The 132,558-nt window shown below is 45.9% G+C and overlaps 4 protein-coding genes and 1 pseudogene across 7 annotated transcripts; 4 read left to right on the top strand and 1 right to left on the bottom strand.

The window, feature by feature from the left end:
- The first annotated feature begins 11,172 nt into the window (after positions 1-11,172).
- Positions 11,173-18,059, top strand: LOC144484928 (uncharacterized). Of its 3 annotated transcripts, none has more exons than XM_078203286.1 (3): positions 11,199-11,239; positions 12,625-12,728; positions 16,064-18,059. In XM_078203286.1, the coding sequence occupies exon 3, from the start codon at positions 16,414-16,416 to the stop codon at positions 17,269-17,271; it is 858 nt and encodes a 285-aa protein (XP_078059412.1). In that variant the 5' UTR covers positions 11,199-11,239; positions 12,625-12,728; positions 16,064-16,413; the 3' UTR covers positions 17,272-18,059. The 3 variants fall into 3 exon arrangements, with proteins under 3 accessions (XP_078059414.1, XP_078059412.1, XP_078059413.1); XM_078203287.1 differs by lacking the exon at positions 11,199-11,239 and adding an exon at positions 11,977-12,072; XM_078203288.1 differs by lacking the exon at positions 12,625-12,728 and having other exon boundaries at positions 11,173-11,239.
- Positions 18,060-26,513: 8,454 nt separating this feature from the next.
- On the bottom strand, positions 26,514-99,020 carry LOC144484934 (uncharacterized). The gene is made up of 5 exons (XM_078203294.1): positions 98,500-99,020; positions 72,558-72,831; positions 67,740-68,047; positions 41,063-41,818; positions 26,514-27,372 (listed from the first exon to the last, which is right to left on the bottom strand). Exons 1-5 carry the CDS (start codon positions 98,925-98,927, stop codon positions 26,514-26,516), a joined length of 2,625 nt encoding a protein of 874 aa, XP_078059420.1. The 5' UTR covers positions 98,928-99,020.
- LOC144484929 (uncharacterized) lies at positions 69,626-80,055 on the top strand. Of its 2 annotated transcripts, XM_078203290.1 has the most exons (3): positions 69,629-69,709; positions 74,329-74,453; positions 78,812-80,055. In XM_078203290.1, exon 3 carries the CDS (start codon positions 79,170-79,172, stop codon positions 79,980-79,982), a length of 813 nt encoding a protein of 270 aa, XP_078059416.1. In that variant the 5' UTR covers positions 69,629-69,709; positions 74,329-74,453; positions 78,812-79,169; the 3' UTR covers positions 79,983-80,055. The 2 variants fall into 2 exon arrangements, with proteins under 2 accessions (XP_078059415.1, XP_078059416.1); XM_078203289.1 differs by lacking the exon at positions 74,329-74,453 and having other exon boundaries at positions 69,626-69,709; positions 78,812-80,045.
- LOC144484927 (uncharacterized) lies at positions 81,063-86,729 on the top strand (annotated as a pseudogene).
- Positions 90,413-92,792, top strand: LOC144484931 (uncharacterized). The gene is made up of 2 exons (XM_078203291.1): positions 90,413-90,512; positions 91,301-92,792. The coding sequence occupies exons 1-2, from the start codon at positions 90,496-90,498 to the stop codon at positions 92,064-92,066; spliced, it is 783 nt and encodes a 260-aa protein (XP_078059417.1). The 5' UTR covers positions 90,413-90,495; the 3' UTR covers positions 92,067-92,792.
- Positions 99,021-132,558: the final 33,538 nt, after the last annotated feature.

The raw sequence follows: 132,558 nt of genomic DNA, 5'->3' as shown, positions 1-132,558 counted from the left end.
CTTTGAATCCAGAAGGAGAAATGATTGTCCAGTCTGTCGATTTGAAAAGATTTGAAATGTCAGTGTGAGTGAAAAAGCATCGACACACTGCCACACTTGAGTGAGAGTGTTCCAATGCACTGACTAAAGAGCTTTAACCAGTTACACAGTCTGAATAAATATCACACCATTCACAGCGGGTAGAGACTGTAATCTTGTTCTGTGTGTGGACGAAGTTTCAACTAATTGTCCACCCAAGAGAGAGGCAAGGACACCTGCACCATGGAGAAACCATGGAAATGTGTGGACTGTGGAAAGGGATACAGAGCCCCATCAGAGCTGGAAGCTCATCGGCGCATCCACACCGGGGAGAGACCATTCACCTGCTCTCAATGTGGGAAGGGATTCATTCAGTTATCCGACCTGCAGTCACACCAGCGAGTTCACACTGGGGAGAGACCATTCACCTGCTCTCAATGTGGGAAGGGATTCATTCAGTTATCCGACCTGCAGAGACACCAGCGAGTTCATACTGGGGAGAAACCATTTACCTGCTCTCACTGTGGGAAGGGGTTCACTCAGTTATCCAACCTGCAGAGACACCAGCGAGTTCACACTGGAGAGAGGTCATTCACCTGCTCTCAGTGTGGGAAGGGATTCACTCGGTTATCCCTTCTGCAGACACACCAGCAAGTTCACACTGGGGAAAGACCATTCACCTGCTCTCAGTGTGGGAAGGGATTCCCTCGGTTATCCCTCCTACAGACACACCAGCAAGTTCACACTGGGGAGAGACCATTCACCTGCTCTCAGTGTGGGAAGGGATTCACTCGGGTATCCAACCTGCGGGCACACCAGCGAGTTCACACTGGGGAGAGGCCATTCACCTGCTCCCAGTGTGGGAAGGGATTCACTCAGTTATCCAGCCTGCTGACACACCAGCGAGTTCACACTGGGGAGTGGCCATTCACCTGCTCTCAGTGTGGGAAGGGATTCCCTCAGTTATCCAGCCTGCTGACACACCAGCGAGTTCACACTGGGGAGAGGCCGTTCACCTGCTCTCAGTGTGAGAAGGGATTCACTCAGTTATCCAACTTGCAGACACACCAGCGAATTCACACTGTAGAGAAACCATTCACCTGCTCTCAGTGTGGAAAGGGATTCACTCGGTCATCCGACCTGCGGAGACACCAACGCATTCACACTGGGGAGAGGCCATTCACCTGCTCTGTGTGTGGGAAGGGTTTCAGCGTTTCATCCCGGCTGCTGAGACATCAACAAGTTCACGAGTGATGACAGTGGTTGGATTCTGCTGTTATTGTTTCTGCTGTCAGTTGCATCCAGGACTGCATTTTGTTCATTCTCACAGTTGGTCAATGGGAAGGGTCAGAGGGTTTCTTTGTGCTGGACTGGCTGGTCTCAGCCTCCAGTGGGCTGATGCTATTTGTGTCTTTTTGCGAATACCTGATTTCAAATGTCACAAGGATCACAGAGTGACAGTGTGTTAGGACGTTTAGAGATATTTAGTCAGAAGAAAACAGAGGTTGGCAGTGCAAAGGTACATTTCTGAATGGAGGGCTGTGACAAGTGACATTCCTCAGGGATCAGTGCTGGGACTTTTGCTGTTTGTAATATATATAAATGATTTGGAGGAAAATGTAACTGGTTTGATTGGTAAGTTTGTGGATGACACAAAGGTTGGTGGAATTGCGGATAGCGATGGGGACTGGCAAAGGATACAGCAGGATATAGATCAGTTGGAGACTTGGGCGGAGAGATGGCAGATGAAGTTTAATCTGGACAAATGTGAGGTAATGCATTTTGGAAGGTCTAATACAGATGGGAAATATACAGTAAATGGAGAACCCTTCAGAGTATTCATAGGCAGAGGGATCTGGGTGTACAGGTGCACAGGTTATTGAAAGTGGCAATGAGGTGGAGAAGATAATCAAGAAGGCATACGGCATGCTTGCCTTCATCGGCCGGGGCATTGAGTTTTTGGAAGTTTACAAACAGGATCACAAGAATGCTTAAGTAATTAATTTTGGTTACTGTTATTGTAAAGCACATGCTAAGTTTCTCTGTTTGTGTATGGATGATATTTGTGTGTTGAATGCTTCAAGCTTTGAGGTTTTCTGTCTGTGATTTAAATCAAACAGATTTTTAACAAAGGAAGTGTGATCAATAAAACTTTTTTTGTTCTGAAGTTGTGAACCTGGAGCCATATTTACTGGCCAGAGACAGGATTCCAGGATATTTTACTAAACATGTGGGAATTTTAATCCGGATAAAACTCACTCATGAGAGAATGAGAGTTTTAATTTGTAATGGTTATTTAAAATTTGACACATGTGAAATGATTCTGACCAATCCTGTGTTGGATTGATCTTGGGTTAAACTTCCTGTCAGGTCCAAAGATTTATTCCTGACGCAAGTAACACAAAGAAAGGGAAAATTCTGGAATTGGATACTGAAGAAAAGAGTTTAAAAAGAGAGAGTGTTAAATAGAAATGTTCCCAGACCATGTGGTCATTAGATTAAAACAAAGGAAGGGTGCTGACGTCCATTTGAGAACTTTTAATCCACCCCATTTCTAACTAAGGGAGTCTATGTACAAAGAAAGCCCAAGAAAGACCCCACCAAGGGGGGTCTGGAAAGCATCATGATGAGGGCACCTGTCCATGAGATGATCACAAAGCCCCATAATGCCCAGATACTAATTTTATTGAACCTATAATGTCTGTAATCTATCGCCATTCTGATGCGCTGAGTAACTGGATAAGAATTGATGATATTCTTTGTTGGGTGGAGTTGCACATGGTCAGCCCCTGTGGCTTCTCCCCGCTGGCGTAACTCAATAAATTGTTTGTCGATTGAATCAGGCACAACACACTGGGTACATTCCCACTTCATCCTTAGGAGTGGCCTGATAGGCCGTGGTCCAGACTCAATGTGGCCTTTGAGGGGTCGTTGTAAATGTGCATTGATAATGGTTGGAAGCACAGATCACCAGGAAATGGTTCCAGCTTTGCCAGTTGACTCTGCTGTGGGAGTGGAAGAGGAATGTTCATGTACAGATTCTCAAACTACCTCTTCACCTCCCATTCCAGAAACACCATTACAAGATTTACCAGTGGTATTGTACAGGTTGCAATGCAACCACAAAGCTCCTGACAGACTTCCGTATTGTTAAAGACATTACTTTGTTGTATTTCTGTCCTGATGGGGGATTGAAATTTAAGGAGAGGAGAAGTGTTCCAGAGTGTTCTTCACAACCTCTCTCCCTTCTGAGCACGTGCGGGCTTTGGGCGGGGTTTCAGTCTGCAAGTCCAGGCTGGTTCCAATGCTCCTGTTTCCTTTTGTTTGCCAATGATTTTTAAACGTTGTTATTTATTTATATAAAGAACATCCTGCTTTTAACAACACATTTGACTACCTTATTTGTGGAATGAAGTTCCCACAATTGTAAAGCAGGAGATTAGTTAAATGGACAGCCTGAATTGTGTGACAATTGAAGAATAAATGATTCATTAATACAGTTGTTAGGCTCGAAATGTAAATTTGAACACAAAAGTTTATAACGTTTAGAATTATAAAGATATAAAGAATGTTTAAAATTCTGTGGGAATTATAAAATGTTACCTTCTGGCAGCAACAGAATAGAAAAAAACAGATAACAAGACTTGTTAGCGTGGCGCGGTGCCACAGTGGTTAGCACTGCTGCCTCACAGTGCCAGTGACCTGGACTCGATTCCCGGCTTGGGTGACTATGAGGAGTCTGCACGTTCTCCCCCGTGTCTGCGTGGGTTTCCTCCGGGTGCTCCAGTTTCCTCCCACAGTCCGAAAGACGTGCTGGTTAGGTACATTAGCCGTGTTAAATTCTCAATCAGTGTAACCGATCAGACGCCAGAGTGCGGCAACTAAGGGATTTTCACAGTAACTTCATTGCAGTGTTAACGTAAGCCTACTGGTGACACTAATAAATAAACTTTAATACTTTGTTAACCTTGACTGGAGGGAATGAATCAGTTCCTGTTCAAGATGTCTCAACATTGAATGACTGATGTCAACCAATTATTGGTCAACACTCAGGCTACCCCAAGCTAAGAGATATCGTTTGAGAGAAAGAATTGTCTTAAAATTCAGACAATGTGTGTAACTCGCTAAAAACTAAACCAGTTTCATTATTGACAAGTTATCGACCAATTGGCTAATTCCCAACAATTGGCTGAGCTGGGCTTTCTACATTTTGAAAGTATAAAAAAGGGGATTCAAGAAACCAATTTGGTTGAAGTTTTTAAAAGTTCATGGTTTTTTAAAGTTTATTTATTCGTGTCACACATTCACACTGCAATGAAGTTACTCTGAAAATCCCCCAGTCACCACACTCTGGCGCCTGTTAGGGTAAACTGAGGGAGAATTCAGCATGCTCAATGTACCTAACCAGCACGTCCTTCGGTCTGTGGGAGAAAACCCACACAGACTGGGGGAGAATATGCAGACTCTGCACAGACAGTGACCCAAGCCGGGTCCCTGGCGCTGTGAGGCAGCAGTGCTAACCACTGTGCCCGACAGAGAGGTGTTGAAAGCTGTTGATTTTACAAGTTATCCATGTTTTTGGAGCGGTCACTTTTTGCCCTGGTCTGAGAAGGATGGAGAGAAGTTTGTTCAATTGTTTAAGTTAAGCTTTCTCCTTTTACTGGTAATAGATTCTTTGCTTTTTTCATCCTTCTCTCTTGTTAAATTTTTAATCATTAATAAACTTTCTGAATTCACCATTTAAAGCGTTCTTTCTTGCCATTTGGTTAAGTCACTGGAACCTGGTGTGATTTACGATTAGGGAGGTTATTGTAAACAAGTGAACCCTATAAATCTTCATTTAAATAAATCAAAGTTTTTACAAATGGAATGCTGTCCTTTATTACGAGGGAAATTGAACATAGGAAAGAGGATGTTATGCTTCAGTTATGATGTGGAGATGCTGACGTTGGACTGGGGTAAACACAGTAAGAAGTCTCAGAACACCAGGTTAAAGTCCAATAGGTTTATTTGGTAGCACAAGCCACTAGCTTTCAGAGCGCTGTCCCTTAATCAGGTGAATGGGAGTTCTGTTCACAAACAGGGCATATTAATCAAGACACAAACTCAATTTACAAAATAATGGTTGGAATGCGAGTCTTTACAGGTAATCAAGTCTTAAAGGTACAGACAATGTGAGTGGAGAGAGGGCCAAGCACAGGTTAAAGAGATGTGTATTGTCTCCAGCCAGGACAGTTAGTGAGATTTTGCAAGCCCAGGCAAGTCGTGGGGGTTACAGATAGTGTGACATGAACCCAAGATCCCGGTTGAGGTCATCCTCATGTGTGTGGAACTTGGCTATCAGTTTCTGCTCAGCGATTCTGCGTTGTTATGTGTCATGAAGGCCGCCTTGGAGAACGCTTACCCGAAGATCAGAGGCTGAATGCCCGTGACTGCTGAAGTGTTTCTCAACTTAAGGGTACACTCCTGCCTGGTGATTGTCGAGCGGTGTTCATTCATTCGTTGTCGTAGCGTCTGCATGGTCTCCCTAATGTATCTGCCTCGGGACAGGAGCGGTGCCAGAGGACTGGAGGACAACTGATATGGTACCACTAGTCAAGAAGAGAAGTAGGGAAAAAAACAACAAATTACTGGCCAGTGAGTCTAAATTCAGCAATAGGGAAACGATTGGAAAAAATTCTGGGGGACAGAATTAATTTCCACTTGGGGAGGTAAGGATTAATCAAGGATGGGCAGCATGGTTTTGGCAAAGAGAGATCATGCCTTACAAACCTGGTTGAATTTTTGAGGAGGTGACTCGGTGTGCAGATGAGGGGAGTTCAGTTGATGTCGTCAACATGGACTTCATTAAGGCTTTTGACATGGGAGGCTGACGAAGAAGGTAAAAGCCCATGGGATCCAGGGCAATTTGCCAAACTGGACTCAAAATTGTGTTTGTGACAGGATGCCTGTGTTTAGTGATGTTCCGCAGGGATTGGTGCTGGGTTGTTTGTTACTTGTAGTGTACGTTAATTATCTGGAGGTGAATATAGGAGGTATAAGTAAGTTTGCAGATGACACAAAAATTGATGATGTGCTAAAAACCGAGGAGCAAAGCCTTAGATGACAGGATGATATCGACAGGGTGGCACGGAGGCACTGCTGCCTCACAGTGCCCGGGACCCGAGTTTGATTCCCGGCTTGGGTCACCCTCTGTGTGGAGTCTGCACATTCTCCCCAAGTCTGCGTGGGTTTCCTCCGTGTGCTCCGGTTTCCTCCCACAGTCCAAAAGCCGTGTTGATTAGGTGCAGTGGTCATGCTAAATTCTCCCTCAGTGTACCCAAACAGGCGCTGGAGTGTGGCGACTCAGGGATTTTCACAGTAACTTCACTGCAGTGTTAATGTAAGCCTACTTGTGACACTGGTAAATAAACCTTAAAACTTTAGTTAAATGGGCAGAATAGTGGCAAGTGGAATTCGACCCTGAAAAGTTTAGTTAATTTTTGGAGGACGAGCAAGGTAACGGAATGCACAATGAATGGTCAGATCCTAGGAAGTACAGAGGATCAGAGGGACCTTGGTGTGAATGTCCATAGATCTCTGAAGACAGTAGGACAGTTACATAAGGTGGTTCAGAAGGCACATGGAATACTTGCCTTTATTAACCGAGGCATTGAATATATGGCTGTAGAGATTCACATTCTAATCAGTATTCTGTAACTTGATTTTGTGCCTCTGTATGCCCTGTTTCCACTCCATCTGACGAAGGAGCAGCGTTCCAAAAGTTTATGGTATTTGCTACCAAATAAACCTGTTGGACTTTAACCTGGTGTTGTGAGACTTCTTACTGTGTTCACCCCAGTCCAACGCCGGCATCTCCACATCATGGCCCTGTTTGAGAGCAGATATCCACTCCATCTGACGAAGGAGCAGCACTCTGAAACTAATGGCATTGGCTACCAAATAAACCTGTTGTTGTTAAAACTCTTACTGTGTTCACCCAGTCCAACGCCGGCATCTCCACATCATTGAATATAAGGGCAGGGAGGTTATGATGGAGCTGTATAAAACACTGGATAGGCCACAGCTGGAGTACTGTGTGCAGTTCTGGTTGCCACACGAGAGGAAGGATGTAATTGCACTGGAGAAGGTGCAGAGGAAATTCCCCAGGGTGTTGGCTGGGCTGGAGTGTTTCAGCTATGAGGAGAGGCTGGATAGGCTGGCATTGCTTTTCTTGGAGCAGAGAAGGGTGAGGGGGACCTGATTGAGGTGTATAAAATTCTGAGGGGCACAGATAGGGGGCATAGGAAGGAACTTTTCTCTTTAGTCGAGGGGTCAATAACCAGGGACTTGGATTTAATTTCAGGAGCAGGAGGTTTATAGGAGAAGTGAGGAGAAATCTTTTGACCCAGAGGGTGGTGGGAATCTGGAACTCAGTGCCTGAAAGAATAGTAGAGGTGGGAACCTTCACAACATATAAGAAGAATTTAGTTCAGCTTTTGAAATGCCATGGCATACAAGGTTACGCACAAAGAATGGAAAATGGGATTGGAATAGAACGGTCCTTGATAGCCGGCACAAACCCGATGGGCCGAAGGGCCTCTTTCCATGCTGTAAAACTCTATGATCACCCACGTTGGCAGCAAGTTCAATATCATCATCAGTCACAACCTCCCCTGTATCTTCACTAACTGAAACAATCCATTTAAAACATTTTTAGTCGAGGAATGTAGCCATATTTCTGTTAGGCCGGCATCCTGCATGGAGATTTCCAGCTGTGTGTGTCCAGGACAGGAAGCAGTGAGCATGGATCTGTCAATCAGCCTCAATCAGCACCTTCAGGAGAATTGGGAGGGTGAATATTAGATACAGCAGAGTGAGAATGGAGGGAGAGTGTGTGGGATGGAGATTCACAGCTTTTGGGGAATGAGAGAGGAAAGAATGTTCCATAGAAACTAGAATTGTTCTGAATTTCTATCCTGTAATGACACTGATCACTTTTGTAAACTCCTTTTACAGGATATTGGAAGGGGAGGATTTACAGACATAAATCTCAAACCTAATGTCACATCAACATCTGACATCCTCACTCAATTCATCGGGATCTGAATATATCGATCTTTGATTCTCAAAGGAGAAATGTTTCCCTGTTCTGTCTGCTTCAAAAACTTTAATCATTTGTGTGACTGGAAAAGCACCAAGGCACAGATACACCCGAGTGAGAGTGTTCCAATGCACTGAGAGTGGTAAGAGCTTTAACCAGTTACACTGCCTGAAAATACATCGCAGCATTCACAGCGGGGAGAGATTGTACCCGTGTTCTGTGTGAGATTTAACTGATTGTTTAACCTGGAGAGTCACAAGGATACCCACACCATGTAGAAAGCGTGGAAATGTGGGGACTGTGGGAAGGGATTCATATCCCCATCTCAGCTGCAAGCTCATCGACGCAGTCACACTGGAGAGAGACCATTCACTTGCTGTGTCTGTGGCAAGGGATTCAGTCAGTTATCGAATCTGCGGACACACCAGCGAGTTCACACTGGGGAGAGGCCTTTCACCTGCTCTCACTGTGGGGAGGGATTCACTTGGTTATCCAGCCTGCAGACACATCAGCAAGTTCATTCTGGCGAGAGACCGTTCACCTGCTCTCAGTGTGGGAAGAGATTCACTCAGACATCCCACTTGCAAACACACCAGCGAGTTCACACTGGGGAGAGACCGTTCACCTGCTCTGTGTGTGGGAAGGGATTCACTGACTTATCCAGCCTGCGAGGATACCAGCGAGTTCACACCGGGGAGAAACCATTCACCTCATCTCAGTGTGGGGAGGGATTCACTCAGTCATCCGCCCTGCGGAGACACCAGCGAGTTCACACTGGGGAGAAGCTGTTCAGTTGCTCTCAGTTTCTAAAGGGATTCACTCAATTATCCCACCTGCAGACACATCAGCGAGTTCACACTGGGGAGAGACCATTCACCTGCTCTCAGTGTGGAAAGGGATTAACTCAGTCATCCACCCTGTGGTGACACCAGCGAGTTCACACTGGGGAGAGACCGTTCACCTGCTCTCAGTGTGGGAAGAGTTTCAGAGCTTCATCCACCTTGCTGAGACACCAACCAATTCACAAGTGATTCCAGGGGTTGGATTCTGCTGTCATTGTTTCTGCTCTCAATTACATCCAGGACTGCATTTAGTTCATTCTCACAGTTGGTCAATGGGGAGGGTCGGAGGGTTTCTTTCTGCTGGACTGGCCGGTCTCATGACTTTGCCTCCAGTGGCTGAGTCTTGTTGCGAATACCTGGTTTCAGAATTCACACGGATCACAGAGTGACAGAGTGTGAGGAAGTTCAGACATGTTCAGTCAGCATTTCTATTTGAAACTCCCCCAGATGCCAATCCAATTTCCTTTGCAATAGTTTGTTGTCTCCACTTCCTCCACGCTCGAGTTCCAGAACATTACCATTCACTGCATCAAAATATTCTTCCTCACATCCCCCCCTGCATCTCTGACCCAAAACCATAAATCTGTGTCTCCCTCGTCCTTGTCCCATCAGCTAATGGGAACAGCTTTCCTTTGTCCACCTTATCTCAACCTGTCAGAATTTTGTCCACCTCTATCAAATCTCCCTCAACCTCCTTTGCTCCAAGGAGAACCCCAGTCTGACATTGACAATAAGGAACAAACTAACAGAATATGTTAATACCTGAAATCAAATGGGAATGTTTAATTTCTGATTTAAAGATATTGTGAATATATTGTCCTAGACAATAAAGGAATTTGAACAACTCACCTTGGGTGTGGTTGAATAGAATATATCAATCTGGTATCCACCTTCATTCTGGTGAAAGTATGGAATGTGTAGCTGGAAAACCCTCCCTAACAGCACTGTGGGTGTACTTACACCTCAGGCATTGAAGCAGTTCAAGAAGGCAGTGTTGGGGTTGACCATGGCCGAGGCAGCTACATACAGCCACATATTCTGTTATAATTGAAGGACTGCAGATTGAATGTGAGGTATTATGGGACTGGACTATCTTGACCACATTCCTGTGACTGCTCAGTTTCTGCAATCACGGACCATTAAAACTGCTTAGCAGGGCCCTGATAGAGGACATGGTGAAAATATTTTCTCAGAATGAGTTAGAACTAAACTTATTCCAGAACACCGGCTGGTGTTCAGCAGCTGATATACCCGAATTTGTAAAAAGAGGGTCTGACCAATCAACAAACCATGGTAGGTAGTCGATTAAGAAGTGAAGAAGCGTTCTCAGGCATTGTTTAAATTATTTTATCATAAATTTGTGATAAGAACTGTGAGGGACTTGTGACCCGATAGTCGGTGAAGTGACGGTATACTCCAAGTAGCACTGGACTGAAAAGTAGACCTCTGAGAGTAGATTCTAATGGTTATAATCCTCCCCAAGCATGTTCAGTGAAAAATCAGAGCTCAAGTGGGGACTGGACAGGTCTCTTACCTGCCATTTGGAAACTAAGAACAAGAAACATATCAATAAAATAATTAGAGAATAGAGCCAAGGTTTCGAGTCTGAATGACACTTCGTAAGAGCTCTTATGAAGAGACATCTGGACTCAAAATATTGGCTCTATTCTCTCTCCACAGATGCTGTCAGACCCGCTGAGATTTTCCAGCATTTTCTGGGTTTTTTTCAGATTCCAGCATCCACAGTATTTCACTTTTATGATAAAATGATTCGGTCTGATTGGAATCCCCACGACCCTCCCGCATTGTTCTGACTCTACCAGCTGGGCTGTGGAATTAGTTGGATAGATCTTCCAGAGAGCCAGCAGAGACATAATGGGCCAAATGGTTTCTATTTATGCTGTTTCATTCTCTAAAAGAGTGAATATTCAGTATCAGGGACAGAGAGAAGAACCAGTGACTGCGATTGAACCCAGCCAGAATCAGCACCATAAAGGGAGGAGTGAGAGGGAAACGATGTAAAAGCTTTGAAGTTATTGCATGGTCCTGCAGCAGAACTTTGAGAAATGGAGCACAGCAGATCACCAATTCTCAATATTTCATTAATTTACCTCAAATGCTAACAATGTTATTTTGAATTAACTGTATGAGGTTTCAATGGCGGTTATTACCCAGCATTCGCTGCGGGTGTGAAAGTGCCCTATTCATCCACAGGAGCCCAGTGCGCAGGCGCAGCGCTGTATCTGGCGCAGTGTCACTTTGCTCGGAGCCCTGCGGGAGACACTTTTTTCAACGGGTAAGAATCGGTGGGGCGCAAGGAGGAATGGAACCGGGAGCCGGGGTGGGGAGGGAACAGAGGTTTCATAAACATCTGCTGCAGGCCGCAAGGCCTGAATTAGAGCCTTCCGGTCCCGGGTTTGCAGCTTAGGGGATTTTATCCGGGATCAGGCCCAGTGCCGCAGCCGCCATTTTTGTTCAGCGGGGAGCAGAGCGCATGCGCGATCAGTGGGCGGAGCTTCAGGATTTGGGTGACCAGGAGAGACAATGTTTGAGTCATTGACTGACAGGCCGGGTTCATGGATGCTGCCTTTCCCGGGGGAAGGTGCTGCAGGGGGAATGTGCGGCCATTCGAATAACAGAATAAAAACATGATCAAAATTAGGAGCAGGAGGGGGCATCTAGACCCATCGAGGCTGCTCTGCCATTCAGTAAAGACATGGCTTAACTCAATTTTCCTCCAGCCCCAACCTCTCTATCTCATCACTCCCTGGTCGGTAAAATTGTATATAACACAGCTTTGAATATACTCAATGAGCCGGCCTCTACTGTTCAATGAGGGAGAGAATTTCACAGCTTACTGAACCTCTGAGAGAAGCAATTTCTCCTCATCTCTGTCTTAGATCATTATTTTTAAGTTGTTCTCGCAGTTCCAGATTCCCTGTTGAGGGGTAAACCCTTTCAGCGTTGACTCTGTCAAGCACCTTCAGAATCTCATATGTTTCAGTAAGATCACATCTCATTTATTTAAAATCCAATGAGCATAGATGTACCCTGCCTAACCTTTCCTCATAAAACAGACCCCTTCATGCCCAAAATCAGCGAGTGAACATTGTCTGAATTGCTTCCAATGTAAGTATATTCCATCTTAAGTAATCTTATGCTAGAAAACAGGAGGGGAGAATGTTATGGATTTATATTCGGGACTGACAAATGACTGTTGGGGGTGACACAGTGGTTAGCACTTCTGTCTCATAGCGCCAGAGACACGGTTCAATTCCAGCCTCGGGTGATTGTCTGTATGGAGTTTACACATTCTCCCTCTGTCCATGTGGGTTTCCTCTGGGTGCTCTGGTTTCCTCCCACACTCCAAAGATGTGCAGGTTAGGTTGATCGACAGTGCTAAATTGTGTCTTTGTGTCCCAAGATGAGGGGGAAGGAAAGGGGAGGATTAGTGATGTACGTACATCAGGTTACAGGGATAGGGTCTGAGTAAAGGTGCTCTGTTAGAAACTTGGTGCAGACTAAATGGCCTAAAAGGCCTCCTTCTGCACTGCAGAGATTCTGTGATTTTGGAATCTCCTTGGTTAGAAGAGGATTTTCAAGCAATCTCAAACCCCCAAAAAATGTTATCTCTTAATTTCAAGCCACAATTAACATGACTCTTGTAATCTCCTTTTGCAGGGAGTTAGAATATTTGAAGATTGCAATTTTTCTCTGATTCCAGTGCTTCTGACATCTTTCCAGCCGCAGGTTTTAAATTAGAAAACAGTGAAATTGTTTCAGAAGTGAGTATTATTGAACATTTACCTATAATTTTGAGTTTTTGTGCTGTGCTCTGTTATCTGTGCTCTGGTTCCACGTCTCTGGGGCTGGTGTGACTCCGTTACTGTGGATCTGAATCCATGTCCATCCATTGCTTTGTTTCACCTCTGCCCTCCCTGATCACCTCTCTGTCATTGTCAGTTCAGAGAAGGATCTGCAGGCTGATACCTGGGATGAAGGCGTTGTTTTGTGAGATAAGTTTGGGCCTGTACTGACTGGAGTTTAGAGGTGATCATAGTATTGACATCAGATTGTGAGGTAGTGATTAGTATAGATGAAGAGAGGATGTTTCCAATGTTGGGGATTCTAGAATTAGTCGGCAGATTGTCAAAATAAAGGGTCCCCCATTTCTGATGGCGATGAGGAGAAATGTCTTCCCTCAGAGGGCCGTTAGTCTTTGCAATTCTCTTCCCCAGAGAGCAGTGAAGGCTGCATCATTAAATATACTCAAAACACAGAGATTTTTGATTGAAAAGGGAGTCAAGGGTGACAGGAAGAAAAGTGGAGTTAAGATTACATCAAATCAGCCATGATCTTGATGGGGAGACGATGGCCTTGTGGTATTATTGCTGGACTATTAATCAGAAACTCAGCTAATGTTCTGGGGACCCGGGTTTGAATCCTGCCATAGAATCATAGTAATCCTACAGTACAGAGGGAGGCCATTCAGCCCATCGAGTCTGCACCAACAACAATCCCACCCCATAGCAGCTGGTGGAATTTGAATTCAATAAAAAATATCTGGAATTAAGAAATTACTGATGACCATGAAACTCTTTCGATTGTCGGAAAAACCTATCTGGTTCACTCATGTCCTTCAGGGAATGAAATCTGCCATCCTTAATTGGTCTGGCCTACATGTGACTCCAAAGCCACAACAATGTGGTTGACTCTCAACTGCCCTCCAAGGGCTACTGGGGATGGGTAATAAATGCTGGCCAGCCAGCAACATCCATGTCCCATGAATGAATAAAAAAAATTCAATTGAACAGCTTGGTGGGCTGAATTTCTAACTATTTCTTATGATCTGTCAGGAACATGAAATGGTGAGTGTCGATCAGCATTAATTAGCACCTTCAGGAGAATTGGGTAGTTTATATTATAGAACTCATAGAAACCCTACAGTGCAGAAGGAGGCCATTCGGCCCATCGAGTCTGCACCGACCACAATCCCACCCAGGCCCTACCCCCACATATTTACCCGCTAATCCACGCATCTCAGAACTCTAAGGGGCAATTTTTAACCTGGCCAATCAACCTAACCCGCACATCTTTGGACTGTGGGAGGAAACCGGAGCACCCGGAGGAAACCCACGCAGACACGAGGAGAATGTGCAAACTCCACACAGGCAGTGACCCAAGCCGGGAATCGAACCCAGGTCCCTGGAGCTGTGAAGCAGCAGTGCTAACCACTGTGCTACTGTGCTGCCCCTAAAGTTTAAAGTTTATTTATTAGTCACAAGTAAGGCTTATATTAACACTGCAATTTCTCTTAAAGACATTGACATCCTTTGCTCCCCCAGCTTGACACATTGATTTCTGGCTAAAAAGTCCCTTTCCTAATGTTCACAATTAAAGGGCTGGTTTCCTGAGGAGATGGCTGACATTTAAAAGAACAATAAATTAATATAGGACAGAGATATGCTTAGTGTTGTTATATTGTAGATTTGATATATTATTTATGGTTCTGTAACAAAGTACATTTATTATTATTTCTCGTTTTGTAATGTAACACTGAAGCTATGTTATATATTTTCATTCATCGAGTCATTACAGTGCAGGAGGAGTCCATTCAGTAACTCGAATCCATGCTGACTCTCTGTAGAACAATCCAGTCAGTCCCATTCCCTTTCTATATTCCCTTTCCCCTGCAACTTTATTTCCTTCATGTGCCCATCTAATTTCTGAAATATATTAAAGGGGACAGTAAACTAATATCGGACAGAGACGTGTCTGATGTTTTTTTAATTCATCCTTGGGACACGGGCATTGCCGGCTGGGCCAGCATTTATTGCCCATCCCTAATTCCCCTTGAACTGAATGGCTCGCTCGGCCATTTCGGAGGATGGTTGAGAGTCAACCACATTGCTGTGGCTCTGGAGTCACATGTAGGCCAGACTGGGTAAGGACGGCAGATTTCCTTCCCTAAAGCACATTAATGAACCAGATGGGTTTTTTGGTCAATCGACAATTGTTTCATGGTCATCAGTAGATTCTTAGTTCTAGATTTTGTTTTTAAATTCAAGTTCCACCATCTGCCGTGGCAGGATTCGAACCTGGGTCCCCAGAACATCAGCTAAATTTCTGGATTAATAGTCTAGCGATAATACCACGAGGCTATCAGCTCCCCTGTTATATGGTACAGATTAGATATATTATTTATAGCTCTGTAATAAAATACACTTATTATATCTGGCTGTGTAATTTTGGACTACAGCTGTATTATATATTTCCAACAATCTCTTCCCTCAGAGAATTGTTAGTATCAAGATTTCTCTTCCATAGGGACCAGTGGAGGGATTGAATATATTCAAGGATGAGTTAGACAGTGTTTGAATGACAAGGGAGTCAATAATTATTGGGAACAGGCTGGAAAATGGAGAGAAAGCTCAGGTGAGGAAGGATTTCTTCACTCAAGGATGTGGTGATGTTTTGGATTCTCTACCACAGAGGACTATAGAGCCTCAGTCATCAAAAATTTTCAAGAGAGGGATTGATAGGTTTCTAGATATTGAAGATATCGATGGATGTGGGGGACAGTGTGGGGAAAATAATGCAGAGGTAGATCAACCAATAATCTGAATGAATGGTTGAGCAGACTCGATGGGCCGAATGCTGACTGCAGCTCCTATTTGTTCTGATTTCTGTGCTGGACAGGAAGCAGTGAGCATGGATCTGTCAATCAGCCTCAATCAGCACCTTCAGGAGAATTGGGAGGGTGAATATTAGATACAGCAGAGTGAGAATGGAGGGAGAGTGTGTGGGATGGAGGTTCACAGCTTTTGGGGAATGGGAGAGGAAAGAATGTTCATTAGAATCATAGAATTGCTGCATCTTATCAACCGTCCCTGAGCTTTCACAATGAATCCCACTTCTGAGGACACCCTTATCTCTGACTTGTCCGTACTGCTGGCAGTCTCACAAAGCAGCTGCCTGTGTGCTGATACGGGAGGCCCTGCTCGGCTAGTTTAATGCTTCATGACTGTGTCTCTAATGAATGCTCCATAGAAACTAGAAATGTAGATTTAAATTTGGATCGTATTCTGAATTGCGATGTTTTTTCTAAATTGGCTTACAGGATATTAGACAAGGAGAAATCAGACAGAAATCTCCAACATCACATCGAGATCTGACAGAGTGACTCGACTTCTTGGGACCTGAATATCATCGGCCTTTGAATCTAGCAGGAGAAATGTTTGTTTGGCCTCTTGGCTTCAAAGGATTGTAAACATCGCTGTGACTAGAAATGCAGTGAGATACACACACCCGAGTGAGAGTGTTCCAGTGCACTGAGTGTGGAAAGAGCTTTAACCAGTTACACAGCCTGAAAATACATTGCAGCATTCACAGCGGGGAGAGACTGTACCCGTGTTCTGTGTGAGATTTAACTGATTGTTTAACCTGGAGAGTCACAAGGACACCCGCACCATGGAGAAACCATGGAAATGTGGGGACTGTGGAAAGGGATTCAGATACCCATCTGCACTGGAAATTCATCAACGCAGTCACACTGGGGAGAGACCATTCACCTGCTCTGTGTGTGGGAAGGGATTCAGTCAGTTATCCAGCCTGCAGACACACAATCTCGCTCACACCAATGAGAGACCGTTTAAATGCTCTGACTGTGGGAGCGGATTCAAAAGCTCTCAGGTACTGATGATGCACCAGCGCATTCACACTGAGGAGAGACCGTTCAGCTGCTCTCACTGCTCAAAGAGGTTTAGAACATCATACAACCTGCGGAAACACCAGCGAGTTCACACCGGGGAGAGACCATTCATCTGCTCTGTGTGTGGGAAGGGATTCATTCAGTCATCCAGCCTGCGGGAACACAATCTCACTCATACCAATGAGAGACCCTTTAAGTGCTGTGACTGTGGAAGTGGTTTTAAAAGCTCTCAGGATCTGGTGTCCCACCAGCGCATTCACACTGAGGAGAGACCGTTCAGCTGCTCTCACTGCACAAAGTGGTTTAGAAAAGCATACAACCTGCGGATACACCAGCGAGTTCACAACGGGGAGAAACCGTTCACCTGCTCCAATTGTGGGAAAGGATTCAATCAGTCTTCCAACTTGCTGAAACACCAGCGAGTTCACACTGGGGAGAGACTGTTCACCTGTTCCAATTGTGGGAAGGGATTCACTCAGTCATCCCATCTGCTGACGCACCAGCGCGTTCACACTGGGGAGAGGCCGTTCACCTGCTCTGTGTGTGGGAAGAGATTCACTCATTCATCGAACCTGCGCAGGCACAATCTCACTCACACCAAAGAGAGACCGTTTTAAATGTTCTGACTGTGGGAGCGGATTCAAAAGCTCTGGAGAACTGGTGTCCCACCAGCGAGTTCACACTGGGGAGAGACCGTTCACCTGCTCTGTGTGTGGGAAAGGATTCACTCAGTCATCCAGCCTGCAGAAACACAAAGGCACTCACTCCAAGGAGACTCCCTTTAAATGCTCTGCCTGAGAGGCCGGCTTCAGAAGCTCTCAGGAACTGATGATCCCCGAGCACATTCACACCGGGGAGAGGCCGTTCAGCTGCTCTCACTGTTCAAGGAGGTTTAGAATATCATCAACACTGCTGAAACACCAGTGAGTTCACACCGGGGAGAAACCATTCACCTGCTCGGTGTGTGCGAAAGGATTTACTCGGTTATCCAGCCTGCCCAGACACAACATCATCACACCCAGGAGAGACCCTTTAAATGTGGGCGTGGCTTCAAAAGCTCTCGGGAACGAATGTCCCACCAGTGAGTTCACACCAGGCAGAGGCTGGTCACCTGCTCTGACTGGGAAGGGATTCACTCAGTCAGCAAACTTGGTGAAACACCAGTGAGTTCACAAGTGATGACAGTTCTGGGATTATTCTTGTGAATCTTTCTTGCCCCTTCTCCAGTGTCTCTATTTCCTTTTTCTAAATGGAGATCACAAATAGAACGTAGAACAGCATAGCACAGGAACAGACCCTTCAGCCCACCATGTTGTGTCGAACATGATGCCAAATTAAACTATTTCTTTCTGCCTGCCCTTAGTCCATATTCCTCTATTCCTTGCATATTCATGTGCTTATTTAAAACCCCCTTAAATGCCCCTATCGTATCTGCCTCCACCACCACTCCTAGCAGCGTGTTCCAGACACTTACCACTCTCTGTAAAAAAAACTTGCCCCTCACATCTCCTTTGAACTTTCTTGAATCCCAAGATCCCTCTGTACATTAACTGGATACTTATCCTTAATATTTGATCTTCCAAAGTGCAGCACCTCTCACTTGTCTGGATTAAAATCCATCTGCCATTTCTCCGCTCATATCTGCAGCTGATCTACATCCCACTGTATCCTTTGACAACCTTCTACACTATCTACAACTCCATCTAGTTTTGTGTCGTCTGCAAGCTTACTAACCCACCCATCCACGTTTTCATCCAAGTCATTGATATATATCACAAACAGCGCAGGTCCCAGTACAGATCCCTGCAGAACACCACTAGTCACGGACCTCTAGCCAGAAAAACACCCTCCATCACTACTCTCTGACTTCTATGGGCAAGTCAATTCTGAATCCAAGCGGCCAAGTCACCGTGAATCCCATGCATCTTAATCTTCTGGATGAGCCGACCATGAGGGACCTTGTCGAAAGCCTCACTAAAATCCATGTTCACAACATCCACTGCTCTACCCTCATCGATCACCTTCGTCACCTCCTCGATAAAATCGATCCAGTCAGTAAGATGTTGACGGTGCTCCCACTGCAGTCCTGTGATGAAAATATAGACTGGTTGGTGAAATGTAGATAACAGGTAGAATTGATATCTAATGAGGACTTTATACTTTAGAATTGAATACAGGGCTCATTGTTACTAACGGGGAAAGAAGGGTTAAAACCCTTACCCAGAACCCTTTTCACACACACGTGGACATCTCTGAATCTGACGCACACCAAATGGAACGTTACACAAGGGACTGGAATTCACTGGAATTTCTCAACAACCTTTCAATAGAAATGTCCTGGTACCGACTGTGACAAAGGACACAACAGACAGCAAGAACCAGGAGGAACCTTTAACCCAGAGAATGTTAATAACCTTGTTCAGGACACCGGTGCCAGGCACAGGAGGATCCCAGGAAAAACGGAACATTTAATTTCTGTCTGTTTCACAATTCTAAATAACTAATTCTTTAACATGGGAATGTTTAAAAACAGCATTGTGATATTCCAAGGTCAGTGTGTCTGGGAAAGGGGCACACTGATGTGTTTTTATTTTAAACAGGAGGATCCATTGAAAAGCAGCTCTGGGCGATATGAGCACCTCCTGACCTACTTTCAGTTCATTTCAAATCACCCATCACTTTCTGTGGAATATTCTTTATTCTTCCCTGGGATGTGGACACTGCTGGCAAAGCCCCAGCACACGTTGCTCAGCTCCTAATTGCCCCTGAACGGAGTGACTTGCTCAGCCATTTCAGAGGGGCAGTTAAGATTCACCCACATCGCTGTGTGGGTCTGGATTCACATGTAGGCCTGACTGGGTAAGGATGGCAGATTTCCCTCCCTAATAGGGAGCATTAATAGGGTGAACCGGATAGGTTTTTACAACAATCGATGATAGTTTCATGGTCAATGTTACTGAGACGAACTTTATATAATTCCAGATTGATTCACTGAATTCAAATCCCACCAGCTGCCTGTCCCCAGATCCTTTGCTGCGTCTCTGCATTACTCGGCCAGAGACATTCCCACCACCTCCCCTGAGTGGAATATTCCACACAACCCCTTAGTTAAACAGGAAGGAGAAAAGAGAGGCTTTGACCTTTGGATGACCTCATCACCAACTACAGAAACCTTAAAGCTGACCATTCTGTAAAAGTTTATAAACTTTATTTTTATAAAACACAGAGTGAGAAACAGGTGAAAAGTAACGATGGACATTCCGACTGACATCAGAAACATTGATTGACCGGATAAACACTCACTACATCACAGAGCGATCCTCAACCATTAAAGAATTGACCCACAATAAGGAATGAGAGAGCCTTATAAAAAGGGGCAGGAGTTTACACAGAGAGGTGACACCCACAGCTGCTCAGGATAATGGAATTCAGTTCAGGAAGGGGATAAAGTGAGAAGCTTTTGTGATTCAAGGTAGAAGTATTGAACAATCTGGAATCAGTGCTTCTCGAGTTTGCTGACTGGCCGAACACTTCAATTAATCTCATCATAAAAACTCCCAGTGTAAATAACATGGATTTGACTGACAAATGTTGAAGTGTTGATTTAGACCCACAAGTTTCAACTTCCCATTTGAGCCTGGGGTACCTTTCTGTCTCTGTTGCTCGTGTCAATGACAGCCTGGCGATGGAGCTGAGGGCAGCATTTAGCTGAGAATAACGGGGCCTGCGCCCCAGTTGGGAAACTGCCCTGGGGGTCGCACTAATAGAGAGACAGGAAGGTACTGGAGAACTGACTGGGAAATGGGCCTCCAACCAATCAAGGCACCAGAGGAGGTGACCAGGGCTGATGGTGACCCCCCAGGGTTCAGTGTCCCTGTGTCCAAAGCGGGGAGTCACAGGAACAGGGGACAGAGGAGCTGAAGAGAATCCAGTTGTGTCCAGAACATTGTGAACATCCCTTTACTCTGGTTGTCTTTGATCCTCAAGTCACTTTCTGTTTGTTTTAACCATGTTCTGTTTCATTAATAAACTTTTATCAGTAAAAATATTTGATTGTACTGGACTTTTCCTGATGAGATTGATGCACTTTAGGGAAAGTGGGTGAGAGGGGTTGGCAGGCTCTTTAACAGAAAGTGAGCCTCTCTAAGCTAATTGGCAAAGGAGTCAGAGGGGGAGATGGGATTTTATTTTTGACTCAGTGATGTTAGAAAATGGGCTTCAGGGAGTCAATTAATCCTTTCTCCCCTTTTCCCAAACTCTGAAATGATTGCCAGTGATAACCCTTATTGGTGACAGTGGTTAGATTTTATTCAGTATCAATAAGAGCTGACACAGGCTAATGTCTGAGCAGTCGTATCAAGGTGCAGCAGCATTACCATTACACTCTGGGTAGAAGCAGCATCTCCACGGAAATGCTCCCTGCTCTGCCCCAGATGCCATGGCACCAGTCAATGCAATATGTAAAACCTCGACTAATCTCTGTGCTCGGGGAATCCCTTCTCATACTTTTTTACATCACAAAGTCTATGAAGACTGATTTAACCCAATCATTGCCCAGCTAACATTTGAACGGACCAATTAGAAAACCTGTCATTGAACCATCTGTACCTGCCCAAGCCACGTCAAACTCTCAAACAATTGTCTTCCCACGCTCCGTCCCTGGTACAGGGAGTCAGCATTCCCATGCCAAACAGTGAAAACATGGTGGCCGTGACACCCAGGTGTCATCCAGGATTCAAGGCACTCTTGTTTTCTCTGTCCTCTGGGAGCTGTTTATCTCCCTGTTCCCACACAGCAAGTCGTCTGTTCTCAGCTCTGCTGGATTTCTGCTGAAGTTTTGCCCCTTTTACACCTTTCGGATCAATAAAACATTTGGTCAATGAAGATCCAAACCACAATTTCCCATCCTGTCACCTGTCAACCATCCTTACCCAGAGTGTAATCACAACAGGAATAAAAACAGGAGAAGTGTCACAATCAAATTCAAAATCAATGCACAGCCAGTCATAGAATCTAATATAATATTCACTAATTAGCAAGAAAACCCAAAGTAGGGGGTCCCCCAGGATTCTTACAGTCCACACCTTGAGGGGGGAGGAGAACTCTCTCTCTGACACTCACTCAATTTCAATCCGTTATTTTCCAGTTCTGTTCTGGCCCTGCCTGGGGTAACATCTAATCGGTCTTTCCAACTCCTGAAGGAGCACCGTGAGTTCTAGGTTACTCGTACAAAAGGACAGATGCTTCAAGCAACAGATCAAGCATGGATGCAAAAGATTCTCCAGCTCTCTCTTTACCCCTATCCAACTTGTGGACAGTTCTTACTCTATTATTTCTCCCAAGCGGTTAATTGTCCTAATCTATAATATTATCCATTTTATTTTAATTTTCCTCACTGTGTGTCCCTGTGCAGTGTGTTTAATTGGACCCTGATTGTTTTGAACTCAGTTTCTCTCTGGAGTGTCAGTGCCTTGATGATGTCACAATGTTGTCTCAATCCCCTGGCCACATTAACCATTTCATCTCCTGCTGTGTCTCAAGTAGCCGTGTGTGTTTGGGACCCGCTCCTCACTCCATCTCACCATGAATTTAGGCTTGTTATTTTTCACATGTAACAAATCACATCTGTACACTCACTCCGGTATCCCAAAATCATGTCACACATTCTTAACTCTCAGATATGTTGATGAAAAGATCAATATGTCTGTCTTTCTTATCTTCCCCTGTTATAGTGCTGATATTTCATATAATGGCTGGGCTTCCAAATGTGGATTTCTTTTTAACGGAGTTCATGGACAATGATGTTAAAAGTTCCAAGAGAAAATATCCACCTCTTCATCCCATCTCACGTTTTAGAGGTGTTGATGGAAAGGAGGTCATTGATATTGTTAAATATCATAAGAATAAAAAAACTACAAATTCAGACAATACTGAGATGTCAATCGTTAAGCAGGTTATTGATTGTGGAGTAAAACCATTGACATATTTGCAACCGGTCTTTTCAAACTGGGCTATCTCCCTGTAAAATGAAAATTGACAAAGTTACTCCATGGTTTAAAGCTGGAGACAAACGTGATTATACTAATTACAGGAGAGTGTCCTCACTTTTCTCATTTTTCAGAGAAAAGAGAAGTCATTTGCTAAATGGTCTGATAATTCCATTGCTCAATGTAACTGACTGTGTAATAGTCAGACCAAGTCGGTCTATCTCATTATCACTGATGGAATTTGTGGAGAATTTGGGGCGGCACGGTAGCACAGTGGTTAGCACTGCTGCTTCACAGCTCCAGGGTCCTGGGTTCGATTCCCGGCTCGGGTCACTGTCTGTGTGGAGTTTGCATGTTCTCCTCGTGTCTGCGTGGGTTTCCTCCGGGTGCTCCTGTTTCCTCCCACAGTCCAAAGATGTGCGGGTTAGGTTGATTGGCCAGGTTAAAAATTGCCCCTTAGAGTCCTGAGATGCATAGGTTAGAGGGATTAGCGGGTAAATATGTGGGGGTAGGGCCTGGGTGGGAATGTGGTCGGTGCAGACTCGATGGGCCGAATGGCCTCCTTCTGCACTGTAGGGTTTCTATGACTTCTATGATTCTAAATGACGAAAGACAATTTACAATAGAGGTTTCTACTGATCTTACACAGATTTTGATACAATTGGCCATGGAATATTACTTAAAACACTGGATACAAGGGATTAGGGGAGTAGTGAATAAGTGGCTCAGAAGTTATTTGGAAAATCTCAACAATTTGTAACAGTCGATGATGTGAATCAGATTTTGTGAATATTCTGTGTGGAGTCTCACAGGGATCTGTTTTGGGCCTTAAATTGTTTATTTTATATATTAATGACATTTGGAATGTATCAAAGTTATTACAATTAGTTTTGTTTGCAGATGATGCCAATATTTTTTATTCTGGGTGGGATCTTCAAGAGCTTATTGAAATTGTTAGTGCTGAATTGGAGAAAATAAAAAATATTGTTTGTCAAAAATGAATTGTGACTGACTCTGAGTGGAACGAAGTTGATGTTATTTGGTGAAGTAAATCCCTTGGTTAATATAATAAACAATGGCAACATTCACAAAAACAGAAGAGGGGTCAGACCCCTCTGATGAAGGGTCATCTAGACTCGAAACGTTGGCTCTATTCTCTCCCCACAGACAATGTCAACATTTATTTATTCATGGGATGTGGGTGTCACTGGTGCAGCATTTATTGCCCATTCCTAATTGTCCTTGAACTGAGAGAGCAATGAAAGGCAGCCATGTTGCTGTGGATCTGGAGTTACATGTTGGTCAGACCAGATAAGGTTGGCAGATTTGCTTCCCTAAAGGACATCAGTAAACCAGATGGGCTTTTATGACAATCGACAATAATTTCTAATCATCATTAGACATTTAATCCCAGATTTTCATCTAATTTATATTTCACCATTTGCCACAATAGGATTCGAACCTGGGTCCCCGGAGCATTACCCTGAGTCTCTGGGTCACTCGTCCTGTGACACTGCCATGACACCATCGCCTCCCCCATATGGAAATATAGTTCTGGGTGTTCTCCTAGACCATACCTTTTGTTGGAAACCACATATACAATATATATTAAAACAAAATAATCAAAGAGTATTGAAATTCTGAGTAAAACTAAATTTATATTGGATCTGCAGTCCTTGCATATTTTGTATTGTTCATTTGAGATGATTCTTCAGAGGTTTGGGGAAACGTTATAAAGCATGAATATTTGGGCGACATGGTGGCACTGTGGTTAGCAGTGCTGCCTCTCAGTGCCAGGGACCCGGGTTTGATTCCTGGCTTGGGTCACTGTGTGGAGTCTGCACGTTCTCCCTGCGTCTGTGTGGATTTCCTCCGGGTGCTCCGGTTTCCTCCCACTGTCCGAAAGACGTGCTGGTTAGGTGCATTGGCCATGCTAAATTCTCCCTCAGTGTAGCCAAACAGGTGCCGGAGTGTGGTGACTGGGGGATTTTCATTAACTTCATTTCAGTGTTAATGTAAGTCTACTTGTGTCACTAATAAATAAACATCAAACTTTAACTTTATTAATCCGATCTATATGTTACAGAAAAAAGCCAAATTAATAGTAATAAAGTGAATTTTCAAGAACTTAGCAACAAATTATTTCTAAAATGTCCAGGTTTTAAAGTTTAGGGAGTCCGTTGAACTGAAAACTGCAATGATTTTGGATGAAGCAAAAAATGAATCATTGCCTGAAAATTTGCAAAGAAACTGTTGACTTTAAGGGATGATGATCATGTATTAAATAGAAAAAAACAAGTTTAAAAAATGTTATGTTTGTACAACTTTAAAGTCTGTGTATATTTCAGTTTGTGGATGAATCTTTGGAATGCTTTGGGTGAAGATTTGAAAATATGTGTAAATACAGTTTTAAAACAATGTATAAGCTTCAAATGTTAGTTTATATGACGTCATGGAATAAAATAATGGTATTATCTATGAGTTTAATAGAGATACTATTTGAATAATCAGAACATGATAATGAGAAAATGATGTGACTGGGAACTGGGAATGATGAAGTATTTGATCTGTATTTGTGAAAAGGAGTTGAGATTTATAAGTTTGTACTTTTTCCTAGTCCTTTTTGATCAGGTGTTTATTTTATTTCTGGGCAGTGCAATAGAGTATCTGAGTGCGGCACGGTGGCACAGTGGTTAGCACTGCTGCCTCATGGCACCAGGGACCCATGGTGAATTCCCGGCTTGGGTCACTGTCTGTGTGGAGCCTGCACGTTCTCCCCGTGTCTGCGTGGGTTTCCTCCGGGTGCTCCGGTTTCCTCCCATAGTCGGAAAGACATGCTGGTCAGGTGCGTTGGCCATGCTAAATTCTCCTTCAGTCTCCCCAAATAGGCGCTGAGTTGTGGCAACTCAGGGATTTTCACAGTAACTTCATTGCAATGTTAATGTAAGCCAGTTTGTGACACTAATAAATAAACATACTATTATAGTGTCATGTTCAAAATAAAGAAATCAGTTCAGTGTAACTTAGGTAAGGGGCCCATTAAATACTCCCACAAGAGACCTCGTACCTTTACCATTTCTTATCTCGACCCAAACCGATCCTTCATCCTGATCTTTCAGGCTAAGGTGGTAGCTCTGTACTGAACTAATGTCATTGTTAGTTAATGGGAGAGATCCTGTCACCTTTTCCTAGCTTCCTGCCATTCCATTATGTCAAATACCCTTCAATATTTAGATCCCAGCCTCCGTGACATTTCAACTAAGTCTCTGTAATGTCTATCAGGACACACACATTTATCTCTACCATGCTGACAATTCATCCTTTTTGTTACAAATGCTGTGTGCATTTTCAGAGATTCAATAATCTAATAGGGATTTAATGTGAAACCTCTTTACCAGCGAGTGGTGAGACTGTAGAACTCACTACCACAGCGAGTGGTTGAGGTGAACAGCATGAATACATTGAAGGGGAAGCTAGATACATACATGAGGGAGAAAGGAATAGAAGGATATGCTGATGGGGGGAGATGAAGAGGGGTGGGTGGAGGCTCATGTGGAGCATAAATACTGACATAGACCATGTGAGCCGACTGGCCTGGCCCTGTGCTGTAGACTCACTGGTACAGAGACAAATGTATTTATTTTAGATCTACCTGCAGTGGTAGGAAAAACACTATTTACTATCCAGAATAAAATAAATAACGTTCATCAGCTTTTGTGGATCATTTCAGTGGAAATGTGCTCTCCCAGGTTCAAAGAGCATCAGCCCACTGGAAACAAAGCTGTGAGATCGGCCAGTCCAGCAGAAAGAAACCCTCCGACCCTCCCACTTCACAAACTGTCAGAATGAACGTGGTTCAGTCCTGGGTGTGATTAAGCAGAATCCAATGTTTGTAATCGCTTATGAACTTGCTGGTGTCTCAGCAGGTGGGATGATCGTGTGAATCCCTTTCCACATTCATTGCAGGCAAACGGTCTCCCCCCAGTGTGAAGTCGCTGGTGTGTCAGCAGGTTAGATAATCGACTGAATCCCTTCTGACACACAAAGCAGTTAAATGGCCTCTCTCCAGTGTGAACTCCCTGGTGTGAAATCAGGTTGGATGAATCACTGAATCCCTTGCCGCACACTGAGCAGGTGAACGGCCTCTCCCCGGTGTGGACTCGCTGGTGTGTCTGCAGGCGGGATGCCTGGCTAAATCCCTTTCCACACAGAAAGCAGGTGAATGGCCTCTCCCCAGTGTGAGTTCGCTGGTGCGAAAACAGGTTGGATGAATCACTGAATCCTTTACCACACTCAAAGCAGGTGAAGGAAGCCTCCCCAGTATGAAGTTGCTGGTGTCTCAGCAGGTTGGCGGAGTTACTGAATCCCTTCCCACACACAGAGCAGGGAAACGGCCTCTCTCCGGTGTGAACTCGCTGGTGTGAATACAGGTTGGATGACTGAGCAAATCCTTTACCACACATGGAGCAGATAAATGGCCTCTCCCCAGTATGAACTCTCTGGTGTGTCTGCAGTGTGGATGAATCGCTGAATCCCTTCTCACACACGGGGCAAGTGAATGGCCTCTCTCCATTGTGAACTCGCTGGTGTATCAGCAAGTGCGATGATTGAGTGAATCCCTTCCCACAATCAGAGCAGCTGAATGGCTTCTCCCCGGTGTGAACTCGCTGGTGTGTCAGCAAGATCGATAACCGAGTGAATCCTTTCCCACAATTGGAGCAGGTGAATGGCCTCTCCCCGGTGTGACTGCGTCGATGAATTTCCAACACCGATGGGGAACGGAATGACTTTTCACAGTCCCCACATTTCCATGGTTTTTCCATGATCTGAGTGTCTTTCTGTCTCTCCTGCAGTTTTCACAATACGTGCATTGGAACACCGTCACTCGGGTTGCACGGGCCTCGATGCTTTTCTGTTCACACCAATGGTTCACCCAACTCAAGCTGAGAAACGTTTCTTCTTCCAGATTCAAACCGATGACATTCAGCTCCCATGAATTGAGTGAATGTTAGATCTTGACATTTCTATCAGCAAATCAACTCCTTCTAATATCCTGTAAAAAGAATTGACAAAAGTCATCGCTGTCAGAACAAGATAGAAATTCAAATCAGACAATTCTAGTTCCTGTGGAACATTGCAAAGGATGTCAATGTCTTTAAGAGAGAGAGAAACCCGGGCCAACCTTTTCAGAGTCTGCAACCTCCCTGGATTCACTTCCTTTCCCTCCAGTTGCTGCAAGTCCCCAATTTCCCCCAGAATGAGAAAAGAAATGGAAAGGGGGAAACATTGATTTCCTCCCAGATGTGGCCCAGAGGCGGAAGTTTCACTCTGAAGCTCATTGGCCAACTTCCGCATTGTGACGTCACAATGGAGCCCTGCCGCGAATCAGCCAATAGGAATCAGTCTCTTCCACAATGACGTCCTGGAGTTCCAGTGCGCAGGCCCGGGCGCACAGACACGGAAGCCCCGCCCCCACCAATTGTTCCCCTCCCCCTGCACCTCCTCCAGCCAAGGTTTCTAGGCAACCGGCTGGCGGCTCCGGCCACAGCGAGAAGCCTCTCGGTGATCACCCCCTCCCCCTGGCCCGGGACTGCGCATGTCCAGTGGAGAGGGGACACTGCGCATGAGCGGGGCAGCCCGCCTTCTGACCTTCGTGCTGAGGTGTTGACCAATGGGAAGAGTTGGAGGACCGGAAGGACTCTGGTCCTTCAGCCAATCGGGCTTTGTGATACTCAGATTGAGCTTCAGACAGACTCAAACTTCCTCCTGTCGTCCACATCTGTGGGTGGGAAAGATTGGATTGTCCAGCCAGTCCACCATATTGGCCGTTCGCTTTGCGTGTTGGCCAGTATAGTGTGCTCCAGGCAGGGGGCGGGCAGAGGATAAGGAGTTCAAGGCGGGCTTAATGCGTGCCTTGCGGTGAGCTTTTGGAAATGTGGCCGCTGGGAGGAACGCCTTGGTCGGCGTGAAGTTTCTGTTTCAAGTGCTTGGGTTCGTGACTTGTGCAAGAACTTTTTGTTTCGGCTGGGGCTTGTTGAATGCTGCTCTCGCTGGGATTCCTGTGCCTTGAAAGGTGTGGCCCGGGTGGATGCAATCTCGGAAGACCCAAGCCAGGGAGGAGCCATTTGGGAACTATGGTTTCAGAAGGTTCAGCCGCGGAAGGTGTGACCCCAGACGGTGCAGCCCCAGTGGGTGTGATTTTGGAAGTTCTGGCCCGGAGTGGTGGACTTTGGAGGACTGTAGTTGAGCGTTGTCGACTTCGGACGGTGGAATGTTGATGGGCGAAGCTCTGGAAGGCGATGCCTCCGAAATGTTTCACAATTGTATGGTTGTTCATGGATTGTTTGTTATTGTAATATGTGGTTTTCCTGTTATGATAGTTGGTGGTTTGTTCCGGCCCCCGTCTATTTTTCTTGCGTTATTTGTGGCCTGGGGGGCATCCCCCCCTGGATAAAGTCACCCCCGGGGGGTGTGACATCCACTTGGGGAAAGTTCTGGGTGGTGAAGCCCCGGACATAGTAACACCAGAAGGATTTTTATTCTCCGGGAGAAAAATTGGGAAGGCAGGCCCGAACTGAGTACCCTGGAGAGACTCTCCCACCGCCCCGGCTGAAATTCCGGAAGGCAGTCCGGATTGAGTAGGCGGGGTGGTTTCCCCATTTCCCCCCTCCGGCTGAACATCCGTAAGGTGTAACCCCCGGATATGAGTACTACTGGAGGGTTGCATCCCCCGGCAGGTGGACAAACCCAGGGGACGGTGCCCTTATGCTTCAGTGTTTATTTTTTGTTGTGTATAGTTGTAGTGTTGTTAATGTTTGTCGATTTGTAGATTGTGATTTGTAAATGGAGGTGTATTTTGAGGGCAATGCCCTGGAAAACTGTAATTGACGATGAACCCTTCCGAAATGGAAGGTAGTAACTGATAAATGGATGGCGTTAGCCATTGGTAATGTATTTTTTTCACATTTGTTCTTTGTGTATTTGTAATTGTTTTGTATTAACGTATTTGTAATAAACAAAAAGAAATCCACCATATTGGCCGTTCGCTTTGCGTGTTGGCCAGTATAGTGTGCTCCAGGCAGGGGGCGGGCAGAGGATAAGGAGTTCAAGGCAGGCTTAATGCGCGCCTTGCGGTGAGCTTTTGGAAATGTGGCCGCTGGGAGGAACGCCTTGGTCGGCGTGAAGTTTCTGTTTCAAGTGCTTGGGTTCGTGACTTGTGCAAGAACTTTTTGTTTCGGCTGGGGCTTGTTGAATGCTGCTCTCGCTGGGATTCCTGTGCCTTGAAAGGCGTGGCCCGGGTGGATGCAGTCTCGGAGGGCCCAAGCCAGGGAGGAGCCATTTGGGAACTATGGTTTCAGAAGGTTCAGCCGCGGAGGGTGTGACCCCAGACGGTGCAGCCCCAGTGGGTGTGATTTTGGAAGTTCTGGCCCGGAGTGGTGAACTTTGGAGGACTGTAGTTGAGCGTTGTCGACTTCGGACGGTGGAATGTTGATGGGCGAAGCTCTGGAAGGCGATGCCTCCGAAATGTTTCACAATTGTATGGTTGTCCATGGATTGTTTGTTATTGTAATATGTGGTTTTCCTGTTATGATAGTTGGTGGTTTGTTCCGGCCCCCGTCTATTTTCTTGCGTTATTTGTGGCCTGGGGGGCATCCCCCCCTGGATGGAGTCACCCCCGGGGGGTGTGACATCCACTTGGGAAAAGTTCTGGGTGGTGAAGCCCCGGACATAGTAACACCAGAGGGATTTTTATTCTCCGGGAGAAAAATTGGGAAGGCAGGCCCGAACTGAGTACCCTGGAGAGACTCTCCCACCGCCCCGGCTGAAATTCCCGAAGGGATTCTGGATTGAGTAGGTTCGGGGTGGTTTCCCCATTTCCCCCCTCCGGCTGAACATCCGTAAGGTGTAACCCCCGGATATGAGTACCACTGGAGGGTTGCATCCCCCGGCAGGTGGACAAACCCAGGGGACGGTGCCCTTATGCTTCAGTGTTTATTTTTTGTTGTGTACAGTTGTAGTGTTGTGTTAATGTTTGTAGATTTGTAGATTATGATTTGTAAATGGAGGTGTATTTTGAGGGCAATGCCCTGGAAAACTGTAATTGATGATGAACCCTTCCGAAATGGAAGGTAGTAATTGATAAATGGATGGTGTTAGCCATCGGTAATGTATTTTTCAGATTTGTTCTTTGTTCATTTGTAATTGTTTTGTAATATCGTGTTTGTACTAACCAACGGAAAATCTTTGCATTGTTTGTGGCCTGGGGGGTATCCCCCACCCCCCTCCCTCCTGGATAGAGTGACCCCCGGGGGGTGTGACATCCAGTTGTGGAAAGTGTCCGGGGCACCCAGAGGGGTAACACCGGGGGGGTTTTGTTCTCCGGGAGAAAAATTGGGAAGGCAGGCCGAATTGAGTATCCCGGAGAGCTTTTCCCACCGCCCCAGCCGAAAATCCGGAAGGCAGTCCGGATTGAGTAGGTTCGGGGTGGTTTTCCTGTCCCCCCGCCTCCAGTCGAACATCCGTCAGGTGGAACCCCCGGACCTGAGTACCTCTGGAGGGTTGCATCCCCCGGCAGGGGAAAAACCCGGGAGGCGGTGCCCTGGAGGGCGGCGGATATGCTGCACTGTTTATTCTTGTTGTGTTGTACTAATGTTTGTCACTTTGTAGATTATGATTTGTAATTGGAGGTGTATTGAGAGGGCAATGCCCTGGAAAACTATGACCGTTAGTGAACCCTTCCGAAATAGAAGATAGTAACTGATAAATGGATGGCGTTAGCCATTGGTAATGTATTTTTTGTGTATTTGTAATTGCTTTGTATTAACGTATTTGTGATAAATAAAAAGAAACCAACATCTGTGAGTAAAACACTTTCTTTTCTCCCCCTTTCCATTTCTTTTCTCATTCTGGGGGAAATTGGGGACTTGCAGCAACTGAAGGGAAAGGAAGTGAATCCAGGGAGGCTGCAGACTCTGGAAAGGTTGCCCCAAGTCTCTCTCTCTTAAAGACATTGACATCCTTTGCTCCCTCAGCTTGACACATTTATTTATCTGGCTAAAAGGATGGTCTCTTTCCTGATGTTCACAATTAAAGGCTGGTTTCCACCGGAGATGGCTGACATTTAAGGGAACAAACTAATAGAGGACAGAGATATGTCTAGTTTTGTTCTATTGTACAGATTAGATTTTATTTATGGTCCTGTAATAAAGTACATTTATTTGGAGAGAAAGCGAAGATGAGATGGGATTTTTTCACTCAAGGATCTGGTGAAGCTTTGGAATTCTTTACCTCAGAGGACTGTAAAGCTCAGTCATCAAGAATTTTCAAGTAAGGGTTTGATAGGTTTCTAGATATTCAAGATCATAGAAACCCTACAGTACAGAAAGAGGCTATTCGGCCCATCGAATCTGCACCGACCACAATCCCACCCAGGCCCTACCCCCATATCCCTACATATTTACCCACTAATCCCTCTAACCTACGCATCTCAGGACACTAAGGGCAATTTTTAGCATAGCCAATCAACCTAACCTGCACGTCTTTGGACTGTGGGAGGAAACCGGAGCACCCGGAGGAAACCCACGCAGACACGAGGAGAATGTGCAAACTCCACACAGACAGTGACCCAAGCCGGGAATCGAACCCAAGTCCCTGGAGCTGTGAAGCAGCAGTGCTAACCACTGTGCTACCGTGCCGCCCATGATATCAAGGGATATCAAGGGATCCAGGGGATACTGTGGAGAAAATGGTGCGAAGGTACATCTGGGCGGCACGGTGGCTCAGTGGTTATCACGGCTGTCTCACAGCGTCACGGACCTGGCTTCCATTCCTGGCTTGGGTCACTGTCTGTGTGGAGTTTGCATGATCTCTGCGTGGGTTTCCTCCAGTGCTCTGGTTTCCTCCCACAATCCAAAGATGTGTGGATTGGGTTGATTGGCCATGATAAATTGACCCTTAGTGTTGGGGGATTCGAAGGGTAAATATGGGGGGTTACGGGGATTGGAACTGGTTGGGATTGTTGTTGGTGCAGGCTCGATGGGCCTAATGCCTTCCTCCTGCACTGTAGATTCTATGATTCTATGAATGGTTGAGCGGACTCAATGTGGCGAATAACTGATTGCAGCTGCTTTGAGTTATGATTTCTGTGCTGGACAGGAAGCAGTGAGCATGGATCTGTCAATCAACCTGAATCAACACCTTCTGGAAATTGGGAGGGTGAATATTAGATACAGCAGAGTGAGAATGGAGGGAGAGTGTGTGGGATGGAGATTTACAGCTTTTGGGGAATGAGAGGAAAGAAATCATAGAAATCATAGAAACCCTACAGTACAGAAAGAGGCCATTCGGCCCATCGAGTCTGCACCGACCACAATCCCACCCAGGCCCTACCCCCATATCCCTACATATTTTACCCACTAATCCCTCTAACCTACACATCTCAGGACACTAAGGGGCAATTTAAGCATGGCCAATCAACCTAACCCGCACATCTTTGGACTGTGGGAGGAAACCGGAGCACCCGGAGGAAACCCACGCAGACACGAAGAGAATGTGCAAACTCCACACAGACAGTGACCTAAGCCGGGAATCGAACCCAGGTCCCTGGAGCTGTGAAGCAGCAGTGCTAACCACTGTGCTACCGTGCCGCCCTCTGCTCCACAGAAACTAGAACTGTGTTCTGAATTTCTATCCTGTAGTGACAGTGATGGTTTTTATAAACTCCTTTTACAGGATATCAGAAGGTGAAGATTTACAGACAGAAATCTCAAACCAAATATCTGACAGACTCACTCAATTCATCTGGACCCGAATATCATCGGCCTTTGAATCTAGAAGGAGAAATGTTTCTCTGTTCTGTCTGCTACAGAAGATTTTAAACATCAGCATCACTGGAAAAGCACCGAGACACAGACACACTCAATTGAGAGTGTTCCAGTGCACTGAGGAAAAAGCTTTAACCAGATACACAGCCTGAAAATACATCGCAGCATTCACAGCGGGGAGAGACTGTATTTGTGTTCTGTGTGAGTTTTAACTGATTGTTTAACCTGGAGAGTCACAAGGACACCCGCACCATGGAGAAACCGTGGAAATGTGGGGACTGTGGGAAGGGATTCAAAGCTCCATCTGATCTGGAAATTCATCGACGCAGTCACAATGGGGAGAGGCCGTTCACCTGTTCGGTGTGTGGGAAGGGATTCACTTTGTCATCCAGCCTGTGGAGACACCAGCGAGTTCACACTGGGGAGAGACCGTTCGCCTGCCCTCAGTGTGCGAAGAGATTCAGTCAGTTATCCAGCCTGCGGACACACCAGCGGGTTCACACTGGGGAGAGGCCATTCACCTGCTCTCAGTGTGGGAAGGGATTCACTCGGTCATCCAACCTGCGGACACACCAGCTTGTTCATACTGGGGAGAGACCGTTCACCTGCTCTCAGTGTGGAGAGGGATTCACTCAGTCATCCAACTTGCGGACACACCAGCGAGTTCACACTGGGGAGAAACCGTTCACCTGCTCTCAGTGTGGGGAGCGATTCACTCGATTATCCATCCTACGGACACACCAGCGAGTTCACACTGGGGAAAAACCGTTCGCCTGCTCTCAGTGTGGGAAGGGATTCAATGACTTATCCAACTTGCAGAAACACCTGCGAGTTCACACTGGGGAGAGGCCGTTCACCTGCCCTCAGTGTGGGAAGAGATTCACTGACTCATCCAGCCTGCAGATACACCAGCGAGTTCACACAGGGGAGAGGCCATTCATTTGCTCTCAATGTGGGAAGGGATTCAGTGTTTCATCCTCCCTGCTGAGACACCAACAAGTTCACGAGTGATTCAAGGTGTTGGATTCTGCTGTTGTTGTTTCTGCTCTCAATTACATCCAGGACTGCATTTTGTTCATTCTCACAGTTGGTCAATGGGGAGGGTCGGAGGGTTTCTTTCTGCTGGACTGGCCGGTCTCACAACTGCCTCCAGTGGGCTGATGCTCTTTGAGTCTTGTTGCGAATACCCGGTTTTAAATTTCACACGGATCACAGAGTGACCGGGTGTGAAGAAGTTCAGAGATATTTAGTCAGCATTTCTGTTTGAAACCCCCCAATGCCCATCCAATTCCCTTTGTAATTGTTTATTGTCTCCACTTCCTCCACCCTCGTAGGCAGCGAGTTCCAGGTCATTACCATTCGCTGCATCAAAATATTCTTCCTCACATCACCCCCCTGCATCTCTGACCCAAAACCATAAATCTGTGTCCCCCTCGTCCTTGTCCCGTCAGCGAATGGGAACAGCTTTTCTTTGTCCACCTTATCTAAACCTGTCAGAATCTTGTCCACCTCTATCAAATCTCCCCTCAACCTCCTTTGCTCCAAGACGAACAACCCCAGCCTGACATTGACAATAAAGAACAAACTAACAGAATATGTTACTGCCTGAAATCAAATGGGAATGTTTAATTTCTGTTTTAAAGATATTGTGAATATATTGTCCTGGACAATAAAGGAATTGGAATAACTCACCTTGGGTGTGGTTGAATGAAATGTATCAATCTGATATCCACCTACAGTCCAGTGAAAGTCTGGAATGTGTAGCTGGAAATCCCTCCCTAACAGCACTGTGGGTGTACCTACACCCCAGGCATTGTAGCAGTTCAGGAAGGCAGTGTTGGGGTTGACCACGGCCGGGGCAGCTACATACAGCCACATATTCTGTTATAATTGAAGGACTGCAGATTATAGGACTGGACTATTTTGACCACATTCCTGTGATTGCTCAGTTTCTGCAATCACGGACCATTAAAGCTGCTTAGCAGGGCCCCAACAGAGGACCTGGTGAGAATATTTACTCAGAATGAGTTCGAGTTAAATTTATTGAAGGACCATCTGGTGTTCAGCAGCTGAGAGACCCGAATCTGTGAACAGGGGGTCTGACCAATCGGCAAACAATGGTTGGTAGTTGGTCAAGAAATTAAGAAGTGTTCTCAGGCATGTTTAAATTAATTTATCCTAAATTTGTGATAAGAACTGTGAGGGATTTGTGACCCAATAGTCGGTGAAGTGACGGTATACTCCAAGTAGCACTGGACTGAAAAGCGGACCTCTGAGAGTAGATTCTAATGGTTATAATCTTACCCAAGCATGGCCAGTGAAAAATCAGAGCTCGAGTGGGGACCGGACAGGTTCTTACCTGCCATTTGGAAACTAAGAAAAAGAAACTTGTTGATAAAATGATTTGAGAATAGAGCCAACGTTTTGTGTCTGGACGACACTTCATAACTTCGAAACATTGGCTCTGTTCTCTCTCCGCAGATGCTGTCAGACCTGTTGAGATGTTCCAGCATTTTCGATTTTTGTTTCAAATTCCAGCATCCACAGTATTTAACTTTTAGGATAAAATGTTTACGCAAAACAGAGGGAGTGGTGGCAAAGGGAGAAAAAGGATAAGGATGATAAAGTCTGGGTTCTGATTCTCTGAGCCCATGTAGAATTTTTTTAAAAGAGTGAACCAGTTTATAAAGAACGGAAGTTACCCATCCCTAACAAAAACTGATCAAATTAAAATAATTACGTTGAGGAATATAACAAAAAAACTTAATAGATGAAGTTTAAAATCAAGTTTGTTTTATTGTTAGAGAAGTTTTTTAAACTTGTGTAAAGTGATGTAATTGTGTGCCAAGTTTTTGCTGCTCACTCCCCCCCCCTTTAGGTTCTGTAGGAAAGTTAACCCTTTCAGCAGACAGTTCATTTGTTTTTAAATCGCCTGAAAATTCATATTTATTTTAGTTTATAATTGAAGATTTATGGGAATTTGCTAAGGTGGGCGTTTGACATTTTTAAAGAATAAGAAAGGGGTCTTGAGAAGCCAATTTGGTAGAGAGAGATGGAGGGAGAGATGTTTACAGAGAGGTGTTGAGAGCTGTTGGTTTTACAAGTTACCCCCGTTTGCAGAGCCGCCGCTTCATGCCCTGGTCTGAGAGGGAGAGAGGTTTGTTCAATTGTTAAAGTGAAGCTTTCTCCATTGAGTGTTAATCGATACTTTGTTTTTTATCTTTCTGACTTGTCACATTTTTAATGATTAATAAACTTTCTGAATTCACCATTTAAAGTGTTTTTTCTTGCCAGATGGTTAAGTCACTAGAACCTGGTGTGAATTACAATTAGGTCGATTATTGTAAACAAGAGAACCTCCATAAATTGATGACAGGAAGGCTCTGGCAGGTGAGAACCTAGAAACTATCATTATCACGAAAGAGGTAGTGTTGGGCAAGTTAATGGGGCTAAAGGTAGACAAGTCTCCTGGTCCTGATGGAATGCATCCCAGGGTACTAGAAGAAATGGCGGGGGAAATAACAAATGCACCAGTGGTAATTTACCAAAATTCGCTGGACTCTGGGGTGGTTCCCGCAGATTGGAAAACAGCAAATGTGACATCACTGTTTAAAAAAGGAGGTAGACAAAAGGCGGGTAACTATAGGCCGGTTAGCTTAACTTCTGTAGTAGGGGAAATGCTTGAATCTATCATCAAGGAAGAAATAGCGAGACATCTGGATATAAATTGTCCCATTGGTAAGACGCAGCATGGGTTCATGAAGGGAAGGTCATGTTTGACTAATTTGGTGGAATTCTTTGAGAACATTACATGTGCAGTTGACAATGGGGAACCTGTGGATGTGGTGTATCTGGATTTCCAGAAGGCATTTGACAAGGTGCCACACCAAAGACTGCTACATAAGATAAAGGTGCACGGTGTTACGGGTAATATATTAGCATGGATAGAGGATTGGTTAACTAACAGAAAGCAAAGAGTGGGGGTAAATGGGTGTTTTTCTGGTTGGCGATCAGTGACTAGTGGTGTGCCTCAGGGATCAGTGTTGGGACCGCAATTGTTTATGTTTTACATGGATGATTTGGAGTTGGGGACCAAGTGTAGTGCGTCAAAGTTCGCAGATGACACTAAGATGGGTGGCAGAGCAAAGTGTGCAGAGGACGTTGAAAGTCTGCAAAGGGATATAGATAGTCTAAGTGAGTGGGCGAGGGTCTGGCAGATGGAGTACAATGTTGGTAAATGTGAGGTCATCCATTTTGATGGAAATAACAGCAAAATTGACTATTATTTAAATGGTAAAAAATTGCAGCATGCTGCTGTGCAGAGGGACCTGGGTGTCCTAGTGCAGGAATCTCAAGGAGTTGGTTTGCAGGTGCAGCAGGTAATTAAGAAGGCAAATGGAATTTTGTCCTTCATTGCGAGAGGGATGGAGTTTAAAAACAGCGAGGTTATGTTGCAGCTGTATAAGGTGCTGGTGAGGCCACACCTGGAGTACTGTGTACAGTTTTGGTCTCCTGACTTGAGAAAGGATATACTGGCTCTGGAGGGGGTGCAGAGGAGATTCACTAGGTTGATTCCAGAGTTGAGAGGGTTGGCTTATGAGGAGAGACTGAGTAAATTGGGGCTATACTCATTGGAATTCAGAAGAATGAGGGGAGATCTTATAGAAACATATAAGATTAAGGGAATAGATACGATACAAGCAGGGAAGTTGTTTCCACTGGCGGGTGAAACTAGAACTCGGGGGCATAGCCTCAAAATAAGGGGAAGCAGATTTAGGACTGAGTTGAGGAGGAACTTCTTCACACAAAGGATTGTGAATCTGTGGAATTCCCTGCCCAGTGAAGCAGTTGGGGCTACCTCATTGAATGTTTTTAAGGCAAGGATAAATTATTGAACAGGAAAGGAATTAAGGGCTATGGTGAGAGGGCGTGTAAGTGGAGCTGTGTCCACAAAAAGATCAGCCATGAGGCTCGAGGGGCCAGATGGCCTACTCCTGCTCCTGGTTCTTATGTTCTTCCCACAATCCCCACATTTCCATGGCATCTCCCTGTGACTGCAATTATGTTCCAAAAGGCCAGATGATTGGTTGAAGCTTTCACCACACCTGACTAAACCTCTGACTAACCTGACTAAAACTGAGGATAAAGTATTGGTGTCTGTAAGGGCTAAAACAATACCCTTGGCTTCCTTGTAGATCTGTGGCACCAAGTTCAAGACTCCTTCCTGAATCATCCTCTTGGCCTCTCGCCTGTCAACTGCCCATGAGAATCTCGTGTTTCAGAATGTTCACTGCTCATTCTTCCAAACCCAATGAGTATCGGTGCAACCCTTCCCCAAAAGACAACGAGTTGGATTCTGCGGCCTCACTTGCCCCAAAACTGGAGAATTCCCCTCGAGGTCAAAGGACCTTTGTGTGGTCCACCCCCCGGCCTGCTACGATTCCTGTGGTGGGCGGGATGGGAGAATTCTCCCCTACACCTTCACAACCTTTCCTCAAAAGACAACACCTTCATCTTAGGAATGGGCCTGGTGAACTTTCTCTGAACTCATCCCAATGAAAGCATGTCATTCCATAAGTAGGGAGACCAAAACCGTACACAGTATTCCAGCTGCTATCTCAGCAATGTCCTGTGTAGGTGCAGCAAGTTCCCTTTTTCAAACTCCACCCCCTTGCAGTAAAGTCCAACACTCCATTTGCCTTCTTCTTTACTTGCTGTACCTTCATCCTATTTTTTCACGATTCATGTACAAGGACACCCAGATTCCTCTCTACGGCAGTATTCTTCAGTTTCTGTACATTTATAAATTGTTTGCTTCTCTATTCTTCCTGCCAAAGTGGAAAAGCTCCCACTTTCCCGCACTATACTCCATCTGCCATTTTTCTGTCCATTCAGGTAACTTATGTGTCCCTTACAGATTTTTTGTAATAACCTCACAACTTGCTTTTCTACCTATCTTTGAATCATCAATTCTGGCTTCATCCAAGTCATTGATCAAGGTGGCTGTTTTTCTCTCTCTCAGTTGTGGGTGATATTTGTCCCTATTCTCCTGGAAACTGAATGAATCTTGTTCCAAACTGGGTTCAATATCAGACATTTCAGGGAGTCTGGAATCATTCGCCCCTGAACCTACACTGGTAAAACCCCAGACAGTTCCTCAGTAAGGATTTTTCTGGTTCCTCACCATATATTAGTCAGGATACTGAAACCCAGCTTTTTTACAGTCCACTCCTGGAGGTCCCACTCCCTGAGCCGACAACATTCAGCAGTGTCAGTGCTGAAGTTTCACAGTGGGAGTGATTCCCAGAGTAACTGTCAATCAGATCACCATTGATGTCCAGGTTTGTGTATTTTTAGTTATCCTGATGTCTAACACACACACATCAATAAAACAGGGAATTCCTGCAAACAAACTGCAGCTTCTTCTCTATCTGGAGATCCAATGTTTGTTGAATAATTGTCCCAGCGGTTAACAGGCTCCTGTGAACTCATCCAACTCGGATTTTAATACTGACTTTAACAAATATATTTTAAATAGGTTTATTTTAAATGAGTTAAAACCAGCCTTAAAATGGTATATATAGTATAACAACCATAGTACTTTTCAGACTGGAAACTTTAACCTGCTGTTTCACTTTCATTTAGGAGCAGATCCCAGTTTTACACCAATCTCTGATTCATGTATCCAGCATTCACCGTCATTCTAAAAGCAGAAGTTGCTGCAAAATCTCAGTAAGTCTGACAGAATCTGTAAAGACAGGAACAGTTAATGTTTCCAGTTGAATGTGACTCTTCTTCAGTGTCAAAACATTAGCTCTGTTTCTCTCTCCAGAGATGCTGTCAGACCTGCTGAGTTTTTACAGCACTTCTTGTTTTTATTTACGAGTTCAGGACTCAGACAAGACAATCCACAATACAAATCTTACAACTGGGCCAGGGTTTATTAACATCAGCAGAAACAGACACCAATGAAAATGGTTGGGATCTCGATGAGATTAACAGCAAAATTCAGTCCTTGCAGTCACTCGTGAACATGATGGTGTTTCAGCAGGTGAGGTGACTGAGTGAATCCCTTCCCACACACAGAGCAGGTGAATGGCCTGTCCCCAGTGTGAATTCGCTGGTGCTTTATCAGGTTGGATGATTGACTGAATCCCTTGCCACAATCAGAGGAGGTGAATGGTCTCTCCCCAGTGTGAATTCGCTGGTGTCTCCGCAGGCTGGATGAATCAATAAATCCCTTCCCACAACTGGAGCAAGTGAATGGCCTCTCTCCAGTGTGACTTGGCTGGTGTTTTAGCAGGTTGAATGACTGAGTAAATCCCTTCCCACACTTGGAGCAGATAAATGGCCTCTCCCTATTATGAATTCTCTGGTGTTTCAGCAGGTCGGATGAATCAGTGAATCCCTTCCCACAATCAGAGCATCCTCCCCATTGACCAACTGTGAGAATGAACAAAATGCAGTCCTGGATGGAATTGAGAGCAGAAACAATAACAGCAGAATCCAACCCCTGTCATCACTTGTGAACTTGTTGGTGTCTCAGCAGGGCGGATGAAAGACTGAATCTCTTCTCACACACAGAGCAGGTGAACGGCTTCTCCCCAGTGTGAACTCGCTGGTGCATCCGCAGCCTGGATGAATCACAGAATCCCTTCCCACACTGAGAGCAGGTGAACGGCCTCTCCCCAGTGTGAATTCGCTGGTGTATCCGCAGGCTGGATGAATCACAGAATCCCTTCCCACACTGAGAGCAGGTGAACGGCCTCTCCCCAGTGTGAATTCGCTGGTGTATCTGCAGGTGGGATGACCGAGTGAATCCCTTCCCACACTGAGAGCAGGTGAACGGCCTCTCCCCAGTGTCAATTCGCTGGTGTCTCAGCAGGTGGGATGACCGAGTGAATCCCTTCCCACACTGAGAGCAGGTGAACGGCCTCTCCCCAGTGTGAACTTGCTGGTGTCTCAGCAGGCGGGATGACCGAGTGAATCCCTCCCCACACTGAGAGCAGGTGAATGGCCTCTCCCCAGTGTGAACTCGCTGGTGTCTCTGCAGCTGGTTTGACCAAGTGAATCCCTTCCCACACTGAGAGCAGGTGAATGGCCTCACCCCAGTGTGAACTCGCTGGTGTCTCAGCAGGCTGGATGAATCACAGAATCCCTTCCCACACTGAGAGCAGGTGAATGGCCTCTCCCCAGTGTGAACTCGCTGGTGTCTCAGCAGGCTGGATGAATCACAGAATCCCTTCCCACACTGAGAGCAGGTGAATGGCCTCTCCCCAGTGTGAACTCGCTGGTGTCTCAGCAGGCTGGATGGATCACAGAATCCCTTCTCACACTGAGAGCAGGTGAACGGTCTCTCCCCAGTGTGAACTCGCTGGTGTCTCTGGAGGCTGGATGACCAAGTGAATCCCTCCCCACACTGAGAGCAGGTGAACGGCCTCTCCACAGTGAGAACTCGCTGGTGAGTGCGTAGGGTGGATAAATGAGAGAAACCCTTCCCACACTGAGAGCATGTGAATGGCCTCTCCCCAGTGTGAACTCGCTGGTGTTTCTGCAGGATGGATAACCGAGTGAATCCCTTCCCACACTGAGAGCAGGCGAATGGTCTCTCCCCAGTGTGGTTGCGCCGATGAGCTTCCAGCAGGGATGGGGCTCTGTATCTCTTCCCACAGTCCGCACATTTCCATGGTTTCTCCATGGTGCAGGTGTCCTTGCCTCTCCCTTGGGTGGACAATCAGTTGAAGCCTTGTCCACACACAGGACACTGGTACAGTCTCTCCCCGCTGTGAATGGTGTGATATTTATTCAGGCTGTGTAACTGGTTGAAGCTCTTTAGTCAGTGCACTGGAACACACTCACTCCAGTCTGGCAGTGTGTTGGTGCTTTTCCAGTCACACTGATGTTTGAAATCTTTTCAAATCAACAGACTGGACAACCATTTCTCCTTCTAGATTCAAAGGCCGATGATATTCAGCTCCCATGGAATATGACTCTGTCAGATCTGACGTGACGTTTGAGATTTTGGTCTGTGATTCCTCTTTCAATATCCTGTAAAACGAGTTTACAAAAGTCATCAGTGTCAGTACAGGATAGAAATTCAGAACAGACAATTCTAGTTTCTATCGAACATTCTTTCCTATTTCAGTCCCAAGAAGCTGTAAATCTCCATCCCACACACACTCCCTCGATTCTCACTCTGCTGTATCTAATATTCACCCTCCCAATTCTCCTGAAGGTGCTGATTGAATCTGATTGACAGATCCGTGCTCACTGCTTCCTGTCCTGGACACAGAGACCAGAACAAATAGGAGCTGCAGTCGGCCATTTGGCTCATCGAGCCTTTTAAACTATTCAATGAGATAATTCGTTCATCTACCTCAGCATCATTCTCCCCACACTAAACCCATATCCCTTGATATCCTCAATATCTAGAAACCAATCAATCGCTCTCTTGAAAGTAGTTGATGACTGAGGTTTCACTGTCCTCAGGGATTGAGAATTCCAAAGCTTTACCACATCCTTGAGTGAAGAAATCCCCCCACATCTTAGCTTTTGCTCCATCTTCTTGTCTGTTCCCCATAACCCTTGACACCCTTGTCAGTCAAAGATCTGTCTAACTGGAATATATTCAATGATCCTCAGCCTCCACTGGTCCCTGTAGAAGAGAAATCCAAAAGACTAACAGCCCTCTGAGGGAAGAGACGTCTGGAAATATATATATATACAGGGGGATCTTCATCAGTTGATCGGTTAAGGAAGTGGGCCGATGATTGGCAAATGGATTTCAGTACAAATAATACAGAGCACAGAGGCACAACCTCAGGCTAAAGGGACGATCCTTTAAAACAGAGATAAGGAGGAATTTCTTCAGCCAGAGAGTGAGGAATTTGTGGAACTCTTTGCCGCAGAAGGCTGTGGAGGCCGGGTCATTGACTGTCTTTAAGACAGAGATAGATAGGTTCTTGATTAATAAGGGGATCAGGGGTGATGGCAAAAAGGCAGGAGAATGGGGATGAGAAAAATATCTGCCATGATTGAATGGCGGAGCAGACTCGATGGGACAAGTGGCCTAATTCTGCTCCTATGTCTTATGGTCTTAAGTGTGAGTGTTGCATTTTGGAAAGTCAAACCAGGGTAGGACTTATACAGTGAATGGTAAGGCCCTGGGGAGTGTTGAGGAACAGAGGAACCCAGGAGTACAAGTATATCGTTCGTTGAAAGTGATGTCACAGGTAGACAGAGTGGTGAAGAAGGCATTTAGCACACTGGCCTTCATCAGTCAGGGCACTGAGTATAGGAGTTGGGACATTATGTTATCGTTGTATGAGTCGTTGGTGAGGCTGCACTTGGAGTATTGTGTACAGTTTTTGTAACCCTGTTATAGGAAAGACATTGATAAACTGGAAAGAGTGCAAAGAAGATTTATGAGGATGTTGCCGGGACTAATGGGTCTGAATGATCATGAGAGGTTGGACAGGCTCGGGTTTATTCCTTCGAATGTAGGAGAATGTGGGGTGACTATATTGAGGTGTATTAAATAATGAGGGGCATAGATAGGATGAACCCACATTGTCTTTTTGCCAGGGTCGGGGAATTGAAAACTAGAGGGCATAGATTTAATATGAGAGGGGAAAGATTAAAAGGGACCTGAGGGGCAACTTCTTCATGCAGAGGGTGATGTGTACATGGATTGAGCTGCCAGAGAAAGTGGTTGAATGTTCAAACAGCAGGTTTAAACATTTAAAAAGCATTTGGATAAGTACATATCCCTCTAATCCTTTCCAATTCATGAGCCAAACACGGGCATTTGGGACTAGCTGGGAGGGCACCATGGTTGGCATGGATCAGTTGGGCCTAAGGGCCTGTTTCCGTGCTGTATTGCTCTGTGACTCTGTGCGCTGGCTGCATCAGCATCTACTGCCCATAACTCATTGCCCTTGAACTGAGTGGCTTGCATTGCTGGGGGATGTGGTAGATTTCCTTCTTTAAAGGACATTATTAAATCAGATGGATTTTTACAACAATTGTCATCAATGGACTTCTAATTCTAAATTTTTACTGAATTCAAATTTCAACATCTGCCACTGTGGGATTCGAACTCAGGGTTCACAGTGCATTGCCCTGGATCCCTGTACTACTAATCCAATCACACTATCACTGCACCATTGCCTCCCCATCCATGGTAAAGGAGTCACAGTAGCCCGAGATCCATGGAATCAGAGCATGCTCTAAATTTAACTTAATGCTCAGTAGCACTCACCCCAAAACCATTTCACTGTTTTCAACATTTTAAATCCGCTGGAGTCTACATCTGCAAAGATCTCAGAGAGATTGGTGTCCGGGAAAAATGTTGCAATCTTCAAATCTTGTCCCTGTAAATGAGGAAAGTTATAGGTGTAATTCAAGGTTAGAAATTCAGGACAGACAAACATTTCTTTTGGTCTGAGTTTGCTGTGTGTAAATCTTTCCCTTCTAATCCCCTGTAAAAGGAGTTTCCAAAATCCATCAGCATCTGTCCAGAACAGAAATTCCAAACATTCACTCCTCCTTTAACCTGGCACAGAATTACTTCAGCTGGGACAAAATTGCAGTGGAGGCAGTTCAGGGAAGATCCAGTTGGTTGATTCCTGAAATGAGGGGTTTTATCTTTCAGGTTGAGCAGCTTGGGCCTGTACTCTTTGGAGTTTAGAAGACTGAGAAGTAATCCTATTGAAATATCTGGGAATTTAAGGGCGGCATGGTGGCTAGCACTGCTGCCTCACAGCGCCAGGGTCCCAGGTTCAATTCCGGCCTTGGGTCACTGTCTGTGTGGAGTTTGCACATTTTCTGTGCACTGTCTGTGTGGGTTTCCTCCAGGTGCTCTGGTTTCCTCCCACAGTCCAAAGACTGTGGTTCGGTGGATTGGCTGTGCTAAATTGACCCTTGTGTCAAATGCATGGGGTTGTGGGGATGGGGCTTGGGTGGGATTGTGGTCGGCACAGACTCGATGGGCCAAATGGCCTGCTTCTGCACTGTAGGGATTCTGTGATTCATATGATATAAGGTGCTTGACAAGGTAGATGCTGAGAGGATGTTTCCTCAGGTGTGGGAATCAAGTAAAAATAAAGGATCTCAAATTTAAGATGAAGATGAAGAGAGATCTTTTCTCTCAGCGGGTTGTTGATCTTTGGAACTCTGTCTTCACCAGTGAGGATTGGAGGCAGGTCATTGAATATATTCAAAGCTGAGGTTTTGATCCACAAGAGAGTTAAGGGTATGGACGGGCTGGGGGTAGCAAAGTAGACATGATCTTATTGAATGATGCAGCAGGCTCGATGGGCCGAATGACGGGCTCCTGTTTCGAATTCTTATTCCGATGTTCTTGGATAGCTGCGCATGCGCCCTGCTACCTATTGTCCCTCTGAAGATAGAGGTTCTGAACCAGCCCCCGAAACCACGCCCATTGTGACCCGTCACAGACAGCAGCGCATGTGCCCTCCTTCCCCGCTGAAACAAGATGGCGGCCGATAACCGGGGCCTGTTCCCGAGATAAAAGCCTGGGAGCTGTAAACCCGGGACCTGCAGGGTCTGATTCGGGCCGTGCAGCCTACAGCGGATGTTTGTGAAGCCTCCGCTCGCTCCCTCCCTACCCCAACTCCCGGCTCCACTTCTCCCGCAGCCCAACCGACTCACCCGCTGAAAAAAGCGTCTCCCGCATTCAGGACTCTGAGCAGTGACACTGCGCATGCCCCAGATACAGCACTGCGCCTGCGCAATAGGCTCCTGTGGAATGACTATAGAACATAGAACATTACAGCGCAGTACAGGCCCTTCGGCCCTCAATGTTGCACCGACCTGTGAAACGAATCTAAACCCATCCAACCTACACTATTCCAATCTCATCCATATGTTTATCCAATGACCCTTTAAATGCCCTTCATGTTGACGAGTCCACTACTGTTGCAGGCAGGCATTCCACACCCTTACTACTCTCTGAGTAAAGAACCTACCTCTGACATCTGATCTATATCTATCACCCCTCAATTTAAAGCTATGCCCCCTCGTGCTAGCCATCATCATCCGAGGAAAAAGGCTTACACTGTCCAACTTATCTAATCCTCTGATCATCTTGAATGCCTCTATTAAGTCACCTCTTAAACTTCTTCTCTCCAACGAAAAAAGCCTCAAGTCACTCAGCCTTTCCTCATAAGACCTTCCCACCATACCAGGCAACATCCTGGTAAATCTCCTCTGCACCCTTTCCAATGCTTCCACATCCTTCCTATAATGCGGCGACCAGAACTGTACGCAATAGTCCAAGTGCGGCCGCACCAGAGTTTTGTACAGCTGCAACATGACAGCATGGCTCCGAAACTCAATCCCTCTTCTAATAAAAGCTAACACACTGTACGCCTTCTTAGCAACCCTATCAATCTGGGTGCCAACTTTCAGGGATCTATGCACATGGACATCGAGATCTCTCTGCTCATCCACACTACCAAGTATCTTACCATTAGCCCAGTACTCTGTATTCCTGTTACTCCTTCCAAAGTGAATCACCTCACACTTTTCCACATCAAACTCCATTTGCCACCTCTCAGCCCAGCACTGCAGCTTATCTATGTCCCTCTGTAACCTGCAACATCCTTCCACTGTCCTCAACTCCACCGACTTTAGTGTCATCCGCAAATTTACTAACCCATCCTTCTACGCCCTCATCCAGACCATTTATAAAAATGACAAACAAAAGTGGCCCCAAAACAGATCCTTGCGGTACACTAGTAACTGAACTCCAGGATGAACATTTCCCATCAACCACCACCCTCTGTCTTCTTACAGCTCGCCAATTTCTGATCCAAATCTCAAAATCACCCTCAATCCCATGCCTCCGTATTTTCTGCAATAGCCTACCGTGGGGAACTTTATCAAATGCTTTACTTAAATCCATAAACACCACATCAACTGCTTTACCCTCATCCACCTCTTTGGTCACCTTCTCAAAGAACTCAATAAGGTTTGTGAAGCACGACCTTCCCTTCACAAAACCGTGCTGACTATCCCTAATCAAATTATTAATTTCTAGATGATTATAAATCCTATCTCTTCTAATCCTTTCCAAAACTTTGCCCACAACAGAAGTAAGGCTCACTGGTCTATAATTACCAGGGTTGTCTCTACTCCCCTTCTTGAACAAGGGGACAACATTTGCTATTCTCCAGTCTTCTGGCACTATTCCTGTAGACAATGACATAAAAATCAAAGCCAAAGGCTCGGCAATCTCCTCCCTAGCTTCCCAGCGAATGCTAGGATAAATCCCATCCGGCCCAGGGGACTTATCTATTTTCACACTTTCCAGAATTGCTAACACCTCCTCCTTATGAACCTCAATCCCGTCTAGTCCAATAGCCTGTATCTCAGTATTCTCTTCGACAACATTGTCTTTTTCCTGTGTGAATACTGACGAAAAATATTCATTTAGCGCCTCTCCTATCTCTTCAGACTCCACGCACAACTTCCCACTACTGTCCTTGACTGGCCCTAATCTTACCCTAGTCATTCTTTTATTCCTGACATACCTGTAGAAAGCGTTAGGATTTTCCTTGATCCTACCTGCCAAAGACTTCTCATGTCCCCTCCTGGCTCTTCTTAGCTCTCTCTTCAGCTCCTTCCTGGCGAACTTGTAACTCTCAAGCGCCCTTACTGAGCCTTCACGTCTCATCTTTACATAAGTCTCCTTCTTCCTCTTCACAAGAGATTCAACTTCTTTAGTAAACCACGGTTCCCCCGCTCGACCACTACCTCCTTGCCTGACAGGTACATACTTATCAAGGACACGCAGTAGCTGTTCATTGAACAAGCTCCACATTTCAATTGTGCCCATCCCCTACAGATTTCTTCCCCATCCTGTGCATCCTAAATCTCGCCTAATCGCATCATAATTTCCTTTCCCCCAGCTATAATACTTGCCCTGCGGTGTATACCTATCCCTTTCCATTGCTAAAGTAAACGTAACCGAATTGTGGTCACTATCACCAAAGTGCTCACCTACCTCCAAATCTAACACCTGGCCTGGTTCATTACCCAGTACCAAATCCAATGTGGCCTCGCCTCTTGTTGGCCTATCTACATACTGTGTCAGCAAACCCTCCTGCACACATTGGACAAAAACTGACCCATCTAAAGTACTCGAACTATAGCATTTCCAGTCAATATTTGTAAAGTTAAAGTCCCCCATAACAACTGCCCTGTTACTTTCGCTCCTATCCAGAATCATCTTTGCAATCTTTTCCTCTACATCTCTGGAACTTTTCGGAGACCTATAGAAAACTCCCATCAGGGTGACCTCTCCTTTCCTGTTTCTAACCTCAGCCCATACTACCTCAGTAGACGAGTCCTCATCAAACATCCTTTCTGCCACCGTAATACTGTCCTTGACTAACAATGCCGCACCTCCTCCTCTTTTACCACCTTCCCTGATCTTACTGAAACATCTAAACCCCGGAACCTGCAACAACCATGCCTGTCCCTGCTCTATCCATGTCCCCGAAATGGCCACAACATCGAAGTCCCAGGTACCAGCACATGCTGCAAGTTCACCCACGTTATTCCGGATGCTCCTGGCATTGAAGTAGACACACTTCAAAGCACCTTCCTGCCTGCCGGTACACTCCTGCGACCTTGAAATCTTATTCATCACCTCACCACTCACATCCTCCTGTACACTGGAGCAGAAATCCAGGTTCCCACCCCCCTGCCGAATTAGTTTAAACCCTCCCGAAGAGCATTAGCAAATTTCCCCCCCAGGATATTAGTACCCCTCTGGTCCAGGTGAAGACCATCCCGTTTGTAGAGGTCCCACCTACCCCAGAATGAGCGCCAATTATCCAGGTATCTAAATCCTTCCCTCCTGCACCATTCCTGTAGCCACGTGTTCAACTGCTCTCTCTCCCTATTCCTCTCCTCACTAGCACGTGGCACGGGTAACAAACCAGAGATAACAACTCTATTTGTTCTCGCTCTAAGCTTCCACCCTAACTCCCTGAATTTCTGCCTTACATCCCCATCTCTTTTCCTACCTATGTCATTGGTGCCTGTGTGGACCACAACTTGGGGCTGGTCCCCTTCCCCCTTAAGGATCTTGAAAACACGATCCGAGACATCAAAGACCCTGGCACCTGGGAGGCAACACACCAGCCGCGAGTCCCTCTCGCTCTCACAGAATCTCCGATCTGTCCCCCTAACTATGCAGTTCCCAATGACTAATGCTCTACTCCTCCCCCCCTTTCCCTTCTGAGCAACAGGGACAGACTCTGTGCCAGAGATCTGTACCCCATGGCTTACCCCTGGTAAGTCGCCCTCCCCAACAGTATCCAAAACGGTATACTTGTTATACAGAGGAACGGCCACAGGGGATCGCTGCACTGTCTGCTTCTTACCCTTTCTAACAGTCACCCAAGTATCCTCATTCCTAGGAGTATGAACCTCCCTGTAGCTTTTATCTATAACTGTCTCTGCCTCCCGAATGATCCTGAGTTCATCCAGTTCCAGCTCCAGATCCCTAACACGGTCTTCAAGGAGCTGGAATTGGGTGCACTTCCTGCAGGTGTACTCAGCTGGGACACTAATGGTGTCCCTCACCTCACACATCCCACAGGAGGAACATTGCACTGCCTGCACTGACATCCCTGCTAACTTCCCGAACTAATAAACGAAAGAGAAAAGAAGAAAAAGAAAAAGAAAGCTCACCTGCTCTCACACCGAGTCTCTTTTTTAGGTTAGAGGAGGAGGGAGGGTGGGAGACTCTACACGTGTAGAGTCTCGGGTTACCTCCCCGTTCAAATTTAGTGGGCAAAAAAAAACCGTCCCAGGTCTCCCTACGGCTGACTTCCGGTTTCCTGTTTCTCAGGAAAAAAACAACTCCGAAAAAAGTAAGTAAAAATAAATTCAGCTTATCTTCCAGTTCTGCCCTCCAAAAATCACTCCCCTCTCTGCCCGCTTCACCGGAAGAATAGGGCACGTTCACAACCGCAGGGGCACCTGGGAATTAACAGCGCCATTGTCAATCAAAGACATATTAGAAAATTATCTTGTGCAATTGAGATCAATTAATTTTTAAAAATACATTCCTCTGAATTTGTGCACTGCCATTCTCTATTTCTAAAATTGATTTAAACCAGTGCTCTCCTGTGGGAATACCCCGAGTTTTTAAAACATTTCTCACTGGTTTCCCCCCTCCCCCCCCTCTCTGCTCTCCTGAAGGTGCTCATACTGATTGGGTAAATCCCCCAGAAACTGGTTTATTTCACTTTCTTTCTCCTGAGACTGAATATTCTGTTTTATGCAATGATACATCACAGATGGAAACCATTTGGCTCACGTTTCCATGCTGTAAACCTCTGTGACTCTATCCTGCCCAGCCGGGCTCTCTTTAAGATCGATCCAATTAATTCCACAGCCCTGCTGGCAGAGTCAGAACAATGTATATTTACTGCAGCAATGCAGGAGGTAAATAGAGAATGTTTTTCGTTGTATATTTCTCAGACACACACCCCTGGAAAGATCAATCGGCTGGTGGACCAAGCAAATATTAAGGTTCCACTTAAAATTAAAACAGAAGGTACAGAGAAAAAACAGCAGTTACCAGGGCCGAGTTGATGGTCAAAATGATGGTGCTGAGCTGCCTTTAGAAAATAACCAGCAATCCAACAAGTCACTCACAATATTGAATCAAACAAAATTGATCAAAGATTCAGATAAAGTATTCTGTTTTCCAACATGATGCTGTGATATTTTGTGATGGTTTCAATGTTCTCAAAATTACTTGGTGTAGTCCTGGTTTATTTAATACTCACTCCCACCCATCGCTGTCCATGAAGCACATTACCCCCACTCTGATTCTCCATCCCATCAGAGACAACTCAGTCACTGACTGGAAATTAGGGCTTTTAATGAGAGCTCTGATAACCGAGAATGCACCGTAGGCAGAATCAACCCGAGCTCACAAACCCCAGACAGTGAACATTATCTCCCAGACCCGAATATAAAACAGTGAACATTATCCCCCCCAGACCCAAATATAAAACAGTGAACATTTTCCCCCCCAGACCCGAATATAAAACAGTGAACATTATCCCCCCAGACCCGAATATAAAACAGTGAACATTATCCCCCAGACCCGAATATAAAACAGTGAACATTATCTCCCCCAGACCCGAATATAAAACAGTGAACATTATCCCCCAGACCGAATATAAAACAGTGAACATTATCCCCCCCAGACCCGAATAAAGAACAGTGAACATTATCCCCCAGACCCGAATATAAAACAGTGAACATTATCCCCCCCAGACCCGAAAATAAAACAGTGAACATTATCCCTCCCAGACCCGAATATAAAACAGTGAACATTATACCCCAGATCCGAATATAAAACAGTGAACATTATCACCCCCAGACCCGAATATAAAACAGTGAACATTATCCCCCCCCAGACCCGAATATAAAACAGTGAACATTATCCCCCCCCCAGACCCGAATATAAAACAGTGAACATTATCCCCCAGACCCGAATATAAAACAGTGAACATTATCCCCCCCAGACCCGAATATAAAACAGTGAACATTATCCCCCCCAGACCCGAATATAAAACAGTGAACATTATCACCCCCAGACCCGAATATAAAACAGTGAACATTATCCCCCCCCAGACCCGAATATAAAACAGTGAACATTATCCCCCCCCCAGACCCGAATATAAAACAGTGAACATTATCCCCCAGACCCGAATATAAAACAGTGAACATTATCCCCCCCAGACCCGAATATAAAACAGTGAACATTATCCCCCCCAGACCCGAATATAAAACAGTGAACATTATCCCCCAGACCCAAATATAAAACAGTGAACATTATCACCCCCAGACCCGAATATGAAACAGTGAACATTATCCCCCCCAGACCCGAATATAAAACAGTGAACATTATCCCCCAGACCCAAATATAAAACAGTGAACATTATCACCCCCAGACCCGAATATGAAACAGTGAACATTATCCCCCCCAGACCCGAATATAAAACAGTGAACATTATCCCCCAGACCCGAATATAAAACAGTGAACATTATCCCCCAGACCCGAATATAAAACAGTGAACATTCTCCCCCCCAGACCCGAATATAAAACAGTGAACATTATCCCCCCCAGACCCGAATATAAAACAATGAACATTATCCCCCCCAGACCCGAATATGAAACAGTGAACATTATCCCCCCCAGACCCGAATATGAAACAGTGAACATTATCACCCCCAGACCCGAATATGAAACAGTGAACATTATCACCCCCAGACCCGAATATAAAACAGTGAACATTATCCCCCAGACCCGAATATAAAACAGTGAACATTATCCCCCAGACCCGAATATAAAACAGTGAACATTATCCCCCAGACCCGAATATAAAACAGTGAACATTATCCCCCCCAGACCCGAATATAAAACAGTGAACATTATCCCCCCCAGACCCGAATATAAAACAATGAACATTATCCCCCCCAGACCCGAATATAAAACAGTGAACATTATCCCCCCCAGACCCGAATATGAAACAGTGAACATTATCACCCCCAGACCCGAATATGAAACAGTGAACATTATCACCCCCAGACCCGAATATAAAACAGTGAACATTATCCCCCAGACCCAAATATAAAACAGTGAACATTCTCCCCCAGACCCGAATATAAAACAGTGAACATTATCCCCCCCAGACTCGAATATAAAACAGTGAACATTATCCCCCCCAGACCCGAATATAAAACAGTGAACATTATCCCCCCCCAGACCCGAATATAAAACAGTGAACATTATCCCCCCCAGACCCGAATATAAAACAGTGAACATTATCCCCCAGACCCGAATATAAAACAGTGAACATTATCCCCCAGACCCGAATATAAAACAGTGAACATTATCCCCCAGACCCGAATATAAAACAGTGAACATTATCACCCCCAGACCCGAATATAAAACAGTGAACATTATCCCCCCCAGACCCGAATATAAAACAGTGAACATTATCCCCCCAGACCCGAATATAAAACAGTGAACATTATCCCCCCCAGACCCGAATATAAAACAGTGAACATTATCCCCCAGACCCGAATATAAAACAGTGAACATTATCCCCCCCAGACCCGAATATAAAACAGTGAACATTATCACCCCCAGACCCGAATATGAAACAGTGAACATTATCCCCCAGACCCGAATATAAAACAGTGAACATTATCCCCCCCAGACCCAAATATAAAACAATGAACATTATCTCCCAGACCCGAATATAAAACAGTGAACATTATCCCCCAGACCCGAATATAAAACAGTGAACATTATTCCCCAGACCCGAATAGAAAACAGTGAACATTATCCCCCCCAGACCCGAATATAAAACAGTGAACATTATCCCCCAGACCCGAATATAAAACAGTGAACATTATCCCCCCCAGACCCGAATATAAAACAGTGAACATTATCCCCCTCAGACCCGAATATAAAACAGTGAACATTATCCCCCCCAGATTTGAATATAAAATGGTGAACATTACAGTGCCGGCTCGCCCAGTAAATGGCTGACAGAATAAAACAGCATATTCCTTGATTTGTTCATAATGGGTCGTGATTTCCTTTTCAGCAGCCCACACTCACAAAACCAAAAATACAATGTTTACTGTGATTACAGATTGGGCAGCACTTGCTGAACAATCCTGAGTGTGCCAATAGCTACACTCAATCAATTGAAGATAATCAGTCGAGTTCATAATACGGCTCAGTTATATTTGCGAGAAGTGACATACATACATACGCAGCGATCCTTTCCCTGCAAACAAAAGCCTTGCACCTTTTTTGAATTTCCCAGAAGCTTGAGAAACCTACAGTCTCCTATTGGTTTCTCCATGGCAAAGCTTCAAGTCAATGAGAGTCCACCAATTAGCACCCTTTTCTCCTGTAGTATAAATTGCAATCATTTAAAATTTGGCATTCTTCCGTTTGTCCTGATGAGTGCATGCTGAAAAGATTCAGCAACATGTCTCTCTTGTCAGCAATATTCAAGTTCAGTACCAACAAGTATCTGTGCATTGTTTTATGTTCCTTGATAATTAAATGTGATCGTGGAAGTGTCACTGTGAAGAATGTGTAAGTCAGTAAGAATTGTCAGCATTTTCTCATTGGAAATCTTAATCAGTGGAATCTTTCAGACACTGAATTGTAGTTTGTACCAAATGTCAATTTCAGATTGAAGGAAAATGTATTATAAACAAGTTCCTGAATAAAACAAAAAAAAAATCACAGATAGTACGTTTAAAAGGGGACACAACAGCCCTGAAAATCAGTGACATCTCAGAATATTAAAGCAGAATTCCAGTTGTAGGGATTGTTAATGTCAGCAGAAACAAACCAATATTGTCAGAATATCAATCCTGAATGTGATTAACAGCAGCAGTAACTGCAAAATCTAACTCCTGCTGACAATTGTGAACTTGCAGAGGTGTCAGCAAGTGGGATGACCGAGTGTATCCCTTCCCACACACAGAGCAGGCGAATGGCCTCTCCCCAGTGTGGGTGAGCTCATGTAAATGCAGGCTGCCAGACTGAGTGAATCCCTTCCTACACATGGAGCAAGTGAATGGTCTCTCCCCAGTGTGAGTGCGTTGATTTGCAGTGAGGATTGATAACTGCCTGAAACTCTTTCCACAGTATGTGCAAATAAATGGCTTCTCCTCAGTGTGAATTCACTGATGTGACAGGAGGCCGGATGAATTGGTGAATTCCCTCCCACACGTGGAACAGGTGAACGGCCTTTCCCCAGTGTGAACTCGCTTGTGTGCACTGAGGTTGGATGAAGACCTGAACCTCTTTCCACAGGAAAGCTGAACGGTCTCTCCTCTGTGTGAACTCGCTGGTGTGACAGCAGGTTAGATGACAGAGTGAATTTCTACCACACACAGAATAGGTGAATGGCTTCTCCCCTGTGTGAATTCGCTGGTGTAATCAAAGACCGGATGGTCCAGCAATTCCTTCCCACACAAGGAGCAGGTGAACGATCTCTCCCCAGTGTGAACTCGCTGATGTGCACCGAGGTTGGATGAATATGAGAACCCCTTTCCACAGGTGGAGCAGCTGTACGGCCTCTCCTCAGTGTGAATTTGTTGGTGTAACAGCAGGTGGGATGAGGTAGTGAATCTTTTCCCACACACGGAGCAGGTGAATGGCCTCTCTCCAGTGTGACTGTGTCTATGGTTTTCCAGCAAGTATGGATAATTGAATTCTTTACCACAATCCTCACATTTCCACGGTGCAGGTGACTTTGTGTCTCTCCAGGTTGGATGATCAGTTGAAGCCTTATCCACACACGGACCACGTTTATGGTTTCTTCTCACTGTGAATGGTGTGATTTTTTTCAGGCTGTGTAACCGGTTAAAGCTCTTTTCAGTCAGTTCACTGGAACACTCTCACTCGGGGGTGTGTGTCTCGGGTCTTTTTCTGCCACATTGAATTTTTAAAATTTTCTTCCACTGACAAAACAGGCAATGATTTCTCCCTCCACTGTAAAAAGCAATCATACTGAGGTCATGATGAATCAAATGGTTCTGCAGACCTTGACCTAAAGTTTAGTTTGAGTTTCCTGTCTGTGAATCCTCCTCTTCTAGTTCCCTGCAAAAAGAGCTTAAAAAACGAATTCATAACAGACAATTCGAGTTTCCATGGAACACTTCTTCATCTCATTTATCTTGAGCTATAATCTCCATCCCACACACTCTCTCTTGTCCCTGGTCTAAATCAAACTCCTTGCCCCATCTCCACCATTTCATGTCTCCACTCTGAGACCAGCTCCCTCTGCCTTGTCACTCTGGCTGGATTCAGTTCTCCAGATCATGTGCAGATTGACTGTACAACCAAGGAGTCAATTATTTTCTTTTAAGGTCAGGGGACATGAAGTTCCACCGACTCTGTTGTTACCACAATGGCCACACGTCCCCTGCTCACCACTGAAACAACACGGTGACCGTTAACACGGACCTGTTCCGAGGAAAGGCTCCATTTTATTTGTGCCACAGCACCAGGGGAATTACCTCCTGCACAGGCACAAAGGTATCATCAGTCACAGGAAGTAATGGCAGCTGGTGTCTCAAACCTCATTTTAACATTTGCTCCCAGACATTCTAAATTACATTTGAAATACAAACTGACTTCTGGCATTATGGAGTAAATTAAAACATAATCATTTTCAGAATGACCATTCCCGAGAATCAATTCCCAAATCAGTAATATGAAAATTCTCATCAGAAATACATTGGAAAAACGGCTATTTTAATGGACATTTTCACAAACGTTATAAAAATGATTTTTCAAAAAAAATTAATATTTTCTTCAACAGATGAATAATAATAATTTAATAAAACAACCACCCAATGAGGATCCTGACTCAGGGTTTCTGAGCTTCATTGACCACTAACTGAACCAGCTGGGAATTGTCTCCACAAAACTTCCCCAACTCTCTCCCGGGAAAAAGCTGCAAACCCGGGAGCTGCAGCTTTTTACTGGGGGTGTTGGTGCCTCCAGCGGGTGTTTGTGAATCCTCCCCGCCCACCTCCCAGGGTTTCCTTCCTTCCCAGAGATCAGAGTCCTCATTGATTTGAGGCCAAAGTGTAACCTCTTATTTATTGTCCCCCTCCCCCATCCTCTGATGTGAACCATCCTCCAGTGGCTGAGCCAGGATGGGGCCGTTAACCTGGGCCTGTTCCCGGGAGGGAGGGAGGGAGAGGCCCCGCAGCTGCAAACCAGGGAGCTGACAATGATTCTGAAGGGTTTGCGGATCCACAAAGTGTTTCCAAATCCTCGCAGCCACCGCCTAACGCTGACTCCGCTTCTCCGGGACAAACAAGCGCCAAGGACAGCAATGACACTGCGCATGCTCCACGTCACAATGCCCGGGAACTGATTGACAGCAGCTCCGGACCAATAGGAGGAGGGGGCGGGGCTGGAGGACCGAGCAGAAGCGGCTGGTCCTCCAACCAATCAGACTGAATGGGGGGGGGAGGGGGCTGAGCCTGGAGCTCCCATCTGTCTGCGCGTGCGCTCGGCCGCACACTGTCAAGATTGCGATCGTTCACCCGGGCCCGAATCGGGGGAAAAGCCCGAACAACCTTTCAACGGTTCAAATATCGAATCCGAGCTTCCTATTGGGGGCTTGCGGCCTACACGGGACTTTTATGAAGCCTCGAAGTCCGCCCACCCACCGGCTCCATCACTCATTCCTGATTTACCCGGTGTTATCGCCCGGACTGAATATTTCCGCAACCGCCTCAATCCCCAGTGATCGGCACTGCGCATGCTCCAGATCACCACAGGGCAACTCGCCCTTAGCCCCGCCCCTCATTCACTCCGATTGGTTGGAGGACCAGCCGCTCTCGCTCGGTCCTCCAGCCCCGCCCCCTCATTCACACTGAATGTTTTGCCTTCTCCCAAAACCCAAGGCCATCTTTCCCAGAACTCCATATTTGAATTCTTCAATCAGGTTTCTGCCTTGCCACATTACTGAAACAGCTCTTATCAAAGTCCGCACTGACATCCTATGTGACTGCAACAAAAATGAACTTTCCCTTTTTATCCTCGACCTATTTGTAGCCTTTGGCAAGGTCGCCCACATCATTCTGCTCCATCCCTCTCCACTGTCGTCCAGCTGGGTGGGGCTACTCTCTTCTGGTTCTACATGGGCGGCACGGTGGCACAGTGGTTAGCACTGCTGTCTCAAGCACCAGGGACTCGGGTTCGATTCTGGGTCACTGTCTGTGTGGGTTTCCTCCGGATGTTCTGGTTTCCTCCACAGTTCAAAAGATGTACTGGTTCGCATTGACCATGCCAAATTCTCCCTCAGTGTACCCAAACAGGCGCAGGAATGTGGCGACTAGGGGATTTTCATAGTAACTTCATCGCAATGTTAATGTAAGCCTACTTGTGAAACTAATAAATAAACATTAAACTTTAAACCTATTCTTCTCTCTTCAATCAGAGTCAGAGAATCACTTATAATATCTTCCCTTCCCATTCCCACACTTACCTCTGGTGTCTCCAGAGGCTTGGCCTCTTATTTCTTATCAACATATTCCCATCAGTGACAACATCTGAAAACAGTGTCAGTTTTCACATTTACTCTGTTAAAGAGACAATATAAATGTAGAGTGTTGTTATTGTCTGACAATGATAGATCAGGAATATCACAAACATTTTAAATGTTCATTCCACATTTCTATTTCTTCTCAAAGTCTCAGTCTGGAACAGATCCCAATTTAACACCAATCTCTGACTTGACATCACATTTCCAATATTCACCGTTGTTCTTCCTGACTCTAAACCCAGTTGTAAAGGAGTTTCTGTTCTCCCTCCAGGACCACTGAATCATGGAAGAGCGTGGCTGGGACACATTCCTTACACACCTCAGCTTACACAGCCACATGTTCAGTCCGGGATGTCACTAAAAGCAGCAATGACAAACTCCAAATTCTACAATCATTTGTGAACTCGCTGGTGTCTCAGAAGGTCGGATAACTGAATGAATCCCTTCTCACACTCAGAGCAGGTGAATGGCCTCTCTCCAGTATGAACTCGTTGGTGTCTCTGAAGAGTAGATGACTGAGCAAAGCTGTTCCGACATACAGAACAGGTGAATGGCCTCTCCCCAGTGTGAACTCGCTGGTGTACCAGAAGGTCGGACAACTGACTGAATCCCTTCCCACACTCAGAGCAGGTAAATGGCCTCTCCCCAGTGTGAACTCGCTGATGTCTCAGAAGTTGGGATGACTGAATGAATCCTTACCACACACAGAGCAGAGGAATGGTCTCTCCCCAGTGTGAACTTGCTGATGTGTCAGAAGGTGGGATGACCGATTGAATCTCTTCCCACACACAGAGCAGAGGAACGGCCTCTCCCCAGTGTGGACAAGCTGATGTGCTACCAGATGCTTCTTGCTTTTAAACCTCTTCTCACAATCAGAGCATTTAAAAGGTCTCTGATCACTGTGTACAAGTTGATGGTCAGTGAGATGGGATGACTGAGTGAATCGCTTCCCACATACAGAGCAGGTGAATGGTGTCTCCCCAGTGTGACAATGATAACGTTTTCTCAGCTTTGGGTAATTGAAGCTCTTCCCACAGTCCCCACATTTCCACAGTTTCTCCATGATGCCAGTGTCCTTGTGACTCTCCAGATTGGACAATCAGTTGAAACCTTGTCCAAACTGTATGGTTTCTCCTTGCTGTGAATGATGTGATGTTTTATCAGGCTGTATAACTGGTTAAAGCTCTTTCCACAGTCAGTTCACTGGAACACTCTCACTCGGTGCTTTTCCAGTCAATTGTTTCAAAACTTTCAGTTTGAAATCCTCAGACAGAAACAGAGAAACATTTCTCATTCCACATTCAAAGGTCCACAATATTCAAGTGCTGATGAATCAAGTGAGTAGATGTTAGATGTCATGTTTGGTTTGATGTTCTTGTTTGGAATTCCTCCCTTTCTCATAGCCTGTAAAAGGAGTTTATAAAATGAATCCTCGTAAGTACAGGACAGAAATTCTAAATAGACAATTCTGATGCTGTGGAACATCTTTTCCTTGCTTGTTCACTTATGGGCTGAAGGACCTCTTTCTGTGCTGTGTGACTCTATGACAGCAAGTCCAGTTAGCCCCAAGACCTCAGTGCCTGCTCACCCACATTGATTCCCAGTCACAACAAAAGCAGAAACTGCTGGAAACTCTCAGCAGGTCTGACAGCATCTGTGGACAGAGAATAGAGCCAACTTTTCGAGTCAGGATGACCCTTCATCAGATTTCAGCATCTGCAGTACTTTGTCATGATTTCCAGTCAAGCAGAGTCCTGGTTTTGAAATTATCAGTCTTATATCCAAATACCAGACACATTGATAGCTGAAATCATTTCCCACAGACAGAACAGCTTCTTTACACATTCAAAGGTCAATGATCTTGATGAATCGACTGAATCTAGATACAATGTTTTGAATTGTGAATTCTCTCCTCCGAGTATCCTGTAAATACATTATTGTCAGTCCAGGTTAGCAATCCACCATTTTCGGTTTTTATTTCAGATTTCTAGAACTCACAGAATTTTGCTTTTAACATAGAAATGCATAAAGCTCTGTCCTGCTGCTGGTATTGCCCCCTATAAAGATGGCAGCGTCCTAGCCGGAACATTGCCCCTTATAAAGATGGCAGCGCCCTTGCCGGAACATTGCCCCTTATAAAGATGGCGGCCGGCGAGCCCGGCCCGACACCGAGAGAACAACCGTCTCGGTCCAAATGGGGGACCGTTAGATTTTTACTCGAACTTTGCGAGCCGAGTCTGGTGGTAATGAAATCTCTCCACCCACCGGCTCCGTTCCCCATCCACACTGGGTGTTTTATTTCACCCGTTGCGAAAGCCACACGACCGCCTCGCCCTTCCATCAAGCTGCAGCACCCGCACCGCGCATGCTCCAATCACAACCTAACAGTGCGCCTGCGCAGCAGCTCCCGCAGTGAATGCTGGGCAATGGCTCTGCCATTGGATTGTACCTTTGTGGACACAGATTGGAACAACAGGGACAAGACCATTCATCAGCAATTCACACACTGGTCATGTCTGCCATGTCCTTGGTTATTGGTCACATGTGGTCAGCACTGCTGCCTCACAGCGCCAAGGACCTGGGTTCAATTCCAGCCTCAGGTTACTGTGTGGAGTTTGCACATTCTCCCCGTGTCTGCGTGGGTTTCCTCCCACAGTCCAAAGATGTGCAGGTTAGGTGGATTAGCCATGATAAATTGCCCCTTTCATGTTGGGGCATGAGATTACAGGAATAGGGCCTGGATGGGATCGTTGTCGGTGCAGGCTTGATGGGCCGAATGGCCTCCTTCTGCACTACAGGGATTCTATGATTCTGTGTGTCAAATTTAGTGCTCTGAACATTGTATAATTAAAAAGTAAGCATGCAACCTATTTTGCCAACAGAAATCGAGTACAATGTTGGTAAATGTGAGGTCATCCATTTTGGTAGGAATAACAGCAAAATGGACTATTTTTTTTAATTGTCACATGTTTTAGCATACAATGAAAAGTATTGTTTCTTCTGCGCTATAAAGACAAAACATACCGTTCATAGAGAAGGAAATGAGAGAGCGCAGAATGCAGTGCCACAGCCACAGCTAGGGTGCAGAGAAAGACCAACCCAATGCAAGATAGGCCCACCCAAAAGTCCGACAGCAGCACGGGAAGAAGCTGCTCTCGAGTCGGTCGGCACGCGACCCCAAGACCTCTGCATCCCCCTCCCGATGGAAGAAGGTGAGAGAGAGAATGTCGGGGGTGCGCGGGGTCCCCAACCATGCATTTAAATGGTAATAAATTGCAGCAAGCTGCTGCGCAAAGGGACCTGGGTGTCCTTGTGCATGAATCACAAAAAGATGGTTTGTCAGAGCCACCGGATGATAGTCATTAAGGCACGCTGCCCTGGCTTTTCTTTGGTATCGGGATGATGGTCCTCTTCTTGAAGCAGGTAGGGACCTTAGATTGTTGTAATGAGAGGTTGAAGATGTCTGTGAATACGCTTGCCAGCTGATCCACGCAGGACCTCAGTGCTCATTGGGGTACCCCGTCTGGGCCAGTTGCTTTCCATGGGTTGACTTTTGAGAAGGCTACTCTGATGTCTGCACTGGTGACCTAACATACAGAATCATTCGAGGCTTCTGGGATGGAGGGTGTGCTCTCGCTGACCTCTTGCTCACAACGGGCATAGAATGTGTTGAGCTCAGTGGGGAGGGGTGCATTGGAGCCGGTGATTTTACCTGCCTTAATCTCGTAGCCTTTTATGTCTTGCAGACCTTGCCATAGTCGACGGGAATCCATGTGGATAGCCTGGGATTCTAGCTTGATCCGGTACTGTCTTTTGGCATCTTTGATGGATCTTCATAGATCATATCTGGCTGTCTTGTATAGGTCAGTGTCGCCTGACATGAACATCTCAGATCTAAACTTCAGCAGACAGTGGATATCCCTGTTCATCCATGGTTTCTGGTTGGGAAACACATGGATTTGCTTCTTTGGCACACAGTCTTCTACACGCTTACTAATGAGTCAGTTACTGTAGTGGAGGACTCATTCAGGCTGGTCACAGAGTTTTTAAATACTGACCAATCTACTGACTCTAAGCAGTCTAGTAGGAGATCATCCGATTCCTCAGACCAATATTGCACGACTTTCTTTGGCAGATTCTCCCATTTCAGTTTTTGCTTTTAAGCTGGGAGCAGGAGCACAGACTTGATTTTCCAAGGTGTGGGCTGGTGATAGAGCAGTAGGCATTTTTGATATTTGTATCGCAGTGGTCTAGGATGTTTGGGCCTCTGATGGAACAGATGTGTTGCAGGTACCTTGGTAGAACACCCTTGAGCTTGGCCTGATTGAAGTTTCGGCTACGATGAACAAGGCCTCAGGACAAGGCCTCGTCTCAAGGCTATTTGTGGTGGTGTATATTTCATCCAATGCCGTCTTCACGCCTGCGTGGGGTGGGACGTAAACTGCTGTCAGGCTAACAGAGGTGAACTCCCATGGAAGGTAGTCAGGGTGGCATTTTAGCGTCGGGTATTCTAGGCCCGGGGATCCAATGTAATGATAATACAGTCAGTATCGAGTGCACCATAACCAAAGTTTGGGTCTCATTTGATAGCGAGTGAGTCATGGTCTATTGATATAATATATTCCAATTCTGTTATTTGTCACTCTGCCACTTACTATTTGACAATAACCTGCCTGATATTAAAATGTTACTGCATTTTACAACTGCAGGTCCTGGGGCTGATTGGAATCTGGTGTAACAATGATAATCACAAAGATCGGTTCCAGTGTCGCTGAGGTCATTTTGCCTGCAGGTAACCTGACATTAAGGGAGACAAGAGGCCCAACAAATATTTGCTTGTAAGAGGAGGACAAGATGTAAGGGGGCAATGATAGTTTGAGGTTTGTGTGTTATGCTGAGTGTCACTGGGAGGTGAGTGGGAAAATAGGAATGCAAACATCATGGCAGAGACATGTGTTACTGACTCTACTTGACTGAGAGCTGTTATGCTCAAGGGGAGAATAATGAGGACATGGGGAACTCCAGAGATTTCTGATATTGAGGTGTACCTGTGAGAGGAACTGAAAATAATCAGTTCCTTCTCATGGTTATCTGCAATTCTTGAGTTACAGTCACATGGGAAACAGATCTGACAGCTCATCAAACCCAATGTTTTGATCTTCTGTTTGAGACACATTGTGACTGAAAAGATCAAATGTTAAAACCTCAGGAGAGAAACATTCAGAATGTCACAAAGACGAGTGAACTGTCAATTAATCCCATTTACCATCGTTCTGCCAAATTCCCTCTGCAAGTATTTATCCAATTCTCTTTGACATTTACTATTAAATTGGGCAGCACGGTGGCTGGGCAGCACGGCGGCACAGTGGTTAGCACTGCTGCTTCACAGCGCCGGGTTCAATTCCCGGCTTGAGTCACTGTGTGGAGTTTGCACGTTCTCCCCGTGTCTGCGTGGGTTTCTTCCGGGTGCTCCGGTTTCCTCCCACATTCTGAAAGACGTGCTGGTTAGATGCATTGACCCAAACAGGTGCCGGACTGTGGTGACACGGGGAATTTCACAGAACTTCATTGCAGTGTTAATGTAAGCCTTACTTGTGACCAATAAACTTTACTTGAAATCTGCTTCTCGCACCTGTCAGTTTGTACATTCCAGATTGCATCAAATTATTGTGTAAAAAATCATCCTCATCACCCTCTCCAGTTAAGTTGTCAATTATGTTAAATCTCTGTATCCCCTCTGTGTACAGACTCTCCTGCACCTGGGAAACAGTTTCTTCCGATCGACAGACCCTCCAATACCTGGGAAATAGATTCTCTCCATCGAAAGACCCTTCTGCACCTGGGAAAGTTTCTCCCCATCGACAGACCCTTCTGCACCTGGGAAAGTTTCTCCCCATCGACAGACCCTCCTGCTTCTGGGAAACAGTTCCTCTCCATTGACACTATCATAAATCGTTTGTCATTTTAAACATCTCTATTAAACCTCCCCATCACGTACCCTGATCTAAGACAGAAAAACCCATGTTTTTCCTGCCCTGAAGAATCATATGGACTCAAAATGTTAACTGTTTCTCTCTGACTTGCTGAGTTTTTCTGCTTTTTTCCCTGTTTTTCCTTCTATAATCAATCAGAAACCCTTCATGATGCTGAACATCTCGGTTAAATAGGAACACACAGAGACTGAGAGAGATACAGAGGAGAGACAGAAAGACAGAAACATTGAGAGAGATTTTAAAAAACAGAAAGATGAGGTGGTCAGAGATAAAAGCTGAGAAACAGAGGAAACAAGCAATACAGAGAGAATGATATACAATATAAGGGAGCAGGCTATCAGTCCCCAGCTATGGGGAGCAGAGGGAACTCAGTGACTGATCCACAAATACAGCTCGTTATATCCGGGAATGGAGACTCTGAACAGAAATAACAGACTCATTTGTAAATGTCACTGCAATGTGATCCTGTGTGACTCTGCCCTGTCTCTGTGGATGGATATAGGCCGCACTGATACATGTTCTCACCAGATTGTGGCCCCTGGATTTATTTTTTGCCCAGAAGTGAGATGCGCGGTTTGCAACCGGCAGCAGAGAAACAGGAAGTTGTATTTCCTGAGAGTGAAACAGGCGACATCAGTTTGAGATGTTATCACCGTGAATATTCTTCCTGTCTGTGAGGGTGAACTCACTCTGACAGCATCAAGAACAACCACACAGATTGCTGCCGCTCTCAGCATTACATTCATCTCCATTCCCATGTTAAACAATAAACAAAGATTATTTGGGTTTTTAACAGTCAATGAATTGGGAGATGGACTGAGGGTCATCACTGGGAGAGATGAGGGGAAATTATAGAAAGGAATGAGTTTCCCCCAAAGAGGGTGATCAGAAAATGAGAGTGAGTCAGGGCCTGTCAGAGGAAGTGGGAGAGAGAAGTGGGGAGACAATGGCCTCGTGGTATTATCGCTAGATGTTAATGCAGAAACTCAGCAAATTTTCTGGGGACCCAGATTCGAATACCGCCATGGCAGATGGTGGAATTTGAATTCAATTCAAAACATCTGGAATTAAGAATCGAGTGATGACCATGAAACCATTGTCAGAAAAACCCATCTGGTTCGCTAATGTCCTTTAGGGAAGGAAATCTGCTGTCTTTACCCGGTCTGGTCTACATGTGACTCCAGGGCCACAGCAATGTGGTTGACTCTCAGCTGCCCTCTGAACAAGGGCAACTAGGGATGGGTAATAAATGCTGGCCAGTCAGCGGCACCTGTGTCCCACATATGAATAAAAAAAACAGAGAGAGAAGATTGAGTCTCTGTAAATTCGATGTTGTCTCAGACAGAGAAGAGAGATTGAAGGTGTTTGGTGCTTTTTTAGAGAGAGATAACCAGAGAATAAAAAATTAAGTGAGTTTCAGCACTATCTGACATAAAAAAGTTAAATGAATGAGTGTCTGAGAGAAAGATAGAGGTTACGTGACTGAGACAGTATTTGAGAGAGAGGTAAGGGAGTGAAAGGAGCGTGTTTAATTGAGTGTAGAGGTGGAAGGTAAGTGAAATGAGTGTCTGAGAGGAGAGCGATGTTAAGTGAGTCAGTATCTGACAGAGAGGAGAGATATTAACTGAGTACCTGACAGAGAGGAGAGATATTGAGTATCTGACAGAGAGGAGAGATATTAAGTGAGTACCTGACAGAGAGGAGAGATATTAAGTGAGTATCTGACAGAGAGGAGAGATATTGAGTATCTGACAGAGAGGAGAGATATTGAGTATCTGACAGAGAGGAGAGATATTGAGTATCTGACAGAGAGGAGAGATATTAAGTGAGTACCTGACAGAGAGGAGAGATATTGAGTATCTGACAGAGAGGAGAGATATTGAGTATCTGACAGAGAGGAGAGATATTAAGTGAGTACCTGACAGAGGGGAGAGATATTAAGTGAGTATCTGACAGAGAGGAGAGATATTAAGTGAGTGAGAAGAGGTTCACACAACTGAGGATCACTGAGAATAATCCAAAATAAGGAGATCACCCAGAAAACTACCAATAGGAATCTTCAGCTGAACACATCATTCATTCTTAAAGGGACAGTTGGGGCTTGATGCTGTTCAGTTTCCAGTTAAAGGGACAGGCACAGCTTCACTCTTCTCTCTATTCTGTTTATAATGGTTAAAGGTTGATAGGAGTGAGGTTTATTTAAAAGGACAGTGTGTGGGAAGCCTCATCAATAAAACTGGGAATTCTTGGACACGCTGTAGCTCCTTTTTATCTGGGAATCAAATTGTTGTCTAATTGTCCCAGCAGATAACAGGTTCCTTTGAACTCTCCAGCTGCTACTTTAATGCAGACTTTAACCAATTTATTTTAAACTGGTTTCTGTTCAATAAACTGGCACTGACACAAACACATTAAAATATTTTAGACTTTTCTGCATTTTCAGTCTGGAAATCTAATCCTGCCGTTTCACTCTCAGTCAGGAACAGATCCGAGTTTTGCACCAATCTCTGATTTAGCAGCATCCTACCAGCATTCACTGTTGTTCTTCCTGACTCTAAACACAGTTGTAAAGGAACTTCTGTTCCTGGTCTAGGAGCGCTGAAACATAGAAGGGAGCGACTGAGGTTCTTGCACATCTCAGGATTAAACCACACGGGTACTTTGCTGTCGTGAAGAGAGATGAGGAAGAGCAAAGTGCTGTTTGTCCCTCTCTGTGACCCTGAAGGACTGCGTCCTGTTTGCCATATGATCCTCCCCCGATTGTCCTTTCTGAGCTCCAGCCTGGTGATGTGGGGTCAGGTGGGAAAGACAAAAATCGACAACAATTTTAAAAAACAAAGCTGGTCTATTTCATATTTATTCAGAATATTAAACCTCAACGGATGAAGACTGTCAGAGTGAACACGATTCAGTCCTGGATATGATTAACAGCATCATTAAGAGTAGAATCCAAACCTTGCAGTCGTTTGTGAACTCGCTGGTGTGTTAGCAGGTGGGATGACTGAATAAATCCCTTTCCACAGACATTACAGGTGAACGGCCTCTCCCCAGTGTGAACTCGCTGGTGTTTCAGAAGATAAGATAAATGAGAAAATCCCTTCCCACAGACAGAGCAGGTAAATGGCCTCTCCGCACTGTGAACTTTCTGGTGTGTCAGCAGGTTGGATGACTGACTGAATCCCTTCCCACACACAGAGCAGGTGAACGGCCTCTCCCCAGTGTGAACTCGCTGGTGATTCAATAAGTTGGATGAACGAGTGAATCCCTTCCCACAGTCTGAGCAGGTGAAGGGCCTCTCCCCAGTGTGAATTCTCTGGTGGTTCAATAGGGCAGATGGACGGCTGAATCCCTTCCCACACACACAGCAGGTGAATGGCCTCTCCCCAGTGTGAGCATATTGGTGCGTTAGCAAATCCTTTTTATTTTCAAAGCTCTTCTCACAGTGGGAACAATTAAAAAGTTTGTTATCAGAGTGAACAAGTTGATGTGTCTGCAAGTGGGATGACTGAATGAATCCTTTCCCACACACAGAGCAGGTGAACGGTCTCTCCCCAGTGTGAATTCGTTGGTGTGTCAGCAGATCCTTTTTGCATTTAAAACTCTTCTCACAGTCAGAACATGTAAACATTCTCTCATCAGTGTGAACAAGTTGGTGTGTCACAATGTGGGATGAGCGAGTGAATCCCTTCCCACACACAGGGCAGGTGAACGGCCTCTCCCCAGTGTGAACCCGTTGGTGAGTCAGAAGGTTGTATGAATGGGTGAATCCCTTCCCACAGACGGAGCAGGTGAACGGTCTCTCCCCAGTGTGACTGCGCCGATGAACTTCCAGTTGTGATGGGAAACCGAATCCCTTCCCACAATCCACACATTTCCACGGTTTCTCCATGGTGCGGGTGTCCTTGTGTTTCTCCAGGTTGGATGATCAGTTCAAGCCTCATCCACACACACAACATACACGTAGTTTCACCCTGCTGTGAACTGTGATGTTTTTTCAGGCTGTGTAACTGGTTAAAGCTCTTTCCACATTCAGTTCACTGGAACACTCTCACTCGGGTGTGTGTTTGTCTCGATGCTTTTCCGGTCACACTGATGTTTAATTTCTTTGCCCACAGGCAGAACAGACAAATATTTCTCTTTCTATATTCAAAGACCAATGATATTCAGCTCCGAAGGAACTGAATGACTTTGTCAGATGTGATGTCCGGTTTGAATTTTCTGTCTGCCAATCTTTCACTTCCAATATCCTGTAAAAACAGTTTAGAAAAGTCATCACTGTCAGAACACGATAGAAACTCTGAACAGACAATTCTAGTTCGTCTGGAACATTTTTTCCTCTCTTGTTCCCCCAAATCTGTAAATCTCCGTCCCACACACTCTCCCTCCTCCCTGGGCTGAAATCCAAACCCATCTCACCATTTCTTTCCTCCACTCCCAGTTTTCTCCCTCCCTCTCCTCTGTCTGGGTTCAGTTCTCCAGCTCCTGTCTGCAGACTGACAATAAAACCAATGGGTCTTATTGGGGATGTTGGGGCCTCCAGCGGGTGTTTGTGAATCCTCCCCGCCCACCTCCCGGGGTTTCCTTCCTTCCCAGAGATCAGAACCCTCATTGATTTGAGGCCAAAGTGTAACCTCTTATTTATTGTCCCCCTCCCCCATCCTCTGATGTGAACCATCCTCCAGTGGCTGAGCCAGGATGGGGCCGTTAACCTGGGCCTGTTCCCGGGAGGGAGGGAGGGAGAAGCCCCGCAGCTGCAAACCAGGGAGCTGACAATGATTCTGAAGGGTTTGCGGATCCACAAAGTGTTTCCAAATCCTCCCAGCCACCGCCTAACGCTGACTCCGCTTCTCCGGGACAAACAAGCGCCAAGGACAGCAATGACACTGCGCATGCTCCACATCACAATGCCCGGGAGCTGATTGACGCCAGCTCCGGACCAATAGGAAGAGGGGGCGGGACTGGAGGACCGAGCGGGAGCGGCTGGTCCTCCAACCAATCGGAGTGAATGAGGGGCGGGACCTGAAGCATGCGCAGTGCGGGTAATGGCGACGGCGGCGGACGGACGGTTTCAACTTGGAAGCGAGAACAATACAAGGTAGAGGGCGGCGCGCGGGGAATGATAAATGTGGCGGGTGGGTGGCCTTCAAAAAGAATACGGCCCGGCCGTACATCTTAGAGGCCGCGACAATGGCTGAGGGGCCGACAACCCCAGCCATTGCCTTGACACAGGCCTCGATGGACATGTCGGGGTGGGCGTAGCACTTAACCCCGAGCTGCCGCGTGAGCAACGAAAAAGGTGGCAGGGCCTTGGGAGCGGCGGGGGCTCTGGCAGCTGCCACGCCCGCATAGGTGGGCCGAGAAGGCTCTGCCACGGCAGGGCGTATAAGAGGAGGGAAAAATAAGGGAGGGTAGGGTAGGTGGATGGGGATCTAGGTGCTCTCTCCCCGGAGCGAGAGAGGAGGTCGGAGGAGCAGGAGGGAGGACGAGGGACAAGGCACGGGAGGGGGGCCGGTGCCCCAGTCAGGGGGAAAGAGGGGAGGGGGTGCCGGTGTTGGGGGCAGCAGCAGTGGGTGGGGGACTTTACTCCTCCAGCCCTTTTGGGCGCAAACAGTTCAAGTCCGGGGTGTCTTCACCCCACCCGCCCGCCCGCCCGCCCGCCCGCAGATGGAAAAAACAGTCTGAATTTACTTCACCCCCCCCCCCATCCCTTTCAGGCACCGACCTTCTGATGATGAGGGCACCAGCCCAACCACTCAGTCCCTCGATGTTGAAACATGCAGTCCTCCCTCCCATAGATGGAAAGAAAAAAGAAAGAAACTCACTCCGTGTCCTCTCTCCCTCCAGGGAGAGAGCACCCTCCAGTGGGCGGACGGACGGAAGACAGGCAGGCCAGACGGCAGGCAGGCAGGCCAGACGGCAGGCAGGCCAGACGGCAGGCAGGCAGGCAGGCCGGACAGCAGGCAGGCAGGCAACAGCTCACCTTCCTCCCCCTTCCCACTTTCAGATGCTGGAATTAACAAATTAACATTCCTGCCCGGTTCTGACCCGGGGACCTTTCGCGTGTCAGGCAAACGTGACAACCACTTCACTACAGAAACAACCTCTCTGATGTTGGAGACAGGAGGAAGTTTCAGTCTGTCTGAAGCTCAATCTTCATTCACGCAAAGCCCGCGCTCTGATCAGCTGGAGGACCAGAGTCCTTCCGGTCCTCCAACTCTTCCTATTAATCAACACCTCAGAAGGTCAGGGGGCAGGATCTGCCCTGCAATTCACAGCTTCCCCCTCCCTTGGACATGCGCAGTCCCGGGCCGGGGGGAGGGGGAGCTCACCGAGCGGCTTCTCGCTCTGGCCGGAGCCGCCAGCCGGTTGCCTGGAAACCGTGGCTCGATGTGGTGCAGGGGGAGGGGAACAATGGGTGGGGGCGGGGCTCCCGGGTCCACGCGCCCGGGCCTGCTCACTGGAACCCGGAGACGTCACCGCGGAGCACAGTGATTCCCATTGGCTGATTCAAGGATGGCTCCACTGTGACGTCACAAAGGGGAAGTTGGCCAATGATGATGTAATTTAAACAATGCCTGAGATCACTTCACTTCTTGGTCAGACCCCCTTTTCAGTCCAGTGCTACTTGGAGTTTACCGTCAATTCAACAACTATTGGGTTACAAGTCCCTCACAGTTCTGATCACAAATTTATGATAAAATAATTCAAATAATGCATGAGAACGCTTCTTAACTAACTACCTACCACTGTTTGTTGATTGATCAGACCCCCTTTTTACACATTCAGGAATCTCAGCCACTGAACACCAGCCGGTCCTGGGATAAGTTTAATTCTAACTCATTATGAGTAAATATTCTCACCAGGTCCTCTTTCAGAGCCCTGCTAAGCAGCTTTAATGGTTCATGATTGCAGAAACTGAGCAGTCACAGGAATGTGGTCAAGATAGTCATGTCCCACAATGCCTCGCATTTAATCTGCAGTCCTTCAGTTATAACAGGATATGTGGCTGTCTGTAGCTGCCTCGGCCACGATCAGCACCAACACTGCCTTCCTGAACTGCTACAATGCCTGAGGTGTAAGTACACCCACAGTACTGTTAGGGAGGGATTTCCAGCTACACATTCCACACTTCCTCTAGACTGTGGGTGGATACGAGATTGATACATTTCATTCAACTGCACCCAAGCTGAGTTATTCAAATCCCTTTATTGTACGGGACAATATATTCATGATTTCTTTAAAACAGAAATTAAACATTCCCATTTGATTTCAGGTATTAACATATTCTGTTAGTTTGTTCTTTATTGTCAATGTCAGGCTGGGGGTTGTTCCTCTTGGAGAAAAGGAGGTTGAGGGGAGATTTGATAGAGGTGGACAAGATTCTGACAGGTTTAGATAAGGTGGACAAAGAAAAGCTGTTCCCATTAGCTGACGGACAAGGACGAGGGGGACACAGATTTATGGTTTTGGGTCAGAGATGCAGGAGGGATGTGAGGAAGAATATTTTGATGCAGCGAATGGTAATGACCTGGAACTCGCTGCCTACGAGGGTGGAGGAAGTGGAGACAATAAACAATTACAAAGGAAATTGGATGGGCATTGGGAGGTTTCAAACAGAAATAGTGACTCTGAACTTCCTAACACCCTGTCACTCTGTGATCCGTGTGAAATCTGAAACCAGGTATTGGCAACAAGACTCAAAGAGCATCAGCCCACTGGAGACAAAGTCATGAGACCGGCCAGTCCAGCAGAAAGAAACCCTCTGACCCTCCCCATTGACCAACTGTGAGAATGAACAAAATGCAGTCCTGGATGTAATTGAGAGCAGAAACAATAACAGCAGAATCCAACCCCTGGAATCACTCGTGAACTTTTTGGTGTCTCAGCAGCTGGGATAAAAGACTGAATATCTTCTCACACACAGAGCAGGAGAACGGTCTCTCCCCAGTGTGAACTCGCTGGTGTCTCAGCAGCCGGGATGAAACTTTGAATCCCTTCCCACACTGAGAGCAGGTGAACGGCCTCTCCCCAGTGTGAACTCGCTGGTGTATCTGCAGGTCAGATAATTGACTGAACCCCTTCCCACACTGAGAGCAGGTGAACGGCCTCTCCCCAGTGTGAACTCGCTGGTGTCTACGCAGGGTGGATAAATTAGTGAATCCCTTCCCACACTGAGAGCAGGTGAACAGTCTCTCCCCAGTGTGAACTCGCTGGTGTCTCTGCAGGTTGGATAACTGACTGAATCCCTTCTCACACTGAGAGCAGGTGAATGGCTTCTCCCCAGTGTGGCTGCGCCGATGAACTTCCAGCTCTGAAGGGGCTCCGTATCCCTTCCCACAGTCCGCACATTTCCATGGTTTCTCCATGGTGCAGGTGTCCTTGCCTCTCTCTTGGGTGGACAATCAGTTGAAGCCTCGTCCACACACAGAACACGTGTCCAGTCTCTCCCCGCTGTGAATGGTGTGATATTTATTCAGGCTATGTAACTGGTTAAAGCTCTTGAGTCTGTGAACTGGAAGACTCTCACTCGAGTGTGGCCGTGTGTTGGTGCTTTTCCAGTCACACTAATGTTTGAAATCTTTTCAAACTGACAGACCAGACAACAATTTCTCCTTCAAGATACAAAGGCCGATGATATTCAGGTCCCAAGGAATATGACTCTGTCAGATCTAGATGTGACGTTTGAGATTTCAGCCTGTGATTCCTCTTTCAATATCCTGTAAAACAAGTTTACAGAAGTCATCAGTGTCAGTGCAGGATAGAAATTCAGAACACACAATTCTAGTTTCTATGGAACATTCTTTCCTCTCTCCAGACTCAGAACATTGGCTCTATTCTCTCTCTATCTGGTGGATAGCGTGGGAAATGATGCTGCGGTAGATCAGCCAATTCTCAATGAATGGTTGAGGCAGTTCAATGGGCTGAATGGCCAACTGCAGCTCCTATTATGATTTCTGAGTCGTGGACAGGAAGCAGTGAGCATGGATCTGTCAATCAGCCTCAATCAGCACCTTCAGGAGAATTGGGAGGGTGAATATTAGATACAGCAGAGTGAGAATGGAGGGAGAGTGTGTGGGATGGAGATTTACAGCTTTTGGGAATGAGAGGGGAAAAAATGTTCATGAGAATCATAGAATTAATACATCTTATCAACTGTCCCTGAGCCTTCACAATGAATCTCTCTTCTCAGGACACTCTTATCTCTGACTTGTCTGTGCTGCTCGCAGTCTCACAAAGCAGCTGCCTGTGTGTTGATACGAGGGGCCCTGCGAGGCAAGTTTAATGCTCCATGACTGTGTCTTTAATGACTGAATAACTATAGGAATATGGTCAAGTCAGCTAAATCACATGATGCTTTATATTTCGGTTAGTAACTGCCCATTTTGTTAACATAGCACATTTGGATATATAAATATATATAAAAGCAAAATATTGCGGATGCTGGAATCTGAAACAAAAACAGAAAATGCTGGAAAATGTCAGCAGGTCTGACAGCATCTGTGGAGAGAGAATAGAGCCAACGTTTAAAGTCTGGATGACCCTTCATCAGAGTTCTGACAAAGGGTCATCCAGACTCGAAATGTTAGTCTATTCTCACTCTATAAATATATATACGACAGCTGCCTCAGCCTTGGCCCACTCTAACACATGCACGAAGCAGTGCTGACTATGTGGAAATGCTCAGATTAAAGTTTCCTGCCTTCTCTTTAACAGCGAGTGAAAATGTTTATCGGCTTGCAGACCTTCAAAGGAGTCAGTGTCTGCTATTTCAGCATGAACAGGCTAATCTTCACTGACGTAGGCCCCAGAACATTCTGCTTTTCGGCCTTCACCAGAGGGTGAGCAAGACCAGATTTCTCCATAACAAATACCAAAGGCGAGATATGGGGATATGCTATGCAAATAAAAGATTAGCAGAAGTCAATTTTGAACGCGAAAGGGCGAAAAGCTAGGATTTAATTGGCGAATATGTCCGTCAATGAAGGATTAGAAACATTCCTGGTTTCTGATTTGCTGTAATTGACTATTATTGCCAAGTTATTTTTCTGTAACATCAGAACCACTTGCGGGACAGCTGCACAGGGTTTCTCCTTGTGCACAAGTCATTAAAGGGCCCACATTGGATTATGCCTGGTGTCCAGTGCTGTTTGTACTCAAGTTGACTAAGAATGCTTAAAGTTGCTGGTACCCAGGATCTCTGACAACTCTCCCTAACCAGACCTTGATTACCCAAAGGTTGGCCAAATCCTCTCCAGTAACTTACCCGCCACTGTTGTCAGGTTCACCGGCCTGTAATTACCAGGCTTCTCTTTGCAACCCTTCTCCAACAATGGAATAACATTAGCCACACTCTAGTCTTCCAGAACTTCACCAGTGGAAAGGGATGAAGCAAATATTTCTGCAAGAGCCTCTGCAATTTCTTCCCCAAACTCCCACAAGATCAGAGGATGCACTTGATTAGATTTATTACTGTCACATGTACTAGTATACAGTGAAAAGAATTGTTTCTTGCACACTATCAAGACAAGGCATACAGTTCATAGAGAAGGAAAGGAGAGAGTGCAGGATGTAGTGTTACAGTCATAGCTAAGGTGGACAGAAAGATCAACTTAGTGCGGGGTAGGTCCATTCAAAAGTCTGATGGCAACAGGGAAGAAGCTGTTCTTGAGTTGGTTGGTACGTGAGCTCAGACTTTTGTTTCATTTCCCAAAGGAAATAGGTGGAAGAGTGAATGTCCGGGGTGCGAGGGTTGATTATGCTGGCTGCTTTTCCGAGGCACCCGGATGTGTACACAGAGTCAATGGATGGGAGGCAGGTTTGGGTGATGGACTGGGCTTCATTCACAATCCTTTGAGGAATCCTTTGTTGAGAAAAGCATGGATGTTAGGGAACTTGAGGAAATAAATAGTGATGTCTTCAGGAGTGCACATGTAACAGAGAAGGAGGTGCTGGAAGTCTTAAAGTGCATCAAGGTAGATAAATCCCCGGGACCTGATGAAGTGGATCCCAGGACATTGTGGGAGGCTAGGGAGGAAATTGTGGGTCCCCTAGCAGAGATATTTGAATCATCGATAGTCACAGGTGAGGTGCCTGAAGATTGGACGGTGGCAAATGTTGTGCCTTTGTTTGAGAAGGGCTGCAGGGAAAAGCCTGGGAACTACAGGCCGGTGGGTGAGCCTCACATCTGTAGTGGCTGAGTTGCTTGAAGGAATTTTGAGAGACAGGATCTACAGGCATTTAGAGACGCAAGGACTGATTAGGGACAGCATGGCTTTGTGAGTGGAAAATCATGTCTCACAAATTTGATTGAGTTTTTTAGAACTTAGAACATAGAAAAAAATACAGCACAAACAGGCCCTTCGGCCCACAAGTTGCGCCGGTCATGTCCCTACCTACCTAGGCTTATATATAGGCTTACCTATAACCCTCAATCCTATTAAGTCCCATGTACTCATCCAGAAGTCTCTTAAAAGACCCTATCGAGTTTGCCTCCACCACCCTGACGGCAGCCGATTCCACTACCCATCACCCTCTGAGTGAAGAACTTACCCCTGACATCTCCTCTGTAGCTACTCCCCAGGACCTTAAACCTGTATCCTCTCATAGCAGCCATTTCAGCCCTGGGAAAAAGCCTCCGAGAATCCACTCGATCTATACCTCTCAACATCTTGTACACCTCGATCAGGTCACCTCTCATCCTTCGACTCTCCAAGGAGAAAAGACCGAGCTCCCTCAACCTATCCTCATAAGGCATGCCAACCAATCCAGGCAACATCCTTGTAAATCTTCTCTGCACCCTTGCAATCATTTACACATCCCTCCTGTAATGAGGTGACCAGAACTGAGCACAGTCCTCCAAGTGGGGTCTGACGAGGGTCTTATGAAGCTGCATCATTATCTCCCAACTCCTAAACTCAATCCCTCGATTGATGAAGGCCAGCACACCATACGCCTTCTTAACCACCTCCTCTACCTGCGAGGCCGATTTAAGAGTCCTATGGACCCGGACCCCAAGGTCCTTCTGATCCTCTACACTGCTAAGAGTCTTACCCTTGATATTATATTTTTGAAGGGGTAACCAAGAAGGTAGATGAGGGCAGTGCAGTTGATGTTGTCTACATGGACTTTAGCAAGGCCTTTGACAAGGTACCACATGGTAGGTTGTCGCAGAAGGTTAAATCTCACAGGAGCCAGGGTACGGTAGCCAAATGGATACAAAATGGGCTTGATGACAGAAGATAGAGGGTGGTTGTGGAGGGTTGTTTTTCAAACTGGAGGCTTGTGACCAGCAGTGTGCCTCACGGATCGGTGCTGGGTCCTCTGTTATTTGCCATTTATATTCATGATTTGGATGGGAATATAGGAGGCATTGTTATTAATTTTGCAGATGACACCAAGATTGGTGGCATATTGGACAGTGAAGGTTATCTAGGATTGCAACAGGATCCTGGTCAATTGGACCAGTGGGCTGATGAATGGTAGATGGAGTTAAATTTAGATAAATGCAAGGTGATGCATTTTGGTGGATCGAACCAGGGCAGGACTTACTCAGTTAATGGTGGGACTTGAAGAGAGCTATAGAATAAAGAGATCCAGGAGTACAGGTTCATAGCTCCTTGAAAACGGAGTCACAGGTGGACAGAATGGTGAAGAAGGCATTCAGCATGCTTGGTTTCATTGGTCAGAACATTGAATACAGGAGTTGGGACGTCTTGTTGAAGTTGTAAAAGACATTGGTAAGGCCACACTTGGAATACTGTGTCCAGTTCTGGTCACCCTATTGTAGAAAGGATATTATTAAACAAGAAAACGTGCAGAAAAGATTTACTAGGATGCTACCGGGACTTGATGGTTTGAGTTATAAGGCTGGATAGACTGCGACTTTTTTCTCTGGAGCGTAGGAGGCTTTGTAGTGACCTTATAGCGGTCTATAAAATAATGAGGGGCATAGATCAGCGAGATAGTCAATATCTTTTCCCATTCCATTGTGACCTCACACTCCGACCCATTCCATTGTGACGTCACACTCCCACCCATTCCATTGTGACGTCACACTCTCACCCATTCCATTGTGATGTCACACTCTCACCCATTCCATTGTGATGTCACACCCTCACCCATTCCATTGTGACGTCAGGGCTTCACTCTCCCATCACAATCCCTGCCGGCCTCCCACATGCAGCCTCAATGGCGGCAGTCAGCCCGGGTCTAACACTACAAGCTGCCGCTCCATTTGGTACAAAGGGGGGGAACCGGGAAGTTCATTTCCGGGGTTTGGGTTTGAACAACATGTTTACAAAGTCTCTCCACCCACCCGCCACATTTATCATTCCCCGCACGCCGCCCTCTACCTCGTATTGATCTCGGTTCCGAGTCAAAACCATCCATCCGTCGCCATTACCGGCACTGCGCATGCTTCAGGTCGCGCCCCCCATTCACTCCGATTGGTTGGAGGACCAGCCGCTCCCGCTCGGTCCTCCAGCCCCGCCCCCTCTTCCTATTGGTCCGAGCTGCCGTCAATCAGTCCCCAGGCATTGTGATGTGGAGCATGCGCAGTGTCATTGCTGTCCTTGGCGCTTGTTTGTCCCGGAGAAGCGGAGTCAGCGTTAGGCGGTGGCTGGGAGGATTTGGAAACACTTTGTGGATCCGCAAACCCTTCAGAATCATTGTCAGCTCCCTGGTTTGCAGCTGCGGGGCTTCTCCCTCCCTCCCTCCCGGGAACAGGCCCAGGTTAACGGCCCCATCCTGGCTCAGCCACTGGAGGATGGTTCACATCAGAGGATGGGGGAGGGGGACAATAAATAAGAGGTTACACTTTGGCCTCAAATCAATGAGGACTCTGATCTCTGGGAAGGAAGGAAACCCTGGGAGGTGGGCGGGGAGGATTCACAAACACCCGCTGGAGGCCCCAACACCCCCAGTAAGACCCATTGGTTTTATTGTCAGTCTGCAGACAGGAGCTGGAGAACTGAACCCAGACAGAGGAGAGGGAGGGAGAAAACTGGGAGTGGAGGAAAGAGATGGTGAGATGGGTTTGGATTTCAGCCCAGGGAGGAGGGAGAGAGAGTGTGTGGGACGGGGATTTACAGATTTGGGGGAACAAGAGAGGAAAAAATGTTCCTGACAAACTAGAATTGTCTGTTCAGAGTTTCTATCCTGTTCTGACAGTGATGACTTTTCTGAACTGTTTTTACAGGATATTGGAAGTGAAAGAATGGCAGACAGAAAACTCAAACCGAACATCATAACTGGCAAAGTCATTCAGTTCCTTCAGAGCTGAATATCATCGGTCTTTGAATTTGGAAAGAGAAATATTTGTCTGTTCTGCCTGTGGGCAAAGAAATTAAACATCACTGTGACTGGAAAAGCATCGAGACAAACACACACCCGAGTGAGAGTGTTCCAGTGAACTGCATGTGGATAGATCTTTAACCAGTTACACAGCCTGAAAAAACATCACAGTTCACAGCAGGGTGAAACTACGTGTGTGTTGTGTGTGTGGATGAGGCTTGAACTGATCATCCAACCTGGAGAAACACAAGGGCACCAGCACCATGGAGAAACCGTGGAAATGTGTGGAGTGCGGGAAAGGATTCAGTTTCCCATCACAACTGGAAGTTCATCGGCGCAGTCACACTGGAGAGAGACCGTTCACCTGCTCTGTTTGTGGGAAGGGGTTCACCCATTCATACAACCTTCTGACTCACCAACGGGTTCACACTGGGGAGAGGCCGTTCACCTGCCCTGTCTGTGGGAAAGGATTCACTCGCTCATCCCACATTGTGACACACCAAGTTGTTCACACTGATGAGAGACTGTCTCCATGTTCTGACTGTGAGAAGAGTTTTAAATGCAAAAAAGATCTGCTGACGCACCAATATACTCACACTGGGGAGAGGCCATTCACCTGCTGTGTGTGTGGGAAGGGATTCAGCCGCCCATCTGGCCTACTGAACCACCAGAGAATTCACACTGGGGAGAGGCCCTTCACCTGCTCAGACTGTGGGAAGGGATTCATTAATTCATCCAATCTTCTGATACACCAGCAGCTCCATACAGGGGATAGACCGTTCACCTGCTCTGGATGTGGGAAGAAATTCACCCGTTCATACAACCTTCTGACACACCAGCAGGTTCACAGTGAGGAGAGGCCATTCACTTGCTCCGTGTGTGGGAAGGGATTCACTCGTTCATCCAATCTATTGAATCACCAGCGAGTTCACACTGGGGAGAGGCCATTCACCTGTAACGTCTGTGGAAAGGGATTTATTCAGTCATCCCACCTGCTAACACACCAGCGAGTTCACAAACGACTGCAAGGTTTGGATTCTACACTTATTGATGCTGTTAATCATATCCAGGTCTGAATCATGTTCACTCTGACTTTTTTCTTCTGTTGAGGTTTGATATTCTGAATAAATGTGAAATAGACATTTGATTGAATCATTGTTGTCAATTTTTGTCTTTTCCATTTGAGTGTTTAACGTCACCAGGCTGGAGCTCAGAAAGGGAAATCTGAGGGAGGATCATACAGTAGGAACAGAACTTCATTCTTGACCCAGTCCTTCAGGGTCACGCTGAGAGGGACAAACAGCACTTTGTTCTTTTTCGTCACTTTTCACTGACAACAAAGTCCCCGTGTGGGTGAATCTTGAGTGTAAGAAATGTGTCCCAGTCGTTCTTTTCCATGGTTCAGAGCTCCTAGACACGGAACAGAAGCTCCTTCACAACTGTGTTTAGAGTCAGGAAGAACAATGGTGAATGCACCCAGAGGAAACACACATAGACACAGGGAGAACGTGCAAACTCCACACAGATAGTGACCCAAGCTGGGAATTGAACCCGGGTCCCAGGCGCTGTGAAACAGCTGCCCCTCAATGTTGGTCTTGGAAATAGGGCAGTGCTGACCCAGTCAGTTCTGGAATGTAAGTGGTCAGTTATCCTATTTACAGCAGCACAGCCACACCAGAAAGAGACCATTCAGGTATGTTGTGTGTGTAAATGGATTTATTCATTTTCCCCTTCTGTTAACATATTTAAAAGTTCAAAGGATTTGATCAACCATGAGTTCATTCTTATTTTCAAGTCCGTGTGTGTGTGTGTGTGTGTGTGTGGAGAGGGGGTGGATGGTAAATCAATCAGTTTGTTACACCAGCTGACACTCCAAGGAGTTCATCTTCAGATGTAGACGTTTGTTCCGCTATTAATTAAACTCAGGACAGAGCTGTGGTGCCTGTTGACATTAGCTGCTGTATTAGTTATTTGCATTTTATACCTTGGTGCTTTGGCTTCAGTTGTAATTGAATCACAAAACATAATTTTTTAATATGCAATAACATACTTCAATGGTGGCTATCTTACCCAGCATTCACAGTGAATCAGAATATGATCTATCCTTACAACAGACTTTGCGCACGCGCATTGTAGATCCAAAGTGCATGCGCAGTGGATGTTGCTGCCGCAGTAGCAGCAGGGCGGTTATATCGGCTCCGGGTTTCCAGGGAAACGGCTTATTCTGGAGGGTAATGCAGGCGGTGGGGTGGATGGGGGGGGCTTCATAAGCACCCAGTGGAGACAGGAGAACCCGAATAATAACTGCTCAGTGCCGCGTTCCAACCATTCGGGGCCGCGACCGCAGATGCCGAGTTGGAGGCCCCGAGTTGACGGAGACCATCTTTCTCGGAGCGATGGGCAATAGCGCGCATGCGCGCTGCTCCCTGTCAGCAGGAGGAGAGAATGTTGTGAATTTCTCTCCTGGACTGACAGGGATGGACTTTGGAAACTCCTTTTACAGGGAGTTAGAAGGGGAGGATTTACACACACAAAACTCAACCCAAGAGAAATATTTCTCACTTAATTTCTATTCTTGACTGACAGTGATGATCTTTTTTTACAGGAAATTTGACGACAAAATTTGAAGGGAAACTCAAACCAGACATCAGATCAAAACCTGCCAGAGTCACTCCATTCATCAGAACCTGATTGTAAGTGTGTCTGTAGAAAAAGATTCAAACATCTGTGTGACTGGAAATACGGAACAATAATGTCATGGAAGGATTTGCAAAAAAAGATGCAATGTTTTAAATTGAGTTGTTTAACTGGGAGCCTGTGTGGGTCAGTGTTTTAAACTTTATTTATTAGTGTCACAAGTAGGCTTAGCCTATATTAACACTGCAAGTTCCTGTAAAATTCCTCTAGTTGTCACACTCCGGCACTTGTTCGGGTCAATGCACCTAACCAGCAAGCCTTCCTGACTGTGGGAGGAAACCCATGCAGACATGGGAAGAATGTGCAGACTCCACACACACAGTCACCCAAGCCATGAATTGAACCCACTGTGAGGCAGCAGTGCTAACCACTGCAGCCCCATGGTGAGGACATGGTGATGGGTGAGTGTGTGGGACTTGATGCAGAGGACAGGGGTTTATATACAGCAACGTTTTTCATGGGTTAAATGAGGGACACTGACAGTCAAGTCTAAAGAAAATAAAGGAATGAATGAAAGTTCTAGAAACCTCAGCTGAGACAGGGATTTAGCGAAACTCAAGTTGGTAATGAATAGATGAGGCTGTCCAGTCAAGTCAGGAGGGAATGCATGAAATTTTCAGAAACAACACTAAGACAGGGCCAGGGTGAGCCATGTTAGGGGGATATGTTATCTACAGGAGGGGCGGAAGGTAACTTATTCCACATTGATTTCTCATCTCACATCTGTCTGTGACCAGAAAGATGTTTTTGATTTGATTCGTCCTTTATAAGCAGTGGCATACGACCCAATACTTCAAGGCTTACTCCTGCTCGTAATTCATACATCCGTATGTATGTTCACTAATGTCCTTTAGGGAAGGAAATGGGTACGATGGCTATAGAGGGATATGGGCCAAATGCGGGCAATTGGGACTAGCTTAGGGGTTTAAAAAAAGGGGTGGCATGGACAAGTTGGGCCGAAGGGCCTGTTTCCATGCTGTAAACCTCTATGACTCTAAGTGAGAATTAACTTTAGTTTACTCACAGACACTCCAAATGTGGAAACTCAATGTTGCGCCATTTGATTTGATTTATTATTGTCACACAAAGTTTATTTATTAGTCACAAGTAGGCTTACATTCAGACTGCGATGAAGGTCCTGTAAAAATCCCCTCGTCGCCACACTCTGGCACCTGTTCAGAGGGAGAATTTTAGCACGGCCAATTAACCTCACCTGCACATCTTTGGACTGTGGGAGGAAACCAGAGCATCCGGAAGAAACCCATGCAGACACAGGGAGAATATGCAAACTCCACACAGACAGTGAGCCAAGCCGGGAATCGAATCTGGGTCCCCAGTGCTGTGAGGCAGCAGTGCTAACCACTGTGCCACCATGTATTAGTATGAAGTGAAAAGTATTGTTTCTTGCATACCATAGATAGAGGAAGAAAGGAGAGAGTGCAGAATGTTGTGTTACAGTCATAGCTAGGGTGTAGAGAAAGATCAACTTAATGTAAGGTAAGTCCATTCAAAAGTCTGACAGCAGCAGGGAAGAAGCTGTTATTGAGTCGATTGGTACGGGACCTCAGACTTTTGTATCTTTTTCCCGATGGAAGAAGTTGGAAGAGAGAATGTCCGGGGTGTGTGGGGTCATTGATTATACTGGCTGCTTTTCTGAGGTTGCGGTAAGTGTAGACAGAGTCAATGGTTGGGAGGCTGGTTTGCGTGATGGACTAGGCTTCGGTCATGACCCATTGTAGTTTCTTGCGTTCTTGGACAGAGCAGGAACCACGCCAAGCTGTGATACAACCAGAAAGAATGCTTTCTATGGTGTATCTATAAAAGTTGTTGAAAGTCATAACGGACATGCCAAATTTCCTTAGCTTCCTGAGAAAGCAGAGACATTGGTGGGCTTTCGTAATTGTAGCATTGGCATGGAGGGACCGGGACAGGTTGTTGGTATCTGGTCGCCTAGAAACTCAGCTCTCGACCATTTCCACTTCATCCCTGTTGATGTAGACAGGGGCATGTTCTCCTTTACGATTCCTGAAGTCGATGACTATCTCCTTCATTTTGTTGACATTGAGGGAGAGATTATTGTCACCAGTTCACCAGATTCTCTGTCTCATTCCTGTCTCTGTCTCATCATTGTTTGAGAAATGACTCACTGCGGTGGTGTCATCAGCAAACATGAAAATCAAGTTGCGGGGGAATTTGGCCACACAGTCATAGGTGTATAAGGAGTATAGTAACGGGCTGAGGACACAGCCTTGTTGGGCACCGGTGTTGAGGATGATTGTGGAGGAGGTGTTGTTGCTTATTCTTACTGATTGCAGTCTGTGTGTTCGGAAGTCTTGGATCCAGTCGTAGAGAGAGGAGCTAAGCCCCAGGCCACGGAATTTGGAGATGTGTTTCGTAGGAATAATGGTGTTGAAGGCTGAGCTGTAATCAATACATAGGAGTCTGAAATAGGTGCTTTGTTATCCAGGTGGTTCCAGGGTTGAGTGCAGGGCCAGGGAGGTGGTGTCTGCTGTGGACCTGTTGTGGCAGTAGTGAACTGTAGTGGATCCAGGCAGTCTGGGAGGCCGGACTGATTTGTGCCATGACTAACCTTTCGAAGCACTTCATAATGATGGATGCATTCATACATAGAAGATGGACAGAGAAAGGAAAGATTTACAGTGCAGAGATCACAGAGAACAATTGTGTTTCACATGATCCAGAATCAAAATGTCGCTTTTGGGAGAATGAGGTGTGAGTTTCTTTGTGTCTCCCAGATTGCTCCATTTGTTCAGGGGTCAGAGACACACACAGATTCAGCTATTTCTCCCATTTTAATAATTTTAGAAATAGCTATGAGGATATCAATACATGTTTTCAAAGAAGTATGCAGTGTGAGGTCCCAGCCCCCTCACCGATGGAAACCCATTCTTGGAGATGGGACAGGTGTGTGGTTGGAAGGGCATCGAGGGGGTGAGACCCAGGGTAATGTTCTGGGAACCGAGGTTCAAATCCTGCCACGGCAGGTGGTGGAATTTACATTTAATAAAAGTTTAAATTTGAAAAGCTAATGATGAGCAAAAAACCATTATTGATTATCATTAAAGCCCATTGGGTTCACTAGTGCTGTTTAGGGAAAAACAAATCTGCCATCTTCACCTGGTCTGGCCTACATGTATCTCCAGATCTGCAATGTGGTTGAATCTTAAATTCCCTCTGATATGACACAGCAAGCCACTCAGTTATACCCAACTTTAACAAGGTTACTAAAAAGGTATGGAAATGGGCAGACCAGGCATAGGCCTTGGCACGGGAAACAGCCTTGTCGACCCTGCAAAGTCAGACTTAGAAAATAAATATTTGAACCTGGTTGTAAACAGCCTGCTTCAGCATCAGAGTGGGATGGTGTCAGTGTCCACGGGGTGGAGTTTGTAGCGTGGACTGAAGACAATTGTTTCATGTTTCTCACTCTTTAAATGGAGGAAACTTCTCCTAATCCAGGACAGGATCTCAGTCCAGTCGGGATGCTGTGTGACTTTGAGGTGATGATGTTCACATTCACCTGTGAACCTGGTCTTTCTAAATGGTGGAGGTTGAGGGTTTGGGAGTTTCTGTCTGGTTGTAGATGTATCCACTCCTTCACCTCTTCTCCTCCCACATCTCTTAATCCCGCCCATCCGCTGCCTCTTCACATTGAAGCTCTGGTCTTGTATAGGTTCAGACTGGCTCAAAGGTTCCCTTCCCTGAAGGACATTAGTGAACCAGTTGGGTTTTTGTGACAATCCATCAGTTTTCTTGGTCTCTTTTTCCCAGTGCCGGCCCCACAAATTACCAGATTCATTCAGCTCAATTTCACAACCTGCCTTTGTGTTTTTGTGGGTTCTCTCTCACTCTCTTTTTTTCTTTTTTAAATCAATTTCACAGCATATTCAAAGGTGAGGATTTGCAGTCGGAAAACTGAAACCAAACATCACATCAGGATCAGACAGAGTCGCCCAATTTATCGTAATATGCGTATCATTGGATTTTGAACATGGAAGGAAAAAGCACCGCTCACAGTGGGGAGAAACTGTACACGTGTTCCGTGTGTGGACGAGGATTCAGCCGTTTATCTGGCCTGTCAAAACATAAATGCAGTCACAACGGAGAGAAATTGTGGAAATGTGAGTATTGTGGCAAGGGATTCAGTTCCCCATCAGAGCTGGAAATTCATCGACGGTGTCACACTGGGGAGAGACCGTTCACCTGCTCCGAGTGTGGGAAGGGATTCACTCAGTTGTCCCACCTGGTGAGACACCAGCGAATTCACACTGGGGAGAGACCATTCACCTGCTCTGTGTGCAAGGTGGGATTCACTCAGTCAGCCCACCTGGTGTCACACCAGCGAGTTCACACTGGGGAGAGACCATTCACCTGCTCCGAGTGCAAAATGGGATTCACTCAGTCAACCCACCTGGTGTCACACCAGCGAGTTCACACTGGGGAGAGACCATTCACCTGCTCCGAGTGCAAAATGGGATTCACTCAGTCAACCCACCTGGTGACACACCAGCGAGTTCACACTGGGGAGAGACCATTCACCTGCTCCGAGTGTGGGAAGAAATTCAGCCGGTCGTTTCACCTTCTGATTCACCAGCGAATTCACTCTGGAGAGAGACCATTCACCTGCTCTGAGTGTGAGAAGGCATTCATTACATCAACAGAACTGTTGACACACCAGCGGATTCACACTGAGGATAACCCGTTCACCTGCTCCAAATGTGGGAAGAAATTCGCTAACTCTTCGAACCTGATCTGCCATCAACGGATTCACACTGACGAGAGACCTTTTAAATGCCCAGACTGTGGAAAGTGCTTTAAAAGTTTTGGGAACTTGATGACCCATCAACGGGTTCACACTCGAGTCCGTTCGGATGCTTTCACTGTGGGACTGAGTTCAGACAATCATCTCCTCTCACTGTAAACCAGCGAGTTCACACTGGGGAGAAACCATTCATCTGCTTCAAGTGTGGGAAAGGATTCAATCAGTCATCCAACGTGCTGACACACCAGCCAGATTGGAGTTTGCTGTTAATCACATCCAGAACTGAACTATATTTATTGGGGTCTGATGTTAACAATATCCAGTGCAGATTTAGATATTAGTATTCTGGATTTAAAACATTTTAAAAATCAACTTTGTTTTAATTTTTGAATGACTGCATCTTCATTTGGGAGGCTGGGATTATCCCCGTTTCGAGGGAACTAAGGAATAGACCATAAGCCGTAGGAGCAGCATTCGGCCATTCAGCCTTCATTATAACAATGATCTCATTGTGATTCCTGCTGGTCGGGAAATGTGCGATATTAATGCCAGTCTGTCTTTCTTTAATTATCTTCAATCCCAGTCCTCTGGTTACTGACCCGCATCAGTGGAACAGTTTCTCCCGACCTGCTCTATCAAACCATCCGTCCCCACCCCGATAATCTTGAACAGATCCATGAAATCTCCATTTCAGCTTCTTTGTTCCAAAGGGAACAAATTTGGGGGAGGCGATGCCTAATGGTATTATCGATAGACTATTAATCCAGAATCCCAGCTAATGTTCTGGGGACCTGGATTCGAATCCACATTTTGAAAAAGATGAATAGTGTCTGTGGTACCTGCTGGATGTGGTGCAGCACATTTCCCAGGACATTGGAGCAGTAATGAATGAGGCCAGGATGACAGAGTCAAAACAACATTATATTCTTTATGCTTGAAACCTGTCTTAGAATTCTCTTCATTAACTGGACCATCAATGTGAGGGGAATTAGCATCTTCTGTAATTCCAGAACCAAGAGACACTGATTACCTAGGGATGTTGTTCTGTAATTTACACTATCCCCCAGCAGGGCTCTTCACCCAGGCTGACAAGAGGCAGCTCAGTGTTCGTGATTTGTCATTGCTGCTGTTCCAGATGTTGTTCAACGTAGACTCAAGTTTAGAGAAAGGAGTGGAAATGGGTAATCAGAACTCTCACAGTCCCTGGAGGGTAATGGTTACTTAAATTTCTCAAACATTGTGGTTTGTAAAGACACTGTTATTTCATCTCCAGTATTAGTCAGAATGGGCTGTATTCTCCACGTGATAGGGCTGGAATTATCTGTGTGGGTGTGTGTCTATGAATGAAGATGTCTGTCTGGTTGTGGGTGTGTCTCTATGTTTGCCCATTTCTGTGTAAGAGACGGGGAGAGAGAGTGTGTTTGGATCTCTGTGTTTGGATATCTTTATGTGCTGCTCCTTCTTAGGTGGTTTGTCTCAAAGGTTCCTCTCTGGGTGATTTGAACAGAATCATTCAGAGATTCTTCATCCTGGGTGAATCCACAGGCTGACCGTGTGCTGTGTAAAACCTGACATCCACACCACCAGACCCCACTTTTCCTGGAACAACATCAAGTGTTTGCTGCTTTCCTGATCCTTCCTTTTCCCTCCCTTTTCAATTATATCACTTCTCATTGTTGTGAATTTCAGAGAGGACAGACTCATCCCACTGAATGCCCTCCAAGGACAACCGCCTCATCTCAGGAATCAATCCAGTGAAATTTAGTTGCACAAAGACAGTGAGCAAATAGAACAAAGACCAAAAGAGGGAAATAGATAGAGACAAAGACTGTTCGAGTGAAAGAGACTGAGTGAGATTTACAGTCATAGTCATACAGTGCAGAAAACACCCTTCGACCCATCGAGTCTGCACCACCAATAGCTACCACTAACTCCCATGCTAATCCCATTTTCCAGCACTTGTCCCATATCCTTATCTGAATGCTATAATATTTCAAGTGCTCATCCAAATACTTTTTAAAGGTTGTTACGTTTCCAGCCTCCACTACCTTCCCAGGCAGTTTATTCCAGATTCCCACCACCCTCTGATTTTTTTTTTCTCAACTTCCCTCTGAATCTCTTGCCAGGTACCCTAAAACTATGTCCCCTCATGATTGACCTCTCAACCAAGGGTTCTACTCACCCGGTCCTTGTCCTTCATAATCTTATTCACCACAGTCATGTCCCCCTCAGCCTTTTCTGCTCTAAACACTCTAAACCTATCCAGTCTCCTTATAGCTCAAATGTTCCATCCCAGGCAACATCCTGGTGAATCTCCTCTGTACCCCCTCCAGTGCAATCACATCCTTCCTATAGTGAGGTGACAAGAACTGCACACAATCCTCCAGCTGTGGACTAACCAACATTCTGTACAGCTCCAACATTATCTCTTTGTTCTTATACTGTATGCCACGACTGATAAAAGCAAGTGTCTCATATGCCTTCTTATCTATTCTATTCAGCTGCTCTGTTACCTTAAGTGAATAAGTACCCCAAGATCCCCATCTGCTCCTCTGATTTTACCTCGTGTCCTTCCATTCATTCATTATTTCTTTGTCTTGTTACTTATTCCAAAGTGCATTACTTCGCACTTATCAAGATTAAATACCATATTTTTTTTATTAATTTGTGGGACATGGGCGTCGCTCACTGGCCATCCCTAGTTGCCCTTGAGAAGGTGGTGGTGAGCTACCTTCTTGAATCGCTGCAGTATATGTGCTGTGGGTTTACCTACAATGCGGTTCGGGAGGGAATTCCAGGATTTTGACCCAGTGACTGTGAAGGAATGGTGATATATTTCGAAGTCTATCACTGTTCTGCCCATGTGACCAACCCAACTATGTCGTGCTGCAACCTACAACAGAGTGGGGTAGACTCTAAAAGGACCCTGGGTCTCTGGAATACTCGTCCAGTAACAATCCCACCATGCACATTGGTAGATGTATCAATTTATTTAATAATTTTATATATTAACCCTGTAGTTCTGATCGTAATTGGATGACAAAGCACAATTTTGTGTTGAACATTATCTCCTTCCTATGGCGGTCCTCTTACCCAGCATTCGCAGCGAGAGAGAATGTGCCGTATTGTCACAAGAGCAGCCGCTTGCGCAGGCGCAGTACCTGATTCTGAGTGGAGCATGCGCTGTGCGGATTCGGACTGGCCCATGCGCAGTGTGGGTGCTGGAGCTGCAGGGAGGCAGGGAAGTGAGTGCAGAGGCTTCAGAAACAGCCAGTGGAGGAGGCCTCAAACCCAGAATAAGGAACCCCCCCGGGCCCGAGTTTGCACCGACCCGGGGGGTAATTGCAGCACCTCTACAATCGGGGAGGTGGTGGTAATATCAGTGACACAGCCTAATGTTCTGGGGACAGGGGTTCAAGTCCCATCATGGAGCTGGGGGGGGTTTAAATAGAATTCACAAAACGCTGGAAAATCTGGAATATAATTTCACTTGAGTAACCATTACAGCTGTGAACAATTTAAAAAACCCATCCTGTTTATTCATGGGAATCTGCTGTCTTTCCATAGACTTGTCAACGTGCGATTCAGTCTCGAACTGCCCTCCTCAGGGGCAGGAAATAAATTCTGGTCTTGGCAATAAAACCCACATCACATGAAATAGTGAAGGAGAAACACTGATAGACTTGGGTTAATGGCTGTCATCTTTCTCGGGGGCAGGACACAGGCACGGTTATCACTGTCCCTGTGAGAAAATGTGAATTTCTATCCTGGACTGACATTGATGGATTTTGGAGTCTCCTTTTCCAGAGGGTGAGAAGGGGAGGATTTACACACAGTAAACTCAAACCAAGAGAAATATTTGCTTCAATTTTTAACTTTGGACTTTTTTTTTTACAGGATATTAGAAGTGCAGGAGTGGAAGGGAGAAAACTCAAACCAAACGTCGCATCAGGATCTGACGCTATCGCCTAAATTAGTGTAATCTGAATATCATTGGGTTTCAAACATGGAAGGGGAAAGCACGGTTAACAGTGGAGAGAAACCGTACACGTGTTCTGTGTGTGGACGAACATTCAGCCGATCATCTGGCCTGTTGAAACATAAGTTTAATGCGGAGAAGTGTGAGGTAATTCACTTTGGTAGGAATAACAGATGTGTTGAGTATAGGGCTAACGGGAGGACTTTGAATAGTGTGGAGGAGCAGAGGGATCTAGGTGTATGTGTGCATAGATCCCTGAAAGTTGGGAATCAAGTAGATAAGGTTGTTAAGAAGGCATATGGTGTCTTGGCGTTTATTGGTAGGGGGATTGAATTTAGGAGTCGTAGCGTTATGTTGCAACTGTACACAACTCTGGTGCGGCCGCACTTGGAGTACTGTGTGCAGTTCTGGTCCCCACATTACAGGAAGGATGTGGAGGCTTTGGAGAGGGTGCAGAGGAGGTTTACCAGGATGTTGCCTGGTATGGAGGGGAGATCCTATGAGGAGAGGCTGAGGGATTTGGGATTGTTTTCGCTGGAAAGGCGGCGGCTAAGAGGGGATCTTATTGAAACATATAAGATGATTAGAGGTTTAGATAGGGTGGATAGTGATAGCCTTTTTCCTCTGATGGAGAAATCCAGCACGAGGGGGCATGGCTTTAAATTGAGGGGGGGTAGTTATAGAACCGATGTCAGGGGTAGGTTCTTTACCCAGAGGGTGGTGAGGGATTGGAATGCCCTGCCAGCATCAGTAGTAAATGCGCCCAGTTTGGGGGCGTTTAAGAGATCCGTAGATAGGTTCATGGACGAAAAGAAATTGGTTTAGGTTGGAGGGTCACAGTTTTTTTTTTTAACTGGTCGGTGCAACATCGTGGGCCGAAGGGCCTGTTCTGCGCTGTAATGTTCTATGTTCTATGTTCTATGTTCTAAATGCAGTCACAACAAGGAGAAACAATGGAAATGTGGAGACTGTGGGAAGAGATTCAGATTTCCATCTGAACTGAAAACTCATCGACACAATCACACTGGAGAGAGACCATTCACCTGCTCTGAGTGTGGGAAGGGATTCACTACCTCATCCATCTTGTTGACACACCGACGAGTTCACACTGGGGAGAGACCGTTCACCTGCTCCAAGTGTGGGATGGGATTCATTTGTTCATCCCATCTGCTGAAACACCGGTGGGTTCACACTGGGGAGAGGCCATTCAACTGTCATGAGTGTGGGAAGGGATTTGCTACCTCATCAATCCTGCTGACACACCAGAGAGTTCACACTAGAGAGAGACCATTCAGATGCTCTGAGTGTGGGAAGGGATTCCCTACCTCTTCTATCCTGCTGAAACACCAGCGAGTTCACATTGGAGAGAGGACGTTCACCTGCTCTGATTGTGGGAAGGGATTCACTGATTCATCCGACCTGCTGAAACACCAGAGAATTCATAACAGGGAGAGGCCATTTATCTGCTTCGAGTGTGGGAAGAGATTCACTCAATCATTCAACCTCCTAAAACACCAGCGAGGTCACACCGGAGAGAGGCCGTTCACCTGCTCTGAGTGTGGTAAGAGATTCAGTCAATCATCCAACCTGGTAAAGCACCAGCAAATTCACACTGGGGACAGGCCATTCACCTGCTCCGTGTGTGGGAAGGGATTCACTCAGTCACCTCACCTGCTGAAACACCAGCGTGTTCACGAGTGACTGCAAGGACCGGATTTTGCTCTTAATCACGTCAAGGTCCTGACTATTTTCATTGGTGTCTGTTTCTGCTGATAAATCCTAGCCCAGTTGGAAGGTTTATATTTTGGGTGGAACTTAAATACACAAGCTTTATGTTCAACACAGTGTGATGAATGCTTTTAATACCTCAAACATGTTAGTTCCATTTGAAGGGCTTCCCCCTCTCCCGTCTCCTCCATCCTCACCTCCAACAAGTGTGAGGAGCTCATGGAGCTTCTTTGTCACCAAGATTGAGACAATCTGATCAGCTGCCTCTGCTCCTTCCCTCTCTTCCATTCGCCCACCGGGCCAAACTGTCTTTAAATTTCCTTCTGGCCTGACTCCTGAACTCATAAATACAAACAGGAAGTGCTGTAAAAACACAGCGGGTCTGACAGCATCTCTGGCGAGAGAAACAGATTTAATGTTTTGGGAGGCACGGTAGCACAGTGGTTAGCACTGCTGCTTCACAGCGCCAGGGACCCAGATTTGATTCCCATCTGAGTGTTTAACACACCCACAAGACAACGGAGCTGTTACATTATTTCTGCTGTGAAATGAGAACCATTATTATTACTCTCCATCCTTTTCAGAAATCCCCATCTTGTAAAGAACTGTTCCCACAAGATTTTAGCTGTAATTTATGCATAATTTTTATGCATAAAGAGTTTCAATCCACCAGGTAAATATATCTACCACTACAAGGTTATTCTGGTCCCCTCTTTTTACTGTGGGTTGCGGACCTGCAAACTCAATCTGCAATATTTCCCATTGGGACTTTTCAATTCACAGGTCTGGATTAACTTCGAATCAGATGATATAGAAACATAGAAACTAGAAGCAGGAGTAGGCCATTCGGCCCTTCGAGCCTGCTCCACCATTCATTTTGATCATGGCTGATTATCGAGTTCAATATCCTGATTCAACCCCCCCTCCCCCGCCATATCCCATGATCCCGTTAGTCCCTCGAGCTATATCTAAATTCTTCTTGAAATCAGACAAGTTTTTGCCTCAACTACATTTGGTGGTAGTGAATTCCGCACACTCACCACTCTCTGGCTGAAGAGATTTCTCCTCATCTCAGTTCTAAAAGGTTTACCCCATTATCTTCAAACTATGACCCCTAGTTCTGGACTCTCCCACCATTGGGAACATTCTTTCTGAATCTACCCTGTCTTAACCCTGTGGGAATTTTATAAGTTTCTATTAGATCCCCACTCACTCTTCTGAACCCAATGAATATAATCCTAACCAACTTAATCTCTCCTCACATGGTAGACCCTGCCATCCCAGGAATCAGCCTTGTAAACCTTCACTGTACTCCCTCTATAGGAAGGACATCCTTTTTCAGATAAGGACATCAAAACTGCATACAATACTCAGATGTGGCCTCACCAACGCCCTATACAACTGCAGCAAAACATCCCTATCCCTATACTCAAATCGTCTCGCTATGAAACCCAACATACCATTCCCTTCTTTACTGCCTGCTGTACCTGCACGCTTACTTTCAGCGACTGATGCGCAAGGACACCAAGGTCTTGCTTGTTATCGACCTCTCTCAATTTACACCCATTCAAGTAATAATCTGTCTTACTATTATTGCTTCCAAAGTGGATAACTTCACATTTATCCATATTATACTCTACATTATGCATATGCCCACACATTCAGCCTGTCCAAATCACGCTGATGCATCTCTGCAGCCTCCTCACAGCTCACCCTCCTCACAGCTCACCCTCCCACCCAACTTTGTATCATCTTCAAATTCTGAGATAGTACCTTTTGTTCCGTCTTCCAAATCATTAATATATAATGTGAACAGTTGGGATCCTCGTGCAAATCCCTGCAGAACTCCACTACTCACTGACTGCCAATCAGAAAAAGACCCATTTATGCCAACTCTTTGTTTCCTATCTGCTAACCAGCTTTCTATCCATCTCAAGACATTACCTCCAATCCCATATACTTTAACTTTACATAGTAGTCTGTTTCATGAGACCTTGTTGAAAACATGTCTAAATAATCCACGTCCACTGGTTCTCCTCGTACAACCTAACTCTTTGATCAAACTTCGGGTCAGAATCTACTTCGCCATTCTGTATCGAATTTGTTTTTAAAGTTCATGTCAAGCATCCCTCACATCCGTATTGGAATACCTGAAGGAAGAAGGACAAGTCAACCTTTGCAAGTGAAATCTCGAGATGAGTAATAAATGTTGACCTTGTCAGGAATATTCAAAATATAATTATCCAAAATTTGTCAAACTTGCTAACTCAAGACACAAGACAGATTAGCTTAAAAATCTTGAATCTCCATTTATCCCTTTCAAAGTTTCCATAATTAATTCCTAAGACCACATTAATATATCACTGTTCCTTCACTGATACTGGCTCAAACTCCTGGAACTCCCTCCCTAACAGCACAGTGGGTGTACCTATACCACAGGGACTGCAGCAGTTCAATTGGCAGCTCACTGCCACCTTCTCAAAGGTATTTAGAAGTGTACAATACATGTTGGCCTGGTCAGCAACGCCCACATCCTGTAAATGAATGAAAGCAATAAAAATAACAGTTGGGACAATCCAACAAACTGTAGCTCTTACCTATTTCCAGAGAGCGCACTCTACATTACTGTTATCACACAATATATTTTCTGTCTCAACTAATGTCATATAATGATTGCACTGCCCATTTTCTGATACTATGATATCAGTTCACGAAAAGGTATTTTACTGCACCATGAAATGCTGTCATTCCACACAATGCTAAAGGTTGCATTTTATTACATTAGCATGAGCGTTAATGTCAAGTTATAAATTAGATGATTCACGCACTGCCATAAACTACAATTCATATTTCAGTGATAATAAACTATTTCTGTAAATGCGCAGCAAAATAATATGAATAGTATATAATGATATAATATATATGGATAATATATATTATAAATAGATAATATATATTACATAATAATATAGTCAAAGAAGGAGGCATGGCTCAGGTACAAGCAGCTGGAATCAAGAGATTCCCTGGACGTGCACAGGGGACACAGGAGTATACTCAAGAAGGAAATTAGGAGAGCAAAAAGAGGACATGAGGTAGCTTTGCCTGAGAGGATTAAGGTGAATCCAAAGGGATTCTTAAGTATATTAAAGGAAAAAGAATAACTAGAGAGAGAATAGGACCCCTCAAAGACCAAAGTGGACACATACATGTGGAACCGCAAGAGATGGGCGAGGTTCTCAATGAAAATTTCTCCTGTCTTACTGTGGAGAAAGACATGAAGACTTGGGAAACTCAAAAACGTTGTGGCGATATATGGGACAGTCCGCATTACAGTCAAGGAGGTAATTGATGTATTAAAATGTATGAACATGGATAAATCTCCTGGCCGTAAAGTTTAACGTTTTATTTATTAGTCACAGTAAGACTTACATTAACAGCGCAATGAAGTTACTGTGAAATCTCCTGGCCCTGACCAGGCATATCCAAGAACATTGAGTGAGGCTCGAGAAGAAATTGCGGGAGTCCTGGTTGAGATATTTGCATCATCCTTAGGCACAGGTGAGGTTCCCAGAAGACTGGAGGGTAGCAAATGTTGTGCCCTTATTTAAGAAGGGCTGCAAAGGAAAACCTGAGAATTATAGAACGATAAGTCTAACGCCTGTGATGGATAAGTTACGGATAAGAGGATTCTGAGGGATAAGATATGCAGGCATTGGAAAGATAGGGTTTGATTAGGAGTAGTCAGCACGGCTTTGTGCATGGGAGATCATGCCTTATAAATTTGTTAGAGTTATTTGATGAAGTGACCAGGACGGTTGATGAGGGCAGGCAGGTTGACGTAGTCCATATTGACTTCAATGAGGCCTTTGATAAAGTTCCACATGGTAGGCTGCTCTGGAAATTTAGATCACATGGGATCCACAGAGAGCTGGCAAATTGGATACACAATTGGCTTGATGGTAGGAAGCAGAGGGTAATGTTGGAAGGATGCTTGTCAGACTGGAGGTCTGTGACGAGTGGTGTGCCTCAGGAGTCAGTGCTGGGCCCATTGCTGTTTGTTATCTCTCTCAACGATCTGGATGAGAATGTACAAGGCATGATCAGTAAGTTTGCAGATGACACTAAAATAAGTGGTATTGTAGACAGTGAGGAAGGTTATCAACAATTGCAGCAGGATCTTGGGGAAGTGGGCCGAGAAATGGCAAAAGGAGTTCAATACAAATAAGTCAGAGGTGCATTTTGGAAAGTCAAATCAAGGTAGGACTTTCACAATGAATGGTAGGACCTTAGGGAGTATCGTGGAACAGAAGGACTTTGGAGTTCAGGTGGGGCACGGTTCTCTAAAAGTGGAGTCACCAATAGATCATGCAGTGAAGAAGGCTTTTGTCATGATGGCCTTCATCAGTCAGTATAGAAGTTGGGAAGTTATGTTGTAGTTGTGTAGGATGTTGGTGAGGCCACAGCTGGAGTATTGTGTTCAGTTTTGGTCGCCTTGCTATAGGGAAGATGTTAATAAACTGGCGAGAGTGCAGAATAGATTTATAAGGATGTTGCCAGGACTCAAGGGACTGAGTTAAAGGGGGAGACTGATCGGGCTAGGACATTTTTCTTTGGAGCGTAGGAGACTGAGGGGTGATCTTATAGAGATGTATAAGATCATGAAAGGCATGGATATGGTGAATGCACTCAGTCTTTTTCCCAGGGTTGGGGAATCAAGAACTAGGGGGCACAGGTTTAAGTTAAGAGGGAAAAAATTAATGGGAACCTGAGGAGCAGCTTTTTTACACAGAGGGTGGTACGTATGTGGAATGAGCTGCCGGAGGAAGTGGTTGAGGCAGCGACATTGACAACATTTAAAAGGCATTTGGACAGATACATGGATAGGAAAGGTTTAGAGGGATGTGGGCCAAATGCAGGCAAATGGGGTTGGCTTAAATGGGCAATTTGGTCGGCATGGACCAGTTTGGACTGAAGGGCCTGTCTCCGTGCCATAGACTCTCTGATTCTATGACCACACACACTGAGTAGTTAGGGAACGGAATTTGTCGTGGTGACTGAAGACAATGGTTTTAATTTTAACTACAGGAAATTTCTGTTCATTCAGTACTGGATGTGGGATGAGCAGTTTGATAATTTAGTAACAGTAAAGGAATGGAGAGGGATGGGTGTGAGGTAGAGCTGGGTGTTGTCAGTGTACATGTGAAAACTAACACGGTGCTTTTGGATCATGTCACCCAGTGGCAGCTTGTAGTTGAGAAATAGGAGGGGCCAAGGATAGATCCTTCGGGGACACTGAGTTCAGGGGGTATGTAGAGGAAAGAGAGATTATAGATGGGGCAATAATTTGCAAAGATTGTGCAGTCAAAAGATTTGATGACGGTGGATTTAAGAGAGACAGTGCCAGAAGAGAGAGAGTAGGGTTGTATTTTTCAAATCTGTACGTAAGGTAGAGAGGTGGGGAGAACACAGAGGCAGATATAGAGATAAAGACTGAGCGAGAGATGGGGAGAGAAACACAGATGGCAATACTCTGAGATAAACAGGGGGAAAGACAACAATAGATAATGAAGGAGAGACAGTGGGTGAGCTAGAGGGGGAGAGAGAGAGAGAGAGAGCTATTGACATGGGGAAGTTGGTTGTCCTGCAGGTTAGTGAGATTAGGATCAAAGGGAGATAAGATATGAGTTCAGAACTTGGACAAAAACAGTTTACCCTGGTGGTCCAGTGGAAGGGAGGAAGCAGCTGATCAGATTGTCTCAATGTTTGTGTCAAAGAACCTCCTGAGCTCTTCTCAGTTGTTGGAGGTGAGGATGCAGGAGACAGGGGAGAGGGAGAGGGAGAGCCCTTCAGAAGAATCTGAATTGTGTTAGAGATATTTTTTTAAAACTGGCCAGTGTTTGATTAACATGAATCTAATTTAATTGTATTTTGAATCCAGAATACTATCTATTATAACTGGATAGGAGTTTATGAACATCAGCAGCAACAGACCCCAATGAACATGGTTCAGGCCTGGATGCGATTAACAGAAAGATCCAATCTCTTTAGTTACTTGTGAACTTGTTGGTGCATCAGTAGGTTGGGAAACTTAGTGAATCCCTCTCCACACTTGGAGCAGATGAACAGCCTCTCCCCAGTGTGAACTCGCTGGTGTCTCTGCAGAGTGGATGACTGAGTGAATCCCTCCCCACACTCTGAACAGGTGAATGGTTTCTCTCCACTGTGAGTGCGCTGGTGTACAGTGAGATGTGACAAACGTCTGAACCCAGTCCCACAGTGTGAGCACCTGAACGGCCTCTCCTCAGTGTGAAGACGTTGATGGTACATAAGTTCCTGGGAAGTTTTAAAAGATTTCCCACAGTCTGGGCATTTAAAAGGTCTCAGGTCAGTGTGAACTTGTTGGTGCGTCATCAGGTTGGCTGAAAAAGTGAATCCCTTCCCACACACTGAGCAGATGAATGGTCTCTCGCCGGTGTGAACTCGCTGGTGGGTCAGCAGGTTGGATGACTGAGTGAATCCTTTCCCACAATCGGAGCAGGTGAATGGTCTCTCCCCAGTGTGAGTGCGCTGGTGTGTCAGCAGGGTGGAAGATTTAGTAAATCCCTTCCCGCAGTCCGAGCAGGTGAATGGTTTCTCCCCGGTGTGACTGCGATGATGAATTTCCAACTGGGATGGGTAATCGAATCCCTTCCCACAGTCCCCACATTTCCACGGCTTCTCCTCAGTGTAGTGACATTTATCTTCTGACAGAGCAGATGGTTGGTTGAAGTCTTGTCCATACACAGAACATGTGTATAGTTTCTCCCCACTGTGAACAGGGCGTTTTCCTTCCATGATCAAAATCCAATGATATTCAGGGTACGATAAAATAATTGACTCTCAGATTTTGATGTGATGTTTCGTTTCCTGTTCCACGACTGCAAACCTTCCCTTCTGTTACTCTGCAAAATTGATTTAAAACAGAAAAAAGGAAGTGAGAGAGAACCCCCAAACACAAAGGCACGTTGTGAAATTGAGCTGAATGAATCTGGGGCCGGCACGAGAAGAAAGTGACCATGAAAACTGCTGGATTGTTGTAAAAACCCAACTGATTCACTAATGTCCTACAGGGAAGGGAACCTGCCACCTGGTCTGGACAAGACTTTGGCCTCTGAGGGAGGAGAAGGAGGGAGAGAGGGAGGAAGAGAGAAGTGGAGAGGCAGGAGGCGAAGAAGAGGGATTTTATACATAAACCACTCAGCCAGAACTTTGACCGAATCATTAAACACTGAACCTCCTCACCTCAAAGGACCAGGGCAGCGGGATTATGTGAACACTATCACCTGCAAGTTCTCCAACACACACACTGCACTGACTTGTCTGACAATCCACTTGCATATTAGGAAGTACAAAGCCATTGCCTTCAGTCTCTTCTACAAACTCCATCCCCTGGACATGGACTCCATCCCTCCCACTGGTAACAGCCTGAGGCTCAACCAGACTGTTCACAGCCAGGGAGTATTTTGTGTTACTGAGATGAGCTTCCAACCACATATCAACATCACCCAGAGCATCTATTTCCACGTCACTGACGTCATTGACTCCACCCCAGTCTCAGCTTACCTGCTACTGAAACAATCATTCTTTCCTTTGTTACCTCTGGATGTAATTATCCAAATGCCAGCCGGCCTCCCACATTCAACCTCTCTGTAAACTTGAGCTCATCCAAACCTCTGCTGCCCATGTGCTTACTCACATCAAGTCTTGTTCACCCATCACCCCTGTGCGCACTACAAAAGGAACTACAAAAGGTTGTGAATGTAGCCCAATCCATCACGCAACCCAGCCTCCCATCCATTGACTCTGTCTACACTTCTCGCTGCCTCGGCAGAGCAACCAGCATAATTAAGGATCCCACGCAACCCAGACATTCTCTCTTCCACCTTCTTCCTTTGGGAAAAAGATACAAAAGTCTGAGGTCACGTACCAACCAACTCAAGAACAGCTTCTTCACTGCTGCTGTCAGACTTTTGAATGGACCTACCTCGCATTAAGTTGATCTTTCTCTCCACTCTAGCTATGACTGTAACACGACATTCTGCACTCTCTCGTTTCCTTCTCTATTTGTATAGCTTTGTATAGTGCGCAAGAAACAATATTTTTCACTGTATGTTAATACATGTGACAATAATAAATCAAATCAAAAATCATGACCTACAAAGGTTCCAGATCAATAAACAAACTATTTCTTTTTAAATTCTCAAGCTTATTTTAAAATTCTTCCATGGCTCCTACCTATCTCTGTAATCTCCTCGAGACTCTCAAAACTCAGAGATAGAATCATCGAATTCCTAAATGTGGAAGGAGGCCATTTGGCCCATTGATCCTGCACTGACAACAATTCCACCCAGACCTTATCCCCATAACCCCACATATTTACCCTGCTAATCCCCCTGACACTAAGGGGCAATTTAGCATGGCCAATCCACCTAACCTGCACATCTGTGGAGTTGGATCTTTGGAGATCTCTGTACTCTTCTTTCCCTGACCATTCCTTATTTTAAACTGTTTGACCTTTGGAGGCTGCATCTTCAGCTGCTGTCGTGGTTCCCCAGGACGACAATTCGTTCACATCGGTTTAAAACAGAGAGTCTGAGCAGCGATCTTCCAAGCAATAGACTTTATTTCTCAGCACAAGCGATAAAGTCGGGATCTCCGGATCAATCCAAAGAGCCCTTGGGCTTACAATCTTTTATGTACATTTCAGCCTCATATCTCAAGATCCTTATCTCCCTTTTACAGCCTGTCCTTGGTTGTTATCTTACCCTACAGCCCAACCTTTCTTTGGCCACCATTATTTTTAGTTGACCCTTTATCTGTTTTCTTTGCAATTGGTCGTTCCCTGTTATATCTCTTCGTTTCTTAAACCATGGTGGTTATAACTCTTGCTCTTATCTGAACTTTTCTGTTTGTACAATAATCGTGGTTTTGCAGGCTAAGGCCGAATGTGTTTAGAAGAAAAGACATCCCCTCTTGCTGATTTATGGTCCACTAATGTGTTTAGAAGAAAAGACATCCTCTCTGCTGATTTATGGTCCACTAATGTGTTTAGAAGAAAAGACATTCTATCTGCTGATTTATGGTCCACTATTAAGTTGAACCACCGAGCAGTTTTCCTTGTTTTCCCAGGTGGCTATTGTTTGCTTTCCTTAATTAGTGATTGCTATATTACTTCTCTAGTTCCTCTAGTTCCTCCACTTTGATCATATCGACTACACTTGATTATATTAGGTCGGGTCACACGAGGTTACTTTAGGTTATATACCCATCTCACTACTCACCTAAATCTGCTATATCATTTTACTAAAACCTGTGAATCTGAATTTCATACCTAGCTCATACAATATCTAATACAATTTCCCTTACAATCCCCCCTTTGAGGCTTCCCTAGCCTCATCCCAATTATCAAGCTCAAATAATCCCCTTGCTCAATCCCATTTGTATTTTATTTTAATCACTTTTCCCAGGCGATGTGGAGGAGCCGAATATTTTGGTCAGGGATCAGTGTCCCTATTCTAACTTTATCATAATTTGTCTATCCCGGTTCTGATTTTTGGGTTGCTCCTCCAGATTGCCTGCCCCTGACAGTCATCAGCCAAAAACCTTCCCACTCTTGTCTAGGGAAGGGAAAAAGACTGATTCTTGTGTACAGACTAAGTTCTCCTGGTTTCGTGCGGACTTCAGCAAGGTGCTGTTGTTTCCACAAGGTGATCTTCCACTATTGTAGTTATTTTACAGAGTGACGAGTTTCAACTTCGACCAAGGTCATTGTGAATCCACTCAGCGGGGGCGGCTCAAGATTTTCCCATTCCTCTGTTTTTTCTCTCGAGCGTGAGCTGCTTAGCACCCGCGTCACCATCTGCCGCGCTGTCATTCTGGTAAGGAAGGATCTCAGGGCGGGTAAAAAACAACAAAATATCAATCCCAGAATGATTATTGTTGCGATTGCTACAGCTCCAGCTTTGGCAAACCACGCCCCCCATCTCCCTAATATTCTGTCCAGCCAACTCCATACCTCATGCCCAAACCCAGCATTTTCTTTCACTTCTTTCTTAAGATTTTTTAACTTATTCATGGCTTGTGTAAATGACCCTTCTGGATTAGTGTTATTAGGGATAAATGTGCAGCACTGATCCCCAAACATAACACACACCCCTCCTTTCTCTGCCAGGAGCCAATCTAACGCCTGTCGATTTTGCCACGCCATTTTGCTGGTCGCATCCAACTGCTCTCCTAAGGCCTCCAGGGCATCATTCGTATAATTAATAAACCTCTGCTGATTATAATAGATGTAATTGATCCACTCAGTATTCTTGCTGGGTGTGATCCAAACAAAGAGGGATTCAAACCCTGCAGCTATTTCGTTCCTAGCTTTGAACTCATTTGGGATGCCGCGGGGCTGTCCGATTGCGTCCAATTTTATCGTAGGGTCAGGGGTATATGCCCTCTTAACTTTTTGTGATTTAATTTCTCTTTCCACCGGTAGTATCACAATGCTCTGGGCAAGCATAACTCGTGCACATAGTCCCTTCCAATTCTGTGGTAATTTTGCCAATAGCCCTTTCTCCGGGCCACAAAGCCACCAGAGATCGGCCAGTTGATTTTCTTGATAGTCTAACACATAAGGAGGGGGTGCCCATCCCCCTCCTGAGATGATCAGATTAAGAACATTGGTTATATTCCAAATCCTTTCACACTCTCCTGTGTAATTTCCCACACTACTTCCTGTGCTACTTTCCCTCCAATAGCAATCTTGGATTTGTAAGTTGGGCTCTACACTCCATTCCTTTGGGACCGCGTCCACTGCCGTTTTTGGCCACTTTGGACATCTGTGGGTCAAGTTGTAGATGCCCTTTTTTACCCCAGCAAACAGGATGCAGTGGTATTGACACAACGGCGGCTCACCTTTACAAACGTTATCACATGCGGATCCGGAACAGTTTATCTTCTCATACGAGTAGTTCCGATTCCCTATCATATGATACCGTATATATGTGGTATATGGACGGCAATTTTCCTTTCTCCAGCTTTGTTTCCTGGTTCCACAGTCTCCTGATCCCCATGGTATATCAGTTACTTGGGTGTTAGGTTTCTCTGATGCACATACCTCACACTGACTTAGTATGTAGTCAATCGAGTTTTGCAGGTATGGTGACCAGAATCCTTCCTTCTTGATCTTTCTCGCCACTTCTCCTCTTGCACAGTGGTCCACTCCATGCGCTTTGCTAATTAGTACGGTTAGTAATGATGTGGGTGCTATGACTAATCCCTCCCCATTTCTCCATATCCTGTCCTGTTGTCCCTGTAGTGCTCCTCTATCTTTCCACATTGCCTTTTCAGCTACAGAGGTTTCCTCCTGTAACTGTGCTACATCCTCTAATGTGATATGAGGTTCGATATCCCCCGTACCTGGCCCTGGGTGCGGCCTTGCTATTTCTACTGGGGCTATCGTAGCCTCAATGCATCCTGACGCTTCTTTAGCTGCCTTGTCGGCTTTGGTGTTTCCCTGTGTGATGCTGTCTGCTCCCTTTTTATGCGCCTGACACTTAATTATGGCTAATTCCCTTGGACCCATCATGGCCCTTATTAAAGCCCTGATTTGACCTTCGTGTTGTCTTGGTCCTCCTCCGCTTTTCATAAATCCCCTTTGCTTCCATATTGCCCCGAACAGATGGCAGACCCCGTGGGCATAGGCCGAATCAGTATAAATTTCCAATGCTTCCCCGTTTGCTAGCTCACATGCTCTGGTCAATGCTTTAAGTTCTGCCAGTTGGGCTGAACAGGGCTGTTCACATTTCTCTGCTTCTATGACTTCAAGTGTTTCCCCTTTCTGTTCAACTATGGCATAGCCTGCGTGGTTTCCTAAGTGATCCCTGTAACATGAGCCATCTACATACAGTATCCTTTTCCCTTCTGTCACTAGTCCCTCTGCTCTTAAATCTTTTCTCAGTTTCATAAATGTTTTTGCTTCTCTTAAGCATTCATGTTCTTCTCCTTCATGAGGTAATGGCATGTAATCAGCTGGATTTACTCTGTTGCACTTTATTATCGTGATATCTGGAAATGTGGTTAGCATTCGATAATGATGGATCCTAGCAGGTGTCAGCACAAATTTTCCTTGCTCAATCAATTCAGCTACCTTATGGTATACATGTATGTTTATCGGATATCCCATTGTGACCGTGGCTGCCTTTTCGTACGCCCACCAAGCTGCTGCCAGGCCTTGATAGCACGGAGGGTATCCCATCGCTACGTCGTCTAGCTTGGTACTGTAATATGCTACAGCCTGCCTTCGTCTACCCTTGCAATTTTCCTGCATTAACATTGCTGTAGCAATTCCGGCTTCTCTGTTACTCACAAATAAGTCAAAGGGTTTGTCATAGGTCGGTAAGGCCAATGCTGGTGCCTGTGCCATTTCTCTTTTCACGTTTTCAAATGCGTCTGAAGCATCTTTATCCCATTTTAGTTTGGCTTTTAATTCGTCACACCCTGCCTCCTTCATTATCTTTCGTAGTGCCTGCGTTTTTTCGGCATAGCTTTCCACCCATTCTGAACTGAATCCTGTCATTCCCAAAAATGTCATCATTTGTCCCACCGTCCGTGGTTTCGGAACTTGCAGTACTGCTTCTATTTGCTGTGAAGCTATCTCCTTCTGTCCTGCTGATATTTCTCTTCCCAAGTATTCTACCTTTTTCTGGCACAGCTGCAGCTTTTTCCTTGATACTTTATGACCCCCTTCTGCTAGTCTTTCCAATAGTTTTAAACTATCCTTCCTGCACTGTTCTTGTGTTTCTGTGCATAATAATAAATCATCCACATATTGTATTAGTGTTCCTTCCAACTGTATTCCTTCTAAATCTGCTCTCAACACTTGATTGAATACATGTGGGGAATGTTTAAATCCTTGGGGCATCCTATGTATGTGTATTGTTTCCCCTCGTACGTAAATGCAAAGAGATACTGACTTTCTTGAGCTAGTGGCACACTAAAAAATGCCGAACATAGGTCTATTACAGTAAACCATCTACTTTCAGGTGGTATATTTGTCATCAAGGTATAAGGGTTTGGAACCTCTGCTGGCATATCTTCCACTACCTCATTAATTGCCCTTAGGTCATGCACCAATCTCCATTTTTCTCCGTCCGCCTTTTTCACTGGTAGTAGCGGTGTATTACACCTGCTCCGGGTTTCTTTTAATACCCCTGCTTCTATCAATCTCTTAATTGTCCCTCTAATTCCTTCAATTGCTTCTGTCTTGATTGGGTATTGCGGCCTATACGGCCCCTGACGTCCTATCTTTAATCTGACTTCAACTGGATTAGCGTTTTTGACCCTCCCTACATCCGTGTCCTGTCTGGACCACAACTCCTGCGGGAGGGAGTTCAAATCCTGCTCTAGCCTCTTTCTCCGCTCCAGTTCCTGTTTCTCAATTTGCACTCCTATTGTTATCTGCTTCGGTTTCCCAAGCATTTTAACATCCAAAATTATTTTCGTCATTTGTCCATTGCTGGACGTCCAAATATCTACGTTGTCTGTCTGGACAAATTCTAAATCTTGTGCTCTCAACACCATTGGTCCTAGGTCTTTTGATCTGTATCCCGGATTCACTTTCAATGTGACATGTGGCTCCGCCCCAGATACAGAGAACCATTTGTTAACCCATTCATTCCTAACAATTGTGAGGGCTACTCCCTCTAGTCCGATTAAAATACTTCCTGACTTTATTTCCTGTTCTCGTCCCGCCTCCCTTTCCCATTTCTCCTGTATCTCAGGTTCCTGCCCTTCATCAAATATCATTGTACTGTGTAATTCTGTTCTTGGCCATTTGGCTTGTGGAACCCAAGTGTTTATAAGCTTTCCCCAAACTTCCCATATCTGTTTTTTAACTTGTTCCTCTATATCTCCCAACCAATATACATTAACCCCTTCCTTTCCTGGTATTTCAAGTGGATACATTCCCATCAAATCAATTCCTTGTTCAGTGCATTCTAATTTCAGTCCTAAACCTAGGATTGCATCCCTTCCCAATAGATTTAAAGGAGTTTTATCACATACTAAAATAGGTGCATGGGTTGTCTTATTTCCAATGGTAACAGGCACCGGCGTCGTCATTCGAGCTAATGTTACTTTCCCCGAGAACCCCACAGTTTTTACAAACTGGTTTGACAATGGTAAGTGATCCGCATATTTCGTTTGCATGCACGTACATGTGGCACCGGTGTCTATCATCATGGGGACCTCGATCCCTCCTACTCTAACGTTAACTATAGGTTCCTGCTCTGCAGTTTCTGTTATCTGTACGTACTGTCCTACCATTTCGGGGTTCTCTGGGCCTCCCTATGAGGAATTCTGATGGTTTACCGGCCCTTGAAACATCGGGATGCCGTTTGGCGACCCTTGGATCAGTTGTTGGCCTGTCTGCTGCTGGTTTTCTCCCTGTCTGGGGAAATTCCGCGGGCAATTCCTTTTTATGTGCCCTGCCTCCCCGCACCCCCAACACACACCTGAAGGGCCAGGCAGTGGTCCCTGTCTCGGAGTCTGATGATTAACCTGTCCCTGTCCTCTCTGATTCTGATAGGGTGGCCTACCACCTCCCTGTCCTTTCCCATTTCTATTCCAGTCAGTCTGACTTTGCAGGGCGTATGGGTTTTGATAATTTAGGCCATAGGCTCCTGGGTTCATGGACAGTGGGAAGGCAGAAATGTTATAGGTTATGACGGGCTGGCCTCCATCTCCGCTCCCCCCTTTGATTAGTGCAGGTATTTCCTCTGGCTTTTGCTCCACCATCATTGGTGCTATTTTTCTGGGTGCGAGATCCTCTTTTGCCTTCAGTTTATCCTTGCTTTTGATCTCCTCCAACTGTGCCTGAAGGAGTTTACGTTGTACCTCCTTCAGCTGTTTGTCTGCATTCTTTTCATCTTTACGATGTCTCTCTACTGCATGGGCAACATAATCCACAAACTCTCGGTAATTTTTTGAGTCCAAGCCCACCACTTCCTCCAGCCTTGTCTTAGCTGGGGCTGGCAAGCCCTCTAGGATTGCAGCCCGGAACATGGAGTTGGTCAGTGGGTCTATTAGAATGTCCCTCTCCGTGTCCCTTCTCCACCTTTTTAATTGATTCTCCACATACACCGCTGCATTCTCCTCCTCACCCAGTGGCTCTCCCTTTAGGGTTTTTACATCCATTCGATTGGGGTACATATCCCGCAGTGCCTGCCAGATGTCTTGGCGGTACTGGTCCATTAGTGTCCCATCCACCGCTGGGTCATAAGCTGTGGTCGGGATGCCAGCACGTCTCATTACTTCCGCCATTTGGTCCATTCCTAGCACCTTTGTCAGGAGAGCTTTGATGTCGCCCAGTGCCATCCTTTTTCCCACCATTCCTGCCTCCAACTGTCCAATCCACCTTCCAGCTCCATCCAAAATATTGGGTAATTCATTAATTAAATTAGGCAAATCCTGACCTGACCAAGGGATATACTGCGGTCTGCCACCCTTCAGAATCACCGGGAATACCCTTTTCCCTCTCCTATCCACATCTGGAAACTTTACAGGTGGGTGCCTTTCCCGCCTTGATTTTCTTTGCACCCCTAACACCGATTGGCTCTCTTCGTCTTCACTACTTTCTTCTGTTTCTCCTTCCGTCTCTCTCGCCATTCTACTTTCCTCTGGGTGCTTCCACCTCCATCCTTTCTCCCATTGTTGTCTGTCTGGCTCTCTGTGCACTTCCCAGCGCATTCCCTCTCCGCTCCTTTCTCTTTCTTTTTCTTCTCTGCTCACTCCGACTCTCTTTCCTTTTATTTTTCCCTGTGATGTCTCACTTCCACACTCGTGAAGATCATTTACTGTTTTCCCCTCATATTCTTTTCTAACATTCTTTCCTCCCTCTTCTCGTTCTTTTTCCTTTTTCATTACCTTCTTTGCCCATTCCAAAAGTTCTACCACCTTTACTTCGTCCTCCAACTCCTTTCACCTTTGGTTCAGCCCATCCAAATCCTCTTCTGTTTTCCTAGTCGCTTCCTCTATATCTTGTCTCTTTTCTCTCTCCCTTTGTGCCCTTCCCTCCTTCGTCATCTGTTCTATGTCATATTCTCCCTCAAAATTCATTGTGCCTGATATAACTGGGTACAGTCCCGTGGAGCTCTGTTTCTCTAAGTATGGGGGTGGGGCTACGTTTGGATCTTCCAATTTTGCTTTTTCCTCAAGTTGTACTGGCATCTGCATTCTACCTCCCCTCCATACCCCTCTTCTCTCTTTCCCTTCTTGTTGGAATAGGGCTAATATCTCTAACTCCTTTTCTCGCTTTTCCCCTCTTTTGCTCGATTTATCCTTAATCTTATAGTTCTTTATCATTCCCTTCTGGTCCTCACACCTCTCTATGGACCATGTGCCTTCCTCCGGCCACTGTGTATTGGTCTTATTTGTTCTTTTGGCCCATTTTTTAGAGACGTGTTCTATATCTCCCCTAAGGGCTGGGAACTTATCCCCTAATATCTCCACTGGTGTCTTAACTTGGTGCGCCATTACTCGTCTTTTTGGATCACTGTCGCAATTTTTGTCACTTAGTCCGTCAGAGTTAGGTATTACAGTGATTATTACTTGCTGTATTGTTTTTCCGTGCTCAGTCCCCTGTTTACCTTTCCTTTGGATTTCTTTTGCCACTATCTGTAATTCTAACCGGGGTCCTGATATCCACTTCCCCGTAGTCCCCTGTCCCGGCACTATCTTCCTCTCCCGGGCCAGAGGGTAGTAGGTTTTCACTTGCTCGTCTATGTGTATAAGAATCCTGTATCGGTCAGATCCCTTTATTAATTTCTCTAGGGTTTCCAATTTTATTTCGTCTATCCAATTCCTATCGACTACTCTTTCCCATTTTACATACGGCCACTCATTCTTTATCTCCTCTAAGTTAATTATGTGTGTAATCTTTTTCCAATCCAGTGTTGCTTCCGTTTTTGTTATTATTCAAAGATTAGTTATTTTCAATCTTGTCACCAGGCAGTTTTGTCAGGGTAATTTTTCAAGTTGTTAGTTATTACCCTACCTATATTCCGACTCTCTCTCTTATTTCTGTCCTTCACGCTGTTTTCTCAGACCAGTTTGTTCAAATTGGTCTTTTACTTCCTCTATTCTAGCTGCTACTCCCCTTTCCTGTGGTTAAAATCCACTCCTGTGCTTTTGGCTACTGTATTAGGTCCTGGAGCGATCTCTCACTGATCTCTCTCCCTCTCGGTTGACGTCCCTTACCCGAGGTCCTGGGTAGGTTTGGACTGGCAGATTTTCCCACACTTACTCTCTTCTGGGCAAGTCGTGACCTGAAAAACCCGCTCCAAACCGCTTGACTTAACCTAATTGCATTACTTTAGCGTTCGGCCTTTTTCCCGTCTCACTTTTTACCCATTCACAGACAATACAGTATTCGCAGCGCGCTTTTGCATGCAAAAATTCTGCTCTTCGGATCAGACTCAGTCTCTCAAAATTTTTACACAATTTGGTTTTACCTGTGCAGGATATCTTTTTGGGTTGGGGAGATCCAGGACCAGCAGAGAGCCGGGCGCACCGGGCCTCGAGAAAACCCCTTTCTGACAACAAGGATTTACATGCATGCAAGTCTGCTTACCTTGTTGACAGAAGGCCGGCTGGGGACCTCTCGGTTCCGGTTGGACCACCGTCTCCGCCACTCCTTCCAGATGCTTTTCTGGGCGATCTCTCACCAACCCTGCTAAGCAGCGCCAATTTTGTCGTGGTTCCCCAGGACGACAATTCGTTCACATCGGTTTAAAACAGAGAGTCTGAGCAGCGATCTTCCAAGCAATAGACTTTATTTCTCAACACAAGCGATAAAGTCGGGAACGTCCGGAACACTCCAAAGAGCCCTTGGGCTTACAATCTTTTATGTACATTTCAGCCTCATATCTCGAGATCCTTATCTCCCTTTTACAGCCTGTCCTTGGTTGTTATCTTACCCTACAGCCCGATCTTTCTTTGGCCACCATTATTTTTAGTTGTCTCTTTATCTGTTTTCTTTGCAATTGGTCGTTCCCTGATATATCTCTTCGTTTCTTAAACCATGGTGGTTATAACTCTTGCTCTTATCTGAACTTTTCTGTTTGTACAATAATCGTGGTTTTGCAGGCTAAGGCCGAATGTGTTTAGAAGAAAAGACATCCCCTCTGCTGATTTATGGTCCACTAATGTGTTTAGAAGAGAAAACATTCTCTCTGCTGGTTTATGGTCCACTATTAAGTTGAACCACCGAGCAGTCTTCCTTGTTTTCCCAGGTGGCTATTGTTTGCTTTCCTTAATTAGTGATTGCTATATTACTTCTCTAGTTCCTCTAGTTCCTCCACTTTGATCATATCGACTTCACTTGATTATATTAGGTCGGTCACACGAGGTTACTTTAGGTTATATACCCATCTCACTACTCACCTAAATCTGCTATATCATTTTACTAAAACCTGTGAATCTGAATTCCATACCTAGCTCATACAATATCTAATACAATTTCCCTTACAGCACCTCCTGACCTACTTTCAATTCATTTCAAATCACCCATCACTTTCCGTGGAATATTCTTTATTCTTTCCTGGGATGTGGACACTGCTGGCAAAGCCCCAGCACACGTTGCTCAGCTCCTAATTGCCCCTTGAATGGAGTGACTTGCTCGGCCATTTCAGTGGGACAGTTAAGAGTCACCCACATCGCTGTGTGGGTCTGGATTCACATGTAGGCCAGACCGGGTAAGGATGGCAGATTTCCCTCCCTAATAGGGAGCATTAATTGGGTGAACTGGACAGGTTTTTACAACAGTCGATAGTTTCATGGTCACCGTTTCTGACACTAACTTTATATAATTCCAGATTGATTCACTGAATTCAAATCCCACCAGCTGCCTGTCCCCGGATCCTTTGCTGGGTCTCTGCATTACTCGGCCAGTGACATTCCCACCACCTCCCCCCGAATGGAATATTCCACACAACCCCTTAGTTAAACAGGAAGTAGAAAAGAGAAAGGCTTTGACCTTTGGATGACCTCATCACCAACTACAGAAACCTTAAAGCTGTCCATTCTGTAAAAGTTTATAAACTTTATTTTTATAAAACACAGAGTAAGAAACAGGTGAAAAGTAACGATGGACGTTCCGACTACATCAGAAACATTGATTGACCGCATAAACACTCACTGCATCACAGAGCGATCCTCAACCATTAAAGAATTGACCCACAATAAGGAATGAGAGAGCCTTATAAAAAGGGGCAGGAGTTTACACAGAGAGGTGACACCCACAGCTGCTCAGGATGATGGCATTCAGTTCAGGAAGAGGATAAAGTGAGAAGCTTTTGTGATTCAAGACAGAAGTATTAAACAATCTGGAATCAGTGCTTCTCGAGCTTGCTGACGAGCCGAACACTTCAATTAATCTCATCATAAAAACTCCCCAGTGTAAATAACATGGATTTGGCTGACAAATGTTGAAACGTTGGTTTAGAGCCACAAGTTTCGACTTCCCATTTGAGCCTGGGGCACCTTTCTGTCTCTCTGTTGCTCGTGTCAATGACAGTCAGGCAACGGAGCTGAGGGCTGAACTTAGCTGAGAATAACGGGGCCTGCGCCCCAGTTGGGATACTGCACTGGTAGAGAGATGGGAAGGTACTGGAGTGGGAAATGGGCCGCCAATCAATCAGGACACGGGAGGGGGTGACTGGGGCTGATGGTGACGTGACCCCCGGGGTTCAGTGTCCCTGTGTCCAAAGCGGGGAGTGTAAGGGAAATTGTACTGGATATTGTATGAGTTAGGTATGGAATTCAGATTCATAGGTCTTAGTGAAATGATAAAGCAGATTTAGGTGAGTAGTGAGATGGGTATGTAACCAATGTAACCTAAAGTAACCTCGTGTGACCTAACGTAATCAAACCTAGAATGGATGACCTAATGTAATCAAGTATAGTTGATATGATCAAAGCAGAGGAAGCAGAGAAGTAGTATAGCAGTCACTAATTAACGAAAGCAAACAATAGTCACTTGGGAGAACAATGAATACTGCTCAGTGGTTCAACTTAATGTTGGTCCATAATAAAAAGAGAGAATAAAGTGAGGATGTTTTTTCTAACACATTCGGCCTAAGTCAGCAAAACCACGATTATTGTACAAGCAGAGAAGTTTACATAAGGGCAAGAATTATAACCACCATGGTTTAAGAAACAAAGAGATGTAACAGGGAGCGACCAATCGCGAATAAAACAGATAAAGAGTCAACAAAAAACAATGGTGGCCAAAGGAAGGTCAGGCTGTAAAGTAAGATAAGAATCAAGGTCGGGCTGTAAAAGTAAGATAAGAATCTTGAGATATGGAGCTGAAATGTACATAAAAAGACTGTAAGCCTGAGGGCTCGTCGGATTGTTCCGGACATCCCGACTTTATTCTGTTGTGCTGGGAAATAAAGTCTACTGCTTGGAAGATCGCTGCTCAGACTCTCTGTTTTAATCGATGTGAATAAATTGTCGTCCTGGGGAACCACGACAGGAGTCACGGGAACAGGGGACAGAGCAGCTGAAGAGAAACCATTTGTGTCCAGAACATTGTGAACATCCTTTTACTCTGGCTGTCTTTGATCCTCAAGTCATTTTCTGTTTGTTTTAACCATGTTCTGTTTCATTAATAAACTTTTATCAGTAAAAATATTTGATTTTTCTGGACATTTCCTGATGAGATTGATGCACTTTCGGGAAAGTGGGTGAGAGGGGTTGGCAGGCTCTTTAACATGCTGGGCTTTCAAGAGAGCTGTTAAACATGCTCTCTCTCTGATCCCTCACTCAACTTCACTCCGTTATTTTCCATTTCTGTTCTGGTCCCGCCTGGAGTAACATCTACTCGATCTTTTCTTCTGAAAGAGCACCGTGAGTTCCAGGTTACTCGTACATAAGGACAGATGCTTCAAGCAACAGATCAAGCATGGATGTAAAAGATTCTCCAGCTCTCTCTTTACCCCTATCCAAGTTGTGGACAGTTCTTACTCTGTGTTATTTCCCCCAAGCCCTTAATTGTCCCAATCTATAATATCATTTTACTGTAACTTTCCTCACTGTGTGTCCATGTGCAGTGTGTTTAATTGGATCCTGATTGTTTTGAACTCAGCAGTGCTAACCACTGTGGCACCATGCCACGCTAACAAGTCTTGTTATCTGTTTTTTTCTATTCTGTCGGCCTCAGAAGGGAACATTTTATAATTCCCACAGCATTTTAAACATTCTTTAGATCTTTATAATTCTAAACGTTATAAACTTTTGTGTTCAAATTTACATTTCCAACCTAACAACTGTATTAATGAATCACTTATTCTTTAATTGTCTCTCAATTCAGGCTGTCCATTTAACTAATTTCCTGCTTTACAATTGTGGGAACTTCAGTCCACAGATAAGGGAGTCAAATGCATTGTTAAAAGCAGGATGTTCTTTATATAAATAAATAACAAAGTTTAAAAATAATTGGCAACATTGGAACCAGCCTGGACTTGCAGACTGAAACCCCACCCAAAGCCCGCACATGCTCAGAAGGGAGAGAGGTTGAGAAGAACACTCTGTAACAATTCTCCCCTTAAATTTCAATCCCCCATCAGGACAGAAATACAACAAAAGTAATGTTTTTAATGACACGGAAGTCTGTCAGGAGCTTTGCGGTTGCATTGCAACCTGTACAATACCACTGGTAAATCTTGTAATGATGGATCTGGAATGGGAGGTGAAGAGGTTGTTTGAGAATCTGTACATGAACATTCCTCTTCCACTCCCACAGCAGAGTCAACTGGCAAAGCTGGAACCATTTCCTGGTGAACATCCACAGCAGCATGACCCTCTGCCATGTTCTCAGTAATGGTTGCTGACTCTGAAACTGTTCCTGACTCGGGGTCACACCGCAAGCGAATATGGTCTTGGTGTCTGCGAACAACTCTTCCGTTTTACAGTCTCACCACCAAAGATACTGGACCACTTTGGTTTAAAATTATTCCCGGTAACCACCTTTGGTTACTCCCAAAGTTTCTGAGTAAACCTGATCATCCGGTTTGAACTGCCTCTCTTTGGCGCGGTAGTCCTGTCCCTCCTTCTGCTTCTCTTGTCTCCTGCTCACTTTTGCTCTGAGATCTGGATGAAGCAGATCCAGATGAGACTTCAACCTTCTACCTAAAAATTCCACAGGAGAGTGTCCGGTTGTGGATTGTGGTGTGATGCGAAACTGGAACAAAAATCTTGAGAGCTTGTTCTTAAAGTATCGCCTGCCATTCTCTTCAATCCCTCCTTCAGAGTTTGAACAGCTCTTTCTGTGAGACCATTTGTAGCCAGATGAAATGGTGCAGTATGCACATGGCGTAGACCATTCCTTTACAGGAATTCCTGAAACACCTCACTTGTTAACAGAGTGTCGTTATCTGAAACAAGCCAATCTGGTAACCCAGGGCTTGCGAAAATTTGACAGAGCTTCTCTATTGTCACAGGAGCTGGAATATTACTCATGGTCTGTGCTTCCAACCATTTTGAATGCACATTTACAACAACCAAACACATGTGATTCATGAAAGGTTCCCCAAAGTCCACATGTCTGGACAACGGCCTATCAGGCCACTCCCAAGGATGAATTGTGTTGGAGGGAATGAACTCAGAAGAATCATAAGAACATAAGAAATAGGAGCAGGAGTAGGCCATCTGGCCCTTCGAGCCTGCCCCGCCATTCAACAAGATCATGGCTGATCTGAAGCGAATCAGTTCCACTTACCCGCCTGCTCCCCATAACCCCTAATTCCCTTATCGATCAGAAAACTATCTACCCGTGATTTAAACATATTCAACGAGGTAGCCTCCACGACTTCAATGGGCAGAGAATTCCAGAGATTCACTACCCTCTGAGAGAAGAAGTTCCCCCTCAACTCTGTTCTGAACCGGCTCCCCCTTATTTTGAGGCTGTGCCCTCTTGTTCTGGTTTCCCTTCTAAGTGGAAAGAATCTCTCCACCTCTACCCTATCCAGCCCCTTCATTATCTTATATGTCTCTATAAGATCACCCCTCATCCTTCTAAACTCCAACGAGTACAGACCTAATCTGTTTAATCTCTCCTCATAAGCTACACCCCTCATCTCCGGTATCAACCTGGTGAACCTTCTCTGCACTCCCTCCAAGGCCAATATATCCTTTCGCAAATAAGGGGACCAAAACTGCACACAGTACTCCAGTTGCGGCCTCACCAGTGCCTTGTACAGTTGCAGCAAGACCTCCCTGCTTTTATATTCTACCCCCCTCGCGATAAAGGCCAACATTCCATTCGCCTTCTTGATCACCTGCTGCACCTGCAGACTGAGTTTTTGCGATTCGTGCACAAGGACCCCCAGGTCCCTCTGCACAGTCGCACGATGTAATTTTTCTCCATTTAAATAATATTCCAATTTACTATTATTTCTTCCAAAGTGGATAACCTCACATTTGCTAACGTTATATTCCATCTGCCAGATCCTCGCCCACTCGCTCAGCCTATCCAAATCTCTCTGCAGATCATTCAACACTCAATCCTGATTCAATCGACAAACAATTTATTGAGTTATTCAGTCCCAGCGGGGAGAACCCACAGGGACTGACAAAGAACAAAGAACAGTACAGCACAGGAAACAGGCCCTTCGGCCCTCCAAGCCTATGCCGCTCCTTGGTCCAACTCGACCAATCGTTTGTATCCCTCCATTCCCAGGCTGCTCATGTGACTATCCAGGTAAGTCTTAAACGATGTCAGCGTGCCTACCTCCACCACCCTACTTGGCAGCGCATTCCAGGCCCCCACCACCCTCTGTGTAAAAAACGTCCCTCTGATATCTGAGTTATACTTCGCCCCTCTCACCTTGAGCCCGTGACCCCTCGTGATCGTCACCTCCGACCTGGGAAAAAGCTTCCCACTGTTCACCCTATCTATACCCTTCATAATCTTGTACACCTCTATTAGATCTCCCCTCATTCTCCGTCTTTCCAGGGAGAACAACCCCAGTCTACCCAATCTCTCCTCATAGCCAAGACCCTCCATACCAGGCAACATCCTGGTAAACCTTCTCTGCACTCTCTCTAACGCCTCCACGTCCTTCTGGTAGTGCGGCGACCAGAACTGGACACAGTACTCCAAATGTGGCCTAACCAGCGTTCTATACAGCTGCATCATCAGACTCCAGCTTTTATACTCTATACCCCGTCCTATAAAGGCAAGCATACCATATGCCTTCTTCATCACCTTCTCCACCTGTGCTGCCACCTTCAAGGATTTGTGGACTTACACACCGAGGTCCCTCTGTGTTTCTATACTCTTGATGGCTCTGCCATTTATTGTATAACTCCCCCCTACATTAGTTCTTCCAAAATACATCACTTCGCATTTATCTCCACCCAACAAAGAAAACCATCAATTCTTATCCAGTTACTCAGCCCATCCTGACTGGACACAATCCAATCAGAATGGTTATAGATTACATTAATTATATATAGGTGCAATGAAATTAGTATCTGGGCATTATGGGGTTTTGTGATCACCTCATGAACAGATAGGTGCCCCATCATGATGTTTTCCGGACCCCCTTATCTACTATCCTTGGGCTTTCTTTGGTACCAGACTCCCTTGGTTTGAAAAGGGGTGGATTAAAAGTTCTCAAATGGACATCAGCACCCTTCCTTTGTTTTAATCTAACGAACACACGGTCTGGGAATCATTTCTATTTAATAATCTCACATTTTAAACTTTTTCCTTCAGTATCCAATTCTAGAATTTTCCTTTTCATTGTGTCAATTGCATCAGGAATAAATCTTTGGACCTGACAGGAAGTTTAACCCAAGATCAATCCAACACAGGATTGGTCAGAATCATTTCACATGTCCCAAATTTTAAATAACCATTACAAATTAAAACTCTCATTCTCACATGTGTGAATTGTATCCGGATTAAAATTCCCGCATGTTTAGTAAAATATCCTGGAATCCTGTCTCTGGCCAGTAAATATGGCTCCAGGTTCATAACTTCTGAACAAAAAAACTTTGTTAATTACAGTTCCCTTTTTAAAATCTGTTTGATTTAAATCAGATAGAAAACCTCAAAGTTTGAAGCATTCAACCCACAAATATTATCCATACACCAGCAGAGAAACTTCGCACGTGCTTTACAACAATAACTGAAATAAATTCCTTAAGCGTTCTTGTAGTTCTCTTTTTAAACTCCCAGAAATACCTTTAATTGAAGACTCGAGACAAGGTTAATTCCCCAGATAAACTTTAACAAATGCAGTTGTGGAAGTAATTGAGAGCAGAAACAATAACAACACAATCCAACCTGAAATCACTCGTGAACATGTTGGTGTCTCAGCAGCTTGGATGAAACTCTGAAGCCCTTCCCACACATAGAGCAGGTAAACGGTTTCTCCCCAGTGTGAACTCGCTGGTGTCTCCGCAGGCTGCATAAGTCAGTGAATCCCTTCCGACACTGAGAGCAGGTGAACTGCCTCTCCCCAGTATGAGCTTGCTGGTGTCTTTGCAGGCTGCGTAACTGAGTGAATCGTTTCCCACACTGGGAGCAGGTGAATGGTCTCTCCCCAGTGTGAACTCGCTGGTGTCTCCGCAGGTTGGATAATCGAGTGAATCCCTCCCCACACTGAGAGCAGTTGAATGGTCTCTCCCCAGTGTGAACTCGCTGGTGTGTCCGCAGATTGGAAAGCCGAGTGAAACCCTTCCCACACTGAGAGCAGGTGAATGGCCTCTCCCCAGTGTGAACTCGCTGATGTCTCTTCAGGTGGGATGACCGAGTGAATCCCTCCCCACACTGAGAGCAGGTGTACGGCCTCTCCCCAGTGTGGCTGCGCTGATGAGCTTCCAGCAGAGAGGGGGCTCTGTATCTCTTCCCACAGTCTGCACATTTCCATGGTTTCTCCATGGTGCAGGTGTCCTTGCCGCTCTCTTGGGTGGACAATCAGTTGAAGCCTCATCCACACATAGAACACACCGAGTACAGTCTCTCCCCACACATAGAACACACCGAGTACAGTCTCTCCCCACACATAGAACACACCGAGTACAGTCTCTCCCCACACATAGAACACACCGAGTACAGTCTCTCCCCACACATAGAACACACCGAGTACAGTCTCTCCCCACACATAGAACACACCGAGTACAGTCTCTCCCCACACATAGAACACACCGAGTACAGTCTCTCCCCACACATAGAACACACCGAGTACAGTCTCTCCCCACACATAGAACACACCGAGCACAGTCTCTCCCCGCTGTGAATGCTGTGACATTTATTCAGGCTGTGTAACTGGTTAAAGCTCTTTAGTCAGTGCACTGGAACAGCGCACATCCGGTCCTCCAGGCGTTGCCATTGGTCAATGTGCCGCATGTCGACAATGAGGGGGCGGAGCCCGGGCCCACGTGGGGGTGGGCGGGGCTTTGACCGCCCGCCGCGCTGAGCTGGTGTCCAATCCGCAGTGTGCTGCTTCTGTAACCAGCGATATTGCTGCCAATGGGACACTGTGTGCTGGGAACGCCCCTCTGAGTCATTGTGACGGCACAATGGAGCCCTGCCTGAATCAGCCAATAGCAATCACTCTGCTCCGCGGTGACGTCTCCGGGTTCAGGCGCGCGGACCCGGGAGCCCCGCCCCCACCCATTGTTCCCCCAGCCTGTACATTCCACACATTGTTAGTCCAGTCAGATAGACATATATCTGTCTGGCCGCCTGCATGGAGATTTCCAGCTCTCTGTGTCCAGGGCAGGAAGCAGTGAGCATGGATCTGTCAATAAATAGAAGGGGGCAAGGGTTTGATCAGCAGAGAGCCAGCATTGAATCAGTGGACCGAATGGCCCCATTCTAGACCTTAACGTCTGACTGATCTAAGGAGAGAAATTTCAGCTGCTCCAGTCTCTCCAACTGAATTGCCTCATCATAGAATTGTACAGTGCAGAAGAGGCCCTTCAGCCCATCGAGTCTGCACCCACACGCAAGAAACAACTGACCTCCCGCCTAATCCCATTTACCTGGCCCATAGCCTTAAATGTTCTGATTTGCCAAGTGCTGATCCAGGTACTTTTTAATGATGCGAGATGCCATTCTTGCAAATCTCCTCTGCATCCTCTCGAAGAACTTCACATCTTCCCTAAAGTCTGAGGGCCATATATCAGATCCCATTCTCAAGGGATAGAATTGAACAGAAGGGAAGTTATGTTTGACTTGATTAGAAGCATGGCTATACTGCGCTGGGAATACTGTCATCATTTGTGATCTCCATTTAGAATCATAGAATTCCTCCAATGTGGAAGGAGGCCATTCAGCCCACTAAGTCTGCAATGACTCTCCGAAAGTTCATCCCAGCCAGGTCCACCCCACCCTATTCTTGTAACCCCACGTATTTGCCACAGCTAATCCACCTAATCTTCACATCTTTGGACTGTGGGTGGAAACCAGAGCGCCTGGAGGAAACGCATGCAGACATGGGAAGAATGTGCAAACTCCACACAGACAGTGACCCAAGGCCAGAACTGAACTCAGATCCCTGACGCTGTGAGGCAGCAGTGCTAACCACTCTAGAAATGGATGCACTGGAGAAAGGGCAACAAAGATTCACAAGAATAATCCCAGAACTGAGAGCATTTAGCCCTCAGGAAAGGCTGGGGCTGCTGATTGTTACAAAGACATTATCAGTTTAAATTAGGTTTATTTTTGGTCTTTTATTCTGTTCCAATTTGGCTGTACACTGCCCAATTCTGGATCCCAAATTGTCCTTTTAAAGGGTTAGAATTTGGCAGAGATATAACCATCAAGCAAAGAGTCAGACACCAAATCAGTCAATTGTATCAAAGTTTATTGATTATATGCAACTTTTGGAAACTGATGATGGGATGTCGGGTAAACTTTACTCATAAATGATACTCTCCCAACTCCACACTTTTAAATCCAAGAGAAGTGGATGACAACGTGAACTCCTGGAGCTTACAGAGAAACAGTCACTGCCTCCCAGAAGCACAGATGGCACCTTCCTGGGGTTTCGACGGCAGGGAACCCATCACTGAACCAGTCCCTGGACTAACTACTCATCTTTTTTTAATTCATTCGTGGGACATGGGCATCGCTGGCTGGTTAGCATTTCTTGCCCATCCCTAGTTGCCCTTGAGCAGGTGGTGGTGAGCTGCCTTTTTGAATCGCTGCAGTCCATTTGCTGTGGGTTGACTCACATTGCCGTGAGGGGGGGAATTCCAGGATTTTGTCCCAATGACTGCGAAGGAACAGCGATACATTTCCAAGTCAGGATGGTGAGTGACTTGGAGGTGAACTTGCAGCTGGTGGTGTTCCCATGTATCTGCTGCCCTTGTCCTTCCAGATGGAAGTGGTTGTGGGTTTGGAAGGTGCTGTCCAAGGATCTTTGGTGAATTGCTGCAGGGCGTCTTGTACACACTGCTGCTACTGAGCGTCGGTGGTGGAGGGATTGAATGTTTGTAGATGTGGTGCCAATCAAGCAGGCTGATTTGTCCTGGATGGTGTCAAGCTTCTTGAGTGTTGATGGAGCCGCACCCATCCAGGCAACTGGGGAGTATTCCATCAAACTGCTGACTTGTGCCTTGTAGATGGTGGATAGCCCTCTGGGGAGTCAGGAGGTGAGTAACTTGCCACAGTATTCCAAACCTCTGACCTGCTCTTATAGCCACTGTGTTTATGTGGTGAGTCCAGTTGAGTTTCTGGTCAATGGTAACCCCAACGATATTAACAGTGGGGGATTCAGTGATGGTTACACCATTGAATGTTAAGGGGCGGTGGTTCGAGTGTCTCTTATTGGCGATGGTCATTGCCTGGCATTTGTGTGGCATGAATGTTATTTGCCACTTGTCAGCCCAAGCCTGGATATTGTGCAGATCTTGTTGCATTTGAACATGGACTGCTTCAGTATCTGAGGAGTCACGCATGGTGCTGAACATTGTGCAATCATCGGCAAACATCCCCATTTCTGACCTTATGATGGAGGGAAGATCATTGATGAAGCAGCTGAAGATTGTTGGCCTAGGGCACTACCCTGAGGGACTCCTGCAGAGATGTCATGGAGCTGAGATGACTGACCCTCCACAACCACAACCATCTTCCTATGTACCAGGTACGATTCCAGCAAGCGGAGAGTTTGCCCCAGATACCCATTGATTCCAGTTTCACTCCGGCCCCTTGATGCCACACTCGGTCAAATGTGGCCTTGATGTCAAGAGCTGTCACTCGCACCTCACTGCAAGAATTCAGCTGTTTTGTCCATGTTTGGACAAAGGCTGTATGAGGTCAGGAGCTGAGTGACCCTGGCAAAACTCAAACTGGGCGTCACTGAGCAGGTTACTGCTGAGCAGGTGCTGCTTGATAGCACAGTTGATGACCCCTTCCATCACTTTACTGATAATCGAGAGTTGATTGATTGGGCGGTAATTGGCCGGGTTGGATTTGTCCTGCTTTTTGTGTACAGGACATACCTGGGCAATTTTCCATATTGTTGGGTAGATGCCAGTGTTGTAACTGTACTGTAAGAGCTTGGCTAGGGGAGCGGCAAGTTCTGGAGCACAAGTTTTCAGTACAAAGAAGAACAACAAAGAACAAAACAGCACAGGAACAGGCCCTTCGGCCCTCCAAGCCTGAGCCGCTCATGTGCCCAACTAGATCATTTGTTTGTATCCCTCTATTCCCAGTCTGTTCATGTGGCTATCTAGATAAGTCTTAAAAGATCCCAGCGTGTCCGCCTCAATCACCTTGCTTGGCAGTGCATTCCAGGCCCCCACCACCCTCTGTGTAAAATACGTCCCCCTGACATCTGTGTTGAACCTTGCCCCCCTCACCTTGAACCCGTGACCCCTTGTGTTCATCACCTCCGACCTGGGAAAAAGCTTCCCAGTATTAAAGTACTATTGCCGGAATGTTACCAGGGCCCATTGCTTTTGCAATATGCAGTGCCTCCAACCGTTTCTTGATATCACATGGAGTGAATCAAATTGGTTGGAGACTGGCATCCGAGATGCTGGGGGCCAGTGGAGGAGGCCGAGATGGATCATCTCCTCTTCCCTGAGCTTTATTGGAAACTACCTTCACGTTGATAGGAGGAAGCTCGACTATCCCTGAAGATCCAAACCGCTTCTCCCACATTCGATGTTCACAAAGGTGGATCCCGGAAACCCCCCTTTTTACACCCAAAAGATGTCGTGAGCCTACCTGAGGCAAGTGGTTGGAAACGGCTAAGAGGTCTATAATTTGTCAATCGAGTCAACTCCATTGCTTCCAGTTAATCACTGGTCTTCAACTTAGGACAATGCCTTCCTTTCAGCTATGTCTGTTATCTTGATGTCTTTACAGGAATCCCATTCATTCAGACAGACTCAACAGTCAAGGGCAGTGTGTGTGTCCCTGATAGGGAGAGAGTCCAAGGCTCATCCCATTTCTTTCCCAGCTCTGACATGTCCTCAGAAGAAAAGCTGATGGAGAAATACAGAAATATCCTAAAGTGACTTCTCATTAACTGCTGATTATTAATAACTTATCCTTCAATTGAAACTTAACTGAGCTTCACTATTTGGTCAGTCGCCTGTTTCTGGCTGATTTCTATTGATGTAATAACCCTTCATGAATACATGTGAGTGATTATACTGAACATTAAATGGCTTCTTATCTCTGTGCGAGAACAAAATAACATTTTGACCTTTCATTGCTGTGAATGTAACTGGAATTAAACTGAAAATGGTTGGGTTTCACTAAACTCTAGCGTGCAGACTTAGTTACACGACTGGCCTGGCCCTGTGCTGTAGACTCAATGGAACGGAGACAAATGTAGTATTTTAGATCTACCTGTAGTGGTGGAAAAACACTATTTATTATCCAGGAAAAAAGAAATATCCTTCATCAGCTTTTGTGGATCATTTCAGTGGAAATGTGCTCTCTCAGGCTCAAAGAGCATCAGCCCACTGGAAGCAAAGTTGTGAGACCGGCCAGTCCAGCAGAAAGAAACCCTCCGACCCTCCCACTTCACCAACTGTCAGAATGAACATGGTTCAGTCCTGGATGTGATTAACAACAGCAATAACAGCAGAATCCAACCCCTGTCATCACTTGCAAACTCGCTGGTGTCTCAGCAGGTGGGATGACTGAGTGAATCCCTTCCCTCACACAGAGCAGGCGAACGGCCTCTCCCCAGTGTGAACTCGCTGGTGTGTCAGCAGATGAGATGAATCAATAAATTTCTTCCCACAGTCAGAGCAGATGAACGGCCTCTCTCCAGTATGAGCTCGCCGGTGTCTCAGCATGTTTGATCGCAGAGTGAATCCCTTCCCACACACAGGGCAGGTGAATGGCCTCACCCCCAGTGTGAGCCCGCTGGTGGTTCCACAGGGTGAAAACATCCCTGAATCCTTTCGCAAAAGCAGAGCAGCCAAAGGGCCTCTCTCCTGTGTGAACCCGCTTGTGTATCAGTAAGTTTGATGGCTCAGTAAATCCCTTCGCGCACTCAGAGTAAGTGAAAGGTCTCTCCCCGGTGTGAACTCGCTGGTGAATCTGCAGGTTGATGAACTGAGTGAATCCTTTCCCACACACGGAGCAGATAAAAGCTCTCTCTCTGGTGCAGACTCGCTTGTGTGTTAGCAGGTTTGATGATTCAGTGAATCCCTTTCCACTCTCAGGGTAGGTGAATGGCCTCTCCCCAGTGTGAACTCGCTGATGTCTCAGCAGGCTGGAAGACTGACTGAATCTCTTCCCACGTTCAGAGCAGGTGAACGGTTTCTCCCCGGTGTGAATTACCTGGTGTTTCAGCTGGCTGGATAACTGAGTGAATTCCTTCCCACACTCTGTGCATTTGTACGGCCTCTCTCCAGTGTGAACTCGCTGGTGCATCCGCAGGATGTTTAACTCAGTGAATCCATTTCCAGACTGAGGGCAGGTGAACGGTCTCTCCCCGGTGTGACTGCGCCGATGGGTTTCCAGTGCAGATGGGAACTGGAATCCCCACCCTCAGTCTCCACATTTCCACGGCTTCTTCATGGTGCGGATGTCCTTGTGACTCTTTGATTTGATTCATTATTGTCACATGTATTAGTATGCAATGGAAAGTATTGTTTCTTGCGCGCTATACAGACAAAGCATACTATACACAGAGAAGGAAAGGAGAGGATGTAGAATGTAGTGTTAGTTATAGCTAAGGTGCAGAAAAAGATCTCCAGGTTTGACGATCAGTTGAAGCCTCATCCACACACAGAACACGGGTACAATCTCTCCCCGCTGTGAATGCTGTGATGTATTTTCAGGCTGTGTAACTGGTTAAAGCTCTTTCCACACTCAGTGCACTGGAACACTCTCACTCGGGTGTGTGTGTGTCTCAGTGCTTTTCAAGTCACACCAACGATTAAAGTCTTTTGAAGCAGACAGAACAGAGAAACATTTCTCCTTCTAGATTCAAAGGCCGATGATATTCAGGTCCCAATGAATTAAGAGACTCTGTCAGATGTTGTCTTTCATCTGTCAATCCTCGCCTTCTAATATCCTGTAAAAGAAGTTTACAAAATACATCATTGTCAGCACAAGATAGAAATTCAAAACAGACAATTCTAGTTTCTATGGAACATTCTTTCCTCTCTCATTCCCCAAAAATCATAAATCTCCATCCCACTCATTCTCCCTCCATTCTCACTCTGCTGTATCTAATATTCACCCTCCCAATTCTCCTGAAGGGACCAATTCTTGCTGACCAATAGATCCATGCTCACTGATTTTATATATGTTTATTGGACTAAAAACCGATGTAATACACAGTACTGTGTTACTGGATATATGGGGATGTGCGGAAGAACTTGATTTCAGCAGCATGTGGAAGTGGAGGTAGATGGCACCAGAAGGAAATAAACTGACAAATTTACCTGCAAAGGGGATATGGAGGGGGACTGGGACTGACTGAATGTAACCAGTACTTAAAAATTATAAGGGTCGAGAAAGGGTAAACAGAACTGACATGTTTCCCATAGCAGAAGGTGCGATTACCAGGGAGCGTAGGTTTAACACAGAAAATGACAGAGCTCAAGAGTCTGATGAAGGGTCAACCAGACTTTAACGTTGGTTCTATTCTCTCGCCACAGATGCTGTCAGACCTGCTGAGATTTTCCAGAATTTTCACTGTTTTTTTGTTCAGATTGCAGCATCTGCAGTATTTTGCTTTTCACATAGATTTAAAGTGACTGGTGGACAGTTTACAGGGGACAGGAGGAAAAACCTTTTCTCCCAGGTCGGCATCTCAAATTCAGCCCAAGGTGAGATGGAGCTGAAACGAGAGTCGGCATGGACTCGAGTTACTGAATGAACTCCTTCTGTGCTGTAATGACTCTGACTGGAAACATACAGCATAGCTACAGTATTATATTACTAAACTAGAAATAATCATAAATGTATTTCATTACAGAACTACAAATAATATATCTAATCTGTATCATATAATAACACTAGATATATCTCTGTCCTATATTAATTTACTGTCCCCTTAAATGTCAGCCATCTCCTGGAGAAACCAGTCCTTTAATTTAATAACATTCGGAAAGAGATCATCATTTTAGCCAGACAAATCAATGTGTCAAGCTGAGGGAGCAAAGGATGTCAATGCATTTAAAATAGAGAGAGAGACCTGGGCCAATCTTTCCAGAGTCTGCACCCTCCCTGGATTCACTTATTTTCCTTCAGTAGCTGCAAGTCCCCAATTTCCCCCCAGAATGAGAAAAGAAATGGAAAGGGGGAGAAAAGAAAGTGTTTTACTCACAGATGTTGGCCTCTTTTTAGGTCAAACCAAATAAACAAACTCAGATTAAGTCAGGACAGATGTTGGAGACAGGAAGAGGTTTCAATCTTCTTTCACACAAAGCCCGCGCTCTGATTGGCTGGAGGACCACAGTCCTTCCGGTCCTCTAACTCTTCGCATTGGTCAACACCTCAGCCTGAAGGTCAGGCTTTGGGCTCGACCCCACACATGTGCCGCTTCCCCTCTCCGTTGTTCATGCGCAGTCCCTGGTCACCTCCCGCGCGGCAGATAGAGCGGTTTCCCAGCGCGGGGGAGTGAGGGAGCTGCGGCCGCCATTACGCATCTGGAGCCCTGTCTCCAAACTTCTGAGACTGGGATGGCAAGTGGGAGTTGGGGGAGGCGGGGGGAGGGGGGGGGAAGGGGGTGCGCAGTGACCCCACCTTGACACTAAGTACATGTGGGGAGTCATTGGATTGGGTTGGGATGTCCCCTTAGCAAAACAGTTTATTAACTTCTGGTGGAACGATTTAGCCTCCCAACTCCTGGGAATTAGTCCTTAAATTGACAAATGCCCCTTCCAACACGCCCTTCCCCCAACTTCCTCTCCGCCTTCTCACTTCCCCGTCCACCTCACCCCGTCACCCTTCCCCATCTCCTCCTACCTTCCCCCCTCCATCCCTCTCACCATCTCCCCCCTCTCTTTACCTGTCCCCCTTCTCACGACACCCCTCCCCCTCGGACCACCCCTCCATCCACCAACCTCCCACTGCTTCCCATTCCACCCCACCCTCCCCTCAACTTCCACCCCCACCTTCCCCGTCCCTTTCCACCCACCACCCTCCCCACCCTCTCTCCTTGGAGAGAACATTCTTAATTAACCTATGGAGGCAAGATAGGAATTTTCATTCTAAAGTTCCTATCTGACCTCTGTCGGTTTATTATTAAAACTTCACCCAAAGTCTTGTTTGTAATCTGGAAACTGTTTGTTCCTCAAACAAGTAAACAACCTTGCTGATATGAGAACCTTGATGTGGAGCATTTGACTAACCTGTTTTCACAGTATACATCAGTAGTTCCTAAACTTTTTCCACTGGGTCGCACTTTCAGAACAAAAATTTGCTTGCGCCACACCGAATTCTTTATTGATAAGAAATACATTCAAAAACAAAAAAAACAACTCCTCGCAGTGCTTGATTCATAACATAGAACACAACTACTTTATAATATCATGGGACATTCAGAAAGTATAAAACAATGCTTGTTTAAACCATGTTTAAATGTTTCTTTGATTGTCCTTGAATCTTCCCGCCACACTTGCCATCCTCTCTCGCCGTACCAGTGTGGCGCGCCGCATCCTTTGGGAACACTGGTCTACATTAACGATTTGGAGGAAGGAACTGAAGGCACCGTTTATAAGTTTGTAGATGATACAAAGATATGGAGAGGGACAGGTAGTATTGAGGAAACAGGAAGGCTGCAGAAGGGCTTGGACAGGTTAGGAGAGTGGGCAAAGAATTGGCAGGTCGAATACAATGTGGAAAAGTGTGAGGTTATGCATTTTGGAAGGAGGGATGGAGGCATAGACTATTTTCTAAATGGGAAAATGCTCAGGAAATCAGAAAGACAAAGGGAGTCATTGTTCAAGATTCTCTTAAGGCTAACATTCAGTCAGCAGTTAGGATCGCAAATGCAATGTTAGCATTCATGTTGAGAGGGCTAGAATACAAGAGCAGGGATGTACCTCTGAGACTGTATAAGGCTCTGGTCAGACCCCATTTGGAGTATTGTGAGCGGTTTGGACACCATATCTAAGGAAGGATGTGCTGGCCTTGGAAAGGATCCAGGGGAAGTTCACAAGAATGATCCCTGGAATGAAGAGCTTGTCGTATGAAGAACGGTTGAGGACTCTGGGTCTGTACTCGTTGGAGTTTAGAAGGATGAGGGAGGATCTTATTGAAACTTACAGAATACTGCGAGGCCTGGATAGGGTGGACGTGGAAAGGATGTTTCCAAAAGTAGGAAAAACTAGAACCAGAGGGCACAACCTCAGGCGAAAGGATCGTCCCTTTAAAACAGAGATGAGGAGGAATTTCTTGAGCCAGAGAGTGGTGATCCTGTGGAACTCTTCACTGCAGAAAGCTGTGGAGGTCAGGTCATTGAGGGATAGATAGGTTCTTGATTGATAAGGGGATCAGGGGTTATGGGGAAAAAGCAGGAGAATGGGGAATGAGAAAAAAAATCAGCCATGATTGAATGGTGGAGAAGACTCGATGGGCCGAGTGGCCTAAGTCTGCTCCTATGTCTTATGGTCTTATGTGATTTTACTCTAATGCAGGAGTATTACGTCTATCACCCCTTTTACTAAATCTATTAATTCACTCTGACATTTCCCCCCTTTTGTTCATTGGCCTTGTCCAAGGTAGCCAACTTCCTTTCCCTTTACAATCTTCTTCTCACAACTAATTTTTAGATATAATTGAAGCGGTATAATTGGATATAAAAGCAGTGATAACATATAATTGCTGTATAAATTGCATAGATTCAAAAAGATTCTCAAGCTGTCCCTTAACCTGCTCCATCTTGTAATAATTCTTATTCAGTATTATTTCTCCCTCGCCTTTATTTGTCCCAATCCAAAATCCTTTTTACTTTAATTTGTTCTTCCAGTCAGTTTCTCTGGAGTTTGAGTCAGTGCCTTGATCATTTCAAAATGATTTCTTACTCTTCAGGCCACATTAACCATTTCATGTCACGCTGTTAGTCAAGCAGCTGAGAAAGTCCTATTTGAATCATAGAATCATTGCAGTGCAAAAGGAGGCCATTTGGCCCATCGAGTCTGCACAGACCACAATCCCATCCAGGGGCTATCTGCATAACAACACTTATTTCCCCTGCTCGTCTCCCTGACACTAAGAGGCAATTTACGATGGCCAATCAACTTAACCTGCATATCTTTGGAGTGTAGGAGTAAACCGGAGCACCCGGAGGAAACCACGGCGAGGATGTCTGTGTGGAGTTTGTACAATCACCCGAGGCCGGAATAGACACGGGTCCCTGGCACTGTGAGGCAGCCATTGTGCCACCATGCCACCCTTCATTCTTCAGTACAGCTGCACCATGTACTCTTGGATGTTAGTTCATTCCCAATTTACAAACCACTTCTGCAATCACACATAGTTGTTCCAATTCCATCTTCAATCCTCTGTTGGAGCCTCACCTTAAAATGCCATGTTCACACATTTCCCTACCTATTAAATGTTGTCTCTCATGTTGTTATTTATCAGAGAGTGTTCTTTTGTCCTGCTTGTTGGCATCTCTCTGCCCTCCCCGACTTGCGCCCCCCCCGACTTGCGCCCCCCCGACTTGCGCCCCCCCCGACTTGCGCCCCCCCGACTTGCGCCCCCCCCCGACTTGCGCCCCCCCCGACTTGCGCCCCCCCCGACTTGCGCCCCCCCTGACTTGCGCCCTCCCCGACTTGCGCCCCCCCCGACTTGCGCCCCCCTGACGTGCGCCCCCCGACTTGCGCCCCCCCCCGACTTGCGCCCCCCCCCGACTTGCGCCCCCCCGACTTGCGCCCCCCCGACTTGCGCCCCCCGACTTGCGCCCCCCCGACTTGCGCCCCCCCCGACTTGCGCCCCCCGACTTGCGCCGCCCCCGACCTGCCCCCCCCCGACCTGCGCCCCCCCCGACCTGCGCCCCCCCCGACCTGCGCCCCCCCCCCCGACTTGCGCCCCCCCCGCTTCCCATCTCCAGCTGTTCCCCCCAACTCCTTTCCCACAGACCCAAAACCCGCTGCTGAATCTCCCTCTTCCTCCCCTTACTGCCAATGCCCTATAGATTCCTCTCTCGGCTCAATCCCCCCCGAACCCCTCTCCTGAACCCACTCCCAATCCTTTTAAACCCGCCACCCTCAGTCTCTCACCCCCAAATTCCCCTCCCCCCCGCCTCCAGCCTCCCCCCAAAACCCCTCCTTAAATCCCCACTCCAGAAACCCACTCTAAATCCCTCCACGTACACACCTCTCATCTCACTCGGCCCCCTTCCCCGATCCTCTCTGCCCCTCCCCCCGATCCTCTCTGCCCAATCTTCTCCAATCCCACTCTAATCACCCCCCCACTCACTCTCTCTCAGGAACTCACCGCCAAAGCCCTCTGAGCCCCTCCCAATCCTTCTCAACCCGCTGCCCTCAATCTCCACTAATTCCCCCCCCCAAAACTCCTCTTTCCCCCACCTGATTCCCCCTGTCCCTCTGCCCGATCTCCTTTAATCCGACTCTGTAAGCACCCCCTCCCCCCGCTCAATCTCTCTGACACCCACTGCCAATCTGACTCTCAGCCCCCTGAATCCTCCAAGTTCCTGCCCCAAATCCTCAGCTCCCCCCCCAAAGGCTCCCTTTGCCCCCCCTGCCAAAATCAAGCCACCCAATCCTTCCTCAGTCCTCCCCACCCCTGAATCCCTCTGAGTCACCCCCCCCGCTCCGAATCGCTCGACACCCCCCCAATTCTAACCCTGATGCAAGGCTCCACCCTAAATCCCTCTCTGAATTTCCCCCCTCCCAAATCCCTATAAATCCACCCCGCCCTCAATCCCTTTCCCTCCACCCCGACTCGCCCCCCCCGCTAACTCCCTCTGACTCCCTACCCCATCCAGACCCTCCCCAAAGTCTAAGCCCCTGAGATTCCTCTAGAATGCCCCCTGAATGTCTCCCGAGATCACCCCCACCCTCGCCACATTCCTCTGCCCCCGAATCCTGCTCCCTCTCCAATCCCACCCCTTCAATCTGTCTGAGCACCAAACCATGTCTTTTAATCCCCGTAAACCCCCCAATCCCTCCTGTATCCCTCAGACCCCCAGAAATCCCCCTCTAAGCCCCCCCTTCCCGAATCCCCCTCAATTCCCCCCGATTCCCTCCCTCTCAGCCCCGCTAAATCCCAAAGTCCCCATGAGACCCTTAAATCCCCGAATCCCTCTAATTCCCGACCACAATCCCTGAGTCTCCCCCTACATCCCTCTCCACTCTCCCCCTTTAATCCCCCTCAATTCCCCCCCCCCCCCACTCCAGCCAAATCTGTCGTCCCTCCTCACAATCCCTCTAAATCTCCCGATCCTTCCCTCTGAGCCCCGTATCCCTCTAAGTTCCCCTCTTTCCCCCCCCCCCCCCCCCCCCCCACCCCGCCCCTCTCAACCTGGCAAATTCCCACTCCCTCCCTGTGAACAGCCTCTGGACTGACAGATCCCCCCCCTTTCTAATTAGTACCCCCCCTCCCACCGCGCGTCCATCCCCGTCCACCACCCCCCTGTAAACAGCTCCTGGTGGAGTTGGATGTGGAAACTCTGCCCATTTTAAACATTAACGTTCAAATGACTAATTCCCTTGACACTGAGCAGCCTGTGTTATAACATCCCCCACCCCCATCCTGTACAACAGACCCCCTGTCTGATTCCCCCTCCCCCCTCCTCCATTTCCCCCTTTCTCTGATAACCCCTGACTCTGGTCAGCCTGTGTTATAATATTGCCCCCACTTGTACAACAGCCTCCCCCACCGGCCCCTTCCCTCTCTGTCTCATAGCCCCTGGCTCTGAACAAGCCCCTGTATTACACACTCCCCCCTTTCAGCAGTGCTGGATCCCTCTGAATTGCCCCCGATTCCCTCCCTCTGCGTTCCTGGGCCTTTGCTGCTTGTGAACAGCAAACCCGTGATCTGGCCCGTCCCCCACGAGAGAGCAGAGAGAGAGAGAGAGAGATATAAGAGACAGAGAAGCAGAGATATAGAGATGGAGATAGAGAGAATGCTGCTGTAATTCAGACAGAATGATTCACAGAGAGGGGGAAGCAGATAGAGAGAGGGAAGCGATAGAGAGAGAGATAAGAGACAAATAAAAGCAGAGTTAAAGTTAACATTTTATTTGTTAATCACAAGTAGGCTTACATTAACACTGCAATGAAGTTATTGTGAAAAGATATAGAGATGGGGAGTGAGAGAGAATGCTGCTGTACTTCAGACAGAATGAGTCACAGAGAGGGAGCAGAGATAGACAGAGGGGGGAGCAGAGATAGAGAGAGAGACGGAGAGGAGGCTGCTGTGATTGAGATAAAATGATCCACAGAGAGAGAGATGTCCAGAGAGGCTGAGATACAAAGTGAGATGTCGAGATAAATAGAAAGTGGGGCTTTGGCAAGACAGAGTGACAAAGTTTCAGAGAGAGTGAAAGATAGAGAGAAGGAGAGAAAAAGGGAAAGATGCTGCCATTGTGAGAGGCTGAGGTATAAAGGATGGGGAGAGACAGGGATTGGAAAGATGTGGAGAAACAGTTCTGAGGATGGGGGAGTTGCACAGACAGAGCTTCAGGGAGAGGGATTGAAATCTGTGGGATTACATTGGAGCAGGGATCACTGGGAATACCCCCCTCCCCCTGACACACAGACCACTAACCCTCCGTGTAAAAGCCCCACCAGTCTATCTGTGAATAAAAATGAACGACAAAGACACGGGGACTTTTATTAATATTTTTCTCTCTGGTTATAGCTCTTGTCCGAGGATTCCTCACGGCAAAACTATTCGCTCTCTGCATCGCCAAAGTTTCCAAAGGAATTCTCCTTGGAAGAGAGAAAGAGAAAATAAAGTGAAATT

The sequence above is a fragment of the Mustelus asterias genome, unplaced genomic scaffold (genome assembly GCF_964213995.1).
Source record: "Mustelus asterias unplaced genomic scaffold, sMusAst1.hap1.1 HAP1_SCAFFOLD_145, whole genome shotgun sequence".
In the NCBI taxonomy this organism is placed as follows: Eukaryota; Metazoa; Chordata; class Chondrichthyes; order Carcharhiniformes; family Triakidae; genus Mustelus; species Mustelus asterias.
Note: the sequence above shows the minus strand (reverse complement) of the source record. Positions and strands in the feature narration are given on the sequence as shown.

What these genes read in the sequence shown, in the direction of transcription:
- LOC144484929 (XM_078203290.1), top strand. Translation starts at nt 79,170, where the DNA reads ATGGAGAAACCGTGGAAATGTGTGGAGTGCGGGAAAGGATTCAGTTTC.
- LOC144484934 (XM_078203294.1), bottom strand. Translation starts at nt 98,927, where the DNA reads ATGGAAGGAAAACGCCCTGTTCACAGTGGGGAGAAACTATACACATGT. An exon ending in ACCAGCGAGTTCACACTGGG is followed by an intron (nt 68,048 to 72,557) that starts GAGAGACCGTTC and finishes CACTGTGAGAAG; the next exon opens with AGCTTTGAAAATAAAAAGGA. An exon ending in AAAGTTCACAGTGCGGAGAG is followed by an intron (nt 41,819 to 67,739) that starts GCCATTTACCTG and finishes CACTGGGGAGAG; the next exon opens with ACCGTTCACCTGCTCTCAGT.
- LOC144484928 (XM_078203288.1), top strand. Translation starts at nt 16,414, where the DNA reads ATGGAGAAACCATGGAAATGTGGGGACTGTGGAAAGGGATTCAGATAC.